At 50.2% G+C, this 144179-nt stretch overlaps 2 protein-coding genes across 2 annotated transcripts; both read left to right on the top strand.

Moving 5' to 3' along the window:
• Positions 1-34043: 34043 nt before the first annotated feature.
• Positions 34044-46004, top strand: LOC141161272 (uncharacterized). The gene is made up of 4 exons (XM_073646068.1): positions 34044-35226; positions 35994-36120; positions 36258-36331; positions 45346-46004. Exons 1-4 carry the CDS (start codon positions 34908-34910, stop codon positions 45801-45803), a joined length of 978 nt encoding a protein of 325 aa, XP_073502169.1. The 5' UTR covers positions 34044-34907; the 3' UTR covers positions 45804-46004.
• Positions 46005-71262: 25258 nt separating this feature from the next.
• On the top strand, positions 71263-121379 carry LOC141161271 (uncharacterized). Its single transcript, XM_073646067.1, has 4 exons — positions 71263-72299; positions 86192-86318; positions 86456-86529; positions 119174-121379. The coding sequence occupies exons 1-4, from the start codon at positions 71981-71983 to the stop codon at positions 119599-119601; spliced, it is 948 nt and encodes a 315-aa protein (XP_073502168.1). The 5' UTR covers positions 71263-71980; the 3' UTR covers positions 119602-121379.
• Positions 121380-144179: the final 22800 nt, after the last annotated feature.

The raw sequence follows: 144179 nt of genomic DNA, 5'->3' as shown, positions 1-144179 counted from the left end.
GGGTAAGCTCCCGCGTGCGCATCGCAGCGCGACACAGGCCCAGGGGCGCGTCACATACTTTCCTCCATATTAATGTCTATGGATGTAGATGAGGACAGAGAAGCCCCTGGAGGTGGATGTGGGGGGCACATACTTTTCTCCATATTAATGTCTATGGATGTAGATGAGGACAGAGAAGCCCCTGGAGGTGGATGTGGGGGGCACATACTTTCTCCATATTAATGTCTATGGATGTAGATGAGGACAGAGAAGCCCCCGGAGGTGGATGTGGGGGGCACATACTTTCTCTATATTAATGTCTATGGATGTAGATGAGGACAGAGAAGCCCCCGGAGGTGGATGTGGGGGGCACATACTTTCCTCCATATTAATGTCTATGGATGTAGATGAGGACAGAGAAGCCCCCGGAGGTGGATGTGGGGGGCACATACTTTCTCCATATTAATGTCTATGGATGTAGATGAGGACAGAGAAGCCCCCGGAGGTGGATGTGGGGGGCACATACTTTCTCCATATTAATGTCCATGGATGTAGATGAGGACAGAGAAGCCCCCGGAGGTGGATGTGGGGGGCACATACTTTCTCCATATTAATGTCTATAGATGTAGATGAGGACAGAGAAGCCCCCGGAGGTGGATGTGGGGGGCACATACTTTTCTCCATATTAATGTCTATAGATGTAGATGAGGACAGAGACGCCCCCGGAGGTGGATGTGGGGGGCACATACTTTCCTCCATATTAATGTCTATGGATGTAGATGAGGACAGAGAAGCCCCCGGAGGTGGATGTGGGGGGCACATACTTTCTCCATATTAATATCTATGGATGTAGATGAGGACAGAGACGCCCCCGGAGGTGGATGAGGGGGGCACATACTTTCTCCATATTAATGTCTCTGGATGTAGATGAGGACAGAGAAGCCCCCGGAGGTGGATGTGGGGGGCACATACTTTCCTCCATATTAATGTCTATGGATGTAGATGAGGACAGAGAAGCCCCCGGAGGTGGATGTGGGGGGCACATACTTTCTCCATATTAATATCTATGGATGTAGATGAGGACAGAGACGCCCCCGGAGGTGGATGAGGGGGGCACATACTTTCTCCATATTAATGTCTCTGGATGCAGATGAGGACAGAGAAGCCCCTGGAGGTGGATGTGGGGGGCACATACTTTCTCCATATTAATGTCTATGGATGTAGATTAGGACAGAGAAGCCCCCGGAGGTGGATGTGGGGGGCACATACTTTCTCCATATTAATGTCTCTGGATGTAGATGAGGACAGAGAAGCCCCTGGAGGTGGATGTGGGGGGCACATACTTTCTCCATATTAATGTCTCTGGATGTAGATGAGGACAGAGAAGCCCCCGGAGGTGGATGTGGGGGGCACATACTTTCCTCCATATTAATGTCTATGGATGTAGATGAGGACAGAGAAGCCCCCGGAGGTGGATGTGGGGGGCACATACTTTCTCCATATTAATGTCTATGGATGTAGATGAGGACAGAGAAGCCCCCGGAGGTGGATGTGGGGGGCACATACTTTCTCCATATTAATGTCCATGGATGTAGATGAGGACAGAGAAGCCCCCGGAGGTGGATGTGGGGGGCACATACTTTCTCCATATTAATGTCTATAGATGTAGATGAGGACAGAGAAGCCCCCGGAGGTGGATGTGGGGGGCACATACTTTTCTCCATATTAATGTCTATAGATGTAGATGAGGACAGAGACGCCCCCGGAGGTGGATGTGGGGGGCACATACTTTCCTCCATATTAATGTCTATGGATGTAGATGAGGACAGAGAAGCCCCCGGAGGTGGATGTGGGGGGCACATACTTTCTCCATATTAATATCTATGGATGTAGATGAGGACAGAGACGCCCCCGGAGGTGGATGAGGGGGGCACATACTTTCTCCATATTAATGTCTCTGGATGCAGATGAGGACAGAGAAGCCCCTGGAGGTGGATGTGGGGGGCACATACTTTCTCCATATTAATGTCTATGGATGTAGATTAGGACAGAGAAGCCCCCGGAGGTGGATGTGGGGGGCACATACTTTCTCCATATTAATGTCTCTGGATGTAGATGAGCACAGAGAAGCCCCTGGAGGTGGATGTGGGGGGCACATACTTTCTCCATATTAATGTCTCTGGATGTAGATGAGGACAGAGAAGCCCCCGGAGGTGGATGTGGGGGGCACATACTTTCCTCCATATTAATGTCTATGGATATAGATGAGGACAGAGAAGCCCCCGGAGGTGGATGTGGGGGGCACATACTTTCCTCCATATTAATGTCTATGGATGTAGATGAGGACAGAGAAGCCCCTGGAGGTGCATGTGGGGGGCACATACTTTTCTCTATACTAATGTCTATGGATGTAGATGAGGACAGAGAAGCCCCTGGAGGTGGATGTGGGGGGCACATACTTTCCTCCATATTAATGTCTATGGATGTAGATGAGGACAGAGAAGCCCCCGGAGGTGGATGTGGGGGGCACATACTTTCCTTCATATTAATGTCTATGGATGTAGATGAGGACAGAGAAGCCCCCGGAGGTGGATGTGGGGGGCACATACTTTCCTCCATATTAATGTCTATGGATGTAGATGAGGACAGAGAAGCCCCTGGAGGTGGATGTGGGGGGGCACATACTTTCCTCCATATTAATGTCTTTGGATGTAGATGAGGACAGAGAAGCCCCCGGAGGTGGATGTGGGGGCACATACTTTCCTCCATATTAATGTCTATGGATGTAGATAAGGACAGAGAAGCCCCCGGAGGTGGATGTGGGGGCACATACTTTCCTCCATATTAATGTCTATGGATGTAGATAAGGACAGAGAAGCCCCTGGAGGTGGATGTGGGGGGCACATACTTTCCTCCATATTAATGTCTTTGGATGTAGATGAGGACAGAGAAGCCCCCGGAGGTGGATGTGGGGGCACATACTTTCCTCCATATTAATGTCTATGGATGTAGATGAGGACAGAGAAGCCCCCGGAGGTGGATGTGGGGGGCACATACTTTCTCCATATTAATGTCTATGGATGTAGATGAGGACAGAGAAGCCCCTGGAGGTGGATGTGGGGGGCACATACTTTCTCCATATTAATGTCTACGGATGTAGATGAGGACAGAGAAGCCCCCGGAGGTGGATGTGGGGGGCACATACTTTCCTTCATATTAATGTCTATGGATGTAGATGAGGACAGAGAAGCCCCCGGAGGTGGATGTGGGGGGCACATACTTTCCTTCATATTAATGTCTATGGATGTAGATGAGGACAGAGAAGCCCCTGGAGGTGGATGTGGGGGGCACATACTTTTCTCCATATTAATGTCTATGGATGTAGATGAGGACAGAGAAGCCCCCGGAGGTGGATGTGGGGGGCACATACTTTCCTTCATATTAATGTCTATGGATGTAGATGAGGACAGAGAAGCCCCCGGAGGTGGATGTGGGGGGCACATACTTTCCTTCATATTAATGTCTGTGGATGTAGATGAGGACAGAGAAGCCCCTGGAGGTGGATGTGGGGGGCACATACTTTTCTACATATTAATGTCTATGGATGTAGATGAGGACAGAGAAGCCCCCGGAGGTGGATGTGGGGGGCACATACTTTTCTCTATAGTAATGTCTATGGATGTAGATGAGGACAGAGAAGCCCCCGGAGGTGGATGTGGGGGGCACATACTTTCCTTCATATTAATGTCTATGGATGTAGATGAGGACAGAGAAGCCCCCGGAGGTGGATGTGGGGGGCACATACTTTTCTACATATTAATGTCTATGGATGTAGATGAGGACAGAGAAGCCCCCGGAGGTGGATGTGGGGGGCACATACTTTCCTTCATATTAATGTCTATGGATGTAGATGAGGACAGAGAAGCCCCCGGAGGTGGATGTGGGGGGCACATACTTTTCTACATATTAATGTCTATGGATGTAGATGAGGACAGAGAAGCCCCCGGAGGTGGATGTGGGGGGCACATACTTTTCTCTATAGTAATGTCTATGGATGTAGATGAGGACAGAGAAGCCCCCGGAGGTGGATGTGGGGGGCACATACTTTCCTTCATATTAATGTCTATGGATGTAGATGAGGACAGAGAAGCCCCCGGAGGTGGATGTGGGGGGCACATACTTTCTCCATATTAATATCTATGGATGTAGATGAGGACAGAGAAGCCCCTGGAGGTGGATGTGGGGGGCACATACTTTCCTTCATATTAATGTCTATGGATGTAGATGAGGACAGAGAAGCCCCCGGAGGTGGATGTGGGGGGCACATACTTTTCTCTACAGTAATGTCTATGGATGTAGATGAGGACAGAGAAGCCCCCGGAGGTGGATGTGGGGGGCACATACTTTCTCCATATTAATATCTATGGATGTAGATGAGGACAGAGAAGCCCCTGGAGGTGGATGTGGGGGGCACATACTTTCTCCATATTAATATCTATGGATGTAGATGAGGACAGAGAAGCCCCTGGAGGTGGATGTGGGGGGCACATACTTTCCTCCATATTAATGTCTATGGATGTAGATGAGGACAGAGAAGCCCCTGGAGGTGGATGTGGGGGGCACATACTTTCCTCCATATAAATGTCTATGGATGTAGATGAGGACAGAGAAGCCCCCGGAGGTGGATGTGGGGGGCACATACTTTCTCCATATTAATGTCTATGGATGTAGATGAGGACAGAGAAGCCCCTGGAGGAGGATGTGGGGGGCACATACTTTCTCCATATTAATATCTATGGATGTAGATGAGGACAGAGAAGCCCCTGGAGGTGGATGTGGGGGGCACATACTTTCCTCCATATTAATGTCTATGGATGTAGATGAGGACAGGGAAGTCCCTGGAGGTGGATGTGGGGGGCACATACTTTCCTCCATATTAATGTCTATGGATGTAGATGAGGACAGAGAAGCCCCTGGAGGTGGATGTGGGGGGCACATACTTTCCTCCATATAAATGTCTATGGATGTAGATGAGGACAGAGAAGCCCCCGGAGGTGGATGTGGGGGGCACATACTTTTCTCCATATTAATGTCTATAGATGTAGATGAGGACAGAGAAGCCCCCGGAGGTGGATGTGGGGGGCACATATTTTTCTCTATAGTAATGTCTATGGATGTAGATGAGGACAGAGAAGCCCCCGGAGGTGGATGTGGGGGGCACATACTTTCCTCCATATTAATGTCTATGTATGTAGATGAGGACAGAGAAGCCCCTGGAGGTGGATGTGGGGGGCACATACTTTTCCCATATTAATGTCTATGGATGTAGATGAGGACAGAGAAGCCCCCGGAGGTTGATGTGGGGGGCACATACTTTCCTCCATATTAATGTCTATGTATGTAGATGAGGACAGAGAAGCCCCTGGAGGTGGATGTGGGGGGCACATACTTTTCCCATATTAATGTCTATGGATGTAGATGAGGACAGAGAAGCCCCTGGAGGTGGATGTGGGGGGCACATACTTTCTCCATATTAATATCTATGGATGTAGATGAGGACAGAGAAGCCCCCGGAGGTGGATGTGGGGGGCTCATACTTTTCTCCATATTAATGTCTATGGATGTAGATGGACAGAGAAGCCCCCGGAGGTGGATGTGGGGGGCACATACTTTTCTCCATATTAATGTCTATAGATGTAGATGAGGACAGAGAAGCCCCCGGAGGTGGATGTGGGGGGCACATACTTTTCTCCATATTAATGTCTATAGATGTAGATGAGGACAGAGACGCCCCCGGAGGTGGATGTGGGGGGCACATACTTTCCTCCATATTAATGTCTATGGATGTAGATGAGGACAGAGAAGCCCCCGGAGGTGGATGTGGGGGGCACATTCTTTCTCCATATTAATGTCTATAGATGTAGATGAGGACAGAGAAGCCCCCGGAGGTGGATGTGGGGGGCACATACTTTCTCCATATTAATGTCTATGGATGTAGATGAGGACAGAGAAGCCCCCGGAGGCGGATGTGGGGGGCACATACTTTTCCCATATTAATGTCTATAGATATAGATGGAGGACAGAGAAGCCCCCGGAGGTGGTTGTGGGGGGCACATACTTTTCCCATATTAATGTCTATGGATGTAGATGAGGACAGAGAAGCCCCCGGAGGTGGATGTGGGGGGCACTTACTTTCTCCATATTAATGTCTATGGATGTAGATGAGGACAGAGAAGCCCCTGGAGGTGGATGTGGGGGGCACATACTTTTCTCCATATTAATGTCTATGGATGTAGATGAGGACAGAGAAGCCCCCGGAGGTAGATATGGGGGGCACATACTTTCTCCATATTAATGTCTATAGATATAGATGGAGGACAGAGAAGCCCCCGGAGGTGGATGTGGGGGGCACATACTTTTCCCATATTAATGTCTATGGATGTAGATGAGGACAGAGAAGCCCCCGGAGGTGGATGTGGGGGGCACATACTTTTCCCATATTAATGTCTATGGATGTAGATGAGGACAGAGAAGCCCCCAGAGGTGGATGTGGGGGGCACATACTTTTCCCATATTAATGTCTATGGATGTAGATGAGGACAGAGAAGCCCCTGGAGGTGGATGTGGGGGGCACATACTTTCTCCATATTAATGTCTATAGATATAGATGGAGGACAGAGAAGCCCCTGGAGGTGGATGTGGGGGGCACATACTTTTCCCATATTAATGTCTATAGATATAGATGGAGGACAGAGAAGCCCCCGGAGGTGGATGTGGGGGGCACATACTTTCTCCATATTAATGTCTATGGATGTAGATGAGGACAGAGAAGCCCCTGGAGGTGGATGTGGGGGGCACATACTTTCTCCATATTAATGTCTATGGATGTAGATGAGGACAGAGAAGCCCCTGGAGGTGGATGTGGGGGGCACATACTTTCTCCATATTAATGTCTATAGATATAGATGGAGGACAGAGAAGCCCCCGGAGGTGGATGTGGGGGGCACATACTTTCTCCATATTAATGTCTATGGATGTAGATGAGGACAGAGAAGCCCCTGGAGGTGGATGTGGGGGGCACATACTTTCTCCATATTAATGTCTATGGATGTAGATGAGGACAGAGAAGCCCCTGGAGGTGGATGTGGGGGGCACATACTTTCTCCATATTAATGTCTATGGATGTAGATGAGGACAGAGAAGCCCCCGGAGGTGGATGTGGGGGGCACATATGTGACACCCCAGGGGTCTGGTTGCCACAGTGATAGAGATATTACGTCTGAGAGCAGGTGGGAGGTCCTTTGGTCAGAGATCCTGTGCATGCCACACCTCCTGCCCAGTCTTGGGAGGGGAAGGACTTCCCCTATATAAACCCGGGGCTGAGGCAGAGTGAGTGAGAAAGAAGACAGAACAATAGTAGAGAAGAGAAGCAGCATAGCAAGAAACATCAGGAGCTCTGTGGGGAGCAGTGTTACAGCGAGTCAGGGGCTGGCAGCTGCAGAGCTCGCCCTGACTGAAAGGATTTCTAACCGGACCCGGAGTCCGAGGCTGTGGGGACTAACTCCTACCCAGCAGCAGAAACCGTCCGGCAGAGGATTTCAGGTCCTCTGGCCCAGAAGCCCGAAGGCACGGTCACACGCGTGGGACCAGCACCGCCATCGTGGAGCGGAAGCCATTAGAAGGCCCCGAGTCACCGGCCATACGGGTGAGCACCACACGGTACACTCAGGGACGTGGGCTACTTATTCCCGCCTCTAGCAAGGTAGCCAGAAGAGTACAGTTAGTTGGGAAGGCCTACAACTCCGCCTGGCCAGGGGAAATCCCATCTGCTCAAGGACTGACCAGGCCCCTATCACTAGCAAGTACTCCGGGAGGGTCTTTCTTTGTCACCAGTAAAGACCCTGAACTACACCGCACCGTCTCTGAGTGGTTCCTGCTACCCCCATTATCCACGTCGGCTGCCCTGAGGCCATACCCCTCCCGTTGGGGGTTATACCATCCACGCTGCACCATCCTTCCACCGGCCTCAGCGGTCTGCCCTGCAGCGGCAGCTTCCTGGCTGCATTCAACGGGTGGCGTAGTCACCAACCATCTACTGCTAGTACATCGCCGCTCAGTTTGACTCCCTGGGCACGGACCGGGTCGCCGCCACGAGACTACAACCCTCAAGAGATCCGGCTCCGGGTAAGCTCCCGCGTGCGCATCGCAGCGCGACACAGGCCCAGGGGCGCGTCACATACTTTCCTCCATATTAATGTCTATGGATGTAGATGAGGACAGAGAAGCCCCTGGAGGTGGATGTGGGGGGCACATACTTTTCTCCATATTAATGTCTATGGATGTAGATGAGGACAGAGAAGCCCCTGGAGGTGGATGTGGGGGGCACATACTTTCTCCATATTAATGTCTATGGATGTAGATGAGGACAGAGAAGCCCCCGGAGGTGGATGTGGGGGGCACATACTTTCTCTATATTAATGTCTATGGATGTAGATGAGGACAGAGAAGCCCCCGGAGGTGGATGTGGGGGGCACATACTTTCCTCCATATTAATGTCTATGGATGTAGATGAGGACAGAGAAGCCCCCGGAGGTGGATGTGGGGGGCACATACTTTCTCCATATTAATGTCTATGGATGTAGATGAGGACAGAGAAGCCCCCGGAGGTGGATGTGGGGGGCACATACTTTCTCCATATTAATGTCCATGGATGTAGATGAGGACAGAGAAGCCCCCGGAGGTGGATGTGGGGGGCACATACTTTCTCCATATTAATGTCTATAGATGTAGATGAGGACAGAGAAGCCCCCGGAGGTGGATGTGGGGGGCACATACTTTTCTCCATATTAATGTCTATAGATGTAGATGAGGACAGAGACGCCCCCGGAGGTGGATGTGGGGGGCACATACTTTCCTCCATATTAATGTCTATGGATGTAGATGAGGACAGAGAAGCCCCCGGAGGTGGATGTGGGGGGCACATACTTTCTCCATATTAATATCTATGGATGTAGATGAGGACAGAGACGCCCCCGGAGGTGGATGAGGGGGGCACATACTTTCTCCATATTAATGTCTCTGGATGTAGATGAGGACAGAGAAGCCCCCGGAGGTGGATGTGGGGGGCACATACTTTCCTCCATATTAATGTCTATGGATGTAGATGAGGACAGAGAAGCCCCCGGAGGTGGATGTGGGGGGCACATACTTTCTCCATATTAATATCTATGGATGTAGATGAGGACAGAGACGCCCCCGGAGGTGGATGAGGGGGGCACATACTTTCTCCATATTAATGTCTCTGGATGCAGATGAGGACAGAGAAGCCCCTGGAGGTGGATGTGGGGGGCACATACTTTCTCCATATTAATGTCTATGGATGTAGATTAGGACAGAGAAGCCCCCGGAGGTGGATGTGGGGGGCACATACTTTCTCCATATTAATGTCTCTGGATGTAGATGAGGACAGAGAAGCCCCTGGAGGTGGATGTGGGGGGCACATACTTTCTCCATATTAATGTCTCTGGATGTAGATGAGGACAGAGAAGCCCCCGGAGGTGGATGTGGGGGGCACATACTTTCCTCCATATTAATGTCTATGGATGTAGATGAGGACAGAGAAGCCCCCGGAGGTGGATGTGGGGGGCACATACTTTCTCCATATTAATGTCTATGGATGTAGATGAGGACAGAGAAGCCCCCGGAGGTGGATGTGGGGGGCACATACTTTCTCCATATTAATGTCCATGGATGTAGATGAGGACAGAGAAGCCCCCGGAGGTGGATGTGGGGGGCACATACTTTCTCCATATTAATGTCTATAGATGTAGATGAGGACAGAGAAGCCCCCGGAGGTGGATGTGGGGGGCACATACTTTTCTCCATATTAATGTCTATAGATGTAGATGAGGACAGAGACGCCCCCGGAGGTGGATGTGGGGGGCACATACTTTCCTCCATATTAATGTCTATGGATGTAGATGAGGACAGAGAAGCCCCCGGAGGTGGATGTGGGGGGCACATACTTTCTCCATATTAATATCTATGGATGTAGATGAGGACAGAGACGCCCCCGGAGGTGGATGAGGGGGGCACATACTTTCTCCATATTAATGTCTCTGGATGCAGATGAGGACAGAGAAGCCCCTGGAGGTGGATGTGGGGGGCACATACTTTCTCCATATTAATGTCTATGGATGTAGATTAGGACAGAGAAGCCCCCGGAGGTGGATGTGGGGGGCACATACTTTCTCCATATTAATGTCTCTGGATGTAGATGAGCACAGAGAAGCCCCTGGAGGTGGATGTGGGGGGCACATACTTTCTCCATATTAATGTCTCTGGATGTAGATGAGGACAGAGAAGCCCCCGGAGGTGGATGTGGGGGGCACATACTTTCCTCCATATTAATGTCTATGGATATAGATGAGGACAGAGAAGCCCCCGGAGGTGGATGTGGGGGGCACATACTTTCCTCCATATTAATGTCTATGGATGTAGATGAGGACAGAGAAGCCCCTGGAGGTGCATGTGGGGGGCACATACTTTTCTCTATACTAATGTCTATGGATGTAGATGAGGACAGAGAAGCCCCTGGAGGTGGATGTGGGGGGCACATACTTTCCTCCATATTAATGTCTATGGATGTAGATGAGGACAGAGAAGCCCCCGGAGGTGGATGTGGGGGGCACATACTTTCCTTCATATTAATGTCTATGGATGTAGATGAGGACAGAGAAGCCCCCGGAGGTGGATGTGGGGGGCACATACTTTCCTCCATATTAATGTCTATGGATGTAGATGAGGACAGAGAAGCCCCTGGAGGTGGATGTGGGGGGGCACATACTTTCCTCCATATTAATGTCTTTGGATGTAGATGAGGACAGAGAAGCCCCCGGAGGTGGATGTGGGGGCACATACTTTCCTCCATATTAATGTCTATGGATGTAGATAAGGACAGAGAAGCCCCCGGAGGTGGATGTGGGGGCACATACTTTCCTCCATATTAATGTCTATGGATGTAGATAAGGACAGAGAAGCCCCTGGAGGTGGATGTGGGGGGCACATACTTTCCTCCATATTAATGTCTTTGGATGTAGATGAGGACAGAGAAGCCCCCGGAGGTGGATGTGGGGGCACATACTTTCCTCCATATTAATGTCTATGGATGTAGATGAGGACAGAGAAGCCCCCGGAGGTGGATGTGGGGGGCACATACTTTCTCCATATTAATGTCTATGGATGTAGATGAGGACAGAGAAGCCCCTGGAGGTGGATGTGGGGGGCACATACTTTCTCCATATTAATGTCTACGGATGTAGATGAGGACAGAGAAGCCCCCGGAGGTGGATGTGGGGGGCACATACTTTCCTTCATATTAATGTCTATGGATGTAGATGAGGACAGAGAAGCCCCCGGAGGTGGATGTGGGGGGCACATACTTTCCTTCATATTAATGTCTATGGATGTAGATGAGGACAGAGAAGCCCCTGGAGGTGGATGTGGGGGGCACATACTTTTCTCCATATTAATGTCTATGGATGTAGATGAGGACAGAGAAGCCCCCGGAGGTGGATGTGGGGGGCACATACTTTCCTTCATATTAATGTCTATGGATGTAGATGAGGACAGAGAAGCCCCCGGAGGTGGATGTGGGGGGCACATACTTTCCTTCATATTAATGTCTGTGGATGTAGATGAGGACAGAGAAGCCCCTGGAGGTGGATGTGGGGGGCACATACTTTTCTACATATTAATGTCTATGGATGTAGATGAGGACAGAGAAGCCCCCGGAGGTGGATGTGGGGGGCACATACTTTTCTCTATAGTAATGTCTATGGATGTAGATGAGGACAGAGAAGCCCCCGGAGGTGGATGTGGGGGGCACATACTTTCCTTCATATTAATGTCTATGGATGTAGATGAGGACAGAGAAGCCCCCGGAGGTGGATGTGGGGGGCACATACTTTTCTACATATTAATGTCTATGGATGTAGATGAGGACAGAGAAGCCCCCGGAGGTGGATGTGGGGGGCACATACTTTCCTTCATATTAATGTCTATGGATGTAGATGAGGACAGAGAAGCCCCCGGAGGTGGATGTGGGGGGCACATACTTTTCTACATATTAATGTCTATGGATGTAGATGAGGACAGAGAAGCCCCCGGAGGTGGATGTGGGGGGCACATACTTTTCTCTATAGTAATGTCTATGGATGTAGATGAGGACAGAGAAGCCCCCGGAGGTGGATGTGGGGGGCACATACTTTCCTTCATATTAATGTCTATGGATGTAGATGAGGACAGAGAAGCCCCCGGAGGTGGATGTGGGGGGCACATACTTTCTCCATATTAATATCTATGGATGTAGATGAGGACAGAGAAGCCCCTGGAGGTGGATGTGGGGGGCACATACTTTCCTTCATATTAATGTCTATGGATGTAGATGAGGACAGAGAAGCCCCCGGAGGTGGATGTGGGGGGCACATACTTTTCTCTACAGTAATGTCTATGGATGTAGATGAGGACAGAGAAGCCCCCGGAGGTGGATGTGGGGGGCACATACTTTCTCCATATTAATATCTATGGATGTAGATGAGGACAGAGAAGCCCCTGGAGGTGGATGTGGGGGGCACATACTTTCTCCATATTAATATCTATGGATGTAGATGAGGACAGAGAAGCCCCTGGAGGTGGATGTGGGGGGCACATACTTTCCTCCATATTAATGTCTATGGATGTAGATGAGGACAGAGAAGCCCCTGGAGGTGGATGTGGGGGGCACATACTTTCCTCCATATAAATGTCTATGGATGTAGATGAGGACAGAGAAGCCCCCGGAGGTGGATGTGGGGGGCACATACTTTCTCCATATTAATGTCTATGGATGTAGATGAGGACAGAGAAGCCCCTGGAGGAGGATGTGGGGGGCACATACTTTCTCCATATTAATATCTATGGATGTAGATGAGGACAGAGAAGCCCCTGGAGGTGGATGTGGGGGGCACATACTTTCCTCCATATTAATGTCTATGGATGTAGATGAGGACAGGGAAGTCCCTGGAGGTGGATGTGGGGGGCACATACTTTCCTCCATATTAATGTCTATGGATGTAGATGAGGACAGAGAAGCCCCCGGAGGTGGATGTGGGGGGCACATACTTTCCTCCATATTAATGTCTATGGATGTAGATGAGGACAGAGAAGCCCCTGGAGGTGGATGTGGGGGGCACATACTTTTCTCCATATTAATGTCTATGGATGTAGATGAGGACAGAGAAGCCCCCGGAGGTGGATGTGGGGGGCACATACTTTCCTCCATATTAATGTCTATGGATGTAGATGAGGACAGAGAAGCCCCTGGAGGTGGATGTGGGGGGCACATACTTTCCTCCATATAAATGTCTATGGATGTAGATGAGGACAGAGAAGCCCCCGGAGGTGGATGTGGGGGGCACATACTTTTCTCCATATTAATGTCTATAGATGTAGATGAGGACAGAGAAGCCCCCGGAGGTGGATGTGGGGGGCACATATTTTTCTCTATAGTAATGTCTATGGATGTAGATGAGGACAGAGAAGCCCCCGGAGGTGGATGTGGGGGGCACATACTTTCCTCCATATTAATGTCTATGTATGTAGATGAGGACAGAGAAGCCCCTGGAGGTGGATGTGGGGGGCACATACTTTTCCCATATTAATGTCTATGGATGTAGATGAGGACAGAGAAGCCCCCGGAGGTTGATGTGGGGGGCACATACTTTCCTCCATATTAATGTCTATGTATGTAGATGAGGACAGAGAAGCCCCTGGAGGTGGATGTGGGGGGCACATACTTTTCCCATATTAATGTCTATGGATGTAGATGAGGACAGAGAAGCCCCTGGAGGTGGATGTGGGGGGCACATACTTTCTCCATATTAATATCTATGGATGTAGATGAGGACAGAGAAGCCCCCGGAGGTGGATGTGGGGGGCTCATACTTTTCTCCATATTAATGTCTATGGATGTAGATGGACAGAGAAGCCCCCGGAGGTGGATGTGGGGGGCACATACTTTTCTCCATATTAATGTCTATAGATGTAGATGAGGACAGAGAAGCCCCCGGAGGTGGATGTGGGGGGCACATACTTTTCTCTACAGTAATGTCTATGGATGTAGATGAGGATAGAGAAGCCCCCGGAGGTGGATGTGGGGGGCACATACTTTTCTCTATAGTAATGTCTATGGATGTAGATGAGGACAGAGAAGCCCCTGGAGGTGGATGTGGGGGGCACATACTTTTCTCCATATTAATGTCTATGGATGTAGATGAGGACAGAGAAGCCCCCGGAGGTGGATGTGGGGGGCACATACTTTTCTCCATATTAATGTCTATGGATGTAGATGAGGACAGAGAAGCCCCCGGAGGTGGATGTGGGGGGCACATACTTTTCTCCATATTAATGTCTATGGATGTAGATGAGGACAGAGAAGCCCCCGGAGGTGGATGTGGGGGGCACATACTTTTCTCCATATTAATGTCTATGGATGTAGATGAGGACAGAGAAGCCCCTGGAGGTGGATGTGGGGGGCACATACTTTTCTCTATATTAATGTCTATGGATGTAGATGAGGACAGAGAAGCCCCTGGAGGTGGATGTGGGGGGCACATACTTTTCTCTATATTAATGTCTATGGATGTAGATGAGGACAGAGAAGCCCCTGGAGGTGGATGTGGGGGGCACATACTTTTCTCAATATTAATGTCTATGGATGTAGATGAGGACAGAGAAGCCCCCGGAGGTGGATGTGGGGGGCACATACTTTTCTCCATATTAATATCTACGGATGTAGATGAGGACAGAGAAGCCCCCGGAGGTGGATGTGGGGGGCACATACTTTTCTCCATATTAATATCTACGGATGTAGATGAGGACAGAGAAGCCCCCGGAGGTGGATGTGGGGGGCACATACTTTTCTCCATATTAATATCTACGGATGTAGATGAGGACAGAGAAGCCCCCGGAGGTGGATGTGGGGGGCACATACTTTTCTCCATATTAATATCTACGGATGTAGATGAGGACAGAGAAGCCCCCGGAGGTGGATGTGGGGGGCACATACTTTTCTCCATATTAATATCTACGGATGTAGATGAGGACAGAGAAGCCCCTGGAGTTGGATGTGGGGGGCACATACTTTTCTCCATATTAATGTCTACGGATGTAGATGAGGACAGAGAAGCCCCTGGAGGTGGATATGTGGGGGGCACATACTTTTCTCCATATTAATGTCTACGGATGTAGATGAGGACAGAGAAGCCCCCGGAGGTGGATGTGGGGGGCACATACTTTCTCCATATTAATATCTACGGATGTAGATGAGGACAGAGAAGCCCCCGGAGGTGGATGTGGGGGGCACATACTTTTCTCCATATTAATATCTACGGATGTAGATGAGGACAGAGAAGCCCCTGTAGGTGGATGTGGGGGGCACATACTTTCCTCCATATTAATGTCTATGGATGTAGATGAGGACAGAGAAGCCCCCGGAGGTGGATGTGGGGGGCACATACTTTCTCTATATTAATGTCTATGGATGTAGATGAGGACAGAGAAGCCCCCGGAGGTGGATGTGGGGGGCACATACTTTTCTCCATATTAATGTCTATGGATGTAGATGAGGACAGAGAAGCCCCCGGAGGTGGATGTGGGGGGCACATACTTTCTCTATATTAATGTCTATGGATGTAGATGAGGACAGAGAAGCCCCCGGAGGTGGATGTGGGGGGCACATACTTTTCTCCATATTAATGTCTATGGATGTAGATGAGGACAGAGAAGCCCCCGGAGGTGGATGTGGGGGGCACATACTTTTCTCCATATTAATGTCTATGGATGTAGATGAGGACAGAGAAGCCCCTGGAGGTGGATGTGGGGGGCACATACTTTTCTCCATATTAATGTCTATGGATGTAGATGAGGACAGAGAAGCCCCCGGAGGTGGATGTGGGGGGCACATACTTTTCTCCATATTAATGTCTATGGATGTAGATGAGGACAGAGAAGCCCCTGGAGGTGGATGTGGGGGGCACATACTTTTCTCCATATTAATGTCTATGGATGTAGATGAGGACAGAAAAGCCCCTGGAGGTGGATGTGGGGGGCACATACTTTTCTCCATATTAATGTCTATGGATGTAGATGAGGACAGAGAAGCCCCCGGAGGTGGATGTGGGGGGCACATACTTTTCTCCATATTAATGTCTATGGATGTAGATGAGGACAGAGAAGCCCCCGGAGGTGGATGTGGGGGGCACATACTTTCTCTATATTAATGTCTATGGATGTAGATGAGGACAGAGAAGCCCCCGGAGGTGGATGTGGGGGGCACATACTTTCTCTATATTAATGTCTACGGATGTAGATGAGGACAGAGAAGCCCCTGGAGGTGGATATGTGGGGGGCACATACTTTTCTCCATATTAATGTCTACGGATGTAGATGAGGACAGAGAAGCCCCTGAAGGTGGATGTGGGGGGCACATACTTTCTCCATATTAATATCTACGGATGTAGATGAGGACAGAGAAGCCCCCGGAGGTGGATGTGGGGGGCACATACTTTTCTCCATATTAATATCTACGGATGTAGATGAGGACAGAGAAGCCCCTGTAGGTGGATGTGGGGGGCACATACTTTTCTCCATATTAATGTCTATGGATGTAGATGAGGACAGAGAAGCCCCCGGAGGTGGATGTGGGGGGCACATACCTTCTCTATGTTAATGTCTATGGATGTAGATGAGGACAGAGAAGCCCCCGGAGGTGGATGTGGGGGGCACATACTTTTCTCCATATTAATGTCTATGGATGTAGATGAGGACAGAGAAGCCCCCGGAGGTGGATGTGGGGGGCACATACTTTTCTCCATATTAATGTCTATGGATGTAGATGAGGACAGAGAAGCCCCCGGAGGTGGATGTGGGGGGCACATACTTTCTCTATATTAATGTCTATGGATGTAGATGAGGACAGAGAAGCCCCCGGAGGTGGATGTGGGGGGCACATACTTTTCTCCATATTAATGTCTATGGATGTAGATGAGGACAGAGAAGCCCCCGGAGGTGGATGTGGGGGGCACATACTTTCTCCATATTAATGTTTATGGATGTCGAGGACAGAGAAGCCCCTGGAGGTGGATGTGGGGGGCACATACTTTTCTCCATATTAATGTCTATGGATGTAGATGAGGACAGAGAAGCCCTTGGAGGTGGATGTGGGGGGCACATACTTTTCTCCATATTAATGTCTATGGATGTAGATGAGGACAGAGAAGCCCCTGGAGGTGGATGTGGGGGGCACATACTTTTCTCCATATTAATGTCTATGGATGTAGATGAGGACAGAGAAGCCCCCGGAGGTGGATGTGGGGGGCACATACTTTTCTCCATATTAATGTCTATGGATGTAGATGAGGACAGAAAAGCCCCTGGAGGTGGATGTGGGGGGCACATACTTTCTCCATATTAATATCTATGGATGTAGATGGGGACAGAGAAGCCCCCGGAGGTGGATGTGGGGGGCACATACTTTCTCTATATTAATGTCTATGGATGTAGATGAGGACAGAGAAGCCCCCGGAGGTGGATGTGGGGGGCACATACTTTCCTCCATATTAATGTCTATGGATGTAGATGAGGACAGAGAAGCCCCTGGAGGTGGATGTTGGGGGCACATACTTTCCTCCATATTAATGTCTATGGATGTAGATGAGGACAGAGAAGCCCCCGGAGGTGGATGTGGGGGGCACATACTTTTCTCCATGTTAATGTCTATGGATGTAGATGAGGACAGAGAAGCCCCCGGAGGTGGATGTGGGGGGCACATACTTTCCTCCATATTAATGTCTATGGATGTAGATGAGGACAGAGAAGCCCCTGGGGGTGGATGTGGGGGGCACATACTTTCCTCCATATTAATGTCTATGGATGTAGATGAGGACAGAGAAGCCCCCGGAGGTGGATGTGGGGGGCACATACTTTCCTCCATATTAATGTCTATGGATGTAGATGAGGACAGAGAAGCCCCCGGAGGTGGATGTGGGGGGCACATACTTTTCTCCATATTAATGTCTATGGATGTAGATGAGGACAGAGAAGCCCCTGGAGGAGGATGTGGGGGGCACATACTTTTCTCCATATTAATGTCTATGGATGTAGATGAGGACAGAGAAGCCCCTGGAGGAGGATGTGGGGGGCACATACTTTTCTCCATATTAATGTCTATGGATGTAGATGAGGACAGAGAAGCCCCCGGAGGTGGATGTGGGGGGCACATACTTTTCTCCATATTAATGTCTATGGATGTAGATGAGGACAGAGAAGCCCCTGGAGGTGGATGTGGGGGGCACATACTTTTCTCCATATTAATGTCTATGGATGTAGATGAGGACAGAGAAGCCCCTGGAGGTGGATGTGGGGGGCACATACTTTCCTCCATATTAATGTCTATGGATGTAGATGAGGACAGAGAAGCCCCCGGAGGTGGATGTGGGGGGCACATACTTTTCTCCATATTAATGTCTATGGATGTAGATGAGGACAGAGAAGCCCCCGGAGGTGGATGTGGGGGGCACATACTTTCTCCATATTAATGTCTATGGATGTAGATGAGGACAGAGAAGCCCCTGGAGTTGGATGTGGGGGGCACATACTTTTCTCCATATTAATGTCTATGGATGTAGATGAGGACAGAGAAGCCCCTGGAGGTGGATGTGGGGGGCACATACTTTCTCCATATTAATGTCTATGGATGTAGATGAGGACAGAGAAGCCCCCGGAGGTGGATGTGGGGGGCACATACTTTCTCTATATTAATGTCTATGGATGTAGATGAGGACAGAGAAGCCCCCGGAGGTGGATGTGGGGGGCACATACTTTTCTCCATATTAATGTCTATGGATGTAGATGAGGACAGAGAAGCCCCTGGAGGTGGATGTGGGGGGCACATACTTTCTCCATATTAATGTCTATGGATGTAGATGAGGACAGAGAAGCCCCTGGAGGTGGATGTGGGGGGCACATACTTTTCTCCATATTAATGTCTATGGATGTAGATGAGGACAGAGAAGCCCCTGGAGGTGGATGTGGGGGGCACATACTTTTCTCCATATTAATGTCTATGGATGTAGATGAGGACAGAGAAGCCCCTGGAGGTGGATGTGGGGGGCACATACTTTCCTCCATATTAATGTCTATGGATGTAGATGAGGACAGAGAAGCCCCCGGAGGTGGATGTGGGGGGCACATACTTTTCTCCATATTAATGTCTATGGATGTAGATGAGGACAGAGAAGCCCCTGGAGGTGGATGTGGGGGGCACATACTTTTCTCCATATTAATGTCTATGGATGTAGATGAGGACAGAGAAGCCCCCGGAGGTGGATGTGGGGGGCACATACTTTCTCCATATTAATGTCTATGGATGTAGATGAGGACAGAGAAGCCCCTGGAGGTGGATGTGGGGGGCACATACTTTTCTCCATATTAATGTCTATGGATGTAGATGAGGACAGAGAAGCCCCCGGAGGTGGATGTGGGGGGCACATACTTTCTCCATATTAATGTTTATGGATGTCGAGGACAGAGAAGCCCCTGGAGGTGGATGTGGGGGGCACATACTTTTCTCCATATTAATGTCTATGGATGTAGATGAGGACAGAGAAGCCCCCGGAGGTGGATGTGGGGGGCACATACTTTCTCCATATTAATGTTTATGGATGTCGAGGACAGAGAAGCCCCTGGAGGTGGATGTGGGGGGCACATACTTTTCTCCATATTAATGTTTATGGATGTCGAGGACAGAGAAGCCCCTGGAGGTGGATGTGGGGGGCACATACTTTTCTCCATATTAATGTCTATGGATGTAGATGAGGACAGAGAAGCCCCTGGAGGTGGATGTGGGGGGCACATACTTTCTCCATATTAATTTCTATGGATGTAGATGAGGATAGAGAAGCCCCTGGAGGTGGATGTGGGGGGCACATACTTTTCTCCATATTAATGTCTATGGATGTAGATGAGGACAGAGAAGCCCCCGGAGGTGGATGTGGGGGGCACATACTTTCTCCATATTAATGTCTATGGATGTAGATGAGGATAGAGAAGCCCCCAGAGGTGGATGTGGGGGGCACATACTTTTCTCCATATTAATGTCTATGGATGTAGATGAGGACAGAGAAGCCCCCGGAGGTGGATGTGGGGGGCACATACTTTCCTCCATATTAATGTCTATGGATGTAGATGAGGACAGAGAAGCCCCCGGAGGTGGATGTGGGGGGCACATACTTTCTCCATATTAATGTCTATGGATGTAGATGAGGACAGAGAAGCCCTTGGAGGTGGATGTGGGGGGCACATACTTTTCTCCATATTAATGTCTATGGATGTAGATGAGGACAGAGAAGCCCCTGGAGGTGGATGTGGGGGGCACATACTTTTCTCCATATTAATGTCTATGGATGTAGATGAGGACAGAGAAGCCCCCGGAGGTGGATGTGGGGGGCACATACTTTTCTCCATATTAATGTCTATGGATGTAGATGAGGACAGAAAAGCCCCTGGAGGTGGATGTGGGGGGCACATACTTTCTCCATATTAATATCTATGGATGTAGATGGGGACAGAGAAGCCCCCGGAGGTGGATGTGGGGGGCACATACTTTCTCTATATTAATGTCTATGGATGTAGATGAGGACAGAGAAGCCCCCGGAGGTGGATGTGGGGGGCACATACTTTCCTCCATATTAATGTCTATGGATGTAGATGAGGACAGAGAAGCCCCTGGAGGTGGATGTGGGGGGCACATACTTTCTCCATATTAATATCTATGGATGTAGATGGGGACAGAGAAGCCCCCGGAGGTGGATGTGGGGGGCACATACTTTCTCTATATTAATGTCTATGGATGTAGATGAGGACAGAGAAGCCCCTGGAGGTGGATGTGGGGGGCACATACTTTCCTCCATATTAATGTCTATGGATGTAGATGAGGACAGAGAAGCCCCTGGAGGTGGATGTTGGGGGCACATACTTTTCTCCATGTTAATGTCTATGGATGTAGATGAGGACAGAGAAGCCCCCGGAGGTGGATGTGGGGGGCACATACTTTTCTCCATGTTAATGTCTATGGATGTAGATGAGGACAGAGAAGCCCCCGGAGGTGGATGTGGGGGGCACATACTTTCCTCCATATTAATGTCTATGGATGTAGATGAGGACAGAGAAGCCCCTGGGGGTGGATGTGGGGGGCACATACTTTCCTCCATATTAATGTCTATGGATGTAGATGAGGACAGAGAAGCCCCCGGAGGTGGATGTGGGGGGCACATACTTTCCTCCATATTAATGTCTATGGATGTAGATGAGGACAGAGAAGCCCCCGGAGGTGGATGTGGGGGGCACATACTTTTCTCCATATTAATGTCTATGGATGTAGATGAGGACAGAGAAGCCCCTGGAGGAGGATGTGGGGGGCACATACTTTTCTCCATATTAATGTCTATGGATGTAGATGAGGACAGAGAAGCCCCTGGAGGAGGATGTGGGGGGCACATACTTTTCTCCATATTAATGTCTATGGATGTAGATGAGGACAGAGAAGCCCCCGGAGGTGGATGTGGGGGGCACATACTTTTCTCCATATTAATGTCTATGGATGTAGATGAGGACAGAGAAGCCCCTGGAGGTGGATGTGGGGGGCACATACTTTTCTCCATATTAATGTCTATGGATGTAGATGAGGACAGAGAAGCCCCTGGAGGTGGATGTGGGGGGCACATACTTTCCTCCATATTAATGTCTATGGATGTAGATGAGGACAGAGAAGCCCCCGGAGGTGGATGTGGGGGGCACATACTTTTCTCCATATTAATGTCTATGGATGTAGATGAGGACAGAGAAGCCCCCGGAGGTGGATGTGGGGGGCACATACTTTCTCCATATTAATGTCTATGGATGTAGATGAGGACAGAGAAGCCCCTGGAGTTGGATGTGGGGGGCACATACTTTTCTCCATATTAATGTCTATGGATGTAGATGAGGACAGAGAAGCCCCTGGAGGTGGATGTGGGGGGCACATACTTTCTCCATATTAATGTCTATGGATGTAGATGAGGACAGAGAAGCCCCTGGAGTTGGATGTGGGGGGCACATACTTTTCTCCATATTAATGTCTATGGATGTAGATGAGGACAGAGAAGCCCCTGGAGGTGGATGTGGGGGGCACATACTTTCTCCATATTAATGTCTATGGATGTAGATGAGGACAGAGAAGCCCCCGGAGGTGGATGTGGGGGGCACATACTTTCTCTATATTAATGTCTATGGATGTAGATGAGGACAGAGAAGCCCCCGGAGGTGGATGTGGGGGGCACATACTTTTCTCCATATTAATGTCTATGGATGTAGATGAGGACAGAGAAGCCCCTGGAGGTGGATGTGGGGGGCACATACTTTCTCCATATTAATGTCTATGGATGTAGATGAGGACAGAGAAGCCCCCGGAGGTGGATGTGGGGGGCACATACTTTCTCTATATTAATGTCTATGGATGTAGATGAGGACAGAGAAGCCCCTGGAGGTGGATGTGGGGGGCACATACTTTTCTCCATATTAATGTCTATGGATGTAGATGAGGACAGAGAAGCCCCTGGAGGTGGATGTGGGGGGCACATACTTTTCTCCATATTAATGTCTATGGATGTAGATGAGGACAGAGAAGCCCCTGGAGGTGGATGTGGGGGGCACATACTTTCCTCCATATTAATGTCTATGGATGTAGATGAGGACAGAGAAGCCCCCGGAGGTGGATGTGGGGGGCACATACTTTTCTCCATATTAATGTCTATGGATGTAGATGAGGACAGAGAAGCCCCTGGAGGTGGATGTGGGGGGCACATACTTTTCTCCATATTAATGTCTATGGATGTAGATGAGGACAGAGAAGCCCCCGGAGGTGGATGTGGGGGGCACATACTTTCTCCATATTAATGTCTATGGATGTAGATGAGGACAGAGAAGCCCTTGGAGGTGGATGTGGGGGGCACATACTTTTCTCCATATTAATGTCTATGGATGTAGATGAGGACAGAGAAGCCCCTGGAGGTGGATGTGGGGGGCACATACTTTTCTCCATATTAATGTCTATGGATGTAGATGAGGACAGAGAAGCCCCCGGAGGTGGATGTGGGGGGCACATACTTTTCTCCATATTAATGTCTATGGATGTAGATGAGGACAGAAAAGCCCCTGGAGGTGGATGTGGGGGGCACATACTTTCTCCATATTAATATCTATGGATGTAGATGGGGACAGAGAAGCCCCCGGAGGTGGATGTGGGGGGCACATACTTTCTCTATATTAATGTCTATGGATGTAGATGAGGACAGAGAAGCCCCCGGAGGTGGATGTGGGGGGCACATACTTTCCTCCATATTAATGTCTATGGATGTAGATGAGGACAGAGAAGCCCCCGGAGGTGGATGTGGGGGGCACATACTTTCCTCCATATTAATGTCTATGGATGTAGATGAGGACAGAGAAGCCCCTGGGGGTGGATGTGGGGGGCACATACTTTCCTCCATATTAATGTCTATGGATGTAGATGAGGACAGAGAAGCCCCCGGAGGTGGATGTGGGGGGCACATACTTTCCTCCATATTAATGTCTATGGATGTAGATGAGGACAGAGAAGCCCCCGGAGGTGGATGTGGGGGGCACATACTTTCTCCATATTAATGTTTATGGATGTCGAGGACAGAGAAGCCCCTGGAGGTGGATGTGGGGGGCACATACTTTTCTCCATATTAATGTTTATGGATGTCGAGGACAGAGAAGCCCCTGGAGGTGGATGTGGGGGGCACATACTTTTCTCCATATTAATGTCTATGGATGTAGATGAGGACAGAGAAGCCCCTGGAGGTGGATGTGGGGGGCACATACTTTCTCCATATTAATTTCTATGGATGTAGATGAGGATAGAGAAGCCCCTGGAGGTGGATGTGGGGGGCACATACTTTTCTCCATATTAATGTCTATGGATGTAGATGAGGACAGAGAAGCCCCCGGAGGTGGATGTGGGGGGCACATACTTTCTCCATATTAATGTCTATGGATGTAGATGAGGATAGAGAAGCCCCCAGAGGTGGATGTGGGGGGCACATACTTTTCTCCATATTAATGTCTATGGATGTAGATGAGGACAGAGAAGCCCCCGGAGGTGGATGTGGGGGGCACATACTTTCCTCCATATTAATGTCTATGGATGTAGATGAGGACAGAGAAGCCCCCGGAGGTGGATGTGGGGGGCACATACTTTCTCCATATTAATGTCTATGGATGTAGATGAGGACAGAGAAGCCCTTGGAGGTGGATGTGGGGGGCACATACTTTTCTCCATATTAATGTCTATGGATGTAGATGAGGACAGAGAAGCCCCTGGAGGTGGATGTGGGGGGCACATACTTTTCTCCATATTAATGTCTATGGATGTAGATGAGGACAGAGAAGCCCCCGGAGGTGGATGTGGGGGGCACATACTTTTCTCCATATTAATGTCTATGGATGTAGATGAGGACAGAGAAGCCCCTGGAGGTGGATGTGGGGGGCACATACTTTCTCCATATTAATATCTATGGATGTAGATGGGGACAGAGAAGCCCCCGGAGGTGGATGTGGGGGGCACATACTTTCTCTATATTAATGTCTATGGATGTAGATGAGGACAGAGAAGCCCCCGGAGGTGGATGTGGGGGGCACATACTTTCCTCCATATTAATGTCTATGGATGTAGATGAGGACAGAGAAGCCCCTGGAGGTGGATGTTGGGGGCACATACTTTCCTCCATATTAATGTCTATGGATGTAGATGAGGACAGAGAAGCCCCCGGAGGTGGATGTGGGGGGCACATACTTTTCTCCATGTTAATGTCTATGGATGTAGATGAGGACAGAGAAGCCCCCGGAGGTGGATGTGGGGGGCACATACTTTCCTCCATATTAATGTCTATGGATGTAGATGAGGACAGAGAAGCCCCCGGAGGTGGATGTGGGGGGCACATACTTTTCTCCATGTTAATGTCTATGGATGTAGATGAGGACATAGAAGCCCCTGGAGGTGGATGTGGGGGGCACATACTTTCCTCCATATTAATGTCTATGGATGTAGATGAGGACAGAGAAGCCCCTGGGGGTGGATGTGGGGGGCACATACTTTCCTCCATATTAATGTCTATGGATGTAGATGAGGACAGAGAAGCCCCCGGAGGTGGATGTGGGGGGCACGTACTTTCCTCCATATTAATGTCTATGGATGTAGATGAGGACAGAGAAGCCCCCGGAGGTGGATGTGGGGGGCACATACTTTCTCCATATTAATGTTTATGGATGTCGAGGACAGAGAAGCCCCTGGAGGTGGATGTGGGGGGCACATACTTTTCTCCATATTAATGTCTATGGATGTAGATGAGGACAGAGAAGCCCCCGGAGGTGGATGTGGGGGGCACATACTTTCTCCATATTAATGTTTATGGATGTCGAGGACAGAGAAGCCCCTGGAGGTGGATGTGGGGGGCACATACTTTTCTCCATATTAATGTTTATGGATGTCGAGGACAGAGAAGCCCCTGGAGGTGGATGTGGGGGGCACATACTTTTCTCCATATTAATTTCTATGGATGTAGATGAGGACAGAGAAGCCCCTGGAGGTGGATGTGGGGGGCACATACTTTCTCCATATTAATTTCTATGGATGTAGATGAGGATAGAGAAGCCCCTGGAGGTGGATGTGGGGGGCACATACTTTTCTCCATATTAATGTCTATGGATGTAGATGAGGACAGAGAAGCCCCCGGAGGTGGATGTGGGGGGCACATACTTTCTCCATATTAATGTCTATGGATGTAGATGAGGATAGAGAAGCCCCCAGAGGTGGATGTGGGGGGCACATACTTTCTCCATATTAATGTCTATGGATGTAGATGAGGACAGAGAAGCCCCTGGAGGTGGATGTGGGGGGCACATACTTTCTCCATATTAATGTCTATGGATGTAGATGAGGACAGAGAAGCCCCTGGAGGTGGATGTGGGGGGCACATACTTTCTCCATATTAATGTCTATGGATGTAGATGAGGATAGAGAAGCCCCCAGAGGTGGATGTGGGGGGCACATACTTTCTCCATATTAATGTCTATGGATGTAGATGAGGATAGAGAAGCCCCCAGAGGTGGATGTGGGGGGCACATACTTTCTCCATATTAATGTCTATGGATGTAGATGAGGACAGAGAAGCCCCCAGAGGTGGATGTGGGGGGCACATACTTTCTCCATATTAATGTCTATGGATGTAGATGAGGACAGAGAAGCCCCTGGAGGTGGATGTGGGGGGCACATACTTTCTCCATATTAATGTCTATGGATGTAGATGAGGACAGAGAAGCCCCTGGAGGTGGATGTGGGGGGCACATACTTTTCTCCATATTAATGTCTATGGATGTAGATGAGGACAGAGAAGCCCCCGGAGATGGATGTGGGGGGCACATACTTTCCTCCATATTAATGTCTATGGATGTAGATGAGTACAGAGAAGCCCCCGGAGGTGGATGTGGGGGGCACATACTTTTCTCTTTATAGTGTATCAGAATAATATACAGTGCCATGTAACAGTTTGGGTGTGGCGCCCCTGAGGGTTCGGTCACCACAGGGGTACTGCATCTCTTTAATGAGATTTGGTATCTCCCTTCGAGGTAAGGACGGTGCAGCTGTCAGGACCCCACCTCTGCATCCAACACTACACCTCTCCCACCTGTAGGGGGGCTAATATGCACCAGGGTGCTGCCCCAGCCAGGATAAGAGGAGATAGGGGAACCAAAAGATAGGGGGAACCTAGTAGTGGGTGAGGGTGGAGGACACACTTAAAGTTACACGTACTAATTGATATATAATAGCCAGCCATATTGAGCTAGTGGTTGGTTCATTCATTCGTTCTTGGAAGGTTCCTCTTCCTATCTGACCTCTGATTGTGATCTTCCCCGCTGGCAGTGGCCTTGCGTAGGAGCCTGCAGTGTGCTGGAGATACACGGTCCTCGTTCTCTGGTCTAGAGACGAGGAGCGGGGAAGAGTTAACAGTCGTCTCTACCCGGTCAAGGTCCTGATCTGAGAAGGTCTGGAGGGGAGCAAAGTAGGATAGCTCCACAGGCAAAAGGATCCCAGGGAGCATGGACGGAGCGGCATACGCCACCTGTACTCTCCATTCTGGCCTAGTCAGAGGGACTCCTGCTGCAAGAGGGGTACCGGCCCCCGATATCTGACTTTGTCACTTCACGTCTCTGTCAGAGAAGCCCGGAGGCTAAGTGGATCCCATCGGGTGACGGGCAGAACGGAATTGCCACCATTCCCCATGTTCTGTGCATAGTCCAGAGGGAGACCCAGCCTTTCTACACACACCCGGACAGGAGAGAACTTAGTTAAGAGTCTAGAAACACTCTGGTGCGAGGTCCTGAGTAAGCACCTGAATTGCCCCGGAGGTTGCCGAGCCCCCGGTCCTGGTGGCCGCAGAACACCGTGAGGAGCAGGGAGAAGCCTTGCCGCTGCACTCTAAATCGTGAGTAAAGACATGGAAAGACTACACCCTATGGCCTCCGGTTCCTTCATTTCTGCACCGCACCACACAGCACCAGAGCATACTCCACTACTACTCCCTCCATCCGCCTCCTCTGCCCAGAGGCGCAGCTCCACCTGTGGGGAGTTATACCATTGCCTGCTGCCATTACATCCCGCCTCAAAGGACTGCTAGCAGCGCTGGTGGCCATCACCAGACACCACAGGTGGCGTAGTTGACGCGCCCCCTGGGCCATGTTCAGGGGATACCCGGAGCCGGATCTGTATGGGGGTAGTAGTCCTTGTTGCGGTGACCCGGTCCGTGCCCAGGGTGTCAAACTAAGTGTGTGGCAGTCTTTGTAGATGTTGTTAAGTGTCAACTACGCCACCCGTTGAGTGCGGCTTTGAAGCCGCCGCTGCAGAGCAGTCCGCTGAGGCCGGTGGTATATGTGCAGCAGTGATGGTATAACCCCCAACGGGAGGGGTATGGCCTCAGGGCAGCAGGTGTGGATGATGGGGGTTGTGATGATGCAGGAAGGAGAGGCAGAGTCAGGAGATGCAGTTTCAGGGTTTTTACTCACTGATGTTGCGTTAGTCACTCTGGCCTTGAGTGACCACCCGAGCCGTGCTGCGTCCACCAGGTCCTGGACTCGGCCAACCCCCAGGCAGTTCCGGAGCGTGGTCCTGAGCTCCTTTCTGACTCTCCCTTCCTCTGGCCGTTCCCACCAGGGATCCACTTTTGGCCGGCTCCCTCGGGTCTCTTGGTGGTCAAGCCTCCTCTGGGCTCCCTGACCCTATACTTGGTGTGCCTTTCTAGTGGATTTGGTGAGGGTCGTGGCAGATCCTGACCACGACCTCCGGTTCCTGGCTAAGGTTTGTTTTGGTCTCTGCCAGCTTGGGATCCGGTACCCGTGTCCGCCAACCCTTCACCCTTCTGTCCTTATTCTGGGATCTTGGGGTTCCCTCTGTCTTTCTCTCTGGGTCCTTCTTACTCCTCTCTCTGTAGGCCTTGCTCTGGAGCTGGGCCCAGCCGGAGCCACAGCTCCCTGTCAGCCCTCCTGGCTGAGCTCCTCTGCTCTTCTCCTCCTGCCTGAACTGAACCCTGATCTAAGATGGTGCCCACCTTATATACTCCCTCTATGTGTGAACCCAGGTGACCAGCACCCAATGGGCTCCTAGCTTTACCCAGACTACTCCCCCTATCTGCCCCTACACTACTGGGATGATCCACCCCCCTCCCACTCCAGCCAGGGACAGACGCTGTCGTACCTGCACATATACTGGTGGGAGTACCGTTGTTCTGTCCCCCGGAAATGGGATGTATGTAGTGCATGCAGCCTACTAAGCTCAGTTCCACACTCCATCCTTACCCGGGAGTGGAATACCACACCTCAGGCTTGAGGTGTAATACCCCTGTAGCAGCCGAATCCTCAGGGTGCTACATTCCCCCCTGGTAAATCACAGCACGTCCTCGGGCTGTAAAAGAATAACCATTCCAAAACATACAATTTTTTTCAAAACATCATAAACATATTAAACATTATAAACATTATCAGCAGCAATAAACTCTTCATATAAAACTTTTCATTATAAACATTCTTGTTCCTCCGGCCACGGTGCAAATTGTGACCGGGTAAAGTGCAACAGTCTCTTCTGAAAAAAAGTTTCCTCTAAAACCAGTAGGGGGCGCCTTAAAAAGCGCAACTATATACAAAGGGAGGTGGCCGCTCTCAGTCCTCGGCCAGTGGGGAACAGGGATGGCTGTTCACAGTCCTCAGCCTGTGGGGAGATGGGACACACTGGAACAGTTCACACTTGTCCCAACGGGGAACTCATTTTAATTAAGCAGCATGGCATATACCCTTACGGGTAACTATTTTACAGTTTCAGTTCACCTCTTAATGGTGACGATGCCCTCCTGCTCCTTCCTGAGGGTAGGCTTCAGACCCGTCCGGGTCCTCTTGTTCCTCCTCACACCGCAGCTCTTCTTCCGTCAGGCGATGTACATGAAGGGCATAGGGTCCTTTGGCACACTGGTGCCGGGTGAAGGTGACCTCATCACCCAGGTACAGGTCACGACCTCTGTGTCCCTCCGGTAGGTGGGACTCGACATCTCTGCGCGTCACGAAGACGTCGCCGGGGGTGTGATGATCTCTGATGAAGCCCCAACCGTGCTGCAACTGGAATTTAATTACAGTCCCGGTGGCACGGGGACCGTGGGCTGCACGGGGGTTCCTTCGGGTCCGGCTTTTCTGCTCTGCACTTTTTATTTGCAGCCGCTGCTCACGGACCCGCCTCTCTCTTCGTTCTCGGTCAAAGACGTCCAACTGCTGGCGACAGCACTCCGCACGCTCAGCTGCGGCCGCCCGGGTCTCCTGAGTGAACCTGATGAGGTCTCCTCCTGCGGGGTCCCACTCGAACTGCGCCTCCTCTAACGAGAGCGGGGTCATCTTGACAGGCGCCGGAGCCGGGATCAGGGGCTCATCCAGGGGTCTTTCTTTCCGGAGTCGGGGATGGTGGTACTCCGGTGGCCACACAAAGGGCTGCCCATCCGGGCAAGTGTGCTGGGTAAATAGGTCTTCACCCAGGTGTGGCGCTGTGGACGTTGAGGGCGCGGTGGTGGTAGCGGCGCCCGGGGTTACCAGGCCTTGCGACCAGGCTTGGGGCACCCTGAATGTAAAGGGCACCGTGAAGACGGCGGCGCCCGGGGTTACTTGGCCCAGCGACCAGGCCGGTGGCTCGGCAGAGGTAGAGGGCGCTGTTGGTACTGCGGCGCCCGGGGGTACTCTGCCCTGTGACCAGGCCGATGGCGCTTCCTGTTTGGTCGCACTCTGATTTGAGGCGCGCGACGTCACGGGGAGCGCGGCCGCGGCTTCTGTTTGAGGCCTAGTCGGGAGCGGTGACGGTGCAACGACGGGCACGGCAGGGGAAATTTCGGGCTCTGCGACGGGGAGCTGGGGCAGGCTCACGGCTTCTCGGCTCGGGGTAGTGACGTCCCCTTTACCTGCCTCCGTTTCTTTAGCTCCTTCCTCGGCGGCGTCTCCGGCCTTGATTCCTCCTGCACCATCCTCAGAGGCGGTCTGACTCCTCGTCTCGGATGGCGTGCTCCGTTGGCGGGTTCCTGCCTGCAGGGCCATCTCTCTGCTCCATGTGGCCAGTACGTCTCGCTGCACTCGGGCCATCCTCTGAGCCAAGCCCTCCAGTGCGGTCCGTGCATGTTCCCGATCTCTGGGGAGCTGCGCCAGGATCTCCACCAGGCCTTCTGGGGTAGTCGCTTGCAACAGGCTCCTGACCGCTGGGTCGGTGCTGCCTGCCTCCCCCTCCATCTCCGGGTACGACTCCTCCAGACTCCTCTCCAGACTCCTCCAAGCTGCTCACATCTTCTCTCTTTTGTTCTCACTCCGCCCCCATTGAGGGCGGTCCTGGGGTAAATTGGTGATTGTCAGTTCCAGGGGCAGACCCCCCACGCTGATGGACATCTCAATCATTGCAGTCTCTGCTGGTGGGGGCGGTCTTCGTTTTTGGCGCCATTCTTGGTCCTGGCCCACGATGGGAGGTGGCCTCTTGCCACCCTCTGGCACGCCCATAATGGCGTCCGCTCTGCCAAGGCGTGAAATCTTCTCAGATGGCGGGAAAAAAACTGCAGATGGCGGGCAAACGGCGGGAAATGATCCGAGATAGCGTCCGATGGCGGGGACCCTCCGGAATTGGCGGGAGACTTCTTTTTACGGTAAATATGAACTTTTCTTCAGTCACGCAGTACCCGGTAGTTGCGGGCACGTTATCCTGCCGACTACGCCAAAAGTTGACGCGCCCCCTGGGCCATGTTCAGGGGATACCTGGAGCCGGATCTGTATGGGGGTAGTAGTCCTTGTGGCGGTGACCCGGTCCGTGCCCAGGGTGTCAAACTAAGTGTGTGGCAGTCTTTGTAGATGTTGTTAAGTGTCGACTACGCCACCCGTTGAGTGCGGCTTTGAAGCCGCCGCTGCAGAGCAGTCCGCTGAGGCCGGTGGTATATGTGCAGCAGTGATGGTATAACCCCCAACGGGAGGGGTATGGCCTCAGGGCAGCAGGTGTGGATGATGGGGGTTGTGATGATGCAGGAAGGAGAGGCAGAGTCAGGAGATGCAGTTTCAGGGTTTTTACTCACTGATGTTGCTTTAGTCACTCTGGCCTTGAGTGACCACCCGAGCCGTGCTGCGTCCACCAGGTCCTGGACTCGGCCAACCCCCAGGCAGTTCCGGAGCGTGGTCCTGAGCTCCTTTCTGACTCTCCCTTCCTCTGGCCGTTCCCACCAGGGATCCACTTTTGGCCGGCTCCCTCGGGTCTCTTGGTGGTCAAGCCTCCTCTGGGCTCCCTGACCCTATACTTGGTGTGCCTTTCTAGTGGATTTGGTGAGGGTCGTGGCAGATCCTGACCACGACCTCCGGTTCCTGGCTAAGGTTTGTTTTGGTCTCTGCCAGCTTGGGATCCGGTACCCGTGTCCGCCAACCCTTCACCCTTCTGTCCTTATTCTGGGATCTTGGGGTTCCCTCTGTCTTTCTCTCTGGGTCCTTCTTACCCCTCTCTCTGCAGGCCTTGCTCTGGAGCTGGGCCCAGCCGGAGCCACAGCTCCCTGTCAGCCCTCCTGGCTGAGCTCCTCTGCTCTTCTCCTCCTGCCTGAACTGAACCCTGATCTAAGATGGTGCCCACCTTATATACTCCCTCTATGTGTGAACCCAGGTGACCAGCACCCAATGGGCTCCTAGCTTTACCCAGACTACTCCCCCTATCTGCCCCTACACTACTGGGATGTTCCACCCCCCTCCCACTCCAGCCAGGGACAGACGCTGTCGTACCTGCACATATACTGGTGGGAGTACCGTTGTTCTGTTCCCCGGAAATGGGATGTATGTAGTGCATGCAGCCTACTAAGCTCAGTTCCACACTCCATCCTTACCCGGGAGTGGAATACCACACCTCAGGCTTGAGGTGTAATACCCCTGTAGCAGCCGAATCCTCAGGGTGCTACATAGTCATACAGAAAACCACTCGAATCACTGTCACCGGTCACCGACCCTCCTAGCCCTTATTTTTGTGTGACAACCCTGGGCACGGACCGGGCCCAGGCCGCGACTACATCCACACAAGCACAGTGGCCCGGCTCCGGGTACCCCAACTCTCAGGGTGGGCTAGTGAGAAGGGGGAGGAGAGGCGCAACAACAACATCATCAACACCATCATCTCTCCTCCATCCGGGCGTCACATGGGCACTCTTGAAGATTTGTGTGCTCAGATAACTGCCTATATGCCTGCTCTAATCTAAGCTCTCGCTCCTAGATCAACTCTCCCTGAACTGCTTCCTGAGGAGAGTGTGCCGAGCATTGCGTCACCGTGTCTTCTATAAGACGCAATGTGACCGGCCAATCACAGTAATGTCGTAGACAGCATGGCTACGGCATTATTGTGTATGGCGGGCAATCCTCGCATGTCTATTGGCTGTCTAATAGGCGCCAAACACGCGGTTCGGGACTCAAGTATGCCTCTCAAGCACCCGTGATACTCAATTGAGTAACGAGCGTACCTGAGCAACCTGATGCTCGCTCATCACTAGTGAGGAAACCTCAGAAGAAGGAGCCATTTAATAGTAGAAATCCCTGCCCCCGCTGAGCTTAGGGAATCGTGGGGTTGGAGCTGCCAATCACTATGTAGGATCACTCCCTAAGACTCCGAGGGATCAGATATTTTCTGCAAAATCTTCTGAGCTCCCTCCACTCTGAGCGGCCGGAGAAGACGCAACATGATCACAATTATAGAGAGGAAAGAAGGAGCGGGGGATGGGCAGCTTCGTCTCCACAAAGGGTTAACACGTCATCCATCATATAGAAGTATCAGGAAGGCTAAGTTCTACTTTCACTTTCCCCTTCTAAATACAGTGAATATTTCCACTCGCTCCATATCTGAGCAATAAAGAAGAGAGAAAGGGAGAAATAACTGCCCCATTCCACACAGAATCAGCAACTCTCACCAGAACCGACTCCTCTCACCAGAACCAGCTCCTCTCACCAGAACCATCTTCTCTCTCCAGAACCGACTCCACTCACCAGAACCAGCTCCTCTCACCAGAACCAGCTCCTCTCACCAGAACCATCTTCTCTCTCCAGAACCGACTCCTCTCACCAGAACCAGCTCCTCTCAACAGAAACAGCTCCTCTCACCAGAACCGGCTCCTCTCACCAGAACCGACTCCTCTCACCAGAACCAGCTCCTCTCAACAGAACCAGCTCCTCTCACCAGAACCAGCTCCTCTCTCCAGAACCGACTCCTCTCACCAGAACCAGCTCCTCTCACCAGAACCGACTCCTCTCACCAGAACCAGCTCCTCTCACCAGAACCGGCTCCTCTCACCAGAACCAGCTCCTCTCACCAGAACCGACTCCTATAACCAGAACCAGCTCCTCTCACCAGAACTGACTCCTCTCACCAGAACCGGCTCCTCTCACCAGAACCAGCTCCTCTCACCAGAACCGGCTCCTCTCACCAGAACCATCTCCTCTCTCCAGAACCGACTCCTCTCACCAGAACCAGCTCCTCTCACCAGAACCGACTCCTCTCACCAGAACCAGCTCCTCTCACCAGAACCGACTCCTCTCACCAGAACCGGCTCCTCTCACCAGAACCGACTCCTCTCACCAGAACCGGCTCCTCTCACGAGAACCAGCTCCTCTCACCAGAACCGGCTCCTCTCACGAGAACCAGCTCCTCTCACCAGAACCGGCTCCTCTCACCAGAACCAGCTCCTCTCACCAGAACCGACTCCTCTCACCAGAACCAGCTCCTCTCACCAGAACCGACTCCTCTCACCAGAACCAGCTCCTCTCACCAGAACCGACTCCTCTCACGGGAACCAGCTCCTCTCACCAGAACCAGCTTCTCTCACCAGAACCGACTCCTCTCACCAGAGCCAGCTCCTCTCACCAGAACCGGCTCCTCTCACCAGAACCGACTCCTCTCACGAGAACCAGCTCCTCTCACCAGAACCAGCTCCTCTCACCAGAACCGACTCCTCTCACCAGACCCAGCTCCTCTCACCAGAACCGGCTTCTCTCACCAGAACCGACTCCTCTCACCAGAACCAGCTCCTCTTACGAGAACCAGCTCCTCTCACCAGAACCAGCTCCTCTCACCAGAACCGACTCCTCTCACCAGAACCAGCTCCTCTCACCAGAACCAGCTCTTCTCACCAGAGCCAGCTCCTCTCACCAGAACCGACTCCTCTCACCAGAACCAGCTCCTCTCACCAAAACCAGCTATGGATTCTTGGTCCATGAAGGATTATATCAAGAACTTCAGCCTGAATAACGGGCCTCATGGTAATCAGGAATACTCCCGGGTTCTCCTGCAGTTCTTCGGTTACACCGGTCATGGGAAATCCTCCTTCATCAACTCCTGTAAGTACGTGGTGGGTGATGGACCCTATACGACCCATGCAAAGGTGGCCGGGTCAGAGGAGAAGCCTGAGACCATGATAAGGAACGCGTATGAGCTGACGGAGACCATCACCCTGGTGGACAACCGAGGATGTGCCAAAATGAACAAGGATGAGACCGGGGAGATCTATGCTCAGCTGGGTGAGTGGCGGAGATGATTTTGTATCATGATACAATGTAGACGACAAACCAGTTACTGTATTATTCATGAAATGCCCCAATGCAAGCAGAAATGGTTCCAATTTTGGGAGTCCTGACGTCTCCAGGGCTCGGAGCGGCACCGGTCACGTCCGGATCTCCGTCCTACATGTGGTCTTACATGACTGGGCAAATTTTTGTTTTTGCGCCTTGGTTTTTTCCTTCTCTTCTTCCAAGTCTCGCAGCTTGTTTCTTTCTTTCTCCGTAGACGTATGAGGGTTGTGTTTTGTGGGACGAGTTGAAGTTTAGAATTACACCATTCACTTTACCAAAGTCATATAATGTACTGAAAAATAACAAAAAAATCCAGATTCATCAAATGTAACAAAAAAAAATGCGATTCCGGCCGTGTATCACTCCTCCTATGCCAGGTCCATACACCCACACCCATTGTGTGATCTGCTGTAATATATAGAGAGTTATTATATTTGGTCACAGGTTTTTATCTCTCTTTTCATAAACCATAAATTCCTATTTGCTTTTGCAGCAGCTGCCTGGCATTGAGTTCTTCTGCCGCTTAGCTACATTCTATGCCCAGGTCCATGGTTCAGTTAAGCTTGAAAATGCCCCTAATATACAACTTTCTGGACTCCATATAATATGCAGGAGCAGAACAGTATGGCAGAAAAGACCACAATCAGATAAGAAGAAGAGGAGTTTGGTGTGTGACTCCATGCCAGTTACCAGATGTCTCTTTTTCCATGATCCAGGGAACTTTCTACCTTTGGGCTGTGCAGTCAGATGGCGCTCTGACTATGAAGACATGATGAACATAGTGCTGACCGCAGACTTAGTGGATCGCTCTGCGGATTTCATCGTTCCTGTGCTCGTCTACAGGTGAGAACTCCACATTTATATCACTGCCCCAAAGATATCGTACAGTACGAGGGAAAATGATCATATATTCCAAAATCTATCAGAGTCTCTGCTACATGACCGATGTAATCCTGGTGTTATCCTCCATTATCTCACAGTGCGAACACACAGATCGCCTCCGCGGAGGAAAGCGAGCTGAAGGAAATCCTCACTAAGGTCCGAAAAATAACAGGTAACAACAGAACAAGTATATACCATATGTGTCATATAGTTTATATATATATATATATATATATATATATATATATATATATATATATATATATATATATACATACAAGTACCCAGACTAACAGTGGCATACAAATAGTTATTATTATAGCGCCATTTATTCCATGGCGCTTTACATGTGATCGGGGTATACATAGCGAAAACAATTACAAAACGTGACGGCGACTGGTACAGGAGGAGCGAGGACCCTGCCTGCGAGGGCTCACAGTCTACAAGGGATGGGTGAGGATACAGTAGGTGAGGGTAGAGCTGGTCATGCAGCGGTATGGTGGAGCAAGGACCCTGCCCGCGAGGGCTCACAGTCTACAAGGGATGGGTGAGGATACAGTAGGTGAGTGTAGAGCTGGTCGTGCAGCGGTATGGTGGAGCGAGGACCCTGCCCACGAGGGCTCACAGTCTACAAGGGATGGGTGAGGATACAGTAGGTGAGGGTAGAGCTGGTCGCGCAGCAGTATGGTGGAGCGAGGGTTACTGCAGGTTGTAGGCTTTTCGGAAGAGGTGGGTCTTCAGGCTCCTTTTGAAGGTTTCCATGGTAGGCGAGAGTCTGATATGTTGGGGTAGAGAGTTCCAGAGTAGGTGGGATGCACGGGAGAAATCTTGTATGCGATTGTCGGAAGAGGAGATAAGACGGGAGTAGAGCAGGAGATCTTGTGAGGATCAGAGGCTGCGTGCAGGTAAGTACCGGGAGACTAGGTCACAGATGTATGGCGGAGACAGGTTGTGAATGGCTTTGTATGCCATGGTTAGAGTTTTGATCTGGAGTCTCTGAGCAATGAGGAGCCAGTGAAGGGATTGACAGAGAGGAGAGGCCAAGGAACAGCGGGGGGCCAGGTGGATTAGTCGGGCAGCAGAGTTTAGCTTAGATTGGAGGGGTGCGAGAGTGTTGGAAGGAAGGCTACAGAGCAGGAGGTTGTAGTAGTCGAGGCGGGAGATGATGAGGGCATGCACTAGTGTTTTTGCAGATTCATGGTTGAGGAATGTGCAGATCCGGGAAATATTTTTAAGTTAGAGTGGGCAGGAAGTGGAAAGGGCTTGGATATCCAAGTCCAGGGTTACCACAAGGCAGCAAGCTTGCCAGACTGTGGAGAGTGGACATCCATTGACGTTGATAGATAGGTCAGTTAGGGGGGTTGAGTGAGATGGTGGAAAGATGATGAATTCTGTTTTATCCAAGTTTTAGAAATCTATGAGCTGTCCCAGGCTTAAGGTGTAGATGGAGAATAGCAGGGGTTCTAGAAATGAACATTGGGGAACACCGACAGATAGGGGGCGAGATGAGGAGGTGGTGTGTCAGTGGGAGACACTGAATGTCTGGTCTGTTAGGTATGAGGAGATCCAGGACAGGGCCAAGTCTGTGATGCCAAGAGATGAGAGAGTCTGAAGTAAGAGGGAATGGTCCACTGTGTCAAAGGCAGATGACAGGTCCAGAAGGAGGAGGACAGAGTAGTGTCGCTTGGATTTGGCAGTAGGTCGTTGGTGACTTTAGTCAGTGCAGTTTCAGAAGAATGGTGCGGTCGGAAACCAGACTGTAGGCGGTCGAAGAGGGAGCAGGAAGAGAGGTGGGAGGACAGTTCAGAATGGACGTGTTGTTCTAGTAGTTTTGAGGCATAGGGGAGAAGTGATATGGGGCAATAGCTAGTCAGAGAGGAAGGGTCAAGGGAGGGCTTTTTGAGGATGGGTGTGATTGAGTCATGTTTGAAGCATGAAGGGTGGTGGTGAAATGGTCAAAGAAGGTGGTGGCTGACCCTGGGGGACGGTAAATAAGACATAGTCCTCCATACAGTACTATGGGTATCACATAGTCCTCCATACAGTATAATGACCCCCATATAGTTCTCCATACATTATAATGGGCCCACATAGTCCTACATACAGAATAATGGGCCCACATAGTTATCCATACAGTATAATGGGTTCCACATAGTCCTCCTCTCACTCCAGGTGTGAGTGCAACACAGAGGAGAAAGGGAAAGGGAGCCCAGACACTAGAGAAAGGGGGAAGAGGTGACCTCCTAATCTGGACTAGCGTCACCCTGTCTCCCCCTAACGTCCCTATACAGCCTCCGCAGCTGTCGCCAACCACGTGCCTCACCCTACTATCCCTGGTATAAGGCTATAGCTCGGGGTGGAAGACGATGAGCACTAGTCAACCTCCGCTAGCACTCTAAAGACAAAAGGGGAAGACAACACAGGGGAATTACAACTTGGCTTTAGAAAAAACTCAAACAGGGCACACAGCCTCAAGACTTCAGAGAGGACGTGATGCTGCTTCAGCCAAGTTCCAAGTAGGAATTAATATAACCGGCGACGCCCACCTGAATAGATCAGGTATATATAAACCCAGGCCAAAGGGAGGTAGTCGCTGGGTCCAAAAGACAGCCTCCTATCTAGGCAGCTGTCTGCATTGCCAAACGTGGAGATCTGCAGCCACCCACTGCAGGACGACTGTCTGTCACCTCTGACACACCTGTGACACCTCCATACAGTATTATGGGTATCACATAGTCCTCCATACAGTATAATGGGCCCCACATAGTCCTCCATACAGAAAAATGGGCTCACATAGTTCTCCACACAGTATAATGGGCCCACATAGTCCTCCATACAGAATAATGGGACCTACATAGTCCTCCATACAGAATAATGGGCCCACATAGTTCTCCATACAGTAAAATGAGCTCCACATAGTCCTCCATACAGTATTATGGGTATCACATAGTCCTCCATACAGTATTATAGATATCACATAGTCCATAATACAGTATAATGGCCCCACATAGTCCTCCATACAGTATAATGGGCTCCACATAATCCTCCATACAGTATTATGGGTATCACATAGTCCTTAATACAGTATAATGGCTCCACATAGTCCTCCATACAGTATAATGGGCCCCACATAGCCCTCCATACAGTGTAATGGGCTCCACATAATCCTCCATACAGTATAATGGGTATCACATAGTCCTTAATACTATATAATGACCCCACATAGTCCTCCATACAGTATAATGGGCCCCAAATAGTTCTCCATACAGTATAATGGCCCCACATAGCCCTCCATACAGTATAATGGGCCCACATAGTCCTCCATACAGTATAATGGGCTCCACATAATCCACCATACAGTATTATGGATATCACATAGTCCTCCGTACAGTATAATATCCCCACATAGTCCTCCATACAGTATAATGGGCTCCACATAATCCTCCATACAGTATAATGGGCTCCACATAATCCTCCATACAGTATAATGGCCCCACATAGCCCTCCATACAGTATAATTGCCCCATATAGTCCTCCATACAGTATAATGGCCCCACATAGCCCTCCATACAGTATAATGGGCCCACATAGTCCTCCATACAGTATAATGGGCTCCACATAATCCTCCATACAGTATAATGGACTCCACATAATCCTCCATACAATATAATGGCCCCACATAGTCCTCCATACAGTATAATGGCCCCACATAGTCCTCCATACAGTATAATGGGCTCCACATAATCCTCCATACAGTATTATGGGTATCACATAGTCCTTAATACTGCATAATGACCCCACATAGTCCTCCATACAGTATAATGGGCCCCACATAGTCCTCCATACAGTATAATAGCCCCACATAGCCCTCCATACAGTATAATGGCCCCATATAGTCCTCCATACAGTATAATGGCCCCACATAGCCCTCCATACAGTATAATGGGCCCACATAGTCCTCCATACAGTATAATGGGCTCCACATAATCCTCCATACAGTATAATGGCCCCACATAGTCCTCCATACAGTATAATGGCCCCACATAGTCCTCCATACAGAATAATGGGCCCCACATAGTCATCCATACAGTATAATGGGCCCACATAGTCCTCCATACAGAATAATGGCCCCACATAGTCCTCCATACAGTATAATGGGCCCCACATAGTCCTCCATACAGTATAATTGGCCCACATAGTCCTCCATACAGTATAATGGGATCCACATAATCCTCCATACAGTATTATGGATATCACATAGTCCTCCGTACAGTATAATGGGCCCCACATAGTCCTCCATACAGAATAATGGGCCCACATAGTCCTCCATATTGTATAATGGTCCCACATAGTCCTCCATACAGTACAATGGCCCCACATAATTCTCCATACAGAATAATGGGCCCACATAGTCCTCCATACAGTATAATGGCCCCACATTGTCCTCCATACAGAATAATGGCCTCACATAGTCCTCCATACAGTATAATGGGCTCCACATAGTCCTCCATACAGTATAATGGGCCCCACATAGTTCTCCATACAGAATAATGGGCCCACAGAGTCCTCCATACAGTATAATGGCCCCACATAGTCCTCTATACAGTATAATGGGCCCCACATAGTCCTCCATACAGTATAATGGCCCCAAATAGTCCTCTGTACAGTATAATGGGCCCCACATAGTCCTCCATACAGTATAATGGGCCCCACATAGTTCTCCATACAGAATAATGGGTCCACATAGTCCTCCATACAGTATAATGGGCTCCACATAGTCCTCCATACAGTATTATGGGCCCCACATAGTCCTCCATACAGTATAATGGGCCCCACATAGTCCTCCATGCAGTATAATGGGCCCACATAGTCCTCCATACAGATTAATGGCCTCACATAGTCCTCCATACAGTATAATGGCCCCACATAGTCCTCCATACAGAATAATGGCCTCACATAGTCCTCCATACAGTGTAATGGGCTCCACATAATCCTCCATACAGTATTATGGGCCCCACATAGTCATCCATACAGTATAATGGGCCCCACATAGTTCTCCATACAGAATAATGGGCCCACATAGTCATCCATACAGTATAATGGCCCCACATAGTACTCTATACAGTATAAAGGGCCCCACATAGTCCTCCATACAGTATAATGGCCCCACATAGTCCTCTATACAGTATAATGGGCCCCACATAGTCCTCCATACAGAATAATGGCCCCACATAGTCCTCTATACAGTATAATGGGCCCCACATAGTCCTCCATACAGTATAATGGCCCCACATAGTCCTTCATACAGTATAATGGGCTCCACATAGTCCTCTATACAGTATAATGGCTCCACATAATCCTCCATACAGTATAATGGGCTCCACATAGTCCTCCATACAGTATAATGGGCTCCACATAATCCTCCATGCAGTATAATGGGCTCCACATAGTCCTCCATACAGTATTATGGGTATCACATAGTCCTCCATACAGTATAATGGCCCCACATAGTCCTCCATACAGTATAATGGGCTCCACATAATCCTCCATGCAGTATAATGGGCTCCACATAGTCCTCCATACAGTATAATGGCCCCACATAGTCCTCCATACAGTATAATGGGCTCCACATAATCCTCCATACAGTATTATGGGTATCACATAGTCCTTAATACAGTATAATGGCCCCACATAGTCCTCCATACAGTATAATGGGCCCCACAAAGTCCTCCATACAGTATAATGGGCTCCACATAATCCTCCATACAGTATTATGGGCATCACATAGTTCTTAATACTGTATAATGACCCTACATAGTCCTCCATACAGTATAATGGGCCCCACATAGTCCTCCATAGAGTATAATGGCCCCACATAGCCCTCCATACAGTATAATGGCCCCATATAGTCCTCCATACAGTCTAATGGCCCCACATAGCCCTCCATACAGTATAATGGGCCCACATAGTCCTCCATACAGAATAATGGGCTCCACATAATCCTCCATACAGTATGATGGCCCCACATAGTCCTCCATACAGTATAATGGCCCCACATAGTCCTCCATACAGTATAATGGGCTCCACATAATCCTCCATACAGTATTATGGGTATCACATAATTCCTTAATACTGCATAATGACCCCACATAGTCCTCCATACAGTATAATGGGCCCCACATAGTCCTCCATACAGTATAATGGCCCCACATAGCCCTCCATACAGTATAATGGCCCTCTATAGTCCTCCATACAGTATAATGTCCCCAGATAGCCCTCCATACAGTATAAAGGGCTCCACATAATCCTCCATACAGTATAATGGTCCCACATAATCCTCCATACAGTATAATGGCCCCACATAGTCCTCCATACAGAATAATGGGCCCCACATAGTCCTCCATACAGTATAATGGGCCCACATAATCCTCCATACAGTATGATGGCCCCACATAGTCCTCCATACAGTATAATGGCCCCACATAGTCCTCCATACAGTATAATGGGCTCCACATAATCCTCCATACAGTATTATGAGTATCACATAATTCCTTAATACTGCATAATGACCCCACATAGTCCTCCATACAGTATAATGACCCCACATAGTCCTCCATACAGTATAATGGGCCCCACATAGTGCTCCATACAGTATAATGGGCCCCACATAGTCCTCCATACAGTATAATGGGCTCCACATAATCCTCCATACAGTATTATGGGCTCCACATAGTCCTCCATACAGTATAATGGCCCCACATAGTCCTCCATACAGTATAATGGGCTCCACATAATCCTCCATACAGTATTATGGGCTCCACATAGTCCTCCATACAGTATGATGGCCCCACATAGTCCTCCATACAGTATAATGGCCCCACATAGTCCTCCATACAGTATAATGGGCCCCACATCGTCCTCCATACAGTATTATGGATATCACATAGTCCTTAATACAGTATAATGGGCCCACATAGTCCTCATACAGTATAATGGGCCTCACATAGTCCTCCATACAGTATAATGGCCCCACATAGTCCTCCATACAGTATTATGGATATCACATAGTCCTTAATACAGTATAATGGGCCCACATAGTCCTCCATACAGTATAATGGGCCTCATATAGTTCTCTATACATAAAAAATAGACAAATACTCACCTCTCCCCGTTCCCCTGTTGCTCTTGTCTCTGCAGCACATCTTCTGACCCTCTGCACCGCTCAGCACAGAGAACGCGTTGTAGTGACGTCATCGCGCCCTCTGCCCTAAGTCGTCACAGACCTCAGACGCATAGAGGGAATGATGGGAGAGGGAGCGTCAGCGGACGAATCCCTCTTGTATCAATGTTTTCAACTGTATCGGCATCCAGGACCAGGATGCCGATACAGTTATAAGTACGATGTTGGGCGGGGGGCCCAGTGCCAGTGTACGCACCGGGTTCCGGGTTCCCCTGACTCACGGGCCCATGGTGGAGGCAGATATTGACTCTATGCCACTGGCTCCCCCTGCCCTCTGCCCGCTACCTTCGGCTGTTCTTTTCATTTCTGTCTTTTATATTACTCTTTGCTCCTCTTTCGAGACCTATCTACAACCTTCTACATTATATTATTATTTTTCTAAATCTGTCCTCTGCCTTCCTCATTGCTTTGTGCTCCTCATTCCCCGCTTGTCCTCTGTCTTGGTCACAGTCATCTCTTACCTTTTCCTACAACCCCTCTCACTCCTTGTCATTACTTGGCCAATCTTTTGTATCTTCTCAGGAGTCACCTGGATGACCGTTTATCCTCTCCTACTTACACATCACCTCTCCTTCTTGCCCTCTGTGTTGATGTCCATCAAAGCTTTGAGACCCTAATCTTTATTTAATCACTTTTCCTGAAACCAGCCATCATCTTAGCTTTCAGTACCACTTTTATTCTTGCCTGTATGGCCCCGATGTCACCTTTATGGTCTCCTGATTTCCAGACTATCAAGATATATTCGCCTTCTTCTCTTCTCGATTTCTTAAACGCCTTTTGGATTAAACCAAGTGTCTGATCTTTCCGCCATTTCACTCACTTCCCGGCCGGACCTATCAATCACAGTTAATGACTCCACATGTTCCCCAGTCTCACAAGTCCGCTGCCTCAATATGACCTTATATTCCACACCATATCAACCCACTCATCCAACCCTCACCACCCACTGTCGCCTCCAACTCAAAACATATCTTAGATCTTTTCTTTCTCCAACATCAAGCCATCTTATCAGCAGCAATGCTAGTGCACCTCCTCGTCCTCTCCCACCTGGATCACTGCAGCTTCCTATTCTTTGACCTCCCGTCTAGGATTCTTGAGGTACTTAGTATATAGAGTTATAGTGCTGTAATCCCACTGTTAGAGCAGCCCCCCTATGACGCTGGCTACAGATGGATAAGAGAATGCAGATAACACAGCACTGAAAAGTGTTATCTGACGCCCAACGTGGGATCAGTCGGAGGATTTTGCAATGTTGACCTATCTCAATCCACTTAAGTCAGAAATCTTTCTGCAAAAGATTATCAAGATGGGGCATTATTTATATGCTTAAATTTGCCGATTTTATTGTGACCTCCCATATTTTACTCTTACAGCCCCTTCATATAGTACGTAGAATATTACTGCTGTAGTCTCATTGTTACCGCAGCCAAATAAGATCCGGGCCACCTCAGATCCTGAGAGTGACTGAGTAGGACAACGACAAGACCTGAACAGCCACTATTTCTGAGAAAGAGCCAATGTATAAATGCCCTGTGCTTAGCGGTCAGATTCTGGATGCCTTGCGGCTATGACTGCCTGTCTCATCAGGGAATCAAGATGTCCTACATCATCTGGCCACTGCGTGTTCCTTACAAAGTGACTTGTACATTCTCCTCCATATTTCTTATATTGAATCATTTCCATCCTGTAGTTCACCTCCTAGTCAGCCATGTTCTTCTCAGAGAGGGAGGAGAGGAGATGAGGGCGGTCTCTGACCATAGCTCCATGACCGGAGAATGGTGGGTATATCCAGCTCCTTCCTGGATCTATGGTGAGAGAAGGAACCATGCCAGAGCTGAGGGACAGAACCATAGACCTCTGCTGAACAGATCCACGACATACAGCCATTAAGTATAATAGCCGGAATTCCACGTGCAATATGAATCCTCTGTACCATTATCTCCTAGGTCTCTTCCCCACCGTGGTCATCACCCGTAAGCTGAGCGAGCATCTTCCAGACATTCAGGAGAAGTTCAGGAGGATGGGGGTGGACAACATATTCCCCGTGGAGAATTACACAGTGGAAGATAATGAGAAAACCCGGGGGAAACATGAGGGGATCCTGAAGTGTCTGTACGAGATCATGAGAGATGTGGATTTCCGGATGGAGGAGACAAGAAACCCCGGCAAGGAGAAGATGGAGAGGAAGAAAATCTTATTACAATTTGCCCATGATAGAGGTCTGGAGAAAGTACAGAAAAGATTGGACACAGAACTTGCCAAGTGGGAAGATTTAAAAAAATGGGTAACGGAGAATAGAGAACCCATCAGGAGGAGAGAGTTGTTGAGACGGATGGGAGAGAACGTAAATCCCGTAGTGATATTTGAAGACATGTTTTTAGGGAGTTTAAATATAATGCCATAAAGTGTCTTCTAGACAGGTGCTATCCTATATAGAGGACGTTCATAAAATGCCAACATTTCAATACCAGAGATCCACATGATAATATATATGAGAACCTGCCTTATTCTACATAAGTGTCCGATATGTGGGATTGTGAGCTCCTCGGGGGCGGAGACCGATGAGAATGGAAAGTATTAAAGCCACATATTAAATAAAGAAAATAAAACATATATAAAATATATAAGATTATTAAATAATTGATAATAGGACAATAGAGTTATTTATATAATATAATCAATCATGTGATCTGTATAAATCAGCGCTGCCACCGATCACAGAATTGAGTCCTCAGTGTTCAATCACTTTTAATGGCTGAGATGGTGATGACAGATTGCAGCTTCCACTGCTCGAGCTCTTCATCAGGGGTCAGCTATATCCCAGTATCTGAGGGGTCACATAATATACACACAGGAATAGTGCCGCAATAAGACGAGTGATAGAAGCAGCAGTGATGTGCATTTGATGTGCACACGGTGGGAGCAGTTGTGTTTGGGCTGTGAATGCGGGAGGTGGGTGGCATCCATCATCGTGGAGCCTGGATCGGTTCACTGAGTGGATCTGGTAATTTTCTCTTTATTGGTGTCAGAGTGTTTGAGGAATGTTCGGGGGGTGTACAGGCCGTGTGTGGGGTGTTTATATGAGATGTTTGGGGGGCGTACAGGCGATGTGTGGGGTGTTTATAGGAGATGTTTGGGGGGTGTACAGGCGGTGTGTGGGGTGTTTATAGGAGATGTTTGGGGGGTGTACAGGCGGTGTGTGGGGTGTTTATAGGAGATGTTTGGGGGGTGTACAGGCGGTGTGTGGGGTGTTTATAGGAGATGTTTGGGGGGTGTACAGGCGGTGTGTGGGGTGTTTATAGGAGATATTTGTGGGGTGTACAAGTGTTGTGTGGCGTGTTTATAGGAGATGTTTGGGTGGTGTACAGGCGGTGTGTCTGGTGTGAGGAATGTTCGGGGGTGTACAGGCGATGTGTGGGGTGTTTATAGGAGATGTTTGGGTGGTGTACAGGCGGTGTGTGGGGTGTTTATAGGAGATGTTTGGGGGGTGTACAGGCGGTGTGTGGGGTGTTTATAGGAGATGTTTGGGTGGTGTACAGGCGGTGTGTGGGGTGTTTATAGGAGATGTTTGGGGGGTGTACAGGCGGTGTGTGGGGTGTTTATAGGAGATGTTTGGGTGGTGTACAGGCGGTGTGTGGGGTGTTTATAGGAGATGTTTGGGGGGTGTACAGGCGGTGTGTGGGGTGTTTATAGGAGATGTTTGTGGGGTGTACAAGTGTTGTGTGGCGTGTTTATAGGAGATGTTTGTGGGGTGTACAAGTGTTGTGTGGCGTGTTTATAGGAGATGTTTGGGGGGCGTACAGGCAGTGTGTGGGGTGTTTATAGGAGATGTTTGGGGGGTGTACAGGTGTTGTGTGGGGTGATTATAGGAGATGTTTGGAGGGTGTACAGGCCATGTGTGGGGTGTTTATAGGAGATGTTTGGGGGATGTATAGGTGGTGTGTGGGGTGTTTATAGGAGATGTTTGGGGGGTGTACAGGCCGTGTGTGGGGTGTTTATATGAGATGTTTGGGGGGCGTACAGGCGATGTGTGGGGTGTTTATAGGAGATGTTCGGGGGGTGTACAGGCCGTGTGTGGGGTGTTTATATGAGATGTTTGGGGGGCGTACAGGCGATGTGTGGGGTGTTTATAGGAGATGTTTGGGGGGTGTACAGGCGGTGTGTGGGGTGTTTATAGGAGATGTTTGGGGGGTGTACAGGCGGTGTGTGGGGTGTTTATAGGAGATGTTTGGGGGGTGTACAGGCGGTGTGTGGGGTGTTTATAGGAGATGTTTGGGGGGTGTACAGGCGGTGTGTGGGGTGTTTATAGGAGATATTTGTGGGGTGTACAAGTGTTGTGTGGCGTGTTTATAGGAGATGTTTGGGTGGTGTACAGGCGGTGTGTCTGGTGTGAGGAATGTTCGGGGGTGTACAGGCGATGTGTGGGGTGTTTATAGGAGATGTTTGGGTGGTGTACAGGCGGTGTGTGGGGTGTTTATAGGAGATGTTTGGGGGGTGTACAGGCGGTGTGTGGGGTGTTTATAGGAGATGTTTGGGTGGTGTACAGGCGGTGTGTGGGGTGTTTATAGGAGATGTTTGGGGGGTGTACAGGCGGTGTGTGGGGTGTTTATAGGAGATGTTTGGGTGGTGTACAGGCGGTGTGTGGGGTGTTTATAGGAGATGTTTGGGGGGTGTACAGGCGGTGTGTGGGGTGTTTATAGGAGATGTTTGTGGGGTGTACAAGTGTTGTGTGGCGTGTTTATAGGAGATGTTTGTGGGGTGTACAAGTGTTGTGTGGCGTGTTTATAGGAGATGTTTGGGGGGCGTACAGGCAGTGTGTGGGGTGTTTATAGGAGATGTTTGGGGGGTGTACAGGTGTTGTGTGGGGTGATTATAGGAGATGTTTGGAGGGTGTACAGGCCATGTGTGGGGTGTTTATAGGAGATGTTTGGGGGATGTATAGGTGGTGTGTGGGGTGTTTATAGGAGATGTTTGGGGGGTGCACAATTGGTGTGTGTTTTGTTTATAGGAGATGTTTGGGGGGTGTACAGGTGGTGTGTGGGGTGTTTATAGGAGATGTTTGGGGGGTGCACAATTGGTGTGTGTTTTGTTTATAGGCGATGTTTGGGGGGTGTACAGGTGGTGTGTGGGGTGTTTATATAAGATGTTTGGGTGGTGTACAGGCGGTGTGTGGGGTGTTTATAGGAGATGTTTGGGGGATGTATAGGTGGTGTGTGGGGTGATTATAGGAGATGTTTGGAGGGTGTACAGTCAGTGTGTGGGGTGATTATAGGAGATGTTTGGGGGGTGTACAGGTGGTGTGTGGGGTGATTATAGGAGATGTTTGGAGGGTGTACAGGAGATGTGTGGGGTGTTTATAGGAGATGTTTGGGGGATGTATAGGTGGTGTGTGGGGTGATTATAGGAGATGTTTGGGGAGTGTACAGTCAGTGTGTGGGGTGATTATAGGAGATGTTTGGGGGGTGTACAGGTGGTGTGTGGGGTGTTTATAGGAGATGTTTGGGGGATGTATAGGTGGTGTGTGGGGTGATTATAGGAGATGTTTGGGGAGTGTACAGGCGGTGTGTGGGGTGTTTATAGGAGATGTTTGGGGGATGTATAGGTGGTGTGTGGGGTGATTATAGGAGATGTTTGGGGAGTGTACAGTCAGTGTGTGGGGTGATTATAGGAGATGTTTGGGGGGTGTACAGGTGGTGTGTGGGGTGATTATAGGAGATGTTTGGAGGGTGTACAGGAGATGTGTGGGGTGTTTATAGGAGATGTTTGGGGGATGTATAGGTGGTGTGTGGGGTGTTTATAGGAGATGTTTGGGGGGTGCACAATTGGTGTGTGTTTTGTTTATAGGAGATGTTTGGGGAGTGTACAGGTGGTGTGTGGGGTGTTTATAGGAGATGTTTGGGGGGTGCACAATTGGTGTGTGTTTTGTTTATAGGCGATGTTTGGGGGGTGTACAGGTGGTGTGTGGGGTGTTTATATAAGATGTTTGGGTGGTGTACAGGCGGTGTGTGGGGTGTTTATAGGAGATGTTTGGGGGGTGTACAGTTGGTGTGTGGGGTGTTTATAGGAGATGTTTGGGGGTGCACAGGCGGTGTGTGAGGAATGTTCGGAGGGTGTACAGGCTTTGCGTGGGGTATTTATAGGAGATGTTTGGGGGGGGAAAGGTGGTGTGTGGGGTGTTTATAGGAGATGTTTGGGGGGTGTACAGACGGTGTGTGGGGTATTTATAGGAGATGTTTGGGGGGAGAAAGGTGGTGTGTGGGGTGTTTATAGGAGATGTGGGGGGTGTTTATAGGAGATGTTTGGGGGTGTACCGGCGGTGTGTGGGGTGTTTATAGGAGATGTTTGGGGGGTGTTTTTAGGAGATATTTGTGGGGTGGTTATAGGAGATGTTTGGGGGGTGTACAGGCGGTGTGTGGGGTGTTTATAGGAGATGTTTGGGGGGTGTACAGGCGGTGTGTGGGGTGTTTATAGGAGATGTTTGGGGGTGTACAGGTGTTGTGTGGCGTGTTTATAGGAGATGTTTGGGGGGTGTACAGGTGTTGTGTGGCGTGTTTATAGGAGATGTTTGGGGTGTGTGCAGGTGGTGTGTGGGGTGTTTATAGGAGATGTTTGGGGGGTGCACAGTTGGTGTGTGTTTTGTTTATAGGCGATGTTTGGGGGGTGTACAGGCGGTGTGTGGGGTGTTTATAGGAGATGTTTGGGTGGTGTACAGGCGGTGTGTGGGGTGTTTATAGGAGATGTTCGGTGGTGTACAGGCGGTGTGTGGAGTATTTATAGGAGATGATTGGGGGATGTACAGGCGGTGTGTGGGGTGTTTATAGGAGATATTTGGGGGTGTACAGGCGGTGTGTGGGGTGTTTATAGGAGATGTTTGGGGGTGTACAGGCGGTGTGTGGGTTATTTATAGGAGATGTTTGGGGGGTGTACAGTTGGTGTGTGGGGTGTTTATAGGAGATGTTTGGGGGTGTACAGGCGGTGTGTGAGGAATGTTCGGGGGGTGTACAGGCTTTGTGGGGTGTTTATAGGAGATGTTTGGGGGTGTACATTCGGTGTGTCTGGTGTGAGGAATGTTCGGAGGGTGTACAGGCTTTGTGTGGGGTATTTATAGGAGATGTTTGGGGGGGGAAAGGTGGTGTGTGGGGTGTTTATAGGAGATGTTTGGGTGGTGTACAGACGGTGTGTGGGGTATTTATAGGAGATGTTTGGGGGGGGAAAGGTGGTGTGTGGGGTGTTTATAGGAGATGTTTGGGGGTGTACCGGCGTTGTGTGGGGTGTTTATAGGAGATGTTTGGGGGGTGTTTTTAGGAGATGTTTGTGGGGTGTTTATAGGAGATGTTTGGGGGGTGTACAGGCAGTGTGTGGGGTGTTTATAGGAGATGTTTGGGGGGTGTACAGGCGGTGTGTGGGGTGTTTATAGGAGATGTGTGGGGTGTTTAGGAGATGTTTGTGGGGTGTTTATAGGAGATGTTTGGGGGGTGTACAGGCGGTGTGTGGGGTGTTTATAGGAGATGTTTGGGGGGTGTACAGGCGGTGTGTGGGGTGTTTATAGGAGATGTTTGGGGGGTGTACAGGCGGTGTGTGGGGTGTTTATAGGAGACATTTGGGGGGTGTACAGCCGGTGTGTGGGGTTTTTATAGGAGATGTTTGGGGGTGTACAGGCGGTGTGTGGGGTGTTTATAGGAGATATTTGGGGAGTGTATAGTCGGTGTGTGGGGTGATTATAGGAGATGTTTGTGGGGTGTACACGCGGTGTGTGGGGTGTTTATAGGAGATGTTTGGGGGTGTACAGGTGGTGTGTGGGGTGATTATAGGAGATGTTTGGGGGTGTACAGGTGGTGTGTGGGGTGATTATAGGAGATGTTTGGCGGGTGTACAGGCCATGTGTGGGGTGTTTATGGGAGATGTTTGGGGGGTGTACAGGCGGTGTGTGGGGTGTTTATAGGAGACATTTGGGGGATGTACAGGCGGTGTGTGGGGTGTTTATAGGAGATGTTTGGGGTGTACACGCGGTGTGTGGGGTGTTTATAGGAGATGTTTGGGGTGTACAGGCGGTGTGTGGGGTGATTATAGGAGATGTTTGGAGGGTGTACAGGCCATGTTTGGGGTGTTTATGGGAGATGTTTGGGGGTGTACAGGCGGTGTGTGGGGTGTTTATAGAAGATATTTGGGGGATGTACAGGCGGTGTGTGGGGTGTTTATAGGAGATGTTTGGGGAGTGTATAGTCGGTGTGTGGGGTGATTATAGGAGATGTTTGTAGGGTGTACACGCGGTGTGTGGGGTGGTTATAGGAGATGTTTGGGGGTGTACAGGCGGTGTGTGGAGTGTTTATAGGAGATGTTTGGGGGGTGTACAGGCGGTGTGTGGGGTGTTTATAGGAGATGTTTGGGGGATGTACAGGCGGTGTGTGGAGTGTTTATAGGAGATGTTTGGGGGGTGTACAGGCGGTGTGTGGGGTGATTATAGAAGATGTTTGGGGGGCGTACAGGCGGTGTGTGGGGTGTTTATAGGAGATGTTTGGGGGTGTACAGGCGGTGTGTGGAGTGTTTATAGGAGATGTTTGGGGGGCGTACAGGCGGTGTGTGGAGTTTTTATAGGAGATATTTGGGGGTGTACAGGCGGTGTGTGGAGTGTTTATAGGAGATGTTTGGGTGGTGTACAGGCGGTGTGTGGGGTGTTTATAGGAGATGTTTGGGGGTGTACAGGCGGTGTGTGGGGTGATTATAGGAGATGTTTGGAGGGTGTACAGGCCATGTGTGGGGTGTTTATGGGAGATGTTTGGGGGGGTGTACAGGCGGTGTATGGGGTGTTTATAGGAGATGTTTGGGGGGTGTACAGGCAGTGAGTGGGGTATGTGAAGAATGTTCGGGGGGTGTACAGATGGTGTGTGGGGTGTTTATAAGAGATGTTTGGGTGGTGTACAGGCGGTGTGTGGGGTGTTTATAGGAGATGTTTGGGGGGTGTACAGACGATGTGTGGGGTGTTTATAGGAGATGTTTGGGGGGTGTACAGGCGATGTGTGGGGTGTTTATAGGAGACTTTTGGGGGGTGTACAGTCGGTGTGTGGGGTGATTATAGGAGATGTTTGGCGGGTGTACGCGCGGTGTGTTTATAGGAGATGTTTGGGGGTGTACAGGCGGTGTGTGGGGTGTTTATGGGAGATGTTTGGGGGGTGTACAGGCGGTGTGTGGGGTGTTTATAGGAGATGTTTGGGGGTGTTCAGGCGGTGTGTGCGGTGTTTATAGGAGACATTTGGGGGGTGTACAGGCGGTGTGTGGGGTGTTTATAGGAGATGTTTGCGGGGTGTACAGTCGGTGTGTGGGGTGATTATAGGATATGTTTGGGGGGTGTACACGCCGTGTGTTTATAGGAGATGTTCGGGGGGTGTACAGGCCTTGTGTGGGGTGTTTATAGAAGATGTTTGGGGGGTATACAGGCGGTGTGTGGGGTATTTATAGGAGATGTTTGGGGGTGTACAGGCGGTGTGTGGGGTACTTATAGGAGATGTTTGGGGGTGTACAGGCGGTGTGTGGGGTGTTTATAGGAGATGTTTGGGGGGTGTACAGGTGGTGTGTGGGGTATTTATAGGAGATGTTTGGGGGTGTACAGGCGGTGTGTGGGGTGTTTATAGGAGATATTTGGGGAGTGTATAGTCGGTGTGTGGGGTGATTATAGGAGATGTTTGTGGGGTGTACACGCGGTGTGTGGGGTGTTTATAGGAGATGTTTGGGGGTGTACAGGTGGTGTGTTAGGTGATTATAGGAGATGTTTGGGGGTGTACAGGTGGTGTGTGGGGTGATTATAGGAGATGTTTGGCGGGTGTACACGCGGTGTGTTTATAGGAGATGTTTGGGGGGTGTACAGGCCATGTGTGGGGTGTTTATGGGAGATGTTTGGGGGGTGTACAGGCGGTGTGTGGGGTGTTTATAGGAGACATTTGGGGGATGTACAGGCGGTGTGTGGGGTGTTTATAGGAGATGTTTGGGGAGTGCATAGTCGGTGTGTGGGGTGATTGTAGGAGATGTTTTTGGGGTGTACACGCGGTGTGTGGGGTGTTTATAGGAGATGTTTGGGGTGTACAGGCGGTGTGTGGGGTGATTATAGGAGATGTTTGGAGGGTGTACAGGCCATGTTTGGGGTGTTTATGGGAGATGTTTGGGGGTGTACAGGCGGTGTGTGGGGTGTTTATAGGAGACATTTGGGGGGTGTACAGCCGGTGTGTGGGGTGTTTATAGAAGATATTTGGGGGATGTACAGGCGGTGTGTGGGGTGTTTATAGGAGATGTTTGGGGAGTGTATAGTCGGTGTGTGGGGTGATTATAGGAGATGTTTGGGGGTGTACAGGCGGTGTGTGGAGTGTTTATAGGAGATGTTTGGGGGGTGTACAGGCGGTGTGTGGGGTGTTTATAGGAGATGTTTGGGGGATGTACAGGCGGTGTGTGGAGTGTTTATAGGAGATGTTTGGGGGGTGTACAGGCGGTGTGTGGGGTGATTATAGAAGATGTTTGGGTGGCGTACAGGCGGTGTGTGGGGTGTTTATAGGAGATGTTTGGGGGTGTACAGGCGGTGTGTGGAGTGTTTATAGGAGATGTTTGGGGGGCGTACAGGCGGTGTGTGGAGTTTTTATAGGAGATGTTTGGGGGTGTACAGGCGGTGTGTGGAGTGTTTATAGGAGATGTTTGGGTGGTGTACAGGCGGTGTGTGGGGTGTTTATAGGAGATGTTTGGGGGTGTACAGGCGGTGTGTGGGGTGATTATAGGAGATGTTTGGAGGGTGTACAGGCCATGTGTGGGGTGTTTATGGGAGATGTTTGGGGGGGTGTACAGGCGGTGTATGGGGTGTTTATAGGAGATGTTTGGGGGGTGTACAGGCAGTGAGTGGGGTATGTGAAGAATGTTCGGGGGGTGTACAGATGGTGTGTGGGGTGTTTATAAGAGATGTTTGGGTGGTGTACAGGCGGTGTGTGGGGTGTTTATAGGAGATGTTTGGGGGGTGTACAGACGATGTGTGGGGTGTTTATAGGAGATGTTTGGGGGGTGTACAGGCGATGTGTGGGGTGTTTATAGGAGACTTTTGGGGGGTGTACAGTCGGTGTGTGGGGTGATTATAGGAGATGTTTGGCGGGTGTACGCGCGGTGTGTTTATAGGAGATGTTTGGGGGTGTACAGGCGGTGTGTGGGGTGTTTATGGGAGATGTTTGGGGGGGTGTACAGGCGGTGTGTGGGGTGTTTATAGGAGATGTTTGGGGGTGTTCAGGCGGTGTGTGCGGTGTTTATAGGAGACATTTGGGGGGTGTACAGGCGGTGTGTGGGGTGTTTATAGGAGATGTTTGGGGGGTGTACAGTCGGTGTGTGGGGTGATTATAGGATATGTTTGGGGGGTGTACACGCCGTGTGTTTATAGGAGATGTTCGGGGTGTGTACAGGCCTTGTGTGGGGTGTTTATAGAAGATGTTTGGGGGGTATACAGGCGGTGTGTGGGGTGTTTATAGGAGATGTTTGGGGGTGTACAGGCGGTGTGTGGGGTACTTATAGGAGATGTTTGGGGGTGTACAGGCGGTGTGTGGGGTGTTTATAGGAGATGTTTGGGGGGTGTACAGGTGGTGTGTGGGGTATTTATAGGAGATGTTTGGGGGTGTACAGGCGGTGTGTGGGGTACTTATAGGAGATGTTTGGGGGTGTACAGGCGGTGTGTGGGGTACTTATAGGAGATGTTTGGGGGTGTACAGACGATGTGTGGGGTGTTTATAGGAGATGTTTGGAGAGTGTACAGTCGGTGTGTGGGGTGATTATAGGAGATGTTTGGGGGGTGAACAGGCGGTGTGTGGGGTGTTTATAGGAGATGTTTGGGGGGTGTACAGGTGGTGTGTGGGGTGATTATAGGAGATGTTTGGGGGGTGCACAGGCGGTGTGTTGGGTATTTATAGGAGATGTGTGGGGTGTTTATAGGAGATGTTTGGAGAGTGTACAGTCGGTGTGTGGGGTGATTATAGGAGATGTTTGGGGGTGTACAGGCGGTGTGTGGGGTGTTTATAGGAGATGTTTGGGGGGTGTACAGGTGGTGTGTGTGGTATTTATAGGAGATGTTTGGGGGTGTACAGGCGGTGTGTGGGGTACTTATAGGAGATGTTTGGGGGTGTACAGGCGGTGTGTGGGGTACTTATAGGAGATGTTTGGGGGTGTACAGACGATGTGTGGGGTGTTTATAGGAGATGTTTGGAGAGTGTACAGTCGGTGTGTGGGGTGATTATAGGAGATGTTTGGGGGGTGAACAGGCGGTGTGTGGGGTGTTTATAGGAGATGTTTTGGGGGGTGTACAGGTGGTGTGTGGGGTGTTTATAGGAGATGTTTGGGGGGTGCACAGGCGGTGTGTGGGGTATTTATAGGAGATGTTTGGGGGTGTACAGGCGGTGTGTGGGGTACTTATAGGAGATGTTTGGGGGTGTACAGACGATGTGTGGGGTGTTTATAGGAGATGTTTGGAGAGTGTACAGTCGGTGTGTGGGGTGATTATAGGAGATGTTTGGGGGGTGTACATGCGGTGTGTGGGGTGTTTATAGGAGATGTTTGGGGGGTGTACAGGTGGTGTGTGGGGTGATTATAGGAGATGTTTGGGGGGTGTACAGGTGGTGTGTGGGGTGATTATAGGAGATGTTCGGGGGGTGTACAGGCGGTGTGTGGGGTGTTTATAGGAGATGTTTGGGGGGTGTACAGGTGGTGTGTGGGGTGATTATAGGAGATGTTTGGGGGGTGAACAGGCGGTGTGTGGGGTGTTTATAGGAGATGTTTGGGGGGTGTACAGGTGGTGTGTGGGGTGATTATAGGAGATGTTTGGGGGGTGCACAGGCGGTGTGTGGGGTATTTATAGGAGATGTGTGGGGTGTTTATAGGAGATGTTTGGAGAGTGTACAGTCGGTGTGTGAGGTGATTATAGGAGATGTTTGGGGGTGTACAGGCGGTGTGTGGGGTGTTTATAGGAGATGTTTGGGGGGTGTACAGGTGGTGTGTGTGGTATTTATAGGAGATGTTTGGGGGTGTACAGGCGGTGTGTGGGGTACTTATAGGAGATGTTTGGGGGTGTACAGGCGGTGTGTGGGGTACTTATAGGAGATGTTTGGGGGTGTACAGACGATGTGTGGGGTGTTTATAGGAGATGTTTGGAGAGTGTACAGTCGGTGTGTGGGGTGATTATAGGAGATGTTTGGGGGGTGAACAGGCGGTGTGTGGGGTGTTTATAGGAGATGTTTTGGGGGGTGTACAGGTGGTGTGTGGGGTGTTTATAGGAGATGTTTGGGGGGTGCACAGGCGGTGTGTGGGGTATTTATAGGAGATGTTTGGGGGTGTACAGGCGGTGTGTGGGGTACTTATAGGAGATGTTTGGGGGTGTACAGACGATGTGTGGGGTGTTTATAGGAGATGTTTGGAGAGTGTACAGTCGGTGTGTGGGGTGATTATAGGAGATGTTTGGGGGGTGTACATGCGGTGTGTGGGGTGTTTATAGGAGATGTTTGGGGGGTGTACAGGTGGTGTGTGGGGTGATTATAGGAGATGTTTGGGGGGTGTACAGGTGGTGTGTGGGGTGATTATAGGAGATGTTCGGGGGGTGTACAGGCGGTGTGTGGGGTGTTTATAGGAGATGTTTGGGGGGTGTACAGGTGGTGTGTGGGGTGATTATAGGAGATGTTTGGGGGGTGTACACGCGGTATGTTTATAGGAGATGTTCGGGGGTGTAAAGGCGGTGTGTGGGGTGTTTATAGGAGATGTTTGGGGGTGTACAGGCTTTGTGTGGGGTGTTTATAGGAGATGTTTGGGGGGTGTACAGGCGGTGTGTGGGGTGTTTATAGGAGATGTTTGGGGGGTGTACAGGCGGTGTGTGGGGTGTTTATAGGAGATGTTTGTGGGTGTACAGGCCGTGTGTGGGGTGTTTATAGGGGATGTTTGGGGGGTGTATAGTTGGTGTGTTGGGTGATGCAGCGGAGGCCCCAGCTCTGGGAATTTTATAATGCTGTGACCCCATAACGTGGTGCAGATCCCTTTACTTTACTAACAGTAGGTACACTGGCCGACACAGACAGAAGAGGGCCCCTGTGCAAGAACAATATATTGGCCCCAGAAACGGAGTGGGACTGAAATTCAGCCCTGGCATTTGAAGGCCCACAGGCCCATGCCCTTCTCGAGATGGGGGTCTCTATTACCAATGTAGCACCCCGAGGGCTCGGTTGCTACAGAGATATTGCATCTCATCCAGATGTGCGATATCTCACTTCCAGGTAAGGATGGAGTGTGGATCAGGACCCTGACACCTGTATGAATTACACCACATTTCCGGGGGGCAGGGCGACCGATATGCTCCATGTAGAGCACAACAGTCCCTGTCCCTGGCTGGAGTGGGGGGAGGGAACACCGAGGAAGGGGGAACCCTGTAGTGCATAGGAGGGAGAGGGCAGTCCCTGGGTGCACCTAGAGGGAGGTATAAAAGGTGGGCACCATCTTAGTTCAGTGTTCAGTTCACACAGAAAGAAGAGGGAGCAGGAGGTGGGAGCAGAGGCTCTGCATGGGCTCTGCTCTGCAGGCAGGCCCAAGAGAGAGGCCGGAGCCTGGAGGAAGCAGAAGGAAGGAGAAGGCTCCAGGAACAAGGAATGAAGGGACCCCAGGGGTGTGGACTGGCGAGTCGCCACCACACGCCCGAATCAGGCCAAAGGGGGAGACCGGTCCCCGAAACTAGTGGAGGCGGGGAACTACCCTCAGCTAGAAACCAGAGGCTGTGACATTTCATGTGGCGCAGCCCCTCGCTACACCCGCTAGGAAGGCACCATATAGGGTCAGGGAGACTGGCGCCAAGTTTACCAAGAGAAGGCCCGAGGCTGCCGGACAGAAGCGAGGTCACTGGCGGGGTATGACAGGCCAGAGAAAGGACACACAAAGGGGGTCCAGTGAAATGCTCCAAAGTTATCTGGGAGTAGGCCGAGCCCCTCACCTGGTGAGCACAGTGCGACGTGGTACGTTATGACCAGCTGTAGTAACGTGGATAAACAACTGTGAGTAAATACCCTGGACTGCATTACAGGACTCTGTGTCGATACTGCTGCTCCCGCGCACCATCACCCCCAACATCCGCACTCGCTGCCCTGAGGCTATACTCCTCCCGTGGGGAGTTATACTATCCTCTGCTGCACCCACAACACCAGCCTCAGCGGTCTGCCCTGCAGCGGCGGTTCACTCTGACCGCAATCCACGGGTGGCGTAGTCGGACATTTAATATCATAAAACCACACAAATAGACTGCCCATTTGAGTTGACCACCCTGAGCTACGGGACCGGGCCCCCGCCACACGAGGACTACAACCCCCAGCATCCGCAACGGGTCCGGTTCCGGGTTTCCCCACACACGCGCGTCAACTTTTGGCGTAGTCGGCAGGATTTCAAGCCCGTAACCACCGGGTACTGCGTGCCTGAAAAGAGACTGTTTCGCTGTATTAAATATGGCGCCCGCCCCAGCAGAACGGACGCCATAATGTGCGCGCCAAAAGACAACAAGAAGCCACCTCCCATCGTGGGTGAGGTCCCAGAATGGCGCCATAGACGGAGCCCACCCCCTACAGCCTTGAGTGCGGCTGCAGAGATGTCCATCAACGTGGGGGGGGGCTGCCCCTGAGAGTGATTGTCAGAAGATGGCCCCAGGACCACCCCCAACAGGGGCGGAAAGAGAAGTAAACCGGGGGGCAGGGTGTGATATGGATCAGTCTCGGCAGACCACACCTGGAGATGGCGAGCAGCACCGATTCCATCACCCTGATGGGTGGCTTGCTGCAGGCCATCGCGGCCCCGTACAGCCTCAGGGAGCTGATGGCGCAGCTCCCTGGAGAAGACCCGGAGTTCCTCCGAACGGCGTTAGAGGATTTGGACCGGAGGATGGTCCAGGCGCAGCGGGAAGCTGTAACGAAATGGAGAGAGGAGATGGCCCGGCGGGTCGCAGCCCAGCAGCACGAGACGCCGCCAACACCGGCCGGCGAGCCAGCCCCTGAGGACGAGGAGCGGAGGCCGGAAGCTGAGAGCAGCGCAGCCCTGGAAGCAGGTAAGGGGGACACCACTGCCACCAGCCCTGATGCCACCAACCTGCCTCTGGACCCTGTCGCGGAGCCAGACGTTCCGGGCGTCGCTGCGCCTCCCCCGCTCCCGCCGCCAGCATGCAGGCCCCAAGCTGTGAGCGCCGTCGCCGGATTAAGTCCCAGGCCATGCCCCCTGACCCCGGGTGCGGTCGGAAGCGGCCCGCTCCAGGCCCGGTCGCAAGGCCTGACCTCCCCGGAGGCTGTAACATTTCATGTGGCGCAGCCCCTCGCTACACCCGCTAGGAAGGCACCATATAGGGTCAGGGAGACTGGCGCCAAGTTTACCAAGAGAAGGCCCGAGGCTGCCGGACAGAAGCGAGGTCACTGGCGGGGTATGACAGGCCAGAGAAAGGACACACAAAGGGGGTCCTGTGAAATGCTCCAAAGTTATCTGGGAGTTGGCCGAGCCCCTCACCTGGTGAGCACAGTGCGACGTGGGACGTTATGACCAGCTGGAGTAACGTGGATAAAGAACTGTGAGTAAATACCCTGGACTGCATTACAGGACTCTGTGTCGTTACTGCTGCTCCCGCGCACCATCACCCCCAACTTCCACACTTGCTGCCCTGAGGCTATACTCCTCCCATGGGGAGTTATACTATCCTCTGCTGCACCCACAACACCAGCCTCAGCGGTCTGCCCTGCAGCGGCGGTTCACTCTGACCGCAATCCACGGGTGGCGTAGTCGGACATTTAATATCATAAAACCACACAAATAGACTGCCCATTTGAGTTGACCACCCTGAGCTACGGGACCGGGTCCCCACCACAAGAGGACTACAACCCCCAGCATCCGCAACGGGTCCAGTTCCGGGTCTCCCCACACATGCGCGGCCCAGGGGGCGAGTCACCAATATCACCTGGACTGAAGGAAATTAATATTTACAATTATAATAATACCGCTCTGTGTGGTTTATTAATAATAATAACACTACAGTATAACAAATGCCACCATAACAGAAGCCAATATCACCAGCATATACAGTAGTGATAACACCGCCGTACTGACCATCACAGCTACTGTACAGGGACTGACACCACCGCCATACAGTGACCATATAATGGTGATATCAGCTCTACCCCAGTGCTCTACAGACCAGCGCAGGACACAGGAAAGGGCCCCTGTGTAAGAACAGTCGATGGGCCCCTGTGTAAGAACAGTCGATGGGCCCCGTACTGTACAGCCGCTCTGTGTATGAGAGACGATGCTTCCTGATTTGCAGCTGCTGGTGGTCTTCTTACCTCCTGGACCCCTGGCTCACAGTGGACGCGGGCAGCGCAACGCAGTGACATCATTGTGCCGACCGACGTCCCCTGCGTCCTGCTGGAGTGAGGACACACGGAGCCACCGGCGCTGTGCTTCGCCACAGCTATAGCAGGACTGTCACATCCATGTGGCCACCGCCCGGCTACCAAATAATGAATGTCCTTAATAATAAAAAAAGAAAACACAAGATGGGAATTGCATTTTTGCAGCTTTTTATCGCACACAATGGGGGCAGTCAGGGCTTCTTTCCCTTTCAGCATTTCTGACTTTGCTCCCTCTGAGTCTCCTGTCCACACTCCTGGAGGAGGCGCTGCAGGACCCCCATACATAGTGCGGAGGAGGGGGAATAGTGATATGTCTGAGTCAGGAGGAAAGTGAAAGTCTGAACAATTCCTGGAAATGAGCAAAGAGAAGAGAAACAGGAGAAGGGGAGTCACGTAGGCCACGTGCAAGGTGCAGCAGAGACTGCAGCAGAGACAGCAGAGACGTCAGCAGCAGAGACAGCAGAGACGTCAGCAGCTCTGGCCTCCAGGGATTATTAGTAGCCCTGGTGGTGACTGGAATGGTGGCACGGCCGAGGATCACATCAGCGCCCACAAACACCGGTGGGGACGGTTCCCTCCTATGTGATGTGATACATATTCCAGACCGACCGTATACTCTTAGCTGCCATATATCTCGCTCACATCGAGGAGGAGGAACTACGATGAAGAAAAATAAACTTCATTTTACTGGAAAACTCAGTGACGGCTGTGTTCACACATTGAGTATTTGCAGCTGATTTTTTTGCCTTGGAGGTCCTGGCCTGCCCTGCCGCCAGCGTTTTATCAGGGCGGGTTTTTAGTGCCGCCGGTGTAATTATAACTGATAAGCGCATCCGTCTGTCAACTGAAAATGCTGACAGGCTGACTCTTATAAAAATGAACAAGGGCTGGATGGGGCCAGACTTCTCAACACCACCGAATGATAGCAGCATAACATAAACTCCAATCCAGTGTCTTTTCTTGGGAGGTGTATTCCCATGCACCTTTTCACACCCACACATGGGTATACGCTTCCTGATTTTGGCTATTTGCTCTTGTCCTCCTCCTCATCCTCCACCACCATATGACCGTGGTCCGTGATGCAACACCCACATAATTTTTTTAAAGGGTGTTTATGATGCCCGTAAAATAAATTTTTTATACAGTATGTTCATGTATACCCCCCCAGGGGTAAATGTTTGTCAGCCCATACACTTAGACATGGGCATTACAAGTATAGGAGGCCCGCTCCTTTCTAATGGGAACATTTTTTTATGAGGCCCTCCTCCACGTCTCTTCCAAGGGTCATTGAAGTGCCTCCAAATTTTTGGCAGCCCTTGCATTCACTGCATAGGCCAAGACTATGGGAGACTCTCTCCTTTCTAATGGGAATTTGTCGTTACTGTGGCCCTGCTTTATGTGTCTTTAAATTCTTAGTGGGGTTTTTCCCAAATTTTGGCAGCCCTTGCAGTCACAGCATGGGCATTACCACTATAGGAGACCCGCTCCTTTATAATGGGAACATTTTTTTTTACTGAGACCCTCCTCTATGTCTCTTCAAAGGGGTATTGGGTTGCGTCCAAATTTTTGGCAGCCCTTGCAGTCACTGCATACGCAATAACAGTATAGGAGACCCACTTGTTAATAATGGGAACAACAAAGCATAGCCGGCTGATAGCTCTCTAAGAATAGTGAGGGCCGACTGCTGGCCTTTTAAGAATAGTAAGGGCTGTCTGATGTCCCTATAAAAATAAGCTTTATGACTTTCAGAGTCCCCCCATCATAAATAAAACAGGATGTGTCTGATGATGTGTCACACACCACATGGCCAGATAAGGTTGTAAAATGGTAAAATGACATTTCCCGGTGAATGCATTTGTCTTAAAAAATAACGTAAAAAAACAAAACAATAGGATCTTTCTTTAGTATAAAAAACAGCGTCACCAATTTAACCTCAATGTAATCACATTGTTCAGCTCATGCACCTCCTCCATCTCCGAAATGACCACATCAGTCACAAGCTGACAGCACTGCAGCACTGCCTTGGCCAAGTGGCAACAGGCTGTGCTGAAGATAACATGCTTAATGCATAATTGACAAACCGCCCAGCGCTGCAGAATTGTTTAAAGCTGTAACACAGCAGCCTGATCTGTGGCTCTCACCGTTGAACATACAGCCAAGGATGGTTGTGTGTGACAATGGTCGGAACCTGGTGACAGAGAAATCACAGCAGGCGTAGATACGGTTTCCCTCTATGCCAGTCCTTTCACCGAGCTAAAGAATATGGCTGTGGTGAAATACAACTCCCACTGAGAAGCTGTTTCAGATTGAAAAACATTGTGCCCACCAGAGGATTTGATTCTTAGGGCGAACCTTTCTCACCCGCTCAAGAGCCCCATAGCAGCTGAAAAGTTAGCGCTATCATGAACTCTCCTGAGGTAGAAGCCAAGGCACACCAGAGGATTCTCTGGTGGGACCGTCCAACCCTGCCAAGAAGCAGTCCTGGCTAAGAAAAGTGTATGGGAAGGTTCCCGGACACTCTATGGCTGTTTTTTTACTGAGGAGGAAACACAGGGAGAACATATAAAGTCCTTGCAGATGTTGTCCTTGCTGGGATTTGAACCCAGGATCCCAGCGCTGTAAGGCTTCAGTGCTAACCACTGATCCAATGTGCTGCCATTCACCATCTAATATCTAACAGGCTGGAGAAGCTTGCACCTACTACCACTCTATATTCAGCTCTTTTGTGAGAAAATGTATTTGGGCACCCACTCAGTCTACCAAATAAAATTCCTGAGAAGGAAATTGGGGATGGCTTCGCTACTGGTACTGGGGGCAGTGCTAATACCATGGCGTCGTACCATAGTTTGCTAGAAATATTCCAGGCTGGTAGGAAGCAAGTGTGGCGCCCCTGCGGATTCAGTCGCCACAGAGGTACTGCATCTCACCCAGAGGTGTAGTATCCCACTCTCAGATAAGGATGGAGTACTGCCCGGGACCCAAACACCTGCATCCAACACTACACCACTCCAGACCAGCAGGCAGGGCAAGACGCACCTTGGTCACTGCTGAGCCCTGCCCCTGGCTGGAGTGGGGGGAACCAAGTGAGGGGGAACCATGTAGTGGGTGTGGGTGGAGGAAGTAGTTTAGGGGAGCGCTTCAGGAGTAGTAGAAAAAGGGAAGCCATCTTGGGAGTTCAGTTCAGTTCAGTTCAGTTCAGTGCAGTTCAGAACAGAGAGTGTGGACAGTGAAAGGAGCAGGAGCTCCGCAGGAGCTCTGCTCAGGAGGAGCGGGCCTGAGTGAGAGATGCCCAGGAGGTGAGACTGACTGAAGAGAGGAGAGGAGCACGAAGGAAGGCTCCAGAAGGAAAGAGGGGATCCTAGGGGTACGGGAAGTGCTGGAGGCCACCCGTACGCCCGAATCTACCAGGAGTGGAAGGATCAGGCCGCAGAGGGGACCGGCCCCTAACTAGTGAGAATTGCAATATTCAGCTAGAAACCGGAGGCTTCTACATTTCCAGAGTGTAGTTGCCACAGCCGCAATTAATCGCCAAAAAGGTAGCCGCACAGGATCCAGGGAGCTCCAGGTTGCCCGCCAAGATCTGAGGTTACCGGCTTGGGACACTGTTTGCGAGGCACAGGGCAGGAGGGTGAGAGCCAGCGCAGGAAGATGACTGAAAAAGGCACACAGAACGGGGTCCTGCTAAGTGCTCTGGAATTACCTGAGGGATTGCTGAACCCCTCCCGTGGTGAACACAGGACGACGTGGGTGGTTATAATCTGCAGTTGTAACCAGGAGCAACGTGATAATCGTGAGTAAACCCTGAAGACTGCACCCCACTGTCTCTGAATTATTGCTGCACCATCATCTACCTCATCTATAATCTCCACAGCACCGCCCTGGAGCTAAGCTCTACCTGTGGAGAGCTGAACCAACTCTGCTGCATTACCAACAGCTCCAGAGGTTCTGTGACGCGCCCCCTGGGACATATTCCTTTTTGAGGGGAATACCCGGCACCGGATCAGATGGGGGGTTGTAGTCTCCGAGCGGCTGTGACCCGGCCCGTGCCCAGGGCGTCAAGCTCAGTGTTATGTGGCAGTCCTACAGATGTTATTAAGAGTTCTTTTGTGTCGACTACGCCACCCGTTGTGATGCGGTCACTGTGGCCGCCGCTGCAGCAGGGTCCGCTGAGGCTGATGGTGGATGCGCAGCTTGGTGGGATCACCCCCAACGGGAGGGGTATAGCCTCAGAGGGGACAGGCGCAGAGGATGGGGGTTGTGGTGGTGTAGTGCAGACGGCAGTGAAGACAGAGTCGGGTTGTGCAGTTAAGGGTGTTTACTTACTGCAGATGTTGTACTGGTCACTCCAGCTGCTAGTGACCACCCGAGCCGTGCTGCGTCCACCAGGTCCTGGATCCAGCCAACCCCCAAACAAGTCCGGAGCGTGGCCCTGAGCTCTCTTTCTGTCCCGTTCTCTGGCCGTCCCCACCAGTAATCCACCTAGGTCCAGCTCCCTCGGGCCTTCTGTTGGGACACCCTTGGCCCTGGGTTCCCTGACCCTTCATGTGGTGTGCCTTCGGGGTGGATGTGATGGGTGACCGTGGCAGACGCTGCCCACGGTCTCCGGTCTCTGGCTGGGGAATGTTTTTACCCCCACCAGCTTGGGTTCCGGTACCCTGATGCCGACTCTTCACCCGGTGCTTTTAGTTGGGATCTCAGAGTCCTTCTCTTCTGTGCTCTGGGTCTCTCTCTTTTCTCCTCTCTCACTCTGGGTCTTTGTCTTTCTTCTCTCCTCTGCTCCTGACTTGTTCTCTGCAGCTGACTGACTCTCTGCATCTGATCCTCTGCATCTGACCCTGATCTTAGTTGGTGCCCACCTTATATACACCCTCTATGTGTGAGCTCAGGTGACCAGCACCCAATGAGCTCCTATCTTTACCCAGGCTGCTCCCCCTATCTGCCCCTACACTACATGGGATGTACCACCCCCCTCCCACTCCAGCCAGGAACAGACTCGGTCGTACCTGCACATTTCTAAGTGGGAGTACCGTCGGCCTGTTCCCCGGAAATGGGATGTGTGTAGTGCATGCAGCCTACCGAGCTCAGTTCCACACTCCATCCTTACCCGGGAGTGGAATATCACACCTCTGGGTTGAGGTGCAATACTCCTGTAGCAGCCGAATCCTCAGGGTGCTACATTCCCCCCTGGTAAATCACAGCACGTCCTCGGGCTGCAAAGACAAAAACACCAAAACATACAAAAATTTTTTTTTCATATAAACATAATAAAACATATAAAACATTATATATATAAAACTTTTCATATAAACATTCTCGTCGTCTCTGGTTTCAGGTTCCTCCTCCGGACACTGTGCAACGTGTGTCCGGGAAAAGTGCGACAGTCTCTTAGAAAAACTGGTTTTCCTATAAAACCGGTAGGGGGCGCTTTAGGACGCGCAACTATATACAGGGGAAGTTGGCCGCTCTCAGTCCTCGGCCAGGTAGAGGGAAGGGAATGGCTGCTCACAGTCCTCAGCCTGTGGGATTAAGGGGTTAACGGGTAAACAGTTCACTCAGCTGGTCCCAACGGGGACTATATATAAGTATCAACAGTTTCTTTGGTACCCGGTCGGGTAACTATTTACATCACTTCTCTGCCGCACTCAACGGCGTCTTCCTCCTGCTCTTTGCTTACAGCTGGTTGTTACTTCAGACCCGTCCGGGTCCTCTTGCTCCTCCTCCTCGCACCGCAACTCCTCCTCCGTCAGGCGGTGTACGTGGAGGGCGTAAGGTCCTTTGGCACACTTGTGCTGGGTGAAGGTGACCTCGTCTCCGATGTAGAGGTCACGACCTCTGTGCCCCTCCGGCAGATGGGACTCCACGTCTCTGCGCGTGACAAAGACGTCGCCGGGGGTGTTGTTGTCTCTGATGAAGCCCCACCCGTGCTGCTGGTTAAACTTGATTACAGTCCCGGTGGTACGGGGACTGTGCGCTGCACGGGGGTCCCTCCTGGTCCGGCTCTTTTGCTCGGCGCTCCTTATTTGGGCCTGTTGTTCCCGGACCCGCCTCTCTCTCCGCTCCCTCGCAAACTCCTCGAGCTGTTGGCGGCAGCACTCCGCACGCTCTGCTGCAGCTGCCCTAGTTTCCTGAGTGAACCCCATTAGATCTTCTCCGGTGGGGTCCCACTCAAACTGTGCTTCCGCTAGCGGGGGCGAGATCCTTATTACGGGCTTCGGAGCCGGAATCAGGGGTGCACACATGGCCCCAACCCTCCTCTGGTGCTCCAGTTCGTAATACTTCTGGGGCCAGATGAAAGGCTGCCCGTCCGGCCACGTGTGCTGGGCAAACAAGTCCTCTCCCAGACGCGGCACCCTTGGTTTTACGGGTGCGGGCGCGGTGGTGGTGGCGCCCGGGTTGCCCAGGCCTTGCGGCCAGGCCTGGGGCACCTGGAAGGTGAAGGGCACCGTTAATACGGCGGCGCCCTGGGCTACCTGGCCTTGCGACCAGGCCGGAGGCTCCGCAGAGGTAGGGGGCGCTGTTGGTGTTGCGGCGCCCGGGATTTCTAGGCCCTGCGACCAGGCTGGTGGTACTTCCTGCTTGGTCACGCTCGGGGTCGAGGCGTGTGACGTCACAGGGGTCGCGGCGGCGGCTTCCGGTTGGGGCCTAGTCTGCGTCGGTGACATGGCGTTTTCGGGCACAGCAGGGGGACTTTCGGGCTCTGCGACGGGGAGCTGGGGCAGGTAAGCGGTGTCACGGCTTGGGGTATAGGCGTCCCCTTTACCTGCCTCCCTGCGTTCGGCTCCCTCCTCGGCGCCGTCTCCGGCCTTGGGTCCTCCCGCGCCATCCTCAGAGGCGGTCTCCTTCCTCATCTCGGCTGGCGTGCTCCGGATCTTGGTTTCAGCTTGCGTCTTGGTTTCAGCTTGCTGGGCCATCTCCCGGCTCCATTCCGCCAATATCTCGCGCTGTACCCGGGCCATCCTCCGTGCGAGGCCCTCCAGGGCTGTCTGCGCACACTCCCGGTCTCGGGGGAGCTGTGCAAGGACCTCCACTAGGCCTAGTGGGGTCGTGGTGTCCAGCAGGCTCCTGACCAACGGGTCGGTGCTGCTCTGCTCTTCTTCCAGCAGGCTCCTGGCCAGCGGGCCGGTGCTGCTCTGCTCTCTGGACATCTCCGGGTGAGCTTCTCTGCTACTCCTCTCCAGACTTCTTGTCTCCGGGTGCGCTCGCTCCAGACTGCTCCAGGCGGCACCCATCTTCGCTCTTTTCTTTCGTCTCCTCCCACTTCGAGGGCGGTCCCGGGGCAACTCGGTGACTGTCAGCTCCAGGGGTAGTTCTTTCACGCTGACAGACACCTCCAGCATCACAGTCTCTGTTGGTGGGGGCGGTTTCCACTTTTGGCGCCATTTTCTGTCCTGGCCCACGATGGGAGGTGGCCTCTTGCCCTCCTTTGGCACGCCCATAATGGCGTCCGCTGCTCTTCCAAGGCGGGAAATCTGCGGTTTTGGCGGGAAGCGTCGCCCAGTGGCGGGAAACTCTGCAGATGGCGGGAACAAGTTGGAAATGGCGGACAATCGGCGGGAAACGACTGGTGATGGAGTCCGATGGCGTGGACCCTCCGGAACCGGCGGGAGACTTCTTTCTGAGGTAAACTTGCACTTTTCTTCAGGCACGCAGTACCCGGGTGCTGCGGGCACGTAATCCTGCCGACTACGCCAAAGTTGACGCGCCCCCTGGGACATATTCCTTTTTGAGGGGAATACCCGGCACCGGATCAGATGGGGGGTTGTAGTCTCCGAGCGGCTGTGACCCGGCCCGTGCCCAGGGCGTCAAGCTCAGTGTTATGTGGCAGTCCTACAGATGTTATTAAGAGTTCTTTTGTGTCGACTACGCCACCCGTTGTGATGCGGTCACTGTGGCCGCCGCTGCAGCAGGGTCCGCTGAGGCTGATGGTGGATGCGCAGCTTGGTGGGATCACCCCCAACGGGAGGGATATAGCCTCAGAGGGGACAGGCGCAGAGGATGGGGGTTGTGGTGGTGTAGTGCAGACGGCAGTGAAGACAGAGTCGGGTTGTGCAGTTAAGGGTGTTTACTTACTGCAGATGTTGTACTGGTCACTCCAGCTGCTAGTGACCACCCGAGCCGTGCTGCGTCCACCAGGTCCTGGATCCAGCCAACCCCCAAACAAGTCCGGAGCGTGGCCCTGAGCTCTCTTTCTGTCCCGTTCTCTGGCCGTCCCCACCAGTAATCCACCTAGGTCCAGCTCCCTCGGGCCTTCTGTTGGGACACCCTTGGCCCTGGGTTCCCTGACCCTTCATGTGGTGTGCCTTCGGGGTGGATGTGATGGGTGACCGTGGCAGACGCTGCCCACGGTCTCCGGTCTCTGGCTGGGGAATGTTTTTACCCCCACCAGCTTGGGTTCCGGTACCCTGATGCCGACTCTTCACCCGGTGCTTTTAGTTGGGATCTCAGAGTCCTTCTCTTCTGTGCTCTGGGTCTCTCTCTTTTCTCCTCTCTCACTCTGGGTCTTTGTCTTTCTTCTCTCCTCTGCTCCTGACTTGTTCTCTGCAGCTGACTGACTCTCTGCATCTGATCCTCTGCATCTGACCCTGATCTTAGTTGGTGCCCACCTTATATACACCCTCTATGTGTGAGCTCAGGTGACCAGCACCCAATGAGCTCCTATCTTTACCCAGGCTGCTCCCCCTATCTGCCCCTACACTACATGGGATGTACCACCCCCCTCCCACTCCAGCCAGGAACAGACTCGGTCGTACCTGCACATTTCTAAGTGGGAGTACCGTCGGCCTGTTCCCCGGAAATGGGATGTGTGTAGTGCATGCAGCCTACCGAGCTCAGTTCCACACTCCATCCTTACCCGGGAGTGGAATATCACACCTCTGGGTTGAGGTGCAATACTCCTGTAGCAGCCGAATCCTCAGGGTGCTACATCTGCACCGCAGCGCTGGCTCCATATAGCCGCATACCACAGGTGGCGTCACAAACATTTCATAAAAGCTATAATCCTTTTCTTTAAAACCCCTTTTATTGAAGGCCCTTGGTCACGGACCGGGTCACTGCCACTGTGACATCTCCCCTAGCAACGACCGGCCCTGCTACTGAGTACCCCACGGCCCAGGGGGCGCGTCACAAGCAAATTCCCACAGAAAAGTACCAGCAGTAATGTTCAGGCCACATTTCAAGTGCAAGCAGCTTTAGAGGACTTCCTTAATTAAATGCGCAAAGAAAGATGTGTGTGTGTCAAAGCACCACCGACAAGTGCGAGTTGATGTTGGACGGGCTGCCATTGCTTCCGCAACAAGCTGCATTAGAGGACTTCCCAGGAGAAATGACACGCAGGGTAGATACGGTTTCCCTCTATGCCAGTCCTTTCACCGAGCTAAATACAACTCTCAGCCAAAAAAAGTTGTGGACTGGCTCCATACCGTCATTGTCCACATTCACATGTCCACGTGTTTGTGGTTAGGCGGTCCTTCCCAGTAAGTGCACTGGGGAGGGCACGGGTAATGTTGTGGGAGCCGTGCTTGTGGAAGGCGGAGGCGATACCGGGAAATATAGTGGCGGCTGGGGACCGAGTATTGACACCCGGCCGCCGCCGGCATGAGGTTATGAAAAGCTTCCGCCTCCATGAGCCTGAAAGGCCACATTTCAAGTGCAAGCAGCTGTCAAAAATTTGACAGTATAGTATTGCAGCCTGTGGGTGTGTGGGTGGCTGGCTGCATACTTGCGCTTGCATTCCAAGGAATGGGGTAGGGACAACTGAAAGCTTGTGCAGCTTGTTGTATCTGTTTTTCTAGTTATGTTGAAAGTTACGGCTGAGCCTTCTAACAAATACTACAACTCAGTGGTGGACCTCGCCTGAGCATTGACATTCAGAGCCGGCCCTTGGAGTCAGGGCTACTCGTGGTAGTATTTTACTGGTCAGTGTTTTACATCAGTATTCGTAAGCCAAAACCAGGAGAGGGAAAAGTATAATAGAAACTCGCCACCATTTCTGCATTTCTCACCCACTCCTGGTTATAACTATCGATGTAAAATACTGACCAAATACTGAATGTGTGAACATGACCTCAGAGAAGCCAACACAAAGAAAGCTAAGAGCCGTCTGGCGACCACAGACAGAAGCACAGTATAAGTTATTAATGAATCCTGGCCCCCACCGGGCTTATAGGTCTGGGGAGAGGTCCTGTGTGAGCTGAGGTCCTGAGTGTGACTCCGAGGGAGCAGGATCTTCTGCACGCTCTGATGACCTCTCCCTGCCCTACATTGGGCCATAGAAGACGCAACTGGAGAATAGGACACAAACATGTTAATTTTAATCATATTTATAAATTGTACAAAATATAGAGGAAAGAAGGAGAGGGCGATGGCCGGCTTCTTATTTCTTCTGCTTCACAATGGGTTAATATGGTGTCCTTTATATAGAAGTAACCGGAAAGTTTTACTTTCACTTTCACCTTCAAAAGATGGTGAATAATTACACTTGCCAGAAAGAGAAAAACATCCCACTTGTTATAACAAGAGCCAGCTCTTCTCACCAGAATCAGATTCTCTGCACGGATCCAACTCCTCTCTGTAGAACCGGTTCCTCTCCACTGATCCAGCTCTTCTCACCAGAACCAGCTCCTCTCACCAGAACCAGCTCTTCTCAATAGATCCAGCTTCTATCCATAGATCCAGCTCTTCTCACCAGAACCAGCTTCTCTCCATAGATCCATCTCTTCTCCCCAGATCCAGCCTCTCTCCATAGATCCAGCTTCTCTCCATAGATCCAGCTCTTCTCCCCAGATCCAGCTTCTCTCCATAGATCCAGCTCTTCTCACCAGATCCAGCTTCTCTCCATAGATCCAGCTCTTCTCACCAGAACCAGCTCCTCTCATTAGAACCAGTTCTTCTCCCCAGATCCAGCCTCTCTCCATAGATCCAGCTTCTCTCCATAGATCCAGCTCTTCTCACCAGATCCAGCCTCTCTCCATAGATCCAGCTCTTCTCACCAGATCCAGCATCTCTCCATAGATCCAGCTCTTCTCACCAGAACCAGCTCCTCTACAGATCCAGCTCCTCTCATTAGAACCAGCTGTTCTCCACAGAACCAGATCCTCCGCACAGAACCAACTCCTCTACAAAGAAACAGCTCGTCACCAGAACCTGCTCCTTTCCAGAACCAGCTATGGATTCTCGGTCCATGAGAGATTATATCAGGAACTTCAGCCTGAATAACGGGCCTCATGGTAATCAGGGATACTCCCGGGTTCTCCTGCAGCTCTTTGGTTACACGGGTCATGGGAAATCCTCCTTCATTAACTCCTGTAAGTACGTGGTGTGTGATGGACCCTATACGACCCATGCAAAGGTGGCCGGGTCAGAGGAGAAGCCTGAGACCATGATAAGGAACGCGTATGAGCTGACGGAGACCATCACCCTGGTGGACAACCGAGGATGTGCTAAAATGAACAAGGATGAGACCGGGGAGATCTACGCTCAGCTGGGTGAGTGGCGGAGATGACTTCATATTGTGCGACAATGTGGATGACATATCAATTACATATACAGTGGGGAAAATAAGTATTTGATACACTGCCTATTTAGCAAGTTTTCCCACATACAAAGAATGAAGAGATCTGTAATTTTTATCGTCGGTCACTTCACCTGTGAGACAGAATCTAAAAATAAGAACCAGAAAATCCCATTGTATGATTTTTACATAATTAATTTGCATTTTATTGCATGAAATAAGTATTTGATACAATAGAAAAACAGAACTTAATATTTGGTCCAGAAACCTTTGTTACAATTACAAACGTCAGACGTTTCCTGTAGTTCTTGGTTTGCACACACTGAAGCAGGGATTTTGGCCCCCTCCTCCATACAGATCTTCTCCAGATCTTTCAGATTTCGGGCTGTCGCTGGGCAACATTGATTTTTGGCTCCCTCCAAAGATTTTCTATTGGGTTCAGGTCTGGAGACTGGCTAGGCCACTCCAGGACCTTGAAATGCTTCTTACGGAGCCATTCCTTAGTTGCTCTGACTGTGTGTTACGGGTCATTGTCCTGCTGGAAGACCCAGTCACGACCCATCTTCATTTCTCCTACGGAGGGAAGGAGGTTGTTGGCCCAAATCTTGCGATACATGACCCCATCCATCCTCCCTTCAATATGGTGCAGTCATCCTGTTCCCTTTGCAGAAAAACACCCCCAAAGTATGATTTTTTACCCCACCATGCTTCACGGATGGTATGGTGTTCTTTGGGTTGTACGCATCCTTCTTCTTCCTCCAAACACGACGAGTGGAGTTGATATCAAAAAATCTATTTTGGTCTCATCTGACCACATAACCTTCTCCCATGCTTCCCCTGTTTCATCCAGATGGTCATTGACAAACTTCAAACGAGCCTGGACATGTGCTGGCGTGAGCAAGGGGACCTTGCGTGCCTTGCAGGATTTTAATCCGTGACTGAGTAGTGTGTTATTAACGGTAATGTTTGAGACTGTGGTTCCAGATCTCTTCAGGTTATTGACCAGGTCCTGTAGTTCTGGGCTGATTCCTGACCTTTCTCAGGATCATCCTTACCTCACGAGGTGAAATCTTGCATGGAGCCCCAAATCAAAGAAGACTGACAGTCATTTTGTGTTTCTTCCATTTTCTAATAATTTTTCCAACAGTTGTTACCTTCTCAATAAGCTGTTTGACTAGACTTGTAGACCAGCCTTGTGCGGGTCTACAATTTTGTCCCTGGTGTCCTTAGTATAATACAAAAAATTATCACCTCAACCTTTGTAGCAATCCCATAAGTTTGTGCAGTGAAGCGCGGAAAGCGTCCCTGCCAGAAGCGAGGCACACTTGCAAGAAGTAAAATTCCAGCTTCCACGATGTAAAAATTTTACATCCTTTATTAGATCCATTAAAAGATAGGGATAAGGTTACAGCCACTTGGGGGTTGTGAGGGGATCAAATAGGTAGAAACACACTGGACGCATTTCGAGCACAACCGTCACTGAGTCTAAGAGCACGGTTGTGCTCGAAACGAGAGGTTGGAGTGTGATTGAGTGTGTGGACAGCTGTCCTTTATACAGGTAACGAGTTCAAACAGGTGAAATTAATTACAGGTAATGAGTGCAGAGTAGGAGGCTTCTTAAAGAAGAATAGGTCTGTGAGAGGCTGAATTCTTGCTAGTTGGTCGGTGATCAAATACTTATTTCATGCAATAAAATGCAAATTAATTATGTAAAAATCATACAATGGGATTTTCTGGATTTATTTTTAGATTCTGTCTCTCACAGGTGAAGTGACCTACGATAAAAATTACCGACCTCTCCATTCTTCTAGGTGGGAAAATTTGCAAAATTGGCAGTGGATCAAATACTTATTTTCTTCACTGTGTATATTATAAAAAAGCTGTTCAAAAGTTTAAAGCAGCTGTGTTAATAGTAGGGGCAGCAGCTGCACAGTATGGAATATGATGGACAGGAGACTTGTGGTTGTAACGGGTCAGGAAGAGCAGCAGCAGCGCTGGAGTATAGATGAGATGATGGACAGGGAGTAGACGCCCGGCTGAGTGTGGGCGATCAGCACTGGCGGCAGCACAGCCGTGTAGAAGACAGACAGCCTGTTTGTCTCTTTATACTGTAGTCCATCAAGTTGGCGCAGAGACAGATGCAACATCTGGTTTATCATCTTATATTCAGTGACTTGAAAAAGTCTTCACACCCTGTGAACTTTCCCACATTTTTTCACATTGCACCCACAAACTTAAATGTATTTTATGTGACATCAACACAAAGTAACAAGGATTTGTAAAGGAAACGATACGAATATTGTAAAAATAATAATCTGACAATTGTGAGGTGCATTAGTATTCACACCCCAGTCAGTCAGTACTTTGTAGGACCACCTATCTCTGCAGTTACTGCTGCAGTCATTTGGGGTCTGTCTCTCCAGCTTTCGCTGCCGTTTTTTGGGGTCTGTCTCTCCACCTTTCTCTGCAGTCTTTTGGGGTCTGTGAAGGATAATCTAGAATAATCATATGTTCCCTGGTTGTCAGGTCTCAAAGCACAGCGTAACCCGACTCCCAACTGTAAGAGAGAAGGGATGGGGGGCTTCAGTGTGACTGTCCCTCTGCAGCCTAAGCTGAGCTGACAGGCAAGCCCCCTGCTGAGATCCTCTCTTTGTTCTCAACATGTGCTGTTTTGTTAAGGTTCTGTATAGAGGACTATGTGGGGCCCATTATTCTGTATGGAGGACTATGTGGGGTCATTATACTGTATAGAGGACTATGTGGGGCCATTATACTGTATAGAGGACTATGTGGGGCCCATTATACTGTATGGAGGACTATATGGGGCCATTATACTGTATGGAGGGCTATGTGGGGCCATTATACTGTATGGAGGACTATGTGGGGCCATTACACTGTATGGAGGACTATGTGGGGCCATTACACTGTATGGAGGACTATGTGGGGCCATTACACTGTATGGAGGACTATGTGGGGCCCATTATACTGTATGGAGGACTATGTGGGCCATTATACTGTATGGAGGACTATGTGGGGCCATTATACTGTATGGAGGACTATATGGGACCCATTATTCTGTATGGAGGACTATGTGGCGCCATTATACCGTATGGAGGATTATGTGGGGCCATTATACTGTATGGAGGACTATGTGGGGCCCATTATACTGTATGGAAGGCTATGTGGGGCCCATTATACTGTATGGAAGGCTATGTGGGGCCCATTATACTGTATGGAAGGCTATGTGGGGCCATTATACTGTATGGAAGGCTATGTGGGGCCCATTATACTGTATGGAAGGCTATGTGGGGCCATTATACTGTATGGAGGACTATGTGGGGCCCATTATACTGTATGGAGGACTATGTGGGTCCATTATACTGTATGGAGCACTATGTGGGGCCATTATATTGTATGGAGGACTATGTGGGGGCCATTATACTGTATGGAGGACTATGTGAGGCCATTATACTGTATGGAGCACTATGTGGGCCCATTATACTGTATGGAGGACTATGTGGGCCATTATACTGTATGGAGGACTATGTGGGGCCATTATACTGTATGGAGGACTATATGGGACCCATTATACCGTATGGAGGATTATGTGGGGCCATTATACTGTATGGAGGACTATGTGGGGCCCATTATACTGTATGGAAGGCTATGTGGGGCCTATTATACTGTATGGAAGGCTATGTGGGGCCATTATACTGTATGGAAGGCTATGTGGGGCCCATGATACTGTATGGAAGGCTATGTGGGGCCATTATACTGTATGGAGGACTATGTGGGGCCCATTATACTGTATGGAAGGCTATGTGGGGCCCATTATACTGTATGGAAGGCTATGTGGGGCCCATTATACTGTATGGAAGGCTATGTGAGACCATTATACTGTATGGAGGACTATGTGGGTCCATTATACTGTATGGAGCACTATGTGGGGCCATTATATTGTATGGAGGACTATGTGGGGGCCATTATACTGTATGGAGGACTATGTGAGGCCATTATACTGTATGGAGCACTATGTGGGGCCATTATACTGTATGGAGGACTATGTGGGGCCATTATACTGTATGGAGCACTATGTGGGGCCATTATTCTGTATGTGGGACTAAGTGGGGCCCATTATTCTGTATGGAGGACTATGTGGGGCCCATTTTTCTGTATGGAGGACTATGTGGGGTCCATTACACTGTATCATCATACCGTGCATGTGGAGGTACTGTGGAGCAATTCCCTGTGGCGTTATCATACTATGTTTGGGGGCCCTTTTGATTGCAGCATACTTTATTATATGTATTATTCATGGTTTTTTATCCTTTTACATATTTATATTCGGCCATTGGGCCATTTGCTTTTTATCACTCTTACATAACATATTATATTGTTACAATACTTTATTCTAAGATCTGTTAATAAAATGTACTTTGTTCGTGGAACGAAGCCTTTAAGGTTCATCGTTATATTTGATAAGTAAAAACTTCCTCAATTGTAGACATGTTTTTTAGTAAATATCAAGGTTGGCGGCGACTTTGTCCGAGCTTTACATTTTGTCCGTCTGTGTATTTGAGTTTGACATCCGTGCTCTAGAGGAAAGCCGCGAGGATGATGGTTGTGATTGTGGCACCATGCTCGGGGATAGGATATTCCCAAGTGAACGTCCCCTCCTGGCATCACATCTACATCCCCCATCAATGATTTTCCGGAGGGTTTCATCCGGATTGACAATAGATACAGTATGTGTTGTAAAATAATCTCTTTTATTGCGTTAGATTGCGGACTGTACGGCCTGCAGAAGGTAGATTTATTCACCAATGGCCGTGAAGACTTTGCCACTTACATTTCTACGGTGATTTTGCACCCTGGCTGTTCATGCAAGAATTTCTCATCACGTTAGATAAAGGTTTGGAAAAGATCCAAGGAGGGAACTCTTGAATGAAGAGGATAATCCGTGTCATTTTTAGGTGTCACTTGACCGTCATCATCTATAAGTTGAGATTCATGACAATCTCAATCCATTAACGACAAGATCCTTCTGTTCCAGGAAGGAAAGAGGAGCAGCGTTGGGGGGGAAATTGTGAATAAATGGGCTCACTGGTGGCATTGTCCGATTGTTGATCCACAAAAAAATTGTTCTTTAACAGTCAGTAGTCCGGTGAATTCGTTGACCGGGAACGAAAATCTTGACTGGGAACGAAAATTAAACCCTCGGCCAAAACAGTAGAAGACAGAATATTTGGGGTATCAGGAGACTTTCCCGATTTTTGGCTGTAGACAATGACTCTTCTTCCTGTTCCTTGTACTGTAGCGTTTCCATACGTCTCCTCCTGGTTCTTCTGCCTCTCCTCCTCCTCCTCCTCCTGATGTGTTTTGTGATAATGGTTGTGACCGTTCGTGTTACACATTCGGGTCAGGGCAGGAGACGTCTGTTTCGCAATCAGTGGTATTGTTGTCAGAGGAACGAAAAAGAAAACACTGTTTTCCTTGTTCCTTTCTTTTGGCGTCGTGCGTATCGGTGTTGGAGGACCGGTTTGGTATTTGTTTCCTCTGGGTATTTGTTTTTTCCAAGTGTAAATTGTATCATTCTTGTTGGATTTTTGGATTTTCAGAATGGTTTTTCTCCAGGGCATTTAGATTGTGTCAGTCATTTTTTTTTGGTCAAAATGTCATAATCATAGGAACTAGTAAACTTGGATAAAGTTGCGTGAGTCTTTTCTATATCGGATTTTAGTTGTTTTAATCTTACTTCTTCACCTGAAATTGTTAAATCCATCAGTTTCAATGAGCATTGAGACAGGATTGCATTACATTTGGAGAAAAAAATCCTCCGAAAAAATGTACGTAGGAATCTTTTTAAGTCGTAGACCTCATAGGATCATTTCCTTCTCCAGGTATTTCTTGAGGGTGTTATGATCCCACCAGGTGCGCAATTCCCGGCTGGATAGGTTCTCCATTTGTTGAGTTACGCACGTGGTCAAAATTGTTGGTACCCCTCGTTTAATGAAAGAAAAACCTACAATGGTCACAGAAATAACTTGAATCTGACAAAAGTAATAATAAATTAAAAATCTATGAAAATGAGCAAATGAAAGTCAGACATTGCTTTTCTACTTCCACAGAAGTTAAAAAAAATTAACCTGATGAAATCGGCCTGGACAGAAATGATGGTTCTTCTTAACTTAATATTTTGTTGAACCTTTTGAGGCGATCACTGCAATCAGACGATTCCTGTAACTGTCAATGAGACTTCTGCACCTCTTGACAGGTATTTTGGAGACTCCTCATGAGCAAACTGCTCCAGTTGTCTCGTGGTTGAAGGTTGCCTTTTCCAGACGTCATGTTTCAGCTCTTTCCAAAGATGCTCAATAGGATTTAGGTCAGGGCTCATAGAAGGCCACTTCAGAATAGTCCAATGTTTTCCTCTTAGCCATTCTTGGGTGTTTTTAGCTGTGTGTTTTGGGTCATTATCCTGTTGCAAGACCCATGACCTACGACTGAGACCAAGCTTTCTGACACTGGGCAGCATATTTCTCTCTAGAATCCCTTGATAGTCTCGAGATTTCATTGTACCCTGCACAGATTCAAGACACCCTGTGCCAGATGCAGCAAAGCAGCCCAAGAACATAACAGAGCCTCCACCATGTTTCACAGTAGGGACAATGTTCTTTTCTTGATATGCTCCATTTTTCCATCTGTGAACATAGAGCTGATGTGCCTTGCCAAAATTTTTTGTCTCATCTGTCCATAGTACATTCTCCCAGAAGCTTTGTGGCTTGTCAACATGTAGTTTGGCAAATTCCAGTCTGGCTTTTTTATTATTTTTTATCAACAATGGTGTTCTCCTTGGGTGTCTCCCATGAAGTCCACTTTGGATCAAACAACGACGGATGGTGCGATCTGACACTGATGTTCCTTGAGCTTGAAGTTTACCTTTAATCTCTTTAGAAGTTATCCTGGGCTCTTTTGTTACCATTCGTATTATCCATCTCTTTGATTTGTCATCAATTCTCCTCCTGCAGCAATGTCCAGGGAGGTTGGCTACAGTCCCATGGATCATAAATTTCTGAATAATATGTGCAACTGTAGTCACAGGAACATCAAGCGGCTTGGAGATGGTCTTATAACCTTTACCATGCTTGTCTATAATTTTCTTTCTAATCTCCTGAGACAACTCTTTTCTTTGCTTCCTCTGGTCCATGTTGAGTGTGGTACATGTGGCACCCCAGGGGTTCTTTTGCCACAGTGGCATTGCCTCCCTCACAGGGGGTGATGCCATGCCTGGAAGCAAGGAAGGGTCCCCTAATCAGGTTTACCAGCATACAACACTTTCCTGGCTCCAGACCAGAAAGGGGAGCTCCTCCCCTTCAAACTGGAATCTGGAGGTGGGGTTAGTAAGAGTTAGTTGAGAGGAGTTGGAGACAGGAGAGGGAAGGACCTGGGGAAGGGAGCTGTGTACAAGCTCGCCCCAGAGGAGAGAAGCGCAAAGGAACCGGACACCAGAGTCCGTGGTTGTGGGGCACTGAAGGCCCAGCAGCAGAATCCGGAGGGCAGGAGACTGCAGGTCTCCTGGCCCCATCAGACGCCCGGAGGCTCAGCAGCACCATATGGCCCAGCACTGCCACGTGGGAGCGACACTTAAGGAAGGCCCGAGCTGCCTGCCATACGGGTGAGGAAAAAGACGTTTTACTCAAGGACGAGGGCCGCAGCACAGCTTCAAGCAGCAGGGCCAAAAGAGATTAGCGCAGAGGGAAGGCCTACAACTTCACCTGGCGAGGTGGATCCCCAACTTGCTCCCAGGCTGCCCGGACCTCTACTACCAGCTAGTACCCGTGCCCCGGTCTGCTTAACAACCGCAAGTAAAGATAAGAGGAAACTGTCATTAAGCTGTGGACTGGTCATTATCTGCGCCATCACCTGCACTACACCGCACCAACAACATGTACCTCCACAATTCTACATATCCTGCCCTGGAGCTAAGCTCTGCCTGTGGAGAGCTGAACCAACTCTGCTGCGTCACCATCAGCTCCAGAGTATCTGCACCGCAGCGGCGGCCCCATATAACTGCATACTGTTAGAACCTTGCTCTTAGGTTTTTTCCTTTGCTGGTCACATGACCTTGTTGGCCTATTTAATCCTGCTCCGCCCTTCTGGCTTTGCTGGACTTCATTGTATAACTACTTTCTAGCTAGCCTGTGCTCTGTATCTAACTCTGTTAGTTTGCTTGGTCTACGGACCTCAGTGTTCTATATGTTTTGTTTGTTCGTCTGTCTGCTACTATTTCTGTTAGGAGGTGTCCCATTTTCCTCCCAGTCCTTAGTACTTGTAGGGATTCCTTCCCCACATCTATAGGTCTCCGTACAGACTAGCTTAGGACTTTAGCAGGTCTGATCGCAGGATCAGGTCCCCTGTTACATCGTAGGGATTTAGCTGAGTTCTATCGTAGGGACAGATCTCCTCTCTTTCCTTAGCTCTGGTAGCAGAACATAACACATACCACAGGTGGCGTCACGAACATTATCTCTAAAAATGTATTTACCCTTTTACTTTCCCTTTAATTGACTGCCCTAGGTCAAGGACCTGATCACTGCCACCGTGACATCCCCAGCACCGACCGGCCCGGCTACAGAGTACCCCACGGCCCAGGGGGTGCGTCAACTTGGCGTCACGAACAGGATTCGAAGCCCGGTATAACCGGGTCCTGTGTGCCATAGACTTTGCTGAACTGTGTCATCACGTCATTTGCCGTCAGCCGAGGGGAAGCAAGAGGCCCCGATCCGGAACTGCCGGGTAAGCGATCCCTCTCGCCGGCAGGGCAGCATACTGGTACCTCAGCAGAAACCCAGGACCTGGCGCCCAATTTGGGAGAGGATTCAGCCGCGGGCGCGGCCCCTGCCACTGTAATGCCGTTATCAATGCCATATATACTAGGGGCGGCGTGGTTGCCCCAGTACTCAGGGGAGTCACACACCTTGAGCGACTTTGGGGAGAGACTGCGCAGTTTGTTCGAAGTGTACCCCCTGTCTGAGGAGCAGAAAGTCACCATCCTCATAGGCCAGCTAATCGGTGCAGCCCAAAGAGAGGTGAAGTCCTGGCCGGGCAGGGACAAAGGCACTGTCAAGGAAATATTGGCCCGGTTGAAGGATACCTTTGACACCCGCACTGCAGCAGAGATTAAAATGAAGTTCTACAGGTGCAAACAAAGGGTGCAGGACAGTGTACGGGACTATGCTCTAAACCTGCAGGAGGCGCTGCGGGCCATTAAACAGGTAGACCCCGACAGTGTGCGAGACGAGGACAGATTGCTAACTGAGCAGTTTATTGAGGGGCTCCTGTCCAGCGCTCACCGGACACAGCTGCGCATTATGGCTCTGCAAAACCCTGATCTGGACTTTGCGCAATTTAAAGATTGAGCCATCCGGGTGCTGCGAGAACCAACCCCAGGCGGCGCTGCATCCCATCGGCACCCAGCTATCACCTGCCACCAGGAGGTGGCGTCCTTTCCCCCAGCACCTGTGGAGGCTGACGCGCAGACTCTAGACAATGACCCGTCTGCAGACCTACGCCTTCAGGTCCAGGAGCTGACCAAAAGTGTGACTACACTAACCAAAACCGTGCAGGCCATGCAAGTGTCTCCAAAGGATAAGATCCAGCTGGCTTCCAGTCCAGATGACGTCCCGTGGCGACAACAGAGAAGGATTCCACCGATCAGAGGGAGGAACAGCGATCGCTACGACCAGGATGGACAACCCATCTGCCGCCGCTGTCAAAAGGTGGGACACTACGCAAGATTCTTCAATTTAAACGAGCAACCCCTGGGGCAGAGGGCCAACCCCCAGGAGTAAGACGACCAGGCCCACAAAGCTGCGAGACAAATACGTGGGAGGACGACCGGTCCTGCCTGTCGTGCTTGATGGCATCCCGATGAACGCGTTGCTGGACACTGGGTCCCAGGTGACCACGATGCCATATATCCTTTATAAGCAATACTGGACTGATTCAGACATTACCCGTCGTCCAGATGAACATCTTAGTATCTATGCCAGCAATGGTCAGCCCTTGCCTCAGGTGGGGTATAAAGAGGTGACCATAAAAGTTGGCCGAGTAGAATTGCCATCACAAGGGATGATTATTGTTGATATTGATTGCCGAGAAAGTCATCCCATGATAACTATAGGCACCAATGTGATAGAGAATTGTCTTGGGGAAATTATTCTTTAGTTGCAGCAGGTCGCAGAGACCGCCAGTTCCAGTCATCAGCGAGTTCTGCAGAAGGAGATCAGAGCCCTGATGAGAAGACAACAGGTAGAGCTGTCTGGTGGAGCAGTCGGCAGTGTCAGGATGAGTGATCCATTCCCCATTGCAATGCCCCCTAGGAGTGAAATGTTAATATGGTGCCGGGCAGCAATAGGTCTCCTGGCCCCACCAGACGCCCGGCAACACAGCAGCACATAGGGCGCAGCACCGCCACGTGGGAGCGACACTCCAGGAAGGCCCGAGCTGCCTGCTATACGGGTCAGGAAAAAGATGTTTTACTCAGGGACGAGGGCCGCAGCATAGCTATACGCAGCAGGGCCAAAGAGATTAGCGCAGAGGGAAGGCCTCCAACTACACCTGGTGAGGTGGATTCCCCAACTTGCTCCCAGGCCGCCCGGACCTCTACTACTAGCTAGTACGAGTGCCCCGGTCTGCCTAACCACCGCAAGTAAAGATAGAGGAAACCGCCATTAAGTTGTGGACTGGTCATTATCTGCACCATCACTTGCATTACACCGCACCAACAACATCTATAACATCACCATTTCCTGCCCTGGAGCTAAGTTCTGCCTGTGGAGAGCTGAACCAACTCTGCTGCGTCACCATCAGCTCCAGAGACTTTCATTTCTTCATTTTCATAGATTTTTAATTTATTATTACTTTTGTCAGATTCAAGTCATTTCTGTGACCATTGTGGGTTTTTCTTTTCATTAAACGAGGGCGACCAACAATTTTGACCACGTGTGTAACTCTTGGAGTTATGTAGATTGTGTTGTTTGACTATCATGGCTGTCAAACTTCTGGGCTAATATAGCCAAAGTGAGTCCATGATGGCAAATCAATTCACTCTTATGTGGTAAGTATAAGTAATGTAATAAGTAGAAGTGTAATAAGTATAATAATAATGTAAGTATATGTAATACCCAGCTGAAGATGGAGTGCTAATAATATAGTGGTAGAAAATTGTCATCATATTGTATTGAATGACGAATCGCCGCAGTTGCTCCAAACAATCATGAAATATAAAAGAAAATCATGAACCATGATTGTACTTTAAATAACAGAATAAATTCACAGTGATCTATAGGATCGCAACAGCGGAGCTCAGACGAATCGCTGAACTAGAGGAGGAGGGTAAGGCGCTCCCCACACCATACAACTTGTCTGGGTTGGACCTTCGGTGGTGGCCGCCGATCTTGCTGGTGAGGTGCAGCCAACATAGAAAAAAAAGAGGATTGTATCCGGCACAACCATCCCGGCAATTTACGATTTTCCTCCAATGATCCTTCCAACCAAGTTCCTTTTCTAGATCTATATTGTCAGGTAATCCTACAAGGTGTAAGAGTGAAACATCTTCATTTAGAGCGGACACCGCAGGTAACACACTTCTATCCCCTATGGTGAGTTCACACGAGCTGGACGCATCTGTTCTAGTGACGGTGCTTTCCTGAAAGAGCGCACCGTCATTAGTGATAGATTGTGGATAGACGTATAAAAGGGTCAGTATTAATCATGCGTTCAATGACATCAACCTAGACATCGGCCAAGATAGTGATAAAGACCATGGTAACCCATCCAATGTCTCTTGTTACCTTCTCCACACCGTACAGTCCGCAATCTATCGCAATAAAAGAGATTATTTTCCAACACTTCTCTATTGTCAACCAGGATGAAACCCTCCGGAAAATCATTGATGGGTATGTAGATGTGACGCCAGGAGGGGGTGCTCACTTGGGAAGATCCTATCACCCAGCATGGTCCTACAATCATCCTCGCGGCTTTCCTCTAGAGTCTTTTATATATGGGCAGGCAGTAGATGTCTTCTTTGCACCTTTGCTGTGAATACAGAACATTCTTTCACATTTCCCCAAGAACATGACATTGACTCTTATCATTACCTGGGATTCACGTCATAGTTTATTGCATTGGATGCCGCACATGTAACTCGCGCTATATCGGCTGCAGGACTAGAAAGTTACAAGAGAATCGCTGATCACATCGCTGATATCAGTAACATCAATGGCGCCTATCCAGGGGCAGCAAACACCTCACTATAGGTCACAGAGGTGGCATGTCACATTGTACACTTCATGGTACCGGACGGTTACTCGCCCAGGACGAGGAGGTCACTGGTGGAGACACCTCGCCTTACGTGAAGGCTTGGGATTTTACAACTCAACACTAAATCTCCACATGGGATAACCTACACAAATGATTTATTTCATATCTATAGATTATTAATTCTTGTAACCTTGTTGCACTCGAGCGGTTTCTATTCTCATGTTTTTCACTGAATACTCGCAGCTTTGGTTTCTATAATGGGATCTCCGCTCCTCTACAGTGATTGGGTCCTTCTGGATTTACATTTTCTCCCATGATTCAACCCTATGTCCTATGACTAAGGGCGCCTGCATGCGCCAGAAACGCGCCAGATTTTGTGTCTCATTTTATTGTTTTTACTGAATATTCAATAAATTCTGCTTTTATTGCCGGGATGGATGTGCCGGATACAATTCTCTTTTTTTATATGTTGGCGGCACCTCACCAATGGGATCGGCTGCCACCACCGAAGTTCCAACCCAGACAGACAAGTTCTACCGCGTGCTGAGATCCATACCCCCCTTCCTCTCGTTACAAGTGATACTTGTGCTGGCACTAGTGGGGGAGCATTTGTTCACCACAGAGCTAAGGGGGTCTTCTAGTCAGCCATGTGATTTCCAGTTGTCGTCACAGTGAAAGCTTCACCAAGCAGGGACCATGGCTTCTCCCGGTAATATGCCAATTTTGAAAACAATTCTTCCATTTTGATTTGATAGCGATAGTTTAAAGGTATATGCTAATAATGCATATGTCATCCCACAAGCATTCTCTAGCATGACTGAGCCTTATTGGTTCACTTTCATGATGGCAATGTTCATGGCTGCAATAGGATTCAGAATTTCACAATAACAACCTCATCTCCTGTCTGTGCCTGGGTTAACTAAATGTCTTCTTTCACATCCACCTGCTGCTGCTCCTCCTCCTCTTACTGACCCTCTTCCGTATCCTGCTGCAGGAAACATTCATCTTGAGGGTCCCAAAGAAACAGTGAACAGCGATGAACATGTATAAATTGCTGTTCTTCTGATGTTTCTTACTTTGAGTGTTTTTCCAATTTAAATATGATGAAAATGAAATCGATGATAGTACTGTTGTCCCTAGTGACAAATTTAGTAGCATTTTGGAAGGGCCCCAGTAGGTGACGCGCATCCCTCATCTCTGTCCATATTTGCTGCTTCACGTGTCCAATACTGAGTCCAATATTCTAGATGTAGTCTTAAAAGTGATTTATTGAGTGATTTTATTTGATTTCGTAACAGCTGCCTGATATTGAGCAGTGCTAGTTCTTAGTAACATTGTAGTCTGTGCGCCCAGGTCCTTGGTTCGGTTATTCCTGGTTATGCCCTTCTTATGATATTTTCTGGACCCCAGAGAACAATGAGATGCCATCAGGAGTAGAACACTTTGACAGAAGACTCCATAGCGCAGAGCGAGAAAAGAATAGCAGATTTGGTGTGTGTGACTCCATGCCAGTTACCAGATGTCTCTTTTTCCATGATCCAGGGAACTTTCTACCTTTGGGCTGTGCAGTCAGATGGCGCTCTGACTATGAAGACATGATGAACATAGTGCTGACCGCAGACTTAGTGGATCGCTCTGCGGATTTCATCGTTCCTGTGCTCGTCTACAGGTGAGAACTCCACATTTATATCACTGCCCCAAAGATATCGTACAGTACGAGGGAAAATGATCATATATTCCAAAATCTATCAGAGTCTCTGCTACATGACCGATGTAATCCTGGTGTTATCCTCCATTATCTCACAGTGCGAACACACAGATCGCCTCCGCGGAGGAAAGCGAGCTGAAGGAAATCCTCACTAAGGTCCGAAAAATAACAGGTAACAACAGAACCAGGACATATCATATGAGCCAGACAGTGTCCATATAAGTAGTAGCAGGCATTACCCAGACTGTTAGTGCCACATAGTGTCCATATACACTGTAACATGTGGCCTCCTTGTCCTGTTAACTTGTCATCACTCTATATCTGCCTCAAAAGTCCTAAACAAATGAAAACTATCTCCAAGAGGCACAAAATGCTCAACACTCGATTTCCTCAAGAGGAATTTCTATTGACTAAAAATCCCTCCATTATCTATAATCAGAAATCAATCAAATGTATACCAACAATAAATATTTTATTGCACAACGCAAAAAAATAAAAAGTTAATAATTCAAAGCAAGAGGAAATTAAAGGAAGGGGAGGCCGATGAGACACAGAAAATAATGAAGATAAGGGAACAATAAAAAAGATAGCCACTAGATGGCAGAATACTACCAAGGAATGAGGATAACAGGTATGTACAGTATATGCACATATGTATATCCACAAAGTTAATTACAAAGCAATTCTGAAAGTTGGATCTGTGGAAAGTTAGTTCAATGTAATGCACACAAATAGTTAAATCAATAGTAAAGAGATAAAGATGCATTCTAATAAGACATACCCAAAAATAAAAATATGATGTGTCACCACATTGGCCTCCACTTCTGAGGTCTGAGACCTTTCCTCTGCCTTCTACATTACTCTGTGCTCCTCCTCCTAGACCTGTCCTCTGCCTTCTACATTACTCTGTGCTCCTCCTCCTAGACCCGTCCTCTGCCTTCTACATTACTCTGTGCTCCTCCTCCTAGACCTGTCCTCTGCCTTCTACATTACTCTGTGCTCCTCCTCCTAGACCTGTCCTCTGCCTTCTACATTACTCTGTGCTCCTCCTTCTAGACCCGTCCTCTGCCTTCTACATTACTCTGTGCTCTTCCTCCTAGACCTGTCCTCTGCCTTCTACATTACTCTGTGCTCCTCCTCCTAGACCTGTCCTCTGCCTTCTACATTACTCTGTGCTCCTCCTCCTAGACCTGTCCTCTGCCTTCTACATTACTCTTTGCTCCTCCTCGTAGACCTGTCCTCTGCCTTCTACATTACTCTGTGCTCCTCCTCCTAGACCCGTTCTCTGCCTTCTACATTACTCTTTGCTCCTCCTCGTAGACCTGTCCTCCCCCTCTACATTACTCTGTGCTCCTCCTCCTAGACCTGTCCTCTGCCTTCTACATTACTCTGTGCTCCTCCTCCTAGACCTGTCCTCTGCCTTCTACATTACTCTGTGCTCCTCCTCCTAGACCTGTCCTCTGCCTTCTACATTACTCTGTGCTCCTCCTCCTAGACCTGTCCTCTGCCTTCTACATTACTCTGTGCTCCTCCTCCTAGACCTGTCCTCTGCCTTCTACATTGCTCTGTGCTCCTCCTCCTAGACCTGTCCTCTGCCTTCTACATTACTCTGTGCTCCTCCTCCTAGACCTGTCCTCTGCCTTCTACATTACTCTGTGCTCCTCCTCCTAGACCTGTCCTCTGCCTTCTACATTACTCTGTGCTCCTCCTCCTAGACCTGTCCTCTGCCTTCTACATTACTCTGTGCTTCTCCTCCTAGACCTGTACTCTGCCTCCTACATTACTCTGTGCTCCTCCTCCTAGACCCGTCCTCTGCCTTCTACATTACTCTGTGCTCCTCCTTCTAGACCCGTCCTCTGCCTTCTACATTACTCTGTGCTCCTCCTCCTAGACCCGTCCTCTACCTTCTACATTACTCTGTGCTCTTCCTCCTAGACCTGTCCTCTGCCTTCTACATTACTCTGTGCTCCTCCTCCTAGACCTGTCCTCTGCCTTCTACATTACTCTGTGCTCTTCCTCCTAGACCTGTCCTCTGCCTTCTACATTACTCTGTGCTCCTCCTCCTAGACCTGTCCTCTGCCTTCTACATTACTCTGTGCTCCTCCTCCTAGACCTGTCCTCTGCTTTCTACATTACTCTGTGCACCTCCTCCTAGACCTGTCCTCTGCCTTCTACATTACTCTGTGCTCCTCCTCCTAGACCTGTCCTCTACCTTCTACATTACTCTGTGCTCTTCCTCCTAGACCTGTCCTCTGCCTTCTACATTACTCTGTGCTCCTCCTCCTAGACCTGTCCTCTGCCTTCTACATTACTCTGTGCTCTTCCTCCTAGACCTGTCCTCTGCCTTCTACATTACTCTGTGCTCCTCCTCCTAGACCTGTCCTCTGCCTTCTACATTACTCTTTGCTCCTCCTCGTAGACCTGTCCTCTGCCTTCTACATTACTCTGTGCTCCTCCTCCTAGACCTGTCCTCTGCCTCCTACATTACTCTGTGCTCCACCTCCTAGACCTGTCCTCTGCCTTCTACATTACTCTGTGCTCCTCCTTCTAGACCCGTCCTCTGCCTTCTACATTACTCTGTGCTCTTCCTCCTAGACCTGTCCTCTGCCTTCTACATTACTCTGTGCTCCTCCTCCTAGACCTGTCCTCTGCCTTCTACATTACTCTGTGCTCCTCCTCCTAGACCCGTCCTCTGCCTTCTACATTACTCTGTGCTCCTCCTTCTAGACCCGTCCTCTGCCTTCTACATTACTCTGTGCTCTTCCTCCTAGACCTGTCCTCTGCCTTCTACATTACTCTGTGCTCCTCCTCCTAGACCTGTCCTCTGCCTTCTACATTACTCTGTGCTCCTCCTCCTAGACCCGTCCTCTGCCTTCTACATTACTCTGTGCTCCTCCTTCTAGACCTGTTCTCTGCCTTCTACATTACTCTTTGCTCCTCCTCGTAGACCTGTCCTCCCCCTCTACATTACTCTGTGCTCCTCCTCCTAGACCTGTCCTCTGCCTTCTACATTACTCTGTGCTCCTCCTCCTAGACCTGTCCTCTGCCTTCTACATTACTCTGTGCTCTTCCTCCTAGACCTGTCCTCTGCCTTCTACATTACTCTGTGCTCCTCCTCCTAGACCTGTCCTCTGCCTTCTACATTACTCTGTGCTCCTCCTCCTAGACCTGTCCTCTGCCTTCTACATTACTCTGTGCACCTCCTCCTAGACCTGTCCTCTGCCTTCTACATTGCTCTGTGCTCCTCCTCCTAGACCCGTTCTCTGCCTTCTACATTACTCTGTGCTCCTCCTCCTAGACCCGTCCTCTGTCTTCTACATTTCTCTGTGCTCCTCCTCCTAGACCTGTCCTCTGCCTTCTACATTACTCTGTGCTCCTCCTCCTAGACCTGTCCTCTGCCTTCTACATTACTCTGTGCTCTTCCTCCTAGACCTGTCCTCTGCCTTCTACATTACTCTGTGCTCCTCCTCCTAGACCTGTCCTCTGCCTTCTACATTACTCTGTGCTCCTCCTCCTAGACCCGTTCTCTGCCTTCTACATTACTCTTTGCTCCTCCTCGTATACCTGTCCTCCCCCTCTACATTACTCTGTGCTCCTCCTCCTAGACCTGTCCTCTGCCTTCTACATTACTCTGTGCTCCTCCTCCTAGACCTGTCCTCTGCCTTCTACATTACTCTGTGCTCTTCCTCCTAGACCTGTCCTCTGCCTTCTACATTACTCTGTGCTCCTCCTCCTAGACCTGTCCTCTGCCTTCTACATTACTCTGTGCTCCTCCTCCTAGACCTGTCCTCTGCCTTCTACATTACTCTGTGCACCTCCTCCTAGACCTGTCCTCTGCCTTCTACATTGCTCTGTGCTCCTCCTCCTAGACCCGTTCTCTGCCTTCTACATTACTCTGTGCTCCTCCTCCTAGACCCGTCCTCTGTCTTCTACATTTCTCTGTGCTCCTTCTCTTAGATCTGTCCTCTGTCTTCTACATTACCCTGTGCTCCTTCTCTTAGATCTGTCCTCTGTCTTCTACATTACTCTGTGCTCCTCCTCCTAGACCTGTCCTCTGTCTTCTACATTTCTCTGTGCTCCTTCTCTTAGATCTGTCCTCTGTCTTCTACATTTCTCTGTGCTCCTTCTCTTAGACCTGTCCTCTGCCTTCTACATTACTCTGTGCTCCTCCTCCTAGACCTGTCCTCTGCCTCCTACATTACTCTGTGCTCCACCTCCTAGACCTGTCCTCTGCCTTCTACATTACTCTGTGCTCCTCCTTCTAGACCCGTCCTCTGCCTTCTACATTACTCTGTGCTCTTCCTCCTAGACCTGTCCTCTGCCTTCTACATTACTCTGTGCTCCTCCTCCTAGACCTGTCCTCTGCCTTCTACATTACTCTGTGCTCCTCCTCCTAGACCTGTCCTCTGCCTTCTACATTACTCTTTGCTCCTCCTCGTAGACCTGTCCTCTGCCTTCTACATTACTCTGTGCTCCTCCTCCTAGACCCGTTCTCTGCCTTCTACATTACTCTTTGCTCCTCCTCGTAGACCTGTCCTCCCCCTCTACATTACTCTGTGCTCCTCCTCCTAGACCTGTCCTCTGCCTTCTACATTACTCTGTGCTCCTCCTCCTAGACCTGTCCTCTGCCTTCTACATTACTCTGTGCTCTTCCTCCTAGACCTGTCCTCTGCCTTCTACATTACTCTGTGCTCCTCCTCCTAGACCTGTCCTCTGCCTTCTACATTACTCTGTGCTCCTCCTCCTAGACCTGTCCTCTGCCTTCTACATTACTCTGTGCTCCTTCTCTTAGACCTGTCCTCTGCCTTCTACATTACTCTGTGCTCCTCCTCCTAGACCTGTCCTCTGCCTTCTACATTACTCTGTGCTCCTCCTCCTAGACCTGTCCTCTGCCTTCTACATTACCCTGTGCTCCTCCTCCTAGACCTGTCCTCTGCCTTCTACATTACTCTGTGCACCTCCTCCTAGACCTGTCCTCTGCCTTCTACATTGCTCTGTGCTCCTCCTCCTAGACCTGTACTCTGCCTTCTACATTACTCTGTGCTCCTCCTCCTAGACCTGTCCTCTGCCTTCGACATTACTCTGTGCTCCTTCTCTTAGACCTGTCCTCTGCCTTCTACATTACTCTGTGCTCCTCCTCCTAGACCCGTTCTCTGCCTTCTACATTACTCTGTGCTCCTCCTCCTAGACCTGTCCTCTGCCTTCTACATTGCTCTGTGCTCCTCCTCCTAGACCCGTCCTCTGCCTTCTACATTAATCTGTGCTCCTCCTCCTAGACCTGTCCTCTGCCTTCGACATTACTCTGTGCTCCTTCTCTTAGACCTGTCCTCTGCCTTCTACATTACTCTGTGCTTCTCCTCCTAGACCTGTCCTCTGCCTTCTACATTACTCTGTGCTCCTCCTCCTAGACCTGTCCTCTGCCTTCTACATTACTCTGTGCACCTCCTCCTAGACCTGTCCTCTGCCTTCTACATTGCTCTGTGCTCCTCCTCCTAGACCCGTTCTCTGCCTTCTACATTACTCTGTGCACCTCCTCCTAGACCTGTCCTCTGCCTTCTACATTGCTCTGTGCTCCTCCTCCTAGACCTGTACTCTGCCTTCTACATTACTCTGTGCTCCTCCTCCTAGACCTGTCCTCTGCCTTCGACATTACTCTGTGCTCCTTCTCTTAGACCTGTCCTCTGCCTTCTACATTACTCTGTGCTCCTCCTCCTAGACCCGTTCTCTGCCTTCTACATTACTCTGTGCTCCTCCTCCTAGACCTGTCCTCTGCCTTCTACATTGCTCTGTGCTCCTCCTCCTAGACCCGTCCTCTGCCTTCTACATTAATCTGTGCTCCTCCTCCTAGACCTGTCCTCTGCCTTCGACATTACTCTGTGCTCCTTCTCTTAGACCTGTCCTCTGCCTTCTACATTACTCTGTGCTTCTCCTCCTAGACCTGTCCTCTGCCTTCTACATTACTCTGTGCTCCTCCTCCTAGACCTGTCCTCTGCCTTCTACATTACTCTGTGCACCTCCTCCTAGACCTGTCCTCTGCCTTCTACATTGCTCTGTGCTCCTCCTCCTAGACCCGTTCTCTGCCTTCTACATTACTCTGTGCACCTCCTCCTAGACCTGTCCTCTGCCTTCTACATTGCTCTGTGCTCCTCCTCCTAGACCCGTTCTCTGCCTTCTACATTACTCTGTGCACCTCCTCCTAGACCTGTCCTCTGCCTTCTACATTGCTCTGTGCTCCTCCTCCTAGACCCGTTCTCTGCCTTCTACATTACTCTGTGCTCCTCCTCCTAGACCCGTCCTCTGTCTTCTACATTTCTCTGTGCTCCTTCTCTTAGATCTGTCCTCTGTCTTCTACATTACCCTGTGCTCCTTCTCTTAGATCTGTCCTCTGTCTTCTACATTACTCTGTGCTCCTCCTCCTAGACCTGTCCTCTGCCTTCTACATTACTCTGTGCTCCTCCTCCTAGACCTGTCCTCTGCCTTCTACATTGCTCTGTGCTCCTCCTCCTAGACCTGTCCTCTCCCTTCTACATTACTCTGTGCTCCTCCTCCTAGACCTGTCCTCTGCCTTCTACATTACTCTGTGCTCCTCCTCCTAGACCCGTCCTCTGCCTTCTACATTACTCTGTGCTCCTCCTTCTAGACCCGTCCTCTGCCTTCTACATTACTCTGTGCTCTTCCTCCTAGACCTGTCCTCTGCCTTCTACATTACTCTGTGCTCCTCCTCCTAGACCTGTCCTCTGCCTTCTACATTACTCTGTGCTCCTCCTCCTAGACCCGTCCTCTGCCTTCTACATTACTCTGTGCTCCTCCTTCTAGACCTGTTCTCTGCCTTCTACATTACTCTTTGCTCCTCCTCGTAGACCTGTCCTCCCCCTCTACATTACTCTGTGCTCCTCCTCCTAGACCTGTCCTCTGCCTTCTACATTACTCTGTGCTCCTCCTCCTAGACCTGTCCTCTGCCTTCTACATTACTCTGTGCTCTTCCTCCTAGACCTGTCCTCTGCCTTCTACATTACTCTGTGCTCCTCCTCCTAGACCTGTCCTCTGCCTTCTACATTACTCTGTGCTCCTCCTCCTAGACCTGTCCTCTGCCTTCTACATTACTCTGTGCACCTCCTCCTAGACCTGTCCTCTGCCTTCTACATTGCTCTGTGCTCCTCCTCCTAGACCCGTTCTCTGCCTTCTACATTACTCTGTGCTCCTCCTCCTAGACCCGTCCTCTGTCTTCTACATTTCTCTGTGCTCCTCCTCCTAGACCTGTCCTCTGCCTTCTACATTACTCTGTGCTCCTCCTCCTAGACCTGTCCTCTGCCTTCTACATTACTCTGTGCTCTTCCTCCTAGACCTGTCCTCTGCCTTCTACATTACTCTGTGCTCCTCCTCCTAGACCTGTCCTCTGCCTTCTACATTACTCTGTGCTCCTCCTCCTAGACCCGTTCTCTGCCTTCTACATTACTCTTTGCTCCTCCTCGTATACCTGTCCTCCCCCTCTACATTACTCTGTGCTCCTCCTCCTAGACCTGTCCTCTGCCTTCTACATTACTCTGTGCTCCTCCTCCTAGACCTGTCCTCTGCCTTCTACATTACTCTGTGCTCTTCCTCCTAGACCTGTCCTCTGCCTTCTACATTACTCTGTGCTCCTCCTCCTAGACCTGTCCTCTGCCTTCTACATTACTCTGTGCTCCTCCTCCTAGACCTGTCCTCTGCCTTCTACATTACTCTGTGCACCTCCTCCTAGACCTGTCCTCTGCCTTCTACATTGCTCTGTGCTCCTCCTCCTAGACCCGTTCTCTGCCTTCTACATTACTCTGTGCTCCTCCTCCTAGACCCGTCCTCTGTCTTCTACATTTCTCTGTGCTCCTTCTCTTAGATCTGTCCTCTGTCTTCTACATTACCCTGTGCTCCTTCTCTTAGATCTGTCCTCTGTCTTCTACATTACTCTGTGCTCCTCCTCCTAGACCTGTCCTCTGTCTTCTACATTTCTCTGTGCTCCTTCTCTTAGATCTGTCCTCTGTCTTCTACATTTCTCTGTGCTCCTTCTCTTAGACCTGTCCTCTGCCTTCTACATTACTCTGTGCTCCTCCTCCTAGACCTGTCCTCTGCCTCCTACATTACTCTGTGCTCCACCTCCTAGACCTGTCCTCTGCCTTCTACATTACTCTGTGCTCCTCCTTCTAGACCCGTCCTCTGCCTTCTACATTACTCTGTGCTCTTCCTCCTAGACCTGTCCTCTGCCTTCTACATTACTCTGTGCTCCTCCTCCTAGACCTGTCCTCTGCCTTCTACATTACTCTGTGCTCCTCCTCCTAGACCTGTCCTCTGCCTTCTACATTACTCTTTGCTCCTCCTCGTAGACCTGTCCTCTGCCTTCTACATTACTCTGTGCTCCTCCTCCTAGACCCGTTCTCTGCCTTCTACATTACTCTTTGCTCCTCCTCGTAGACCTGTCCTCCCCCTCTACATTACTCTGTGCTCCTCCTCCTAGACCTGTCCTCTGCCTTCTACATTACTCTGTGCTCCTCCTCCTAGACCTGTCCTCTGCCTTCTACATTACTCTGTGCTCTTCCTCCTAGACCTGTCCTCTGCCTTCTACATTACTCTGTGCTCCTCCTCCTAGACCTGTCCTCTGCCTTCTACATTACTCTGTGCTCCTCCTCCTAGACCTGTCCTCTGCCTTCTACATTACTCTGTGCTCCTTCTCTTAGACCTGTCCTCTGCCTTCTACATTACTCTGTGCTCCTCCTCCTAGACCTGTCCTCTGCCTTCTACATTACTCTGTGCTCCTCCTCCTAGACCTGTCCTCTGCCTTCTACATTACCCTGTGCTCCTCCTCCTAGACCTGTCCTCTGCCTTCTACATTACTCTGTGCACCTCCTCCTAGACCTGTCCTCTGCCTTCTACATTGCTCTGTGCTCCTCCTCCTAGACCTGTACTCTGCCTTCTACATTACTCTGTGCTCCTCCTCCTAGACCTGTCCTCTGCCTTCGACATTACTCTGTGCTCCTTCTCTTAGACCTGTCCTCTGCCTTCTACATTACTCTGTGCTCCTCCTCCTAGACCCGTTCTCTGCCTTCTACATTACTCTGTGCTCCTCCTCCTAGACCTGTCCTCTGCCTTCTACATTGCTCTGTGCTCCTCCTCCTAGACCCGTCCTCTGCCTTCTACATTAATCTGTGCTCCTCCTCCTAGACCTGTCCTCTGCCTTCGACATTACTCTGTGCTCCTTCTCTTAGACCTGTCCTCTGCCTTCTACATTACTCTGTGCTTCTCCTCCTAGACCTGTCCTCTGCCTTCTACATTACTCTGTGCTCCTCCTCCTAGACCTGTCCTCTGCCTTCTACATTACTCTGTGCACCTCCTCCTAGACCTGTCCTCTGCCTTCTACATTGCTCTGTGCTCCTCCTCCTAGACCCGTTCTCTGCCTTCTACATTACTCTGTGCACCTCCTCCTAGACCTGTCCTCTGCCTTCTACATTGCTCTGTGCTCCTCCTCCTAGACCTGTCCTCTGCGTTCTACATTACTCTGTGCTCCTCCTCCTAGACCTGTCCTCTGCCTTCTACATTACTCTGTGCTCCTCCTCCTAGACCTGTCCTCTGCCTTCTACATTACTCTGTGCTCCTCCTCCTAGACCTGTCCTCTGCCTTCTACATTACTCTGTGCACCTCCTCCTAGACCTGTCCTCTGCCTTCTACATTGCTCTGTGCTCCTCCTCCTAGACCCGTTCTCTGCCTTCTACATTACTCTGTGCTCCTCCTCCTAGACCCGTCCTCTGTCTTCTACATTTCTCTGTGCTCCTTCTCTTAGATCTGTCCTCTGTCTTCTACATTACCCTGTGCTCCTTCTCTTAGATCTGTCCTCTGTCTTCTACATTACTCTGTGCTCCTCCTCCTAGACCTGTCCTCTGTCTTCTACATTTCTCTGTGCTCCTTCTCTTAGATCTGTCCTCTGTCTTCTACATTTCTCTGTGCTCCTTCTCTTAGACCTGTCCTCTGCCTTCTACATTACTCTGTGCTCCTCCTCCTAGACCTGTACTCTGCCTTCTACATTACTCTGTGCTCCTCCTCCTAGACCCGTCCTCTGCCTTCTACATTACTCTGTGCTCCTCCTCCTAGACCTGTCCTCTGCCTTCGACATTACTCTGTGCTCCTTCTCTTAGACCTGTCCTCTGCCTTCTACATTACTCTGTGCTCCTCCTCCTAGACCTGTACTCTGCCTTCTACATTACTCTGTGCTCTTCCTCCTAGACCTGTCCTCTGCCTTCTACATTACTCTGTGCTCTTCCTCCTAGACCTGTCCTCTGCCTTCTACATTACTCTGTGCTCCTCCTCCTAGACCTGTCCTCTGCCTTCTACATTACTCTGTGCACCTCCTCCTAGACCTGTCCTCTGCCTTCTACATTGCTCTGTGCTCCTCCTCCTAGACCCGTTCTCTGCCTTCTACATTACTCTGTGCTCCTCCTCCTAGACCCGTCCTCTGTCTTCTACATTTCTCTGTGCTCCTTCTCTTAGATCTGTCCTCTGCCTTCTACATTACCCTGTGCTCCTTCTCTTAGACCTGTCCTCTGCCTTCTACATTACTCTGTGCTCCTCCTCCTAGACCTGTACTCTGCCTTCTACATTACTCTGTGCTCCTCCTCCTAGACCCGTCCTCTGCCTTCTACATTACTCTGTGCTCCTCCTCCTTGACCTGTCCTCTGCCTTCGACATTACTCTGTGCTCCTTCTCTTAGACCTGTCCTCTGCCTTCTACATTACTCTGTGCTCCTCCTCCTAGACCCGTCCTCTGTCTTCTACATTTCTCTGTGCTCCTTCTCTTAGATCTGTCCTCTGTCTTCTACATTACCCTGTGCTCCTTCTCTTAGATCTGTCCTCTGTCTTCTACATTACTCTGTGCTCCTCCTCCTAGACCTGTCCTCTGTCTTCTACATTTCTCTGTGCTCCTTCTCTTAGATCTGTCCTCTGTCTTCTACATTTCTCTGTGCTCCTTCTCTTAGACCTGTCCTCTGCCTTCTACATTACTCTGTGCTCCTCCTCCTAGACCTGTACTCTGCCTTCTACATTACTCTGTGCTCCTCCTCCTAGACCCGTCCTCTGCCTTCTACATTACTCTGTGCTCCTCCTCCTAGACCTGTCCTCTGCCTTCGACATTACTCTGTGCTCCTTCTCTTAGACCTGTCCTCTGCCTTCTACATTACTCTGTGCTCCTCCTCCTAGACCTGTACTCTGCCTTCTACATTACTCTGTGCTCTTCCTCCTAGACCTGTCCTCTGCCTTCTACATTACTCTGTGCTCTTCCTCCTAGACCTGTCCTCTGCCTTCTACATTACTCTGTGCTCCTCCTCCTAGACCTGTCCTCTGCCTTCTACATTACTCTGTGCACCTCCTCCTAGACCTGTCCTCTGCCTTCTACATTGCTCTGTGCTCCTCCTCCTAGACCCGTTCTCTGCCTTCTACATTACTCTGTGCTCCTCCTCCTAGACCCGTCCTCTGCCTTCTACATTTCTCTGTGCTCCTTCTCTTAGATCTGTCCTCTGCCTTCTACATTACCCTGTGCTCCTTCTCTTAGACCTGTCCTCTGCCTTCTACATTACTCTGTGCTCCTCCTCCTAGACCTGTACTCTGCCTTCTACATTACTCTGTGCTCCTCCTCCTAGACCCGTCCTCTGCCTTCTACATTACTCTGTGCTCCTCCTCCTTGACCTGTCCTCTGCCTTCGACATTACTCTGTGCTCCTTCTCTTAGACCTGTCCTCTGCCTTCTACATTACTCTGTGCTCCTCCTCCTAGACCTGTCTTCTGTCTTCTACATTGCTCTGTGCTCCACCTCCTAGACCTGTCCTCTGCCTTCTACATTACTCTGTGCTCTTCCTCCTAGACCTGTCCTCTGCCTTCTACATTACTCTGTGCTCCTCCTCCTAGACCTGTCCTCTGCCTTCTACATTACTCTGTGCTCCTCCTCCTAGACCTGTCCTCTGCCTTCTACATTACTCTGTGCACCTCCTCCTAGACCTGTCCTCTGCCTTCTACATTGCTCTGTGCTCCTCCTCCTAGACCCGTTCTCTGCCTTCTACATTACTCTGTGCTCCTCCTCCTAGACCTGTCCTCTGCCTTCTACATTACTCTGTGCACCTCCTCCTAGACCTGTCCTCGGCCTTCTACATTACTCTGTGCTCCTCCTCCTAGACCTGTCCTCTGCCTTCTACATTACTCTGTGCTCCTCCTCCTAGACCTGTCCTCTGCCTTCTACATTACTCTGTGCTCCTCCTCCTAGACCTGTCCTCTGCCTTATACATTACTCTGTGCTCCTCCTCCTAGATCTGTCCTCTGCCTTCTACATTACTCTGTGCTCCTCCTCCTAGACCTGTCCTCTGCCTTCTACATTACTCTGTGCTCCTCCTCCTAGACCTGTCCTCTGCCTTCTACATTACTCTGTTCTCCTTCTCCTAGACCTGTCCTCTGCCTTTTACATTACTCTGTGCTCCTCCTCCTAGACCCATCCTGTCTTCTACATTGCTCTTTGCTCCTCCTCCTAGACCTGTCCTCTGCCTTCTACATTACTCTATGCTCCTCCTCCTAGACCTGTCCTCTGCCTTCTACATTACTCTGTGCTCCTCCTCCTAGACCTGTCCTCTGCCTACTACATTACTCTGTGCTCCTCCTCCTAGACCTGTTCTCTGCTTTCTACATTACTCTGTGCTCCTCCTCCTAGACCTGTCCTCTGCCTACTACATTACTCTGTGCTCCTCCTCCTAGACCGGTTCTCTGCTTTCTACATTACTCTGTGCTCCTCCTCCTAGACCTGTCCACTGCCTACTACATTACTCTGTGCTCCTCCTCCTAGACCTGTCCTCTGCCTCCTACATTACTCTGTGCTCCACCTCCTAGACCTGTCCTCTGCCTTCTACATTGCTCTGTGCTCCACCTCCTAGACCTGTCCTCTGCCTTCTACATTACTCTGTGCTCCTCCTCCTAGACCTGTCCTCCCCCTCTACATTACTCTGTGCTCCTCCTCCTAGACCTGTCCTCAGCCTTCTACATTACTCTGTGCTCCTCCTCCTAGACCTGTCCTCTGCCTTCTACATTGCTCTGTGCTCCACCTCCTAGACCTGTCCTCTGCCTTCTACATTACTCTGTGCTCCTGCTCCTAGACCTGTCCTCTGCCTTCTACATTACTCTGTGCTCCTCCTCCTAGACCTGTCTTCTGCCTTCTACATTACTCTGTGCTCCTCCTCCTAGACCTTTCCTCTGCCTTCTACATTACTCTGTGCTCCTCCTCCTAGACCTGTACTCTGCCTTCTACATTACTCTGGGCTCCTCCTCCTAGACCTGTCCTCTGCCTTCTACATTACTCTGCTCCTCCTCCTAGACCTGTACTCTGCCTTCTACATTACTCTGCTCCTCCTCCTAGACCTCTACTCTGCCTTCTACATTACTCTGTGCTCCTCCTCCTAGACCCGTCCTCTGCCTTCTACATTGCTCTGTGCTCCTCCTCCTAGACCTGTCCTCTGCCTTCAACATTACTCTGTGCTCCTTCTCTTAGACCTGTCCTCTGCCTTCTACATTACTCTGTGCTCCTCCTCCTAGACCTGTCTTCTGTCTTCTACATTGCTCTGTGCTCCACCTCCTAGACCTGTCCTCTGCCTTCTACATTACTCTGTGCTCCTCCTCCTAGACCTGTCCTCTGCCTTCTACATTACTCTGTGCACCTCCTCCTAGACCTGTCCTCTGCCTTCTACATTGCTCTGTGCTCCTCCTCCTAGACCCCTTCTCTGCCTTCTACATTACTCTGTGCTCCTCCTCCTAGACCTGTCCTCTGCCTTCTACATTACTCTGTGCTCCTCCTCCTAGACCTGTCCTCTGCCTTCTACATTACTCTGTGCACCTCCTCCTAGACCTGTCCTCTGCCTTCTACATTACTCTGTGCTCCTCCTCCTAGACCTGTCCTCTGCCTTCTACATTACTCTGTGCTCCTCCTCCTAGACCTGTCCTCTGCCTTCTACATTACTCTGTGCTCCTCCTCCTAGACCTGTCCTCTGCCTTATACATTACTCTGTGCTCCTCCTCCTAGACCTGCCCTCTGCCTTCTACATTACTCTGTGCTCCTCCTCCTAGATCTGTCCTCTGCCTTCTACATTACTCTGTGCTCCTCCTCCTAGACCTGTCCTCTGCCTACTACATTACCCTGTGCTCCTTCTCCTAGACCTGTTCTCTGCCTTCTACATTACTCTGTGCTCCTCCTCCTAGACCTGTCCTCTGCCTTCTACATTACTCTGTGCTCCTCCTCCTAGACCCGTCCTCTGCCTTCTACATTACTCTGTGCTCCTCCTCCTAGACCCGTCCTCTGCCTTCTACATTAGTCTGTACTCCTCCTCCTAGACCCGTCCTCTGCCTTCTACATTACTCTGTTCTCCTTCTCTTAGATCTGTCCTCTGCCTTCTACATTACCCTGTGCTCCTTCTCTTAGACCTGTCCTCTGTCTTCTACATTACTCTGTGCTCCTCCTCCTAGACCTGTACTCTGCCTTCTACATTACTCTGTGCTCCTTCTCTTAGATCTGTCCTCTGCCTTCTACATTATCCTGTGCTCCTTCTCTTAGACCTGTCCTCTGCCTTCTACATTACTCTGTGCTCCTCCTCCTAGACCTGTCCTCTGCCTTCTACATTACTCTGTGCTCCTCCTCCTAGACCCGTCCTCTGCCTTCTACATTACTCTGTGCTCCTCCTCCTAGACCCGTCCTCTGCCTTCTACATTACTCTGTGCTCCTCCTCCTAGACCCGTCCTCTGCCTTCTACATTACTCTGTGCTCCTTCTCTTAGATCTGTCCTCTGCCTTCTACATTACCCTGTGCTCCTTCACTTAGACCTGTCCTCTGCCTTCTACATTACTCTGTGCTCCTCCTCCTAGATCTGTACTCTGCCTTCTACATTACTCTGTGCTCCTCCTCCTAGACCCGTCCTCTGCCTTCTACATTACTCTGTGCTCCTCCTCCTAGACCTGTCCTCTGCCTTCGACATTACTCTGTGCTCCTTCTCTTAGACCTGTCCTCTGCCTTCTACATTACTCTGTGCTCCTCCTCCTAGACCTGTCTTCTGTCTTCTACATTGCTCTGTGCTCCACCTCCTAGACCTGTCCTCTGCCTTCTACATTACTCTGTGCTCTTCCTCCTAGACCTGTCCTCTGCCTTCTACATTACTCTGTGCTCCTCCTCCTAGACCTGTCCTCTGCCTTCTACATTACTCTGTGCTCTTCCTCCTAGACCTGTCCTCTGCCTTCTACATTACTCCGTGCTCTTCCTCCTAGACCTGTCCTCTGCCTTCTACATTACCCTGTGCTCCTTCTCTTAGACCTGTCCTCTGCCTTCTACATTACTATGTGCTCCTCCTCCTAGACCTGTCCTCTGCCTTCTACATTACTCTGTGCTCCTCCTCCTAGACCCGTCCTCTGCCTTCTACATTACTCTGTGCTCCTCCTCCTAGACCCGTCCTCTGCCTTCTACATTACTCTGTGCTCCTTCTCTTAGATCTGTCCTCTGCCTTCTACATTACCCTGTGCTCCTTCTCTTAGACCTGTCCTCTGCCTTCTACATTACTCTGTGCTCCTCCTCCTAGACCTGTACTCTGCCTTCTACATTACTCTGTGCTCCTCCTCCTAGACCCGTCCTCTGCCTTCTACATTACTCTGTGCTCCTCCTCCTAGACCTGTCCTCTGCCTTCGACATTACTCTGTGCTCCTTCTCTTAGACCTGTCCTCTGCCTTCTACATTACTCTGTGCTCCTCCTCCTAGACCTGTCTTCTGTCTTCTACATTGCTCTGTGCTCCACCTCCTAGACCTGTCCTCTGCCTTCTACATTACTCTGTGCTCTTCCTCCTAGACCTGTCCTCTGCCTTGTACATTACTCTGTGCTCCTCCTCCTAGACCTGTCCTCTGCCTTCTACATTACTCTGTGCACCTCCTCCTAGACCTGTCCTCTGCCTTCTACATTGCTCTGTGCTCCTCCTCCTAGACCCGTTCTCTGCCTTCTACATTACTCTGTGCTCCTCCTCCTAGACCTGTCCTCTGCCTTCTACATTACTCTGTGCACCTCCTCCTAGACCTGTCCTCTGCCTTCTACATTACTCTGTGCTCCTCCTCCTAGAACTGTCCTCTGCCTTCTACATTACTCTGTGCTCCTCCTCCTAGACCTGTCCTCTGCCTTCTACATTACTCTGTGCACCTCCTCCTAGACCTGTCCTCTGCCTTCTACATTGCTCTGTGCTCCTCCTCCTAGACCCGTTCTCTGCCTTCTACATTACTCTGTGCTCCTCCTCCTAGACCTGTCCTCTGCCTTCTACATTACTCTGTGCACCTCCTCCTAGACCTGTCCTCTGCCTTCTACATTACTCTGTGCTCCTCCTCCTAGAACTGTCCTCTGCCTTCTACATTACTCTGTGCTCCTCCTCCTAGACCTGTCCTCTGCCTTCTACATTACTCTGTGCTCCTCCTCCTAGACCTGTCCTCTGCCTTATACATTACTCTGTGCTCCTCCTCCTAGACCTGCCCTCTGCCTTCTACATTACTCAGTGCTCCTCCTCCTAGATCTGTCCTCTGCCTTCTACATTACTCTGTGCTCCTCCTCCTAGACCTATCCTCTGCCTACTACATTACCCTGTGCTCCTCCTCCTAGACCCGTCCTCTGCCTTTTACATTACTCTGTGCTCCTCCTCCTAGACCCGTCCTCTGCCTTCTACATTACTCTGTCCTCCTTCTCTTAGATCTGTCCTCTGCCTTCTACATTACCCTGTGCTACTTCTCTTAGACCTGTCCTCTGCCTTCTACATTACTCTGTGCTCCTCCTCCTAGACCTGTACTCTGCCTTCTACATTACTCTGTGCGCCTCCTCCTAGACCCGTCCTCTGCCTTCTACATTACTCTGTGCTCCTCCTCCTAGACCTGTCCTCTGCCTTCGACATTACTCTGTGCTCCTTCTCTTAGACCTGTCTTCTGTCTTCTACATTGCTCTGTGCTCCACCTCCTAGACCTGTCCTCTGCCTTCTACATTACTCTGTGCTCTTCATCCTAGACCTGTCCTCTGCCTTCTACATTACTCTGTGCTCCTCCTCCTAGACCTGTCCTCTGCCTTCTACATTACTCTGTGCACCTCCTCCTAGACCTGTCCTCTGCCTTCTACATTGCTCTGTGCTCCTCCTCCTAGACCCGTTCTCTGCCTTCTACATTACTCTGTGCACCTCCTCCTAGACCTGTCCTCTGCCTTCTACATTACTCTGTGCTCCTCCTCCTAGACCTGTCCTCTGCCTTCTACATTACTCTGTGCTCCTCCTCCTAGACCTGTCCTCTGCCTTCTACATTACTCTGTGCTCCTCCTCCTAGACCTGTCCTCTGCCTTATACATTACTCTGTGCTCCTCCTCCTAGACCTGCCCTTTGCCTTCTACATTACTCTGTGCTCCTTCTCCTAGATCTGTCCTCTGCCTTCTACATTACTCTGTGCTCCTCCTCCTAGACCTGTCCTCTGCCTACTACATTACCCTGTGCTCCTTCTCCTAGACCTGTTCTCTGCCTTCTACATTACTCTGTGCTCCTCCTCCTAGACCTGTCCTCTGCCTTTTACATTACTCTGTGCTCCTCCTCCTAGACCCATCCTGCCTTCTACATTGCTCTTTGCTCCTCCTCCTAGACCTGTCCTCTGCCTTCTACATTACTCTATGCTCCTCCTCCTAGACCTGTTCTCTGCTTTCTACATTACTCTGTGCTCCTCCTCCTAGACCTGTCCTCTGCCTACTACATTACTCTGTGCTCCTCCTCCTAGACCTGTTCTCTGCTTTCTACATTACTCTGTGCTCCTCCTCCTAGACCTGTCCTGTGCCTACTACATTACTCTGTGCTCCTCCTCCTAGACCTGTTCTCTGCTTTCTACATTACTCTGTGCTCCTCCTCCTAGACCTGTCCTCTGCCTACTACATTACTCTGTGCTCCTCCTCCTAGACCTGTTCTCTGCTTTCTACATTACTCTGTGCTCCTCCTCCTAGACCTGTTCTCTGCTTTCTACATTACTCTGTGCTCCTCCTCCTAGACCTGTCCTCTACCTACTACATTACTCTGTGCTCCTCCTCCTAGACCTGTCCTCTGCCTACTACATTACTCTGTGCTCCTCCTCCTAGACCCGTCCTCTGCCCCCTCCATTACTCTGAGCTCCTCCTCCTAGACCCGTCCTCTGCCCCCTACATTACTCTGTGCTCCTCCTCCTAGACCTGTCCTCTGCCTTCTACATTACTCTGTGCTCCTCCTCTTAGACCTGTCCTCTGCCTTCTACATTACTCTGTGCTCCTCCTCCTAGACCTGTCCTCTGCCTTCGACATTACTCTGTGCTCCTTCTCTTAGACCTGTCCTCTGCCCTCTACATTACCCTATGCTCCTTCTCTTAGACCTGTCCTCTGCCTTCTACATTACTCTGCTCCTCCTCCTGGACCTGTCCTCTACCTTCTACATTAGTATTCCTCCTCCTAGACCTGTCCTCTGCCTTCTACATTACTCTGTGCTCCTCCTTCTAGACCTGTCCTGTGCCTCCTACATTACTCTGTGCTCCTTCTCTTAGACCTGTCCTCTGCCTCCTACATTACTCTGTGCTCCTCCTCCTAGACCGATCCTGTCTTCTACATTGCTCTTTGCTCCTCCTCCTAGACCTGTCCTCTGCCTTCTACATTACTCTATGCTCCTCCTCCTAGACCTGTCCTCTGCCTACTACATTACTCTGTGCTCCTCCTCCTAGACCTGTTCTCTGCTTTCTACATTACTCTGTGCTCCTCCTCCTAGACCTGTCCTCTGCCTACTACATTACTCTGTGCTCCTCCTCCTAGACCTGTTCTCTGCTTTCTACATTACTCTGTGCTCCTCCTCCTAGACCTGTCCTCTGCCTTCCACATTACTCTATGCTCCTCCACTTAGACCTTTCCTCTGCCTTCTACATAACTCTGTGCTCTTCCTCCTAGACCTGTCCTCTGCCTTCTACATTACTCTATGCTCCTACTCTTAGACCTTTCCTCTGCCTTCTACATTACTCTGTGCTCCTCCTCTTAGACCTGTCCTCTGCCTTCTACATTACTCTGTGCTCCTCCTCCTAGACCTGTCCTCTGCCTTCTACATTACTCTGTGCTCCTCCTCCTAGACCCGTCCTCTGTCTTGTGCATTACTCTGTGCTCCTCCGCCTAGACCCATCTTCTGCCTTCTACATTACTCTGTGCTCCTCCTCCTAGACCTGTCCTCTGCCTTCTACATTACTCTGTGCTCCTCCTCCTAGACCTGTCCTCTGCCTTCTACATTACTCTGTGCTCCTCCTCCAAGACCTGTCCTCTGCCTTCTACATTACTCTGTGCTCTTCCTCCTAGACCTTTCCTCTGCCTTCTACATTACTCTGTGCTCTTCCTCCTAGACCTGTCCTCTGCCTTCTACATTACTCTGTGCTCCTCCTCCTAGACCTGTCCTCTGCCTTCTACATTACTCTGTGCTCTTCCTCCTAGACCTGTCCTCTTCCTTCTACATTACTCTGTGCTCCTCCTGCTAGACCTGTCCTCAGCCTTCTACATTACTCTGTGCTCTTCCTCCTAGACCTTTCCTCTGCCTTCTACCTTACTCTGTGTTCCTCCTCCTAGACATGTCCTCTGCCTTCTACATTACTCTGTGCTCCTCCTCCTAGACCTGTCCTCTGCCTTCTACATTACTCTGTGCTCTTCCTCCTAGACCTGTACTCTGCCTTCTACATTACTATGTGCTCCTCCTCCTAGACCTGTCCTCTGCCTTCTACATTACTCTGTGCTCCTCCTCCTAGACCCGTCCTCTGCCTTCTACATTACTCTGTGCTCCTCCTCCTAGACCCTTCCTCTGTCTTCTACATTTCTCTGTGCTCCTTCTCTTAGATCTGTCCTCTGCCTTCTACATTACCCTGTGCTCCTTCTCTTAGACCTGTCCTCTGCCTTCTACATTACTCTGTGCTCCTCCTCCTAGACCTGTACTCTGCCTTCTACATTACTCTGTGCTCCTCCTCCTAGACCCGTCCTCTGCCTTCTACATTACTCTGTGCTCCTCCTCCTAGACCTGTCCTCTGCCTTCGACATTACTCTGTGCTCCTTCTCTTAGACCTGTCCTCTGCCTTCTACATTACTATGTGCTCCTCCTCCTAGACCTGTCCTCTGCCTTCTACATTACTCTGTGCACCTCCTCCTAGACCTGTCTTCTGTCTTCTACATTGCTCTGTGCTCCACGTCCTAGACCTGTCCTCTGCCTTCTACATTACTCTGTGCTCTTCCTCCTAGACCTGTCCTCTGCCTTCTACATTACTCTGTGCTCCTCCTCCTAGACCTGTCCTCTGCCTTCTACATTACTCTGGGCACCTCCTCCTAGACCTGTCCTCTGCCTTCTACATTGCTCTGTGCTCCTCCTCCTAGACCCGTTCTCTGCCTTCTACATTACTCTGTGCTCCTCCTCCTAGACCCGTCCTCTGTCTACTACATTTCTCTGTGCTCCTTCTCTTAGATCTGTCCTCTGCCTTCTACATTACCCTGTGCTCCTTCTCTTAGACCTGTCCTCTGCCTTCTACATTACTCTGTGCTCCTCCTCCTAGACCTGTACTCTGCCTTCTACATTACTCTGTGCTCCTCCTCCTAGACCCGTCCTCTGCCTTCTACATTACTCTGTGCTCCTCCTCCTAGACCTGTCCTCTGCCTTCGACATTACTCTGTGCTCCTTCTCTTAGACCTGTCCTCTGCCTTCTACATTACTCTGTGCTCCTCCTCCTAGACCTGTCTTCTGTCTTCTACATTGCTCTGTGCTCCACCTCCTAGACCTGTCCTCTGCCTTCTACATTACTCTGTGCTCTTCCTCCTAGACCTGTCCTCTGCCTTCTACATTACTCTGTGCTCCTCCTCCTAGACCTGTCCTCTGCCTTCTACATTACTCTGTGCACCTCCTCCTAGACCTGTCCTCTGCCTTCTACATTGCTCTGTGCTCCTCCTCCTAGACCCGTTCTCTGCCTTCTACATTACTCTGTGCTCCTCCTCCTAGACCTGTCCTCTGCCTTCTACATTACTCTGTGCACCTCCTCCTAGACCTGTCCTCGGCCTTCTACATTACTCTGTGCTCCTCCTCCTAGACCTGTCCTCTGCCTTCTACATTGCTCTGTGCTCCTCCTCCTAGACCTGTCCTCTGCCTTCTACATTACTCTGTGCTCCTCCTCCTAGACCTGTCCTCTGCCTTATACATTACTCTGTGCTCCTCCTCCTAGATCTGTCCTCTGCCTTCTACATTACTCTGTGCTCCTCCTCCTAGACCTGTCCTCTGCCTACTACATTACCCTGTGCTCCTTCTCCTAGACCTGTTCTCTGCCTTCTACATTACTATGTGCTCCTCCTCCTAGACCTGTCCTCTGCCTTTTACATTACTCTGTGCTCCTCCTCCTAGACCCATCCTGTCTTCTACATTGCTCTTTGCTCCTCCTCCTAGACCTGTCCTCTGCCTTCTACATTACTCTATGCTCCTCCTCCTAGACCTGTCCTCTGCCTACTACATTACTCTGTGCTCCTCCTCCTAGACCTGTTCTCTGCTTTCTACATTACTCTGTGCTCCTCCTCCTAGACCTGTCCTCTGCCTACTACATTACTCTGTGCTCCTCCTACTAGACCGGTTCTCTGCTTTCTACATTACTCTGTGCTCCTCCTCCTAGACCTGTTCTCTGCTTTCTACATTACTCTGTGCTCCTCCTCCTAGACCTGTCCACTGCCTACTACATTACTCTGTGCTCCTCCTCCTAGACCTGTCCTCTGCCTCCTACATTACTATGTGCTCCTCCTCCTAGACCTGTCCTCTGCCTTCTACATTACTCTGTGCTCCTCCTTCTAGACCTGTCCTCTGCCTCCTACATTACTCTGTGCTCCACCTCCTAGACCTGTCCTCTGCCTTCTACATTGCTCTGTGCTCCACCTCCTAGACCTGTCCTCTGCCTCCTACATTACTCTGTGCTCCTCCTCCTAGACCTGTCCTCTGCCTTCCACATTACTCTGTGCTCCTCCTCCTAGACCCATCCTGTCTTCTACATTGCTCTTTGCTCCTCCTCCTAGACCTGTCCTCTGCCTTCTACATTACTCTATGCTCCTCCTCCTAGACCTGTCCTCTGCCTACTACATTACTCTGTGCTCCTCCTCCTAGACCTGTTCTCTGCTTTCTACATTACTCTGTGCTCCTCCTCCTAGACCTGTCCTCTGCCTACTACATTACTCTGTGCTCCTCCTCCTAGACCGGTTCTCTGCTTTCTACATTACTCTGTGCTCCTCCTCCTAGACCTGTTCTCTGCTTTCTACATTACTCTGTGCTCCTCCTCCTAGACCTGTCCACTGCCTACTACATTACTCTGTGCTCCTCCTCCTAGACCTGTCCTCTGCCTCCTACATTACTATGTGCTCCTCCTCCTAGACCTGTCCTCTGCCTTCTACATTACTCTGTGCTCCTCCTCCTAGACCTGTCCTCTGCCTCCTACATTACTCTGTGCTCCACCTCCTAGACCTGTCCTCTGCCTTCTACATTGCTCTGTGCTCCACCTCCTAGACCTGTCCTCTGCCTTCTACATTACTCTGTGCTCCTCCTCCTAGACCTGTCCTCCCCCTCTACATTACTCTGTGCTCCTCCTCCTAGACCTGTCCTCAGCCTTCTACATTACTCTGTGCTCCTCCTCCTAGACCTGTCCTCTGCCTTCTACATTGCTCTGTGCTCCACCTCCTAGACCTGTCCTCTGCCTTCTACATTACTCTGTGCTCCTGCTCCTAGACCTGTCCTCTGCCTTCTACATTACTCTGTGCTCCTCCTCCTAGACCTGTCTTCTGCCTTCTACATTACTCTGTGCTCCTCCTCCTAGACCTTTCCTCTGCCTTCTACATTACTCTGTGCTCCTCCTCCTAGACCTGTACTCTGCCTTCTACATTACTCTGTGCTCCTCCTCCTAGACCTGTCCTCTGCCTTCTACATTACTCTGCTCCTCCTCCTAGACCTGTACTCTGCCTTCTACATTACTCTTCTCCTCCTCCTAGACCTGTACTCTGCCTTCTACATTACTCTGTGCTCCTCCTCCTAGACCCGTCCTCTGCCTTCTACATTACTCTGTGCTCCTCCTCCTAGACCTGTCCTCTGCCTTCGACATTACTCTGTGCTCCTTCTCTTAGACCTGTCCTCTGCCTTCTACATTACTCTGTGCTCCTCCTCCTAGACCTGTCTTCTGTCTTCTACATTGCTCTGTGCTCCACCTCCTAGACCTGTCCTCTGCCTTCTACATTACTCTGTGCTCTTCCTCCTAGACCTGTCCTCTGCCTTCTACATTACTCTGTGCTCCTCCTCCTAGACCTGTCCTCTGCCTTCTACATTACTCTGTGCACCTCCTCCTAGACCTGTCCTCTGCCTTCTACATTACTTTGTGCTCCTCCTCCTAGACCTGTCCTCTGCCTTCTACATTACTCTGTGCACCTCCTCCTAGACCTGTCCTCTGCCTTCTACATTACTCTGTGCTCCTCCTCCTAGACCTGTCCTCTGCCTTCTACATTACTCTGTGCTCCTCCTCCTAGACCTGTCCTCTGCCTTCTACATTACTCTGTGCTCCTCCTCCTAGACCTGTCCTCTGCCTTATACAATACTCTGTGCTCCTCCTCCTAGACCTGTCCTCTGCCTTCTACATTACTCTGTGCTCCTCCTCCTAGACCTGTCCTCTGCCTTATACATTACTCTGTGCTCCTCCTCCTAGACCCATTCTCTGCCTTCTACATTACTCTGTGCTCCTCCTCCTAGACCTGTCCTCTGCCTTCTACATTACTCTGTGCTCCTCCTCCTAGACCTGTCCTCTGCCTACTACATTACCCTGTGCTCCTTCTCCTAGACCTGTTCTCTGCCTTCTACATTACTATGTGCTCCTCCTCCTAGACCTGTCCTCTGCCTTCTACATTACTCTGTGCTCCTCCTCCTAGACCCATCCTCTGCCTTCTACATTACTCTGTGCTCCTCCTCCTTGACCCGTCCTCTGCCTTCTACATTAGTCTGTGCTCCTCCTCCTAGACCCGTCCTCTGCCTTCTACATTACTCTGTTCTCCTTCTCTTAGATCTGTCCTCTGCCTTCTACATCACCCTGTGCTCCTTCTCTTAAACCTGTCCTCTGCCTTCTACATTACTCTGTGCTCCTCCTCCTAGACCTGTACTCTGCCTTCTACATTACTCTGTGCTCCTTCTCTTAGATCTGTCCTCTGCCTTCTACATTATCCTGTGCTCCTTCTCTTAGACCTGTCCTCTGCCTTCTACATTACTCTGTGCTCCTCCTCCTAGACCTGTACTCTGCCTTCTACATTACTATGTGCTCCTCCTCCTTGACCTGTCCTCTGCCTTCTACATTACTCTGTGCTCCTCCTCCTAGACCCGTCCTCTGCCTTCTACATTACTCTGTGCTCCTCCTCCTAGACCCGTCCTCTGCCTTCTACATTACTCTGTGCTCCTTCTCTTAGATCTGTCCTCTGCCTTCTACATTACCCTGTGCTCCTTCTCTTAGACCTGTCCTCTGCCTTCTACATTACTCTGTGCTCCTCCTCCTAGACCTGTACTCTGCCTTCTACATTACTCTGTGCTCCTCCTCCTAGACCCGTCCTCTGCCTTCTACATTACTCTGTGCTCCTCCTCCTAGACCTGTCCTCTGCCTTCGACATTACTCTGTGCTCCTTCTCTTAGACCTGTCCTCTGCCTTCTACATTACTCTGTGCTCCTCCTTCTAGACCTGTCTTCTGTCTTCTACATTGCTCTGTGCTCCACCTCCTAGACCTGTCCTCTGCCTTCTACATTACTCTGTGCTCTTCCTCCTAGACCTGTCCTCTGCCTTCTACATTACTCTGTGCTCCTCCTCCTAGACCTGTCCTCTGCCTTCTACATTACTCTGTGCACCTCCTCCTAGACCTGTCCTCTGCCTTCTACATTGCTCTGTGCTCCTCCTCCTAGACCCGTTCTCTGCCTTCTACATTACTCTGTGCTCCTCCTCCTAGACCTGTCCTCTGCCTTCTACATTACTCTGTGCACCTCCTCCTAGACCTGTCCTCTGCCTTCTACATTACTCTGTGCTCCTCCTCCTAGAACTGTCCTCTGCCTTCTACATTACTCTGTGCTCCTCCTCCTAGACCTGTCCTCTGCCTTCTACATTCCTCTGTGCTCCTCCTACTAGACCTGTCCTCTGCCTTATACATTACTCTGTGCTCCTCCTCCTAGACCTGCCCTCTGCCTTCTACATTACTCTGTGCTCCTCCTCCTAGATCTGTCCTCTGCCTTCTACATTACTCTGTGCTCCTCCTCCTAGACCTGTCCTCTGCCTACTACATTACCCTGTGCTCCTTCTCCTAGACCTGTTCTCTGCCTTCTACATTACTATGTTCTCCTCCTCCTAGACCTGTCCTCTGCCTTTTACATTACTCTGTGCTCCTCCTCCTAGACCCGTCCTCTGCCTTCTACATTACTCTGTGCTCCTTCTCTTAGATCTGTCCTCTGCCTTCTACATTACCCTGTGCTCCTTCTCTTAGACCTGTCCTCTGCCTTCTACATTACTCTGTGCTCCTCCTCCTAGACCTGTACTCTGCCTTCTACATTACTCTGTGCTCCTCCTCCTAGACCCGTCCTCTGCCTTCTACATTACTCTGTGCTCCTCCTCCTAGACCTGTCCTCTGCCTTCGACATTACTCTGTGCTCCTTCTCTTAGACCTGTCCTCTGCCTTCTACATTACTCTGTGCTCCTCCTCCTAGACCTGTCTTCTGTCTTCTACATTGCTCTGTGCTCCACTTCCTAGACCTGTCCTCTGCCTTCTACATTACTCTGTGCTCTTCCTCCTAGACCTGTCCTCTGCCTTCTACATTACTCTGTGCTCCTCCTCCTAGACCTGTCCTCTGCCTTCTACATTACTCTGTGCACCTCCTCCTAGACCTGTCCTCTGCCTTCTACATTGCTCTGTGCTCCTCCTCCTAGACCCGTTCTCTGCCTTCTACATTACTCTGTGCTCCTCCTCCTAGACCTGTCCTCTGCCTTCTACATTACTCTGTGCACCTCCTTCTAGACCTGTCCTCTGCCTTCTACATTACTCTGTGCTCCTCCTCCTAGACCTGTCCTCTGCCTTCTACATTACTCTGTGCTCCTCCTCCTAGACCTGTCCTCTGCCTTCTACATTACTCTGTGCTCCTCCTCCTAGACCTGTCCTCTTCCTTATAGATTACTCTGTGCTCCTCCTCCTAGACCTGCCCTCTGCCTTCTACATTACTCTGTGCTCCTTCTCCTAGATCTGTCCTCTGCCTTCTACATTACTCTGTGCTCCTCCTCCTAGACCTGTCCTCTGCCTACTACATTACCCTGTGCTCCTTCTCCTAGACCTGTTCTCTGCCTTCTACATTACTATGTGCTCCTCCTCCTAGACCTGTCCTCTGCCTTTTACATTACTCTGTGCTCCTCCTCCTAGACCCATCCTGTCTTCTACATTGCTCTTTGCTCCTCCTCCTAGACCTGTCCTCTGCCTACTACATTACTCTGTGCTCCTCCTCCTTGACCCGTCCTCTGCCCCCTCCAATACTCTGAGCTCCTCCTCCTAGACCCGTCCTCTGCCCCCTACATTACTCTGTGCTCCTCCTCCTAGACCTGTCCTCTGCCTTCTACATTACTCTGTGCTCCTCCTCTTAGACCTGTCCTCTGCCTTCTACATTACTCTGTGCTCCTCCTCCTAGACCTGTCCTCTGCCTTCGACATTACTCTGTGCTCCTTCTCTTAGACCTGTCCTCTGCCCTCTACATTACCCTGTGCTCCTTCTCTTAGACCTGTCCTCTGCCTTCTACATTACTCTGCTCCTCCTCCTGGACCTGTCCTCTACCTTCTACATTAGTATTCCTCCTCCTAGACCTGTCCTCTGCCTTCTACATTACTCTGTGCTCCTCCTTCTAGACCTGTCCTCTGCCTTCTACATTACTCTGTGCTCCTCCTCTTAGACCTGTCCTCTGCCTTCTAAATTACTCTGTGCTCCTCCTCCTAGACCTGTCCTCTGCCTTCGACATTACTCTGTGCTCCTTCTCTTAGACCTGTCCTCTGCCCTCTACATTACCCTGTGCTCCTTCTCTTAGACCTGTCCTCTGCCTTCTACATTACTCTGCTCCTCCTCCTGGACCTGTCCTCTACCTTCTACATTAGTATTCCTCCTCCTAGACCTGTCCTCTGCCTCCTACATTACTCTGTGCTCCTTCTCTTAGACCTGTCCTCTGCCTCCTACATTACTCTGTGCTCCTCCTCCTAGACCCATCCTCTGCCTTCCACATTACTCTGTGCTCCTCCTCCTAGACCCATCCTGTCTTCTACATTGCTCTTTGCTCCTCCTCCTAGACCTGTCCTCTGCCTTCTACATTACTCTATGCTCCTCCTCCTAGACCTGTCCTCTGCCTACTACATTACTCTGTGCTCCTCCTCCTAGACCTGTTCTCTGCTTTCTACATTACTCTGTGCTCCTCCTCCTAGACCTGTCCTCTGCCTACTACATTACTCTGTGCTCCTCCTCCTAGACCTGTTCTCTGCTTTCTACATTACTCTGTGCTCCTCCTCCTAGACCTGTCCTCTGCCTTCCACATTACTCTATGCTCCTCCACTTAGACCTTTCCTCTGCCTTCTACATAACTCTGTGCTCTTCCTCCTAGACCTGTCCTCTGCCTTCTACATTACTCTATGCTCCTACTCTTAGACCTTTCCTCTGCCTTCTACATTACTCTGTGCTCCTCCTCCTAGACCCGTCCTCTGCCTTGTGCATTACTCTGTGCTCCTCCTCCTAGACCCATCTTCTGCCTTCTACATTACTCTGTGCTCCTCCTCCTAGACCTGTCCTCTGCCTTCTACATTACTCTGTGCTCCTCCTCCTAGACCTGTCCTCTGCCTTCTACATTACTCTGTGCTCCTCCTCCAAGACCTGTCCTCTGCCTTCTACATTACTCTGTGCTCTTCCTCCTAGACCTGTCCTCTTCCTTCTACATTACTCTGTGCTCCTCCTGCTAGACCTGTCCTCAGCCTTCTACATTACTCTGTGCTCTTCCTCCTAGACCTTTCCTCTGCCTTCTACCTTACTCTGTGTTCCTCCTCCTAGACCTGTCCTCAGCCTTCTACATTACTCTGTGCTCTTCCTCCTAGACCTTTCCTCTGCCTTCTACCTTACTCTGTGCTCCTCCTCCTAGACATGTCCTCTGCCTTCTACATTACTCTGTGCTCCTCCTACTAGACATGTCCTCTGCCTTGTACATTACTCTGTGCTCCTCCTCCTAGACCTGTCCTCAGCCTTTTACATTACTCTGTGCTCCTCCTCCCAGACCTGTCTTCTGCCTTCTACATTATTCTGTGCTTCTCCTTCTAGACCTTTCCTCAGCCTTCTACATTACTCTGTGCTCCTCCTCCTAGACCTTTCCTCAGCCTTCTACATTACTATGTGCTCCTCCTCCTAGACCTGTCCTCTGCCTTCTACATTACTCTGTGCTCCTCCTCCTAGACCTGTCCTCTGCCTTCTACATTACTCTGTGCTCCTCCTCCTAGACCTGTCCTCTGCCTTCTACATTACTCTCTGCTCCTCCTCCTAGACCCGTCCTCTGCCTTCCACATTACTCTGTGCTCCTCCTCCTAGACCTTTCCTCTGCCTTCTACATTGCTCTGTGCTCTTCCTACTAGACCTGTCCTCTGCCTTCTACATTACTCTGTGCTCCTCCTCCTAGACCTGTCCTCTGCCTTCTACATTATTCTCTGCTCCTCCTCTTAGACCTTTCCTCTGCCTTCTACATTACTCTGTGCTCTTCCTCCTAGACCTGTCCTCTTCCTCCTACATTACTCTGTGCTCCTCCTCCTAGACCTGTTCTTTACCTTCTACATTACTCTGTGCTCTTCCTCCTAGACCTGTCCTCTGCCTTCTACATTACTCTATGCTCCTCCTCTTAGACCTTTCCTCTGCCTTCTACATTACTCTGTGCTCTTCCTCCTAGACCTGTCGTCTGCCTTCTACATTACTCTATGCTCCTACTCTTAGACTTTTCCTCTGCCTTCTACATTACTCTGTGCTCCTCCTGTTAGACCTTTCCTCTGCCTTCTACATTACTCTGTGCTCCTCCCCCTAGGCCTGTCCTCAGCCTTCTACATTACTCTCTGCTCCTCCTCCTAGACCCATCCTCTGCCTTGTGCATTACTCTGTGCTCCTCCTCCTAGACCCATCTTCTGCCTTCTACATTACTCTGTGCTCCTCCTCCTAGACCTTTCCTCTGCCTTCTACATTACTCTGTGCTCTTCCTCCTAGACCTGTCCTCTGCCTTCTACATTACTCTGTGCTCCTCCTCCTAGACCTGTCCTCTGCCTTCTACATTACTCTGTGCTCTTCCTCCTAGACCTGTCCTCTGCCTTCTACATTACTCTTTGCTCCTCCTCCTAGACCTGTCCTCAGCCTTCTACATTACTCTGTGCTCTTCCTCCTAGACCTTTCCTCTGCCTTCTACCTTACTCTGTGTTCCTCCTCCTAGACATGTCCTCTGCCTTCTACATTACTCTGTGCTCCCCCTCCTAGACATGTCCTCTGCCTTCTACATTACTCTGTGCTCCTCCTCCTAGACCTGTTCTCAGCCTTCTACATTACTCTGTGCTCCTCCTCCTAGACATGTCCTCTGCCTTCTACATTACTCTGTGCTCCTCCTCCTAGACATGTCCTCTGTCTTCTACATTACTCCGTGCTCCTCCTGCTAGACCTTTCCTCAGCCTTTTACATTACTCTGTGCTCCTCCTCCTAGACCTGTCTTCTGCCTTCTACATTATTCTGTGCTCCTCCTTCTAGACCTTTCCTCAGCCTTCTACATTACTCTGTGCTCCTCCTCCTAGACCTTTCCTCAGCCTTCTACATTACTATGTGCTCCTCCTCCTAGACCTGTCCTCTGCCTTCTACATTACTCTGTGCTCCTCCTCCTAGACCTGTCCTCTGCCTTCTACATTACTCTGTGCTCCTCCTACTAGACCTGTCCTCTTCCTTCTACATTACTCTCTGCTCCTCCTCCTAGACCCATCCTCTGTCTACCACATTACTCTGTGCTCCTCCTCCTAGACCTTTCCTCTGCCTTCTACATTACTCTGTGCTCCTCCTCCTAGACCTGTCCGCTGCCTTCTTCGTTACTCAGTGCTCCTCCTCCTCCTAGACCTGTCCTCTGCCTTCTACATTACTCTGTGCTCCTCCTCCTAGACCTGTCCTCTGCCTTCTACATTACTCTCTGCTCCTCCTCCTAGACCTTTCCTCTGCCTTCTACATTACTCTGTGCTCCTCCTCCTAGACCCATACTCTGCCTTCCACATTACTCTGTGCTTCTCCTCCTAGACCTTTCCTCTGCCTTCTACTTTACTCTGTGCTCCTCCTCCTAGACCTGTCCGCTGCCTTCTACGTTACTCAGTGCTCCTCCTCCTCCTAGACCTGTCCTCTGCCTTCTACATTACTCTGTGCTCCTCCTCCTAGACCTGTCCTCTGCCTTCTACATTACTCTGTGCTCCTTCTCATAGACCCATCCTCTGCCTTCCACATTACTCTGTGCTCCTCCTCCTAGGACCTGTCCTCTGCCTTCTATATTACTCTGTGCTCCTCCTCCTAGACCTGTCCTCTGTCTTCTACATTACTCTGTGCTCCTCCTCCTAGACCTGTCCTCTGCCTTCTACATTACTCTGTGCTCTTTCTCCTCCTAGACCTGTCCTCTGCCTTCTACATTACCCTGTGCTCCTTCTCTTAGACCTGTCCTCTGCCTTCTACATTACTCTGTGCTCCTCCTCCTAGACCTGTACTCTGCCTTCTACATTACTCTGTGCTCCTCCTCCTAGACCTGTCCTCTGCCTTCTACATTACTCTGTACTCCTCCTCCTAGACCTGTCCTCTGCCTTCTACATTACTCTGTGCTCTCCCTCCTAGACCTGTCCTCTGCCTTCTACATTACTCTGTGCTCCTCCTCCTAGACCTGTCCTCTGCCTTCTACATTACTCTGTGCTCCTCCTCCTAGACCTGTCCTCTGCCTTCTACATTACTCTGTGCTCCTCCTCCTAGACCCGTCCTCTGCCTTCTACATTACTCTGTGCTCCACCTCCTAGACCTGTCCTCTGCCTTCCACATTACTCTGTGCTCCTCCTCCTAGACCTTTCCTCTGCCTTCTACATTACTCTGTGCTCCTTCTCCTAGACCCGTCCTCTGCCTTCCACATTACTCTGTTTCTTCTCCTCCTAGACCTGTCCTCTCCCTTCTACATTACTCTGTGCTCCTCCTCCTAGACCCGTCCTCTGCCTTCTACATTACTCTGTTCTCCTCCTCCTAGACCTGTCCTCTGCCTTCCACATTACTCTGTGCTCCTCATCCTAGACCTGTCCTCTGCCTTCTACATTACTCTGTGCTCCTCCTCCTAGACCTGTTCTCTGCCATCTACATTATTCTGTGCTCCTTCTCATAGACCCATCCTCTGCCTTCTACATTACTCTGTGCTCCTCCTCCTCCTAGACCCGTCCTCTGCCTTCTACATTACTCTGTGCTCCTTCTCATAGACCTGTCCTCTGCCTTCTACATTATTCTGTGCTCCTCCTCCTAGACCTGTCCTCTGCCTTCTATATTACTCTGTGCTCCTCCTCCTAGACCTGTCCTCTGTCTTCTACATTACTCTGTGCTCCTCCTCCTAGACCTGTCCTCTGCCTTCTACATTACTCTGTGCTCTTTCTCCTCCTAGACCTGTCCTCTGCCTTCTACATTACCCTGTGCTCCTTCTCTTAGACCTGTCCTCTGCCTTCTACATTACTCTGTGCTCCTCCTCCTAGACCTGTACTCTGCCTTCTACATTACTCTGTGCTCCTCCTCCTAGACCTGTCCTCTGCCTTCTACATTACTCTGTACTCCTCCTCCTAGACCTGTCCTCTGCCTTCTACATTACTCTGTGCTCTCCCTCCTAGACCTGTCCTCTGCCTTCTACATTACTCTGTGCTCCTCCTCCTAGACCTGTCCTCTGCCTTCTACATTACTCTGTGCTCCTCCTCCTAGACCTGTCCTCTGCCTTCTACATTACTCTGTGCTCCTCCTCCTAGACCTGTCCTCTGCCTTCTACATTACTCTGTGCTCCTCCTCCTACGCCTGTCCTCTGCCTTCTACATTACTCTGTGCTCCTCCTCCTAGACCTTTCCTCTGCCTTCTACATTACTCTGTGCTCCTCCTCCTAGACCTGTCCTCTGCCTTCTACATTACTCTGTGCTCCTCCTCCTAGACCTTTCCTCTGCCTTCTACATTACTATGTCTTCTCTTCTTCATTACTCTGTTGATTCTCCAACATCAATTCAATATGTCATCAGGAATTCGAATACAATACTACAATACTATAAATGCCCTGTGGTTAGCGGTCAGATTCTAGATTGCTAATCTCAATGACTAGACTCTTTGGGGAATAAAGATGTTCTCAGTCCTATGGCCTTTGTGTGTTCCTAACAAAGTGACTTGTACATTCCCCTCCATATTTGGTTTATTGGATCATTTCCATCCAATAGTTCACCTCTTAGCCTGACATGTTCCTATCAGAGAGGAAAGCGAGGACACAGAGACAAGCTCTGTAGATTGTCTACTCATGGCTCAATGGCTGGAAAATGTTTGGCTATATCGAGCTGATGCCTGGATCTGCGGTGAAAGGAGGAACCGAGACAGAATTATAGATATCTGCAGAATAAGTAATAGTCCGCATTCCATCTATCATATTAATCCTTTGCACAATTATCTCCTAGGTCTCTTCCCCACCGTGGTCATCACCCGTAAGCTGAGCGAGCATCTTCCAGACATTCAGGAGAAGTTCAGGAGGATGGGGGTGGACAACATATTCCCCGTGGAGAACTACACAGTGGAAGATAATGAGAAAACCCGGGGGAAACATGAGGGGATCCTGAAGTGTCTGTACGAGATCATGAGAGATGTGGATTTCCGGATGGAGGAGACAAGAAACCCCGGCAAGGAGAAGATGGAGAGGAAGAAAATCTTATTACAATTTGCCCATGATAGAGGTCTGGAGAAAGTACAGAAAAAATTGGATGGAGAGCGCGCCAGATGGGAGGATTTGGATACATGGATAAAGGCGAGGAATGTTATCACAAAAGAAGATATGATGTTGTGGATGAGGGTGCACAAACCCAACGTAAAACAATGCAGCCTGCAATAAAGTATCACGTCTTATAAGGAAGCGCTATCCTGAATAGAGGACATTCACTCAACTCAGGTTATTCCATCTGGAATCTACTGTAAATCTGACAATCATAATCTCTGTGCGTCTGACATGTGGTATCGAGAACTCCTCGGGGGAGGAGACTGACGTCAATGAATAAAACTATAGACAGATATAAAATCTATGAAACCGATAAATAATTGGTTCTCTATCAATACGACAATGGTGTGATACAGATTTTCATCATAACGGCGAGAGCCAATGTAATTAATCATGTGATCCATGCACATGAGCGCAGCCGCTTATCACAGAGCGGAGGAGGGTGAGGATCCGGGTGGGATTACTCCCCTTCACTTTGGTGGTTGATACTTTACATCTAGATCTGGAGAACACACATAGATCTAACACAACAATCACCAGCAACTACAGATAAGCAAATCTAATTTGTGACAAATGTTTTTGGTATAAAACAGCAAAAGCAAACAATACGCTATTCGTTTTACACAAACCACCTAAAATGCTTGCCACCATTTTACACATTGTAGAGAATTGCATTTTCCAGAGCAGATTGACACAAGCCTAGGCTGTGCTCCACGGGCTTCCCCATAATGCCTCGCTGCTATCACTTCACATAGTACAGCCAATCTGGAGACACTGTCATAGCCTGTATAAAAGCAGAGGCAGGGAATGCAGCAGTCCTTTTTATAGTGAATATGCATAGCGAGAGTATATCACAGGTCAGAAATAGATCCATAAATATAGAAGATACTGTACAGAGAGACTGATAGTACAGAAGAGAGAACACAACAGCTTTAACTTAGAAGGAGAAAGAAACGATAGCAGATCATGAGGCAGGGCCATGGGTGTGGACACATAGATGGCTGCTGCTTTCTTGATTGTTGTGGTTATAGTGCTGCTGTAATGAAATCACACTTTTTTGCATTTATACAGAAGCAAGCCACTAATATTGCTGAAAAAAAAATTACAGTACAGACCAAAAGTTTGGACACACCTTCTCATTTAAAGGTTTTTCTGCATTTTCATGACTATGAAAATTGTACATTCACACTGAAGGCATCAAAACTATGAATTACCACATGTGGAATTATATACTTAACAAAAAAGTGTGAAACAACTGAAAATATGTCTTATATTCTAGGTTCTTCAAAGTAGCCACCTTTTGCTTTGATGACTGCTTTGCACACTCTTGGCATTCTCTTGATGAGCTTCAAGAGGTAGTCACCGGAAATGGTCTTCCAACAATCTTGAAGCAGTTCCCAGAGATGCTTAGCACTTGTTGATATCAGGTTGAGTCTGCTAGCAGGGTTACAGACAGTGATGAGTTAATGCTGTGTGATGACAGCTCACCGAGGGTGGGCACTTTAGGAAAATTCCTGCTTAAGTTTCCAGAAAGCAGGAGGAGTCACTCAGTAAGAGATAGGACAGAGAATCCTACAGGCAGCCTGAGTATATTGGCTGCTAGGGTAGATGGGAGCTCCATACCCTCAGACAGTGGGTTCACCAGTGTGCAAGTCTCCCTATGCGAGAGCACGAGTCCTGTTAGCCAGACGGAGAAACTCTCAAAGGTAGTGAGGACCCGGGGCACTTCTAGTCTGTAGGAAGCAGAGGAAGATAAATAGCACTCCAGGCTAAGACGTGAGGGAGAGATTGGATCCAGATCACTGTCAGTGTTACAGAAGACTCTCTCTTGGGCTAGAGATAGAGTCACAGAGATGCTTCACTCAAAGAGGGAACCAGGGCTGAAGGAGTTACCAGCGCCTGTGAAAGAGATGATAACCTGTCGGGCCTTATCCACTATATCTGCCTGTAAATACTGTACATATTCCTCTTCCCCAAGTAAAGTTCAAGTTCTGGTTAAGAACCTCGTGTCCTCTGAATTTATTGCTGCCCTGGTCCCAGAAGAGAAATGCCTGGAGACAGCCGCGATCGGGTGGCTTGAAGTAAGTGAAGAGCACTACATACACAGCCACACTTCAGAGGGAGGACACGTATTGTCTGCAGGGTGCCAGAGCGAGAGGGGGCTACAGCTCGTCCACGACTACCTCGCTGGGGCACCTTACATACATAATATCAGCATCGCTGTCTCACCTGCTCTCACTAAAACCTGCAGCATTCGGATGTGGAGCCGGACGAGGGATGTCATCCTGGAATGTTGGCGCAGTTATCGGGGCACCACCGGGAAGAGATAGTCAGACTCCAAGCCAATGCCTTCAGCTGAGACTTCCTCGCCCTTATCTATTACTAAATGGAAGCTAGAGTGATGGAGGCCACAGCGAGCAATAAAAGAAAATTACTGGGGCCCAGGAATACGGAGGGGCCACATCAGATGGATTATTGATATCGTTGTTCAGGAAGTCTGAGAATACAGCAAGTTCTGCAGCTCAAGAGTCTATTTCTCATGAAAGAAGCTCTTGTCTAGTAATTTACACCTTGGAAACCCTTAGACCATTGTAGTGCCGGCGTCCCTGCCATCTGCTAGGCAGGGACGCTGTTCCCCTCACCGCTCTGCTCCGTGCCCGGCGTCCCTCTCCCGCTCTGCTGGCAGCGCGCGCTCCTTCCCGGCCACTGTGCTTAGGGCGCGCGCGCCCTCCTTCCCTCTTAAAGGGGCCACGCGCGCCGTCCTAAGGAGTCCCCGGCCAATGGCCGGAGGACTTTACCATATATAAGGCACCTCCTCCAAAATGGAGGTGCCCGAGCAATGTTGTTGCACCGTTCTACTCTGCTTCAGCCCTCAGGTCCCGTTGCCAGTTACCTGCCAGTTACCTGCCAGATTCCTGCCAGCTTGCTGTCCTAATCCTGCCTGATTTCCTGTTACCTGCCTGCCTGCCTGAGGTCCGACGGTCTGCCTTACAACTCCGGTCAGTCTGTCTAAGGACCAACTTGCCCGCTCACCTGGGAGCGCACATCAGCTACCTGCCTGCTTGCCTGAGGTCCGACGGTCTGCCTTACAACTCCGGTCAGTCTGTCTATGGACCAGCTTGCCCGCTCACCTGGGAGCGCTTCTCCGCTACCTGCCTGCTTGCCTGCCCGGAGGCTCCGCTGTCACGTGCTGTGACCACCAGCTATTCCAGACTCTTGCCCGCTCACCTGGGAGCGCTTCTCCGCTACCTGCCTGCTTGCCTGCCCGGAGGCTCCGCTGTCACGTGCTGTGACCACCAGCTATTCCAGACTCTTGCCCGCTCACCTGGGAGCGCTTCTCCGCTACCTGCCTGCTTGCCTGCCCGGGGGTTCCGCTGTCACGTGCTGGGAGCACCAGCTATTCCAGAGACTCTTGCCCGCTCACCTGGGAGCGCTTCTCCGCTACCTGCCTGCTTGCCTACCTGGAGGCTCCGCCGTCACGTGCTGTGACCACCTGCTATTCCAGAGACTCTCGCTTGCTCACCTGGGGGCACACATCCTCCATCTGCCTTGCTAGCCTACCTGGAGGTTCAGCCATCACAGGTCGTACCTACCCTTTACCTAGAGACTGCCCCGGTCACTTGCCGTGACCTCCAGCCCGTTCTTCCAGAGACTGCCCCGGTCACTTGCCGTGACCTCCAGCCCGTTCTTCCAGAGACTGCCCTGATCACTTGCCGTGACCTCCTGCCCGTACACCCAGAGACTGTCCCGGTCACCTGCTGTGATTGCCTGCCTGGTCACCACCCGCTCCCTTACAAGGACCGCTCCCTTGTATAGTAGCCCAGAGGTTCCGCCTCCCAGACCCGTTACAGTTTGCTCGGGCCATGGAACCCGGTGGCACCCAAGCTCCCTCGCTCTCGGACCTGTGTCATGAACTGTCCCGTCAAAGGTCCCAACAGGAGTCCATCCTGGGTCACCTGCGGAATGTCAATACTCGCCTGGACACTCTGACTGTTCCACCAACAACCTCCGCCAGTGCCATGTCTCGCAATCCGGCAGCTCCGCTGTCCACTAACACCATGATATCCTACCCCGGACCTCGGCTTTCTGCACCTCCTCGCTTCGGAGGCGACTCAGCCCAGGCTCGGGGCTTCATAAATCAGTGCACCCTGCACTTTGAACTATTGTCCCACCAGTTTAACTCCGACCGAGCCAAAATTGCATTCATCATGTCCCATCTCACCGGGGAGGCCCTGGCCTGGCTAAATCCTCTATGGGAGAGAGGAGACCCCCTGGTGTCCAACTTGCCTGCTTTTCTCACGGCTTTCCGGAAAGTCTTCGACGAACCCGGACGGAAGACCTCATCCGCATCATCGTTGCTACGCCTCCGTCAGGAAAGTCTCACCGTGGGCCAATATGCCATACGGTTCCGTACCCTTGCCTCGGAGCTGGCCTGGGATAACGACGCTCTGGTTTCCGTCTTCTGGGAGGGTCTGTCCGGCCGTATTAAAGATGAACTTGCCGGTCGGGACATTCCTACCACTCTCGATGACTTAATAACTCTTGCCACCCGGATTGACCTACGGTTCCAGGAGCGTGCCAGAGAGGTCACCCGTGAGAGGAGGTTACCACGTCTAGCTCCTACTTTTCAGAAACCCGTCACTCCTTCTGTCTCTAACCAGGTACACCCTCCTGAGCCTATGCAGGTCGACCAGACCAAGATGGTCAAGACCCGTCAGGACTTACGCCGTGCCGAGGGGACCTGCTTCTACTGTGGCAGTAAGGAGCACCGGATCCGTGCCTGCCCGGAGAGGTCGGGAAACGCCTGTGTCTAGGTTCGCTCAGAGAGGTCCACCTAGACAAGAATAAATCCTCTCCATCCCTGCTGTTGTCAGTTTCAATCGTCTACGGGGAGAACCGTTATTTCGAACTAGCCCAACTGGACTCTGGAGCAGCCGGGAATCTTATTTCACAGTCCCTGGTAGAGAAATACCGCATCCCCACCAAACCTCTGGCTGTACCCTTGTCTGTTGCTGCCGTGGATGGGGGGCTCTTACCACGCCCCATCCAACTCATCACCGAATCCATTACTCTGCAGGTGGGAATGCTGCATTCTGAAAGTATCTCCTTCCATGTTCTGCCTGGACTCTCTCACGCCCTCTTGCTAGGCCTACCTTGGCTCCAGAAACATGCACCCGTTCTTGACTGGCAGACCGGAGAAGTCCTTCGCTGGGGACAGGGCTGCCATAAGACCTGTCTGGTTCCCGTTCATCCCGTCCGTCCTTCTCCTACCCCAGCTAATCTACCTGGACTTCCGATTCCTTATTGGTCTTATGCTGATGTCTTTAATAAAAAGAAGGCAGAGACACTACCCCCTCATAGACCATACGACTGCCCTATCGACCTGTTACCTGGTACTTCTCCTCCCCGTGGGCGTATTTATCCATTATCCGCTGCTGAGACCCGGTCGATGTCCGAATATATTGAGGAGAATCTGGCCAGGGGATTCATCCGGAAATCTACCTCCCCGGCGGGAGCAGGCTTCTTTTTCGTCAAAAAGAAGGACGGCTCTCTCCGTCCCTGTATAGACTATAGAGGCCTTAACCAGATCACGGTGAAGAATAAGTACCCCCTTCCGCTCATTCCGGAGTTATTTGATCGTCTGAGGGGGGCTAGAATCTTCACCAAACTGGACCTCCGTGGGGCGTACAACCTGGTTCGTATCCGTCAGGGGGATGAATGGAAGACGGCATTCAACACCCGGGACGGCCACTATGAATATCTGGTAATGCCCTTTGGCCTCTGTAACGCTCCTGCTGTCTTTCAAGAGTTGGTCAATGACATCTTCCGGGACCTTCTCTACTCCTGCGTAGTGGTGTACCTGGACGACATCTTGGTCTTCTCTCCGGATCTCCAGACTCACCGGAGGGATGTTCGTCAGGTCCTGCTCAGGCTCAGGCAGAACCATCTCTACGCTAAATATGAGAAGTGCCTCTTTGAGCAGACCTCGCTTCCGTTTCTGGGCTACATTATCTCTCAGACCGGCCTACAAATGGATCCTGAGAAACTGTCTGCCATCGAGAAATGGCCCCGACCAGAGGGGTTGAAGGCTATTCAACGGTTCCTGGGCTTCGCCAACTATTACCGCCTCTTCATCCCGCACTTCTCTTCCCGGACTGCCCCAATTTCCGCGCTCACCCGTAAGGGTACTAATCCCAAAGAGTGGCCGCCCGAAGCAGAGGAGGCCTTTCTTTCCCTAAAACAGGCCTTCTCTTCCGCCCCAGTGCTGCATCGCCCGGACGGCAACAAGCAGTTCTTCCTGGAAGTTGACGCCTCCTCCTCTGGAGCCGGAGCGGTACTTACTCAAAAATCATCTTCCGGGAGAATGGTAACTTGTGGCTTCTTCTCCAAACTCTTCTCCTCTTCTGAGCGCAACTATTCCATAGGAGACCGAGAGTTATTGGCCATCAAGCTGGCGTTGGAGGAGTGGCGTTACCTACTCGAGGGGGCTCTTCATCCGGTAATAATTTACACTGACCACAAGAACTTGGCTTACCTCCAGCATGCCCAGAGACTTAACCCGCGCCAAGCCCGGTGGTCCTTGTTTTTTGCTCGCTTTGATTTTGTTCTTCATTTTCGCCCGGCTGACAAAAACGTCAAAGCAGACGCCTTGTCCCGATCCTTTCTGGTGTCCGATCTCGAGGAAGAACCTAAACATATCATCGATCCCGCCAGAGTAATGCAGGTGGCTCCCGTGAGTCTAAATCGTCTCCCTCCCGGTAAGACGTTTGTTTCAGTACCTGATCGGGAGAAGATCCTACACTGGGGCCATTCATCTAAATTAGCTGGCCACGCCGGTCAGAAAAAGACCCTCCAGCTTATTGCCCGGCACTATTGGTGGCCTACCCTGCACAAGGACATAATAGACTTTGTTTCTGCCTGTGTGTCCTGCGCCCGCAACAAAGTCCCGAGACATCTGCCAGCTGGACGCCTCCTTCCGCTTCCTGTACCTGCTGCCCCCTGGCAGCATATAGCAATGGACTTTATAACTGATCTCCCCGTCTCTGCCGGTTGTACGGTCATTTGGGTGGTCGCTGACCGCTTTTCCAAGATGGCTCACTTTATTCCCCTGCCAGGCCTTCCGTCTGCACCCGAGCTGGCTAAAGACTTTATCCGCCACATCTTCCGTCTTCATGGCCTGCCCCTCCACATCGTGTCGGATCGTGGGGTACAGTTCACCTCACGTTTCTGGAGAGCCACTTGTAAACTACTAGACGTCACCCTGGACTTCTCTTCCGCTTACCACCCACAGTCCAATGGTCAAGTGGAGCGGATCAATCAGAACCTGACCAGTTACCTCCGGCACTTCGTTAATGCCCACCATTCTGACTGGGTGGATCTCCTACCATGGGCCGAGTTCTCTTATAATAATCACGAGAGCGAATCCTCCTCCAAATCCCCGTTTTTTGTAGTCTTTCGTCAGCATCCTCGGATTCCTTTTCCTGTCTCCACCTCTGTGGACAACCCGGCTGCGGAATCTCTCGTTAGCAAATTTTCCTCCATATGGGAGAGTACCCGGTCCGCACTCCTTCTGTCATCCGAGCGTATGAAAAGACACGCTGACAAAAAACGCCTGGATCCTCCACAATTTCGTCCAGGAGATAAAGTCTGGCTCTCATCTAAATATGTTCGACTCAAGATACCTTCTTACAAGTTAGGGCCTCGGTTCATCGGTCCTCTGGAGGTCATCAGTCAGATCAACCCGGTGGCCTATAAATTGAAACTCCCGGCCAACTTACGGATCCCTAACTCCTTCCATGTATCTCTCCTCAAACCCGTGGTGCTTAACTCTTTTTCCAAGTCTACAGGTACGCCTCCTGCTCCGGTTTCTGCTGAGGACGAGTTTGAGGTAGAGAACATTCTTGCCACCAAAAGGGTAAGAGGAAAGACCTTTTTTCTGGTAGATTGGAAGGGGTTTGGTCCTGAGGAGAGAACGTGGGAGCCCCGGGAGAATATCCATGCCCCTCTCATCCTAGCTAAATTTCTATCTGGCCTAAAAAAGGGGGGGCCTAAAGGGGGGGGTACTGTAGTGCCGGCGTCCCTGCCCTCTGCTAGGCAGGAACGCTGTTCCCCTCACCGCTCTGCTCCGTGCCCGGCGTCCCTCTCCCACTCTGCTGGCAGCGCGCGCTCCTTCCCGGCCACTGTGCTTAGGGCGCGCGCGCGCGCCCTCCCTCCCTCTTAAAGGGGCCGCGCGCGCCGTCCTAAGGAGTCCCCGGCCAATGGCCGGAGGACTTTACCATATATAAGGCACCTCCTCCAAAATGGAGGTGCCCGAGCAATGTTGTTGCACCGTTCTACTCTGCTTCAGCCCTCAGGTCCCGTTGCCAGTTACCTGCCAGTTACCTGCCAGATTCCTGCCAGCTTGCTGTCCTAATCCTGCCTGATTTCCTGTTACCTGCCTGCCTGCCTGAGGTCCGACGGTCTGCCTTACAACTCCGGTCAGTCTGTCTAAGGACCAACTTGCCCGCTCACCTGGGAGCGCACATCAGCTACCTGCCTGCTTGCCTGAGGTCCGACGGTCTGCCTTACAACTCCGGTCAGTCTGTCTATGGACCAGCTTGCCTGCTCACCTGGGAGCGCTTCTCCGCTACCTGCCTGCTTGCCTGCCCGGAGGCTCCGCTGTCACGTGCTGTGACCACCAGCTATTCCAGACTCTTGCCCGCTCACCTGGGAGCGCTTCTCCGCTACCTGCCTGCTTGCCTGCCCGGAGGCTCCGCTGTCACGTGCTGTGACCACCAGCTATTCCAGACTCTTGCCCGCTCACCTGGGAGCGCTTCTCCGCTACCTGCCTGCTTGCCTGCCCGGGGGTTCCGCTGTCACGTGCTGGGACCACCAGCTATTCCAGAGACTCTTGCCCGCTCACCTGGTAGCGCTTCTCCGCTACCTGCCTGCTTGCCTACCTGGAGGCTCCGCCGTCACGTGCTGTGACCACCTGCTATTCCAGAGACTCTCGCTTGCTCACCTGGGAGCACACATCCTCCATCTGCCTTGCTAGCCTACCTGGAGGTTCAGCCATCACAGGTCGTACCTACCCTTTACCTAGAGACTGCCCCGGTCACTTGCCGTGACCTCCAGCCCGTTCTTCCAGAGACTGCCCCGGTCACTTGCCGTGACCTCCAGCCCGTTCTTCCAGAGACTGCCCTGATCACTTGCCGTGACCTCCTGCCCGTACACCCAGAGACTGTCCCGGTCACCTGCTGTGACTGCCTGCCTGGTCGCCACCCGCTCCCTTACAAGGACCGCTCCCTTGTATAGTAGCCCAGAGGTTCCGCCTCCCAGACCCATTACAACCATTACTGTCTCCTGAGTCCTCGCTCTATGCCACAAGCCGACTATGCCATATCATCCCAGGAAACGATTGGAATAGGGAGAATCATGAATTTCCACACTTTGTAATGCTTGAACTTGACTTTTAACAGCAGAAGAGTTTTAGGAGATCAGTCTTTAATGAGCCTTGTAGTCCATCACTGCCCCTCTCCATTACCGCAGTACACATACTTCTCAGGAGGAGAATGAACAGGCCTCTTCATGGAGCAGCCATGTGCTAGCCATGTGCTGATCTCCATATCTCTCCTTGGAGTGGCGCTCTCACAGCCCTCCATGCGCCTGCTAGGGTTCACAGCTTTGGCAGACTACCACAGACTCTCTATCTTTACAGAGCTTCTCTTTAGTCAGTATGAATCCTGAGGCCTTCCGTTATAGCTTGCAGTGGTTGTCCTATGACAGGCACTGTTAGCTATTCACCTCTTCGTAATCCTTCCAATACACTCCTACGTGTATGGATAGGGCCTACTCTATACACAATGACTGTTATGATCTGCTACAGAGACTAAGGAAAGACAGGAGATCTGTCCCTACAATAGAACTAAACTAGATCCCTACGATGTAACGGGGAACCTGATCCTGCGATCTGACCCGCTAAAGTCCTCGGCTAGTCTGTACGAAGACCTATAGATGTGAGGGAGGGATCCCTACAAGAACTAGGGACTGGGATAAGTTGGACACCTCCTAGCAGAAATCGTAGCAGTCAAAGACAAGCACACAACAAAAAGTAAAGCGGTCAGAAGACCTAGCAAAACTAACAGAGAACGGCAACAGAGCACCAAGCTAGCTCAACAGTAGAAAATACAAATGAAGTCCAGCAATGCCAGGAGGGCGGAGCTGGATTAAATAGGCAAAAATGGTCATGTGACCAGCAAACTAAAAAAAAACTAACAGGAGAGTTGTAACAGTACCCCCTCTTCTAAGAGGATCCTCCGGATCCCCTAGGCCCAGGCTTACCAGGAAACCTCCTGTGAAACGCTCGGACAAGTCTGGAAGCAGAAACATCATCCGCCCTCACCCATGAGTTATCCTCAGGTCCGAAACCCTTCCAAGCGACGAGATACTGCAAACTCCCTCTATACCGTCTAGAATTTAGGATGCGGGAAATTTCATATTCCCCGTCCTCCACCACCGGAGGAACAGTGGCAGAGGCGTCACCATCCGACACATCAGCTTTTTTCAACAGAGAAACATGAAACACCGGATTAATCCTCCAGGACGTAGGAACCTCCAGCCTAACAGCAGATTGGTTAACTATCTGAAGCACCTTAAAGGGCCCTACGAACTTGGGACCCAATTTTTTAGAAGGAATCCTCAATCGCAGATTCTTAGAGGACAACCAAACCATGTCACCAACAGCAAACAAAACCTCTTGCCGTTTCCTATCAAAGTACCTCTTAGATTTTTTGTTAGCCTCCTGAAGATTACCACGCACATCCGTCCAAACTCACTCCAAATCACCGGAAAAACTCTCCTCCTCAGGCACAGCCGAAACCAATTTGGAGAATGACCCAAAAGACGGATGTCTCCCAGAACAACAAAAAAAAGGCGAACACCCAGCAGAAGAGGATGTATGGTTGTTAAGAGCAAATTCAGCAAGCGGCAGAAACTCAGACCACCCCTCTTGATTGTCTGCCACAAAACAACGCAAGAACTGCTCAACATCCTGGTTCTTCCTTTCTGTCTGGCCATTAGACTCAGGATGATATCCGGATGAAAACGACAAATGAGCTCCCAACCTGTCACAAAAGGCACGCCAAAAACGAGCCACGAACTGAGGTCCCCTATCAGAAACAATGTCAGTAGGAACACCATGTAGTCTGACAATTTCCTTGACAAAGGCCTTAGCGAGTGTCTTAGCGCAATTCAGTTTGATGAAGGGAACCAAGTGACACATCTTGCTAAAACGGTCCACGACCACCCAGATGACCGTGAAACCTTCAGACGGGGGAAGGTCAGTAATAAAGTCCATAGCCAGATGTGTCCAAGGTGCACTAGGAACCTCCAGAGGGCAAAGCAACCCCGCAGCAGGAGCATGCGAAGACTTGGATCTTGCACACACAGTACATTGGCGCACCCACTTAATGACTTCCTTCTGCCATCCAGGCCACCAAAAACTGCGACCCACAAGTCTCTTGGTCTCAGAAATTCCTGGATGACCTGCCAACCGAGACTCATGACACTCAACAAACAAATCTCTCCTAAAGGTCCTAGGCACAAACAACCTCCCATGGGGAGTGTTAGATGGGGCATTCTCCTGAGCTTTAAGAATCTCATCCTCCAAAACGGAGTCCAAAGCAGCAATCACAACACCTTCTTGTAAAATGCTCTCCTCTTCCTCCTCAACACCGACTATGGGAGAAAAACTGCGAGACAAACCATCCGCTTTAACATTCTTGGTACCCGGGATGTAAGTAACGGAAAAATTAAACCGCGAGAGAAAAAGTGCCCACCTAGCCTGACGGGCATTCAAGCGCTTGGCAGCATCAAGATAGATCAGATTTTTATGATCAGTGAAAACCTGAATGGGAAATTCAGCACCTTCCAAGAAGTGGCGCCAGTGTTCAAATGCGAGTTTAATCGCCAGCAATTCCCGATTACCAATATCGTAATTAAGTTCAGTCTCGGAAAAATTTTTTGAAAAAAAGGCACAGGGATGTACTCCATCCTTGTTTTCCTGAGACAACACCGCACCAACCCCCACCGAAGAAGCATCAACCTCAACCAAAAACGGCCTAGTCACATCAGGCTGCATAAGGATGGGAGCAGAGGTGAACCTCTCCTTGAGATACACAAAAGCTTCAATGGCCTCAGAAGACCACTGAACCGCATCAGCACCTTTCCTGGTGAGATCGGTCAGCGGTTTGACAATAATAGAAAAATTTTTTATGAATTTTCTGTAATAATTGGCGAAACCCAAAAACCTCTGTATCAATTTCAAACCAATAGGCCTAGGCCATTCCTGCACAGCTTGAACTTTCACAGGGTCCATCTCAAAACCTTCGCTGGAGATAATGTAGCCCAAAAAACTAATTCTCTGTACAGCGAACTCACATTTCTCCAGCTTAGCAAAAAGCGAATTGTCCATTAACAACTGTAATACCTCACGTACGCTCCGCCAATGAGACTCCAGATCAGGCGAATAAATCAAAATGTCATCCAAATACACAACCACATTTTTGCCGATCAAAGGTCTAAGGATGTCATTAATAAGATTCTGAAAAAATGCAGGAGCATTAGTAAGACCAAAAGGCATAACCAGATTCTCAAAATGACCCACAGGAGTGTTAAAAGCAGTCTTCCATTCGTCACCCTCCTTCATGCGCAACAGATTGTATGCCCCCTTAAGGTCAATTTTAGAGAACCACTTGGCCCCCATTAACTGGTTAAACAGATCAGGAATCAATGGCAGTGGGTAAGGATTGCGTACAGTAATTTTATTAATCTCACGAAAGTCCAGACAAGGACGTAAACCGCCATCTTTTTTTTTTACAAAAAAAAATCCAACAGCCACAGGAGACTTGGAAGGCCTAATGTGACCGGCGGCCAAACTTGTCTGTATGTATTCCTCCAAAGCCTTCCTCTCAGGAATAGTAAGGTTAAATAAACGACTCTTAGGAAGAGTCGCTCCAGGGACAAATTCAATGGCACAATCATAGTCTCTATGGGGAGGCAAAACCTGCGACTCCTCCTCAGAAAACACTCTCCAAAAATCCTGAATAGGAACAGGTAATTCTCCCCTATCCAAAGCTGCAATACGCCCATTACAACACTTGTCATAACACTTAGGGCTCCAGGACTTAATTTCATTAGTAGACCAATCCAGTACAGGATTGTGCAATTTTAACCAGGGCAAACCCAATATTACTGGAGAAGGCAAATTATCCAATACCACCAAATCCAAATTCTCTTGATGAATACCATTAATAGTGAGGGGAAATTCACAGACCTTGTGAGTAACACTCTTCAAGGGAGAGCCATCGACAGAAACCACAGCAATAGGGGATGACAAAGTTTTAGGTTCTAATCTAAGTTTTTCCAAGAATCCCCCATCAATCACATTCAGAGTAGAACCACAATCCAAAAATACCCGAAATTCAATTAATTCATCCTGAGCAGCAGTAGTGGCAGATAGGAATACTCCCTTAGAATTTAAACAGGCAATACGGGCATGACTGACCATTTTTTTTTCTTTCTTCATACGAAGCACACAGTTCTTAATAAAATGACCAGAATTTCCGCAATAGAAACACAAGCCTTCAGAAAGACGGCGGTCTTTTTCCTGAGAGCGGGGTGTCATCGCCCCAATTTCCATCGGCTCTCCATTGTCAGCACAGTACCTCTCAGGACTCGAAGCTGACATAGCAGAGGATTTGCTCTCATTAACCCTTGCACGCAGTCTCCTGTCCACCCGTATAGCTAATTGCATTGCCTCCTGCAAGTTTCCAGGTGTGGGATAAGCAATCAGTAAATCCTTAACCCTTTCACCTAGCCCTGCAAGAAACAAGCTTTTCAAAGCTGAATCGTTCCACCCCACCTGGGCAGACCACCGACGGAAGTGAGAACAATATTTTTCCACATTACCTGATCCCTGCCTCAAACGTCTTAATTCAGACTCAGCAGATGAGACACGATCAGGATCATCATACAACAAACCCAAAGCAGAAAAAAAACTATCCACTGATCTAAAGCACGGATCACTAGGTTGGAGAGAAAAAGCCCATCCCTGAGGATCTTTGCGCAAAAGTGACATTATGGACCCTATGCGCTGTGATTCATCACCAGAGGATCCGGGTCTCAAACGAAAATATAATAGACAAGCATTTTTAAAAGAAAAAAAATCTTGTTGTTCGCCAAAAAATAGATCAGGCAGACGTACCTTAGGTTCAACAAAATGCGCTCCAGAACAGCTACTCACGTGTTGTTGGAGCTTGGTCACCTCCAGAGAGAGTCCCTGCAAGCGTTGAGCCAAATCTTGCACCGAGATCATGATGGAAAACTGGAGGTCTTTCCTTAGAGAAAATTTTTTTTTTTCTTTTTAGGGCTGGACTTACTGTTATGATCTGCTACAGAGACTAAGGAAAGACAGGAGATCTGTCCCTACAATAGAACTAAACTAGATCCCTACGATGTAACGGGGAACCTGATCCTGCGATCAGACCCGCTAAAGTCCTCGGCTAGTCTGTACGAAGACCTATAGATGTGAGGGAGGAATCCCTACAAGAACTAGGGACTGGGATAAGTTGGACACCTCCTAGCAGAAATCGTAGCAGTCAAAGACAAACACACAACAAAAAGTAAAGAGGTCAGAAGACCTAGCAAAACTAACAGAGAACGGCAACAGAGCACCAAGCTAGCTCAACAGTAGTAAATACAATGAAGTCCAGCAATGCCAGGAGGGCGGAGCCGGATTAAATAGGCCAACAAGGTCATGTGACCAGCAAACTTAAAAAAACCTAACAGGAGAGTTGTAACAATGACTATGCTCTTCAGGCACCTCATACAGTCAGACGAGACACAGGTGTGAAAACCACCTCTTCATAGACGCCTCTCCACCTCCTCTCAGGGCCGGGACAAGGTATTTTTGAGCCCTAGGCAAATTAAGCCAATGCCCCCCGCCACCCTCACCACATGAACCCTCAGTCATCATGTAAAGGAAAGGGTCAGAGACTAAGGTAATAGGACCCCTAACGCGCCCCACCTCCAATGGGTCAGGTAACAAGCTCTGATGACCACTTCCACTAGAAGTGTAACCGCTATTTAAAACCGTGTTTGTCCATCAGATGTATCACATATAACTGCGGTCCAAATCCAGCCATTTCTGTCCTCCATTTACAGTGTGTCAGTGAAGCTATTGAAACGCGGTCGGTGAGAAGAACAGTAAACTACAGGGCCACTATTTAAAACCGTGGGTGTCCGTCAGATGTATCACATATAACTGCAGTCCAAATCCAGCCATTTGTAGAGACCGTGGAAAATATTGTCCTCCATTTATAGATTGTACCAGTGTGCCAGTGTACACCATTTTACAGCTCCATTTGCTTGTTCGCAGAATACAGCCAGATTTTTTTCATTTTATTCATATTACTGTATTGTGGAAGCAGAGGAATTTTTTCAATGATCAGACTCACGTGATCCATATGACTGCCGTAACAATACAGAAATTTTGTGGAGCGTGGCAAATATTCCACTCCTTTTAAAGTCAGCCATCTGTGTTTTGTTGAACCAATTGACACTTGGTCGCTGACAAATACCATACTATTAAGCGACTGCCTGAAACCGTGGCCATCAGACGTTTTCTCATATGACTGGCCTAATAATCCAGCAATTTGTGTGAGCGTGTCAAATATTACACTCCATTTAAAGTATTGCAGTTGTGGGTTCAAACCTATTCACAGTTGGCCGCTGACAAACAGCATATCTGTGAGCAATGTTGTAAGAGTATTATTCTACTTTTACGGACTGACAAAAACCTACAAAAAATAAGCTACAATGGAAAAAATGTTAAGAAACATTCTTTCCATGGTAATGAATTGTATATAAGGCCAAAGAAATAATAAAAAAAAAAGTTATGGACTGTGGAAGATATTTATGGGACCAGAATGAACATTCATCTGGAGCTGATGATGCCACCTAGCAGCACCTGTCCCTATTGTAAATTCATCTAACAGCATTATTGATAGGGAATAGATTTTACATTTTTTTGGGCAGCACCAGCAGAACACAGTATAAGGTAATAATACCTGGCTGGATCGATGTAATACGATATTCATACTGTGATACTGTGATACCTCAACCATAAGCAAATTTCAGATAAGACAGTTAATGTTCTAGAATATAGAATCTATTTAAATTGTCATTCCCATTATTAAGGAGTTTGTCTTCTATAGTGTTATTGCATATGCAGCAATTTCAAGGGCTGCCAAAAATTAGGATGCACTCCAATAGACATCTGAAGAGACGTAGTTAAAAAAAAAAAAAAAAAAAAAGCACAGTAGGATCTTTCTTTAGTATAAAAACCAGACTCCCCAATGTAACCTCATTGTAATCACATTGTTCAGCTCCTGCACCTCCTCCTCTTGTTTGGCCTCCATCTCCGAAATTACCACATCAGTCACAAGCTGGAAGCACTGCAGCACCGCATTGGCCAAGAGGCAACAGGCTGTGCTAAAGATAATAGGTTTAATGCTTAGGTGACAAACCACCCACCGCTGCAGAGTTGTTGTAAGCTGTAACACAGCAGTCTGGTATGTGGCTCTCACCGCTGAACATACAGCCAGGCATGGTCGTGTGTGACAATGGGCAGAACCTGGTGATGGAGAAATGACAGCAGGAGCAGATACGGTTTCCTTCTATGCCAGTCCTTTCACCGAGCTAAAGAACATGGCTGTGGTGAAATACAACTCTCACCGAGAAGCAGTGTCAGACTGAAGAACATTGGGCCCACGAGAGGATTTGATTTTGAGGACCCACCTTTTTTCCCCGCTCAAGAGTCCTATGGCAGCTGCAAAGTTTGCGCTATCATGAACTCTCATGATGGAGAAGCCAGGGCCCACCCGAGGATTCTCTGGTGAGCCTGTCAAACCCTGCAGAGAAGCAACTCTGGCTAAAAAAAGTCTGTGTGAAGGTTCCTGTACACTCTGTGGCTGCTTTTTTACTGAGGGGGAAACTCACGCAAACACGGAGAGAGCATACAAAATCCTTGCAGATGTTGTCCTTGGTGGGATTTGAACCCAGGACCCCAGCACTGCAAGGCTTCAGTGCTGCCCTCTCTGTTCTCCCTCTGATATCTAGCATGCTGGAGAAACTTGCACCTACTGCCACTCTATCTTCAGCTCCTTTGTGAGAAACTAATGTATTTGGGCAGCCACTCAGTCTACCAAATAAAATTCCTGAGAAGGAAATTGTGGATAGCTTCGCTTCTGGTAATGGGTGCCAATACCAAGCCACTGGAAATATTCCATGCTGGTTGGAGGCAAGCTGATTCCCACAGAAAAGTACCAGCAGAAAAGCTAAGGAGATGGTGGCCTCTATCATCATCATGACCTTCAAGGTTTACGCTATGAACTCTCCTGAAGGAGAAGCCAGGGCCTACCGGAGGAGTCTCCGGTTCTCTGCTGGGCCCGTACAACCATGTCGAGAAGCAGCCCTGGCTAAGAAAAGTCTGTGTGAAGGTTCCCGGACACTCTGTGGCTGCTTTCTTTTACTGTGGACTGGCTCCAGAAATCTATAACGTTTGCAATCTATAACATCCCTTCACTGGCTCCCCTTTGGCCAGAGACTCCAGTTCAAAACCGTAAGCAAGACATGCAAAGCCATCCACAACCTTTCTCCTCCATATATCTATGACCTAGTCTCCTGGTACATACCTGCACATAATTGTGAGCAGCGAGTGTTTCAGTAGACAGAGAAGCGGGGTGGTGACGCTAAGAACCGCAGAACCACTAAGTTGAGCACATGGGCCAGGCATGGTACGTGTGTGGGCTTGCCTAGCTTCAGAGCCGCCACCAGATCCTCTGATACAGCTTTCAACAACTCTGCAACAATATGCGGTTTATCGCCTAAGCATACAGTCCTGCTTATTGTTATTGGCACACATGAAGTTTAAGTACATAATCTGGAATATCTCCTGAAAAATTGACAAGTGATGGAGATGGAGGCTGAAGAGGAGGTGGTGCAAGAGTTAAAGAATGTAGGGGCAACCCTGATTGACCCAGGGCCCGCAATCCTCTGCTTCGAGAGGACACGTTCTGTCCCAGGATCCCACTGGGTTCCGGCTTCCACAATATTAACCCAGTGGAATGCATCAGTGTGATGTACCGTCCCTGGCCACATTCACTTGTTCACTTGTGGTTAGGTGGTCCTTCCCACTAAGTGCACGGGTAATGTTCTGGGACCCGCGCTTGTGGAAGGCGGAGATGATGATGCGCCCCCAGGGCAATAAGGTACTCGTCAGCCGGGCCTATGGATACTGGTGGGGGAGAATATCACGGTGGCTGGCCCGGTCCGTTGTCCAGGGCGGTCAACAAAAAGGGGAATTATTTATAGGGGATTTGTAAAGTGTTCGTGACGCCACCTGTGGAATGCGGCTAAAGGGAGCCGCCGCTGCAGAGCAGTCCTCTGAGGCAGATGTTAGGGCAGTTTATGATGGAACGGCTCCCCACAGGTGGAGCGGGCCTCAGGGCAGCGTGGGGGAATGGATGGTGGTACAGGTGAAAGACGGCCAGGACGGGTCAGGGAGAAATGACGGACACTCACACGGGGGTTCACTTCGGTACCTTTACTGGTGGAGATGCAGGTATGGTCCAGGGTACTCGTTAGGAAGGGTGCACTTCTGGACTCTCCCCAGTGAGCGGGTATAGGGCCTCCTGAGCCGTTGCTTTCACTTGCTAAGCTTCTGACCTGCCTGGAGCTAGGCCTGGCTTAATTACTGTCTCTCTCTCACTTGCACCTGCTGACCTGGTGGTAGAGCCTTCTCTTGGACATCACTCTTCCTGGTCGCCGGGGCCTCCGTGACTCCCAGCCCTGGTATGGTAGTCAGCGGTGGTCGACCTGGGACTTGTAGTCCTCCAGGTATCCGGTGGTCCCTACTGGGTATAAAGGGACCCTGTAGGCGCGGACCCGGTGTCCGGTGTATTGTTCAGGGTGAGCCTGGTACGCTCCTCTGCCCCCTCAGCTCCTCTCTCTCTTTTCCTCTTTGCCGTCGGCTACACTCAGGGCCCTCACTACTCAGCAGCAGACGAGCTGCGTCTTCACTGGTCCAAGTGCCAGCACACTCTCAGACTAAACACTGCACTGAACTGCCTGGCTCCACCCTCCATATTTATATCCCTATCAGGGCTCCCTCTGGTGGTGTGAGGTGGCAGGGTGGAGGTGTGTGAATGTGTGAGGGCCTCTTGTGGAGAAGTCCGTCCATGCACCCTACTGGTTTCTGTGGCACCAGCGTGCTGCAGGGCGCCATAATGACACCGGGAGAAATAGTGGCGACTGGGGACCGAGTATGGACACCCGGCCACCGCCATGAGATTGTGCAAGCAGTGCAAGCAAGCAGTCCAGAAATGTGGCAGTTTACTATTGCGGACTGTGGGGGGGTGGTTGGCTGCATACTTGCGCTTGCATTCCAAGGACTGGAGTAGGGACAACTGAAAGCTGCGCTGGGACAAGGACGTGGATGGTGATGGTTGCAAGTCTGCTAGTTGGGTGCTTGGCTGTCATGTGCCTGAGCATGCTGGTGGTGGTCAGACTGGTAGATTTGGTGCTCTTGATGATACTGGCCTGGCAAATGTTGCAAATGTCCTTTCTGGGGTTATCTAAACAACAGTCTTTAAAAAAGAATCAGACTCGGGAAGACCTAACAGTTATACTGGCAACTTCCATTGTGTTGGTGCTTCGGGGAACAGTTGACCACCTTGTGTCTGTGGCCATCACACTGCTTGTTCCTGCATGTTGTGGTGCTATGCCTCCCTGATCTGTGGCCTCCCTTCTAACACTCTCGCATTCCTCCAATTTATCCTAAACTCTGCTGCCCAGCTAATTCACCTGTCCCATCGCTATTCCCCGGCCTCTCCTCTCTGTCAATCTCTTCACTGGATCCCCACTGTCCAGAGACTCCAGTTCAAAACCCTAACCTTGGCATGCAAAGCCATTCACAACCTGTCTCCTCCATACATCTGTGACCTAGTCTCCCGGTACTTACCTGCACGCAACCGTCGATCCTCACAAGATCTCTTTATCTACTCCCCTCTTATCTCCTCTTCCCACAATCGCATGCAAGATTTCTCCCGTGCATTCCCCCTACTCTGGAACTCTCTACCCCAACATTTCTGACTCTCGCCTACCGTGGAAACCTTCAAAAGGAACCTGAAGACCCACCTCTTCCGACAAGCCTACAACCTGCAGTAACCACCACTCCACCATACCGCTGCACGACCAGCTCTACCCTCACCTACTGTATCCTCACCCATCCCTTGTAGACTGTGAGACCTTGCGGGCAGGGTCCTCTCCTCTCCTGTACCAGTCGCTGTCACATTTTTGTTCAAGATTATTGTAATTGTTTTTGTGATGTATACCCCTATTTCACATGTAAAGCGCCATGGAATAAATGGCAATAAAGTAATAATAATAATAATGGGGTCCAGACTCACTGCTACTGAGACTGGACCGTGTGGAAGACAGGGTGGTGGTGGTGGTGGTGGCTAAGTGACTGGAAGCATTATCTGCTATCAAAACAACAACCTTTTCACATTGCTCTGCCTTCAAGAGTGGTGTTCCGCGGCCCCCTAGAAATTGGGACCGGAAGGTAATTCGACATGATGTGGGTGTTTGTTGTGCTCCCTCAGCATGCACAGTTTCATCTTGCCCACGGCCTCAGCCTCTGCATGAACCATCACCATTACGTCCACTTCCCCGTCCCTTGCCACACACCTTGCCGATTTTAAATGGAGTTAAATATTTGTCACATTGCCAAAAATGTCTGTATTATTACCGCAGTAATATAGGATCACGTCTGATGAACACGGATTTTATTCAGTGACCTGGGAGTCAGAGATGCTTCCAGGGGTCTTCCCCATGCTGTTCCCATGTCTTTTCAGCACTGTATGCATGTGTCTGATGATGTGTCACACACCACAAGGCCAGATAAGGTTGTAAAATGTTAAAATGACATTTCCTGGTGAATGCATTTGTCACGGTTGAAAGCAATGCAAAAGTGCAAAAACGCATCAAAAACGCTACGTGTGAACATAGCCCAAGATATAGAAAAGCATTTTTGTTTTTGGTTATTTATTTTGCCTTATATACAATACATTACCCTGGAAAGGATGTTCCTTAACATATTTCCCAGGAAAATCCATTTTGGTTTAGTTTTTGTATGTTTTATTGTGAGTCCGTAAAAGTGGCGTAATACCTCTGACAACGTTGTTGACAGCAGTGACCTGGGGGTCAGAAATGCTTCCAGGGGTCTTCCCCATGCTGTCCCCATGTCATTTGAGCACTGTTCCCATCGATTTGGGCAATTTTTAGGCCCTCTGCAGACCGCCGGGTGGAGCTGCATGGAAAATGCTCGAGTTTCCCATAGACTTACATTGGGCTCGTTGCTTGGGTCGAGCACCCGAGTATTCCAATGTGCTCGACCCGAGCATCGAGCACCCGAGCATTTTAGTGCTCGCTCATCACTACAGGGAGTGTGTTTTCATAGTTAGATATGGAAACATTAATGGCTTCCAGACCAGGGGCGGACACAGACTGTAGTGGGCCCCTGTGCAAGAAATTTTTGGGGGCCCCCCCCTGCCCTTCATAAGGCAACAAAGTTATGTAAACATAACCCCCCCATGTGCAGCTCTCATCCCATGTGCATCTCTCACCCCCCCATGTGCATCTCTCACCCCCCCATGTGCATCTCTCACCCCCCCATGTGCATCTCTCACCCCCCCCATGTGCATCTCTCACCCCCCCATGTGCATCTCTCACCCCCCCATGTGCATCTCTCACCCCCCCATGTGCATCTCTCACCCCCCCCATGTGCATCTCTCACCCCCCCATGTGCATCTCTCACCCCCCCATGTGCATCTCTCACCCCCCCATGTGCATCTCTCACCCCCCCCATGTGCATCTCTCACCCCCCCATGTGCATCTCTCACCCCCCCATGTGCATCTCTCACCCCCCCCATGTGCATCTCTCACCCCCCCCATGTGCATCTCTCATCCCCCTCATGTGCATCTCTCATCCCCCCCCATGTGCATCTCTCACCCCCCCCCCCATGTGCATCTCTCATCCCCCCCCATGTGCATCTCTGATTCCCCCCACTCCTGGTTAATTAATTGTATTTAAAAAAATAAAACTTGTTATACTTACCCCCATGCAATCCCTGCAGAATCCTGGCGCTCGTCCACGTCGCTGCCACCACGTTCTCCTGACGTTCGGCCATGTGACGGCGCCACATACATAGCCATCAGCTTTTGTTTTGGCCAAAAGATTTTTAAAGCCGCCACCACGATAAGGTAGACTCTTCTGGCCGGGCCCTACTCTAACCTATTAAAATTTTCTTAAAATATGCAATACTCTTTTTAGATATATGTTTATTTAGTTTTCTTTAAGGGAATGTGTCATATACATTTTTTTTTAAAATGACCAATAATACCACATACAGGGAATACCGCCACACCATGACCAGACCACATATTACCACAACATAGTGACCGAATAATACCACACAGAAGGGAGAAAAACTGCCACACCATGACCAGACCACATATTACCACCACATTACTAATATTACCACCACATTACTAATATTACCATAAGTGTCATTATACACGGGAGCTCTATACATGGTATGTATAATGTAAGTGTCCAGGTAATCTAGTGATCACCAGTGACATTATACACAGGAGCTCTGTATATAGTGTCAGTGTACAGGTAATACAGTGATCACCAGTGACATTATACACAGGAGCTCTGTATATAGTGTACAGGTAATACAGTGATCACCAGTGACATTATACACAGGAGCTCTGTATATAGTGTACAGGTAATACAGTGATCACCAGTGACATTATACACAGGAGCCCGGTACATAGTATATAGTGTAAGTGTACATGTAATACACTGACTCACCGGTGACGTCTCTAGGTGAAGTCCTTCAGCTACGCTTTTCTCCTTCATCCAGCACAGACCGCCATCACGTCTTCCAGCCAGGACTCGTCTCTGCATAAAATAACACAGTTATCTAGAGCACATTCCCCAACTTCTACATTACGCAGCTGAATACAGACGTGCATCCACCATCAATATATGGTTAGTTATTATGCCACCTACCATTCCAAATATAAATTGTAATCCACCACGGTGCCCCCATTAACTGTAAATAGGCACTTAATATATAATTTAATTAGAACCTCTACTCTTTCCGCCAATTTGTTACCAGTTACACTCCTGCATCCGCAACGCCCCCTTCTCTATACTTCCTGCTCCCCGCATTCATTATTTACATGCACCCCCTGCCCCAATTCATTATATCATGTCCGTGCTCTCCCCACCCATCATCATTTATCATTTACTCTCCCCCACCCCACATTCATTATGTGCAGCTCGTTATCCCCCTACTCCCAATTCCCCCATGTGCAGCTCTCAAACCCCCCCATGTGCACATCTCTCACCACCCCCCATGTGCACATCTCTCACCACCCCCCATGTGCACATCTCTCATCCCCCTCCCCCACATGTGCCCCTCTCTCATCCCCCTATGTGCATCTCTCATCCCCCCACATGTGCAGCTCTCACCACCCCCCCATGAGAACCTCTCTCACCCCCACATGTGCACCTCTCTCATCCCCCTCCCCCACATGTGCACCTCTCTCATCCCCCTCCCCCACACATGTGCATCTCCCATTCCCCCCCCACACATGTGCATCTCCCATTCCCCCCCCCACACACGTGCATCTCCCATTCCCCCCCCCACACACGTGCATCTCCCATTCCCCCCCACACACACATGTGCATCTCCCATTCCCCCCCCCACACATGTGCATCTCCCATTCCCCCCCCCACACACGTGCATCTCCCATTCCCCCCCACACACACATGTGCATCTCCCATTCCCCCCCCACACACATGTGCATCTCCCATTCCCCCCCCACACACACATGTGCATCTCCCATTCCCCCCCCACACACGTGCATCTCCCATTCCCCCCCCACACACATGTGCATCTCCCATTCCCCCCCACACACATGTGCATCTCCCATTCCCCCCCCCACACACATGTGCATCTCCCATTCCCCCCCCACACACATGTGCATCTCCCATTCCCCCCCCACACACATGTGCATCTCCCATTTCCCCCCCACACACATGTGCATCTCCCATTCCCCCCCCCACACACATGTGCATCTCCCAATTCCCCCCCACACACATGTGCATCTCCCAATTCCCCCCCCCCACACATGTGCATCTCCCAATTCCCCCCCCCACACATGTGCATCTCCCAATTCCCCCCCCCCCACACACATGTGCATCTCCCAATTCCCCCCCCCCCCACACACATGTGCATCTCCCATTCCCCCCACTCCTAGTTAATTGTATTTTTAAAAAAATAAAACTTGTTATACTTACCCCCATGCGATCCCTGCAGAATCCTGGCGCTCGTCCAAATCGCTGACACCAGGTTCTCCTGACTTCCGGCCATGTGACGGCACCGTCACATGACCGGAAGTCAGGGGAATCATGAAGGCGCTGCCACGGCAGCGCAGCGCAGCGCTGAGATGTCCCGGACCCGGCGCTTAGCATGGGGCCAGGGGCCCCATGAGGCGAGAGATGCATAAGAGGGGGGCCC

Source organism: Phyllobates terribilis, unplaced genomic scaffold, assembly GCF_046119375.1.
Source record: "Phyllobates terribilis strain yellow unplaced genomic scaffold, ASM4611937v1 Scaffold_9__5_contigs__length_417890890, whole genome shotgun sequence".
Lineage (NCBI taxonomy): Eukaryota > Metazoa > Chordata > Amphibia > Anura > Dendrobatidae > Phyllobates > Phyllobates terribilis.
This window is presented reverse-complemented; position numbering and strand designations above follow the sequence as displayed.

Coding starts and splice junctions, on each gene's coding strand:
- LOC141161271 (XM_073646067.1), top strand. CDS start 71,981: ATGGATTCTCGGTCCATGAGAGATTATATCAGGAACTTCAGCCTGAAT. Junction 86,319..86,455: donor GTTCCTGTGCTCGTCTACAG/GTGAGAACTCCA, acceptor ATTATCTCACAG/TGCGAACACACAGATCGCCT. Junction 86,530..119,173: donor TAAGGTCCGAAAAATAACAG/GTAACAACAGAA, acceptor ATTATCTCCTAG/GTCTCTTCCCCACCGTGGTC.
- LOC141161272 (XM_073646068.1), top strand. CDS start 34,908: ATGGATTCTTGGTCCATGAAGGATTATATCAAGAACTTCAGCCTGAAT. Junction 35,227..35,993: donor GGAGATCTATGCTCAGCTGG/GTGAGTGGCGGA, acceptor TCCATGATCCAG/GGAACTTTCTACCTTTGGGC. Junction 36,332..45,345: donor TAAGGTCCGAAAAATAACAG/GTAACAACAGAA, acceptor ATTATCTCCTAG/GTCTCTTCCCCACCGTGGTC.